Here is a 142,530-nt window from a genome sequence, read left to right as displayed (position 1 = left end):
CGCCGAATCCCCCACCATCAACACCCTGGGGGTCACCATTGACCAGAAACTTAACTGGACCAACCATATAAATACTGTGGCTACAAGAGCAGGTCAGAGGCTGGGTATTCTGCGGCGAGTGACTCACCTCCTGACTCCCCAAAGCCTTTCCACCATCTACAAGGCACAAGTCAGGAGTGTGATACTCTTCACTTGCCTGGATGAATGCAGCTCCAACAACACTCAAGAAGCTCGACACCATCCAGGACAAAGCAGCCCGCTTGATTGGCACCCCATCCACCACCTTAAACATTCACTCCCTTCACCACCGGCGCACTGTGGCTGCAGTGTGTACCATTCACAGGATGCACTGCAGCAACTCGCCAAGGCTTCTTTGACAGCACCTCCCAAACCCGCGACCTCTACCACCTAGAAGGACAAGAGCAGCAGGTACATGGGAACAACACCACCTGCACGTTCCCCTCCAAGTCACACACCATCCCGACTTGGAAATATATCGCCGTTCCTTCATTGTCGCTGGGTCAAAATCCTGGAACTCCCTTCCTAACAGCACTGTGGGAGAACCGTCACCACACGGACTGCAGCGGTTCAAGAAGGCGGCTCACCACCACCTTCTCAAGGGCAATTAGGGATGGGCAATAAATGTTGGCCTCGCCAGCGATGCCCACATCCCATGAACAATAAAAAAACGATTGCAAGATTTGTAGGGTGCTGGTTGCAGGATTTGTAGGGTGCTGATTGCAAGATTTGTAAGGTGCTGATTTCAGGATTTACTGGGTGCTGATTGCAGGGTTTGTAAGATTCTGATTGCAGGATTTGTAGGTTTCCGATTGCAGGATTTGCTTGGTGCTGATTGCAGGATTTGTAAGGTGCTGATTGCAGGATTTGCTTGGTGCTGATTGCAAGATTTGTAAGGTTCTGATTGCAGGATTTGCTTGGTGCTGATTGCAAGATTTGCTTGGTGCTGATTGCAGGATTTGCTTGGTGCTGATTGCAGGATTAGTAGGGTTCTGATTGCAGGATTTTCTTGCTGTTGATTCAACAATCAGCACACATGGAACTGCAGTAATTCATTTAATTAGTATGTTGAACCCCAGTAATTCATGCAATCAGCACTCGGCACCCCAATAAACCATGCAATCAGGATCCTGCACCCCAGTAAATCATGCAATCTTGAGTCTGCACCCCAGAAAATCATGTAATCAATACCCTGCACCCCAGTAAATCATACAATCAGGGTCCTGAACCCCAGTAAATCATGCAATGAGGACCCTGCACCCTAATAAATCATGCAATCAGCACCCTGCACCCCAATAAATTATGCAATCAGGGTCCTGTACCCCAGTGAATCATGCAATCAGGACCCTGCACCCCAGTGAATCATGCAATCAGGACCCTGCACCCCAGTGAATCATGCAATCAGGACCCTGCACCCCAGTAAATCATGCAATCAGGACCCTGCACCCCAGTGAATCATGCAATCAGGACCCTGCACCCCAGTGAATCATGCAATCAGGGTCCTGAACCCCAGTAAATCATGCAATGAGGACCCTGCACCCTAATAAATCATGCAATCAGCACCCTGCACCCCAAAAAATTATGCAATCAGGGTCCTGTACCCCAGTAAATCATGCAATCAGGACCCTGCACCCCAGTGAATCATGCAATCAGGACCCTGCACCCCAGTGAATCATGCAATCAGGACCCTGCACCCCAGTGAATCATGCAATTAGTATCCTGAGGCTCAGCAAATCCTTATGTAATCACACATCGCCCTGAAAATGCAACACTGCTCCCGATCTAAGCAGCTGGTCCTGTTTGCTTGACCGTTCCCACAGCAACTCACAAAAAACTCTGGCACTTTACCAAGGTTCAGAGGGAAACGAAAGATTCCCAGAAGAAAAAAAGCCTGATCTGTGCCAATGAGCCTGTCCAGAAATATAACACTCCCATCAAAAGCTACAAAGACTGCAAACAAACAGAAATGATAATGTGGAGAGTTGTTGTGAACCAGTTCTACTGGGAAAGCTTTGAAAAACAAATCCATCTATTTAACAGGAAATTATTATCAAACACAGAACTTATTGTGAACAGCGGCCAATTCTGAATCTCAAGGGCATTGACTCACAGAGGTGCAAGTCAAAATAGACAACTCGAAATGTTTCAGTTCCTCGACTTACTCTGAGCTCATTCAGCTCATCACAGTCAGGTCAGGAGCTGAGGTGCTGCAATTGGGTCTCAGGTTGGGAGGGAAATAGCTCAGCCCGAGTTCCCAGCCTGGAGGGTGTGCTTATGAGGGCAGCCTCAGCTGGCAAGCTACCCTGAACCCACACTTGAACTAGGAGAGCTTGATGGGTCAGTAAAGAGGGAACTCAAATCCCTCCATGGCCTCGGCCCCCCTCCCTATCTCTGTAACTTCCTCCACCCCTACAACCCTCCGAGATCTCTGCACTCCTCCAATTCTGGCCTCTTGCGCATCCCCGATTTTAATCGCTCCACCAATGGCGGCCGTGCCTTCAGCTGCCTGAGCCCTAAGGTCTGGAATTCCCTCCCTAAACCTCTCTGTCTCTCTACCTCTCTCCTCCTTTAGGTCGCTGCCTCTTTGACCAAGCTTTTGGTTACTTGTCCTAATATCTCCTTACATGGCTCGGTGTCAAATTTTGCTGATAATCGCTCCTGTGGAGCACCCTGGGATGTTTTACTATGTTAAAGGCGCTGTATAAATGGGAGGGAGTTGTTGTGTCTAACCTTTTTCCTGTACTTGGGAAGTGGCTGCCATCTTTCGTTGTCCTGAGGACATTAAGAAGCAACAACACAGCATTAATGAACCAGTAGGGTTTTTACAATTCCACAGCTTCCATGGTCATGTTATCTGGTGCCAGGCCACACATAACCAGATTTACTGAATTCAGTTTCACAACTTGAGAAAGGTGTAGGGACGAACTCATAAAAGAAGGAAAGAACTTGCATTTCTACAGCGCCTTTCATCACCTCAGGACGTCCCAAAGCGATTTACAGCCAATGAATTACTTTTTGAAGTGTAGTCACTGTTGTAATGTAGGATAGCAATAGTCAATTTGTGAATAGAAAGATCCCACAAACAGCACTGGGATAAGTGACCACATCATCTGTTTTTTAGTGATTTTGGTTGAGGGATAAATATTGGCCGCAGCCCACCAGGGAGAACTCCCCCTGCTCTTCTTCCAATAGTGGCCGTGGGATTTTTAACATTCACCTGCGAGGGCAAACAGGGCCTCGGTTTAACACCTCATCTGAAAGACGGCACCTCTGACAGTGCAACACTCCCTCAGTAATGCACTGAAGTGTCAGCCTAGATTCTGTGCTCAGGTCTCTGGAGTGAGACTTCAACCCACAAGATCATAGCCTCTTGATTGCTAGTCCAGTAGAATAACCATTAGGCTACAGTACTCTGTAACCTGTGCTTAACCTGCCCCGGGAGTGTTCAATGGGGCAGTGAAGAAGGAACTTTACTCTGTATCTAACCCGTGCTGTACCTGCCCTGGGAGTGTTTGATGGGACAGTGTAGAGGGAGCTTTACTCTGTATCTAACCCGTGCTGTACCTGCCCTGGGAGTGTTTGATGGGACAGTGTAGAGGGAGCTTTACTCTGTATCTAACCCGTGCTGTACCTGCCCTGGGAGTGTTTGATGGGACAGTGTAGAGGGAGCTTTACTCTGTATCTAACCCGTGCTGTACCTGCCCTGGGAGTGTTTGATGGGACAGTGTAGAGGGAGCTTTACTCTGTATCTAACCCGTGCTGTACCTGCCCCGGGAGTGTTTGATGGGATAGTGTAGAGGGAGCTTTACTCTGTATCTAACCCGTGCTGTACCTGCCCCGGGAGTGTTTGATGGGATAGTGTAGATGGAGCTTCAAAGGCAGAGTAAAGGAACTTAATTCTCATTGCCCATCAACATGTGTTAATTTAACCTCAGGGCAGCACCACCTGTTATCCTATTTTGCCATTTCCATTCACTGTACATTGATCTTGGACCAGCCTTACACTCATTGCTAAATTGTGGATGATGTTTATTGGGAATTGGGTTGAGACTGACCTAACCTCATTTCACTTCGAATCCTTCACAAACGTGAATGGGAGAAGATTTCTGCAGATGTGATTTTAATCGAGGATCATTAATTATTGAGATACCCACATAGGTTTTGTTCATCTCTGGACGCGCAGTTTGAAATACCAGGAGACATTGGGCAGGTAATGCTGAATCAGCTGGGTTGTCACATTGTGGAGGTGCCAGTGGGTCGCACTCTCGCCTCCGAGTCAGAAGGTCATGGTCCCAAGCCCGACTCCAGAAACTTATAGAGAGAAACTATTTCCGCTGGTTGGGGATTCTAGGAGTCGGGGGCACAGTCTAAAAATTAGAGCCAGACCTTTCAGGAGCGAGATTAGAAAACATTTCTACACACAAAGGGTGGCAGAAGTTTGGAACTCTCTTCCGCAAATGGCAATTGATACTAGCTCAATTGCTAAATTTAAATGTGAGATAGATAGCTTTTTGGCAACCAAAGGTATTAAGGGATATGGGCCAAAGGCAGGTATATGGAGTTAGATCACAGATCAGCCATGATCTTATCAAATGGCGGAGCAGGCACAAGGGGCTGAATGGCCTACTCCTGTTCCTATGTTCCTAACTTGAGCACATAATCCGGTCTGACACAGTTGGAGGTGCCATTTTTTGGATGAGACGTTAAACCGAGGCCCCATCAGTTTGTGCCTGTGTATGTTAAAGATTCCTGGTGTCCTGGCCAAGGTTCCTCCCTCAACCCGCTAAAGATTATCTTGTCATTCATCTTGTTGCAGTGTGTGGGATCTTGTTGTGTGTAAAATGGCTGCCACTTTTACCTACATAACAATAATGCCACCCCCACTTCAACAGTAATTCACTGTACGTGAAATGCTTTGGGAGCATTTCTGAGATTCTCGATAGGACATTCTATAAATGCAAGTCTGTTATTAATCAGACTGTTGAACGCATGATGTCATCGCGCATTGGGTCACATCAAAGCGCAGTGAGGAATGGAGACTCAATGTCCCTGTCGATAGGTGAGGTGAAGAGACCAGGAGTGTGGTCCAGGCAAAGGGAGGGGACATATTGGTTGGTTTGTTGGCAAAATGTGCCACCCAGTGAGGTATCCGCCATATAGACCAGGAATGCCCAGATTTCACCAGCGCTCAGTGCTGCGGTAGGTGATCTCAGTCAGGAAGGACTAGTAATGTTGGCCTCAGTATCCCTGGGAAAGGAATAAAAAGCCAGTCCTGTCCTCCCCAATCCTGATCGCTACGCAGCGACCCCCACTCCTGATCACTACCCAGTCAGTGTTGGTAGGAAGATTAGAAAAGCAGAGTATTTTTTAAAAGGTGAGAGACTAAGAAATATTGGTAGTCAGAGGGATTTGGGTGTCCTTGTACACAAATCACCAAGAGGTTAATATGCAGGTACAGCAAGCAGTTAGGAAGGCAAATGGTATGTTAACCTTTACTGCAAGGGGGTTGGAGTACAAGAGTAAAGAAGTCTTGCTGGAATTGTACAGGGCTTTGGTGAGACTACACCTGGAGTACTGTGTACAGTTTTGGTCTCCTTACCTAAGGAAGGATATACTTGCCTTAGACGCAGTGCAAGGAAGGTTCACTAGATTGATTCCTGGGATGAGAGGGTTATCCTATGAGGAGAGGTTGAGTAGAATGGGCCTATACTCTCTGGAGTTTAGAAGAATGAGAGGTGATCTCATTGAAACATATAAGATTCTGAGAGGGCTTGACAGGGTAGATGCTGAGAGGCTGTTTCCCCTGACTGGAGAGTCTAGAACTAGGGGTCATAGTCTCAGCATAAGGGGTCAGCCATTTAGGACTGAGATGAGGAAAAATGACTTCAATCAGAAGGTTGTGAATCTTTGGAATTCTCTACCCCAGAGGGCTGTGGATGCTCAGTCATTGAATATATTCAAGACTGAGATCAATGGATATTTGGACACTAAGGAAATCAAGGGATATGGGGATCGGGCGGGAAAGTGGAGATGAGTTAGAAGATCAACCATGAACTTGTTGAATGGCGGAGCAGGCTCGAGGGGCCGTATGGCCTACTCCTGCTCCTATTTCTTATGTTCTTAATAAGGGTATGTGTTTGTACCGTGGGGCTGTACCCCAATAAGGGGCAGCTTAGAGAGAAAATGAAATATACTGATCCAGCTGTAAATTTGTACCCAGTGCTGTGAGGTGCAGGCAATGCATGTTTAATCCTTTTGATACTTATCTCTCCAGAATCCTCTGGCTAAGGTGCTGGAGGAACCAGTTTTACTGAAACTATGTTGTCAGGTATTTACTGCTCATTACCTTCTTTATCAGAAAGGAGTCAAATTCCATTCAGGGCATTGGGTTGGGTTTCAGAAAGCTTTTAGTTTGTTTTTTTCTGCGAGTTGTCCAGGGTGCACACTGCTAGGAACAGGAGGAGGCCATTCAGCCCATCGGGCATGCTCCCCCATTCAATTAGATCATGGCTGATCTGTATCACCACTCCATTTTCCCACCTTAGCTTCATATCCCTTGATACCCTCACTCAAAAAAAAATCCATCGATCTCAGTCATGAAAGCTCCAATTGACCCCCAGCATCCACAGCCTTTTTGGGGGAGAGTTTTCCAGATTTCCACTCCCCTTTGTGTGAAAAAATGCTTCCTGATTTCACTCCTCAACAGCCTGGCTCTAATTTTAAGATTGTGTCCCCTTGTTCTGGATTTTCCCAACAGAGGAAATAGTTTCTCCGTATCTACCCTATTGAATCATTTTATTTTAATCACCTCAATTAGATCTCCCCTCAACCTTCTAAACTCAAGGGAATACAAGTCTAGTTTATTCAACCTGTCCTCATAACAACTTGCTTTTATACAGCGCCTTTAATGTAGTAAAACGTCCCAAGGCGCTTCACAGGAGTGATTATCAAACAAAATTTGATTAATAACCACATAAGGAGATATTAGGACAGGTGACCAAAAGCTTGGTCAAAGAGGTAGCTTTTAATGAGTGACTTAAAGGAGGAGAGAGGTAGAGGGCTAGAGAGGTTTAGGGAGGGAATTCCAGAGCTTAGGGCTGGGCAGCTGAAGGCACGGCCGCCAATGGTGGAGTGATTAAAATCGGGGATGCGCAAGAGGCCAGAATTGGAGGAGTGCAGAGATCTCGGAGGGTTGTAGGGCTGGTGGAGGTTACAGAGATAGGGAGGGGCGAGGCCATGGAGGGATTCGAACACAAGGATGAGAATTTTAAAAGGAAGGATGGGCAAGAGATCACTTTTTCTCAAATCAGCATCTTGATGGATTTTTCTGTACTTTTTGCTTGTGCGCAATTGAGTGAAAACACAGCAAGAAATGTCTTGTGAGCCAACACAGCAGCCATCTTGCAAACTGCAATATTTTACAAACATCAATGAGATGAGTGAACAATCTTTGGCCCATCTTTTGTTCTTTCCTCCCCTCCTCTTCCTCTCCCCCCCCAACCTTTTCCTCGCTCTGTACTTGCTTAAAAAGTGTTAAATCTTTAACTTCTTCCAGTTCTGATGAAAGGTCATTGACCTGAAATGTTAATTCTGTTTCTCTCTCCACAGACGCTGCCTGACCTGCCGAGGATTTCCAGCAATTTCTGTTTTAATTTCAGATTTCCTGCATCCGCAGTATTTTGTTTTTGATTGAGTGAACAATGAATCTGTTTTTGGCAGGTTGAGGGAGGGATGTTGGCTCCGTGCTCTCCTTCAAATCTCGCTGTGGGATCTTTAAAACCCACCCGAATCACCGAGACTTCGGTGTAACATCTCGAGACCAAGGATGTTCCCCAGCAAGAGGTCGACTATTTCCAGAGAGGAGACAATTGACAAGAAAAAAGATTTCAGGAAACGTAAAATGAGTAGACAGATTTTAAGAGCTGAGTTTCAGAGCTGGAAGGGTTACACAAGGAATGTAGGCAGGGATGATTTGCATAATGTTTGGTAAATTTAAGATCTGGTTTGAGAAAGGCTGATTAAATTTCCAACAAGAGATCAAATACATCCAGAACATTGGGGAGATTGTATCATCTCCAAACAATGACAAACACAACCAGTCATAGACTCTTACAGCACAGAAGGAGGCCATTCGGCCCATCATGCCTGTGCTGGCTCTTTGAAAGTGCTATCCAATTAGTCCCACTCCCTTGCTCTTTCCCCATAGTCTTGAGCCACTCGACACTCAGTGGTACACTTTACAGCATCTTGATTGTATCCAGTCCCACTGTTACAGAGAGGGCGAGACATTTAGCACCAATTTCCTCAGTGGTCATTTAGTAGGACTGACTGGATAGAATGATAGAATCTTACAGCACAGAATGAGGCCATTTGGCCCATCGTGCCTGTGCCGGCTCTTTGAAAGAGCTATCTAATTAGTCCCACTCCTCTGCTCTTTCCCCGTAGCCCTGCAAATTTTTCCTTTTCAAGTATATATCCAATATATAATTGTATATGAAGTGATTTTCGTTGCTGAAAGGTGCTACATACATTGTCACTCAGAGAGACAGGTTAGAAGGAATGGCTTTACTCACAGCACGGTATGCTCTGTCTCAGGGAGTGGGTGAGGCCGAGACCATTGCATCGTTTAAGGAAAAATTGGATAAATATTTAAAACAGAGGTAGATACAGGGATACGGGGAAAGAGCGGGCCAGTGGGGTGGGGGGGCGGGGTGGGGTGGGGGGTGTAATTTTTGGGGGGAGGAAAGGAGCAGTCTGAGTTATAAAGTGAGACCCAGAAAACAGAACTTGAATTTCATGGACAGATGAAGTCCGAGGGGACACGACCCCGATCTTTATCACGGTAAGTCTGAGGCTGTCTCAGTGAACACCTTTAAAAACCTACTCAGCGATAAAGGTGCTGCCCAGTGTGGGACTGAGCCCCGGGCACATGGTCAGGTACAAAAATAATCAAAAAGGCCAATGGAATGTTAGCCATTATAACTAGAATACAAAGGGGAGGAGATTTTGCTACGGCTGTACAAAGCCCTGGTTAGTCGACATCTGGAGCACTGTGTTCAGTTCTGGGCACCGCATCTTACAAAGGATATATTGGCCTTGGAAGGAGCGCAGCGCAGATTCTCCAGAATGTTACCAGAGCTCCAAGGGTTGGATTATGAGGAGAGATTACATAAACTGGGCTTGTATTCCCAGGAATATAGAAGGTTAAGGGGTGATTTGATTGGAGGTTTTTAGGATTTTGAAAGGAATTGATAGGGTAGATAGAGAGAAACTTTCTCCGCTGGTGGGGGAGTCTCGGACAAGGGGACATAACCTTAAAATCAGAGCCAGGCCATTCAGGAGAGAAGTTGGGAAACATTTCTTCACACAAAGGGTGGGAGAAGTGTGGAACTCTCTCCCACAAAAAGCACTAGATGCTCAATTAATAATTTTAAATCTGAGATCGATAGATTTTTGCTCGCCCAGGGTATTAAGGGATATGGAGCCAAAGTGGGCGGATGGAGTCAGGATACAGATCAGCCATGATCTCATTGAATGGCGGAACAGGCTTGAGGGGCTGAATGGCCTCCTCCTGTTCCTATGTTGGATCCCCAATCTGGGTGGAATAAGCTGATCTCAGTGCAGACACAACATGTTCCCTCTCACGACCCCTGCTGGAAAGTGCATTGGTGCAGACATCGCGTGAGGACGGGAACGGGCTGGGCTGTGATGTCTCCCCCAGTTGAATATCCCCTGACACTGACTCTCCAGGCTGACACACCTAGCATGGTGGGACAGGAAGGAGCCGACCGGCACCAGTAACATGGGTCTGCACCTCACAGAGAGGAGGAAAGTGGAAGGACAAGAAAATAAATGGTTGAAGGAGGAACCTTAGATGCAAAGAATGGTACTGAAGGTTATAAGGACAAGCCCAGATATAATCACAGATTGTGCATAACACAATGGCTCCTATACTGACGGAAGAATGGAAGCATTAGCTGTGGAATGCAGCCTGTCCAGCTCAAACAATTTCGAGTGATTTGTCTCACTGATAGCTTGGAATTCTGCCAGGTTACCTGAGCAGAGTTAAAAAGAACTGTCCCAGCGTTTCACATTTCTCCCAGCTTTTGACAGTGAGCGTCACAGGCTATTCGACTGTAGAGTGATCACAGCCCAAACCAATCCTGTCCTCATACAACAACCACTCCCATTTATACATCACCTTTAATGTAGTAAAACGTCCCAAGGCGCTTCACAGGAGCGATTATCAAACAAAATTTGACACCGAGTCACATAAGGAGATATTAGGACAGGTGACCAAAAGCTTGGTCAAAGACGTAGGTTATAAGGAACGATTTAAAGAGGGGAGAAAGGTAGAGAAGCGGAGAGGTTTGGGGAGGGAATTCCAGAGCTTAGGACCCAGGCAACTGAAGGCACGGCCGCCAATGGTGGAGCGATTAAAATCGGGGATGCGCAAGAGGCAAGAATGGAGGAGCGCAGAGATCTCGGAGGGTTGTAGGGCTGGAGGAGGTTACAGAGATAGGGAGGGGTGAGGCCATGGAGGGATTTGAAAACAAGGATGAGAATTTTAAAATCAAGGCATTGCTGGACCGGGAGCCAATGTAGGTCAGTGAGCACAGGGGGTGATGGATGAACGGGATTTGGTGCGGGCAGCAGAGTTTTGGATAAGTTCAAGTACACGGAGGGTGGAAGGTGGGAGGCCGGCCAGGAGACTATTGGAATAGTCAAGTCTGGAGGTGACAAAGGCATGATAAGAGGCCAATCGTAGCGCCCTGCCCTTCCCTCCCCACTGCTCCAAGCTGAGACCAACTAACAGCACAGATCGGAGAACCTCACCATCAGCATGTTTTCCCTCTGCTCAGTCATCTCCCTCAGATTAAAGAGTATGGGCAGAGTGCATGTTCGAGACAGACCAGAACACATCGGCTATGATCTAATTGAATGGCAGAACAGGCTCGAGAGGCTGAATGGCCTCCTCCTGTCCATATGAAATATGCAGATTCGTAAGCTGTGAAACACAAGATACACTCGCAACCTGCAACTGGAGAACGATAGAACAGCCAATATTCATTCCTCAACCTACATCACTAAAAACAGATGGTCATTAACTCATTGCTGTTTGTGGGATCTTGCTGTGCACAAATTGGCTGCCATGTTTCCTATATCACAGCAATCACGACAGTACAAAAGTACTTCATTGGCTGTAAAACGCTTTGGGACATCCTGAGGTCGTGAAAGGCGCCATATAAATGCAAGTTCTTTCTTCACAAAATCTTCCCAGTTTTCAATTCCTTTTTCTTCAGTAATCTTCATCAGGTCCTCACATCAGTTTGTCGGCTTTGTTCGTGTCATTTCTGAGTTAGAAGGTCGTGGGTTCAACCTTCACTCCAGAGACTCGAGGACAGAATCCAGGCCCACACTCCTGGTGCAGAACTGAGGGAGCGCCGCACTGTCGGAGGGTCAGTACTGAGGGAGTGCCGCACTGTCGGAGGGTCAGTACTGAGGGAGCGCCGCACTGTCGGAGGGTCAGTACTGAGGGAGCGCCGCACTGTCGGAGGGTCAGTACTGAGGGAGCGCCGCACTGTCGGAGGGTCAGTACTGAGGGAGCGCCGCACTGTCGGAGGGTCAGTACTGAGGGAGCGCCGCACTGTCGGAGGGTCAGTACTGAGGGAGCGCCGCACTGTCGGAGGGTCAGTACTGAGGGAGCGCCGCACTGTCGGAGGGTCAGTACTGAGGGAGTGCTGCACTGTCGGAGGGTCAGTACTGAGGGAGTGCTGCACTGTCGGAGGGTCAGTACTGAGGGAGTGCCGCACTGTCGGAGGGTCAGTACTGAGGGAGTGCCGCACTGTCGGAGGGTCAGTACTGAGGGAGTGCTGCACTGTCGGAGGGTCAGTACTGAGGGAGTGCTGCACTGTCGGAGGGTCAGTACTGAGGGAGTGCTGCACTGTCGGAGGGTCAGTACTGAGGGAGTGCCGCACTGTCGGAGGGTCAGTACTGAGGGAGCGCCGCACTGTCGGAGGGTCAGTACTGAGGGAGCGCCGCACTGTCGGAGGGTCGGTACTGAGGGAGCGCTGCACTGTCGGAGGGTCAGTACTGAGGGAGTGCTGCACTGTCGGAGGGTCGGTACTGAGGGAGCGCTGCACTGTCGGAGGGTCAGTACTGAGGGAGCGCTGCACTGTCGGAGGGTCAGTACTGAGGGAGCGCCGCACTGTCGGAGGGTCAGTACTGAGGGAGCGCCGCACTGTCGGAGGGTCAGTACTGAGGGAGCGCCGCACTGTCGGAGGGTTGGTACTGAGGGAGCGCCGCACTGTCGGAGGGTCGGTACTGAGGGAGCGCCGCACTGTCGGAGGGTCAGTACTGAGGGAGCGCCGCACTGTCGGAGGGTCGGTACTGAGGGAGCGCCGCACTGTCGGAGGGTCAGTACTGGGGGAGCGCCCCACTGTCGGAGGGTCGGTACTGAGGGAGCGCCGCACTGTCGGAGGGTCGGTACTGAGGGAGCGCCGCACTGTCGGAGGGTCGGTACTGAGGGAGCGCCGCACTGTCGGAGGGTCGGTACTGAGGGAGTGCCACACTGTCGGAGGGTCGGTACTGAGGGAGCGCCGCACTGTCGGAGGGTCGGTACTGAGGGAGCGCCGCACTGTCGGAGGGTCGGTACTGAGGGAGCGCCGCACTGTCGGAGGGTCGGTACTGAGGGAGCGCCGCACCGTCGGAGGGTCGGTACTGAGGGGGCGCCGCACCGTCGGAGGTTCGGTACTGAGGGGGCGCCGCACCGTCGGAGGGTCGGTGCTGAGGGAGCGCCGCACCGTCGGAGGGTCGGTGCTGAGGGAGCGCCGCACCGTCGGAGGGTCGGTGCTGAGGGAGCGCCGCACCGTCGGAGGGTCGGTGCTGAGGGAGCGCCGCACCGTCGGAGGGTCGGTGCTGAGGGAGCGCCGCACCGTCGGAGGGTCGGTGCTGAGGGAGCGCCGCACTGTCGGAGGGTCAGTGCTGAGGGAGCGCCGCACTGTCGGAGGGTCAGTGCTGAGGGAGCGCCGCACTGTCGGAGGGTCAGTACTGAGGGAGCGCTGCACTGTCGGAGGGTCAGTGCTGAGGGAGCGCCGCACTGTCGGAGGGTCAGTGCTGAGGGAGCGCTGCGCTGCCGGAGGTACCGTCCTTTATATAGTCCATCCCCCACAGCTGCTGTTACCTGCTGAGCTTATGACTGTCCTACTGGTTTTTCAGCTTTATTTTGCTCCAGTCTGGTTCCTGGGCCGTAGTCCATTTCTCCGCCACTTCTGGATCTTACAGTGACCTCCAACTTCGCCACCGTTTTTCTGCCCCGTGGTCGATTCCGCACACCTCCTGGCTCTTCATTCCCACAGAAATACCTCCAGCAGTGCGTCCTCCGATACTCGACCCTTCATTTTTTTTATTCGTTCCTGGGATGGGGGCGTTGCTGGCGAGGCCGGCATTTATTGCCCATCCCTAATTGCCCTTGAGAAGGTGGTGGTGAGCCGCCTTCTTGAACCGCTGCAGTCCGTGTGGTGACGGTTCTCCCACAGTGCTGTTGGGAAGGGAGTTCCAGGATTTTGACCCAGCGACGATGAAGGAACGGCGATATATTTCCAAGTCGGGATGGTGTGTGACTTGGAGGGGAACGTGCAGGTGGTGTTGTTCCCATGTACCTGCTGCTCTTGTCCTTCTAGGTGGTAGAGGTCGCGGGTTTGGGAGGTGCTGTCAAAGAAGCCTTGGCGAGTTGCTGCAGTGCATCCTGTGGATGGTACACACTGCAGCCACAGTGCGCCGGTGGTGAAGGGAGTGAATGTTTAGGGTGGTGGATGGGGTGCCAATCAAGTGGGCTGCTTTGTCCTGGATGGTGTCGAGCTTCTTGAGTGTTGTTGGAGCTGCACTCATCCAGGCAAGTGGAGAGTATTCCATCACACTCCTGACTTGTGCCTTGTAGATGGTGGAAAGGCTTTGGGGAGTCAGGTGAGTCACTCGCCGCAGAATACCCAGCCTCTGACCTGCTCTTGTAGCCACAGTATTTATATGGTTGGTCCAGTTAAGTTTCTGGTCAATGGTGACCCCCAGGATGTTGATGGTGGGGAATCCGGCGATGGTAATGCAGTTGAATGTCAAGGGGAGGTGGTTAGACTCTCTCTTGTTGGAGATGGTCATTGCCTGGCACTTGTCTGGTGCGAATGTTACTTGCCACTTATAAGACCAAGCCTGGATGTTGTCCAGGTCTTGCTGCATGCGGGCACGGACTGCTTCATTATCTGAGGGGTTGCGAATGGAACTGAACACTGTGCAATCATCAGCGAACATTCCCATTTCTGACCTTATGATGGAGGGAAGGTCATTGATGAAGCAGCTGAAGATGGTTGGGCCTAGGACACTGCCCTGAGGAACTCCTGCAGTAATGTCCTGGGGCTGAGATGATTGGCCTCCAACAACCACTACCGTCATCCTTTTTGCTAGGTATGACTCCAGCCACTGGAGAGTTTTCCCCGATTCCCATTGACTTCAATTTTACTAGGCTCCTTGGTGCCACACTCGGTCAAATGCTGCCTTGATGTCAAGGGCAGTCACTCTCACCTCACCTCTGGAATTCAGCTCTTTTGTCTTTAGCTTCTGAACCCACTCGCCCTCTACACCTGTCTCCGAACCTGGACATCAGTTTGTCGATGCTCCAAGCTGGCTCCACCCTATCTACGTCAACCTTATCCCACCACTGGGAGCTCTGACTGTAACTCTGGGCTCCCTCCTATTGTCGCCTCTCTATTCCCTGTTTATTACCAGGACCTATCTATCCCAATCTTGCTGTGTAACCGGGCCTGTGTAACGCGAGTTTCCCTGTGTCCATTCACCCGCGTGTTTTAACTGCCACTCCGGACCTGAGCCCATCACTTCCATTTCCCCTTTAATCTTCTTTTGTCTTCACCCCTCCTCGGCCCCTCTTTCCTGTCGTCATGCCTCCTTTCATTACTCCCCTCTCGGGTTCTCTGCCCTCCCAAATCCCTACCCCAACCCCTCAGCACTTCTCGACCTTCCTACTCTCCTGCCGCCGTCCCAGGCTTCACTCCCTCTGTGCCTCTCTTGGCCTCCTCTGAAGGTCCCATCGACGCACTGGTCATTGCCTCCTTACGAGCAGCAACCCCAACTGCCCCCTTATTCTAAGATTATGCCCCCTAGTTCTAATTTCACCGACTTTCCTGCCCAGCTGGGGGCTAATCTTGCCAATCTCCTTCCTGTCCCACTCACCCCTCCCAGCACTGACCCTGTGGACTCTGCCAGTGGATCAGCTCTCACCGCCCCTCACCTCATCTCCCTCCGGAGTGTCCGTTCACTTGTGAACAAGGCCCTTGCCATCCATGATTGTGGATGATTGCATCGACATCATGGCCTTGACGGAACCTGGCTGACCTTCCCCCTTAATGAAGTCTCCCCGCACGGCTATATCTTCCGCCACTTGCCCCGCCCAGACCGCCGCAGTAGCAGGGTGGTCCTTATCACCAAATCACACCTTGGTCTGTCCCCCGACTCCTCTGGCACCTTCTCTTCCTTTGAGCATCTCACCTTGTTCCACCCCTCTCACCTCGCCTTTAAAATCCTCGTTCTCTACCGCCCTCCCAAGTACCACACCAAGAATCTGACCGAGATATCTTCACTGCTTTCCTCCCTCAGCCTCTGCACCGAGCGACTTCTCATCCTCGGTGATTTCAATCTCCATCGCAACTCATCATTGGAACACAGGAGCAGGAGTAGGCCAATCGGCCCCTCGAGCCTGCTCCGCCATTCAATAAGATCATGGCTGATCTGATCCTAACCTCAAATCTAAATTCATGTCCAATTTCCTGCCCGCTCCCCGTAACCCCTAATTCCCTTTACTTCTAGGAAACTGTCTATTTCTGTTTTAAATTTATTTAATGATGTAGCTTCCACAGCTTCCTGGGGCAGCAAATTCCACAGACCTACTACCCTCTGAGTGAAGAAGTTTCTCCTCATCTCAGTTTTGAAAGAGCAGCCCCTTATTCTAAGATTATGCCCCCTAGTTCTAGTTTCACCCATCCTTGGGAACATCCTTACCGCATCCACCCGATCAAGCCCCTTCACAATCTTATATGTTTCAATAAGATCGCCTCTCATTCTTCTGAACTCCAATGAGTAGAGTCCCAATCTACTCAACCTCTCCTCATATGTCCACCCCCTCATTCGCGGGATTAACCGAGTGAACCTTCTTTGTACTGCCTCGAGAGCAAGTATGTCTTTTCTTAAGTATGGACACCAAAACTGTATGCAGTATTCCAGGTGCGGTCTCACCAATACCTTATATAACTGCAGCAATACCTCCCTGTTTTTATATTCTATCCCCCTAGCAATAAAAGCCAACATTCCGTTGGCCTTCTTGATCACCTGCTGCACCTGCATACTAACTTTTTGATTTTCTTGCACTGGGACCCCCAGATCCCTTTGTACTGCAGTACTTTCCAGTTTCTCGCCATTAAGATAATAACTTGCTCTCTGATTTTTCCTGCCAAAGTGCATAACCTCACATTTTCCAATATTGTATTGCATCTGCCAAATCTCCGCCCACTCACCCAGCCTGTCTATATCCCCTTGTAGGTTTTTTATGTCCTCCTCACTCTCCACTTTCCCTCCCATCTTTGTATCATCTGCAAACTTTGATATGTTACACTCGGTCCCCTCCTCCAAATCGTTAATATAGATTGTAAAGAGTTGGGGACCCAGCACCGACCCCTGCGGAACACCACTGGCTACTGGTTGCCAGTCCGAGAATGAACCATTTATCCCAACTTTCTGCTTCCTGTTAGATAACCAATCCTCCACCCATGCCAGAATATTACCCCCAATCCAGTGATTCTTTATCTTGAGCAATAATCTTTTATGTGGCACCTTGTCGAATGCCTTCTGGAAGTCTAAATACACTACGTCCACTGGTTCCCCTTTATCCACCCTGTACGTTATGTCCTCAAAGAACTCAAGCAAATTTGTCAGACATGACTTCCCCTTTGTAAAGCCATGCTGACTTTGTCCTATTAAATTATGTTTATCCAAATGTTCCGCTACTGTCTCCTTAATAATAGACTCCAAAATTTTACCCACCACAGATGTTAGGCTAACTGGTCTATAATTTCCAGCCTTCTGCCTACTACCCTTTTTAAATAAGGGTGTTACATTAGCAGTTTTCCAATCTGCCGGGACCTTTGCCGAGTCCAGAGAATTTTGCAAAATTATTATCAAAGCATCCACAATCCCCACTGCCACTTCCCTCAAGACCCTAGGATGTAAGCCATCAGGTCCAGGGGATTTATCTGCCTTGAGTCCCATTAATTTACTGAGTACCAATTCCTTAGTGATTTTAATTGTATTTAGCTCCTCCCCCCCTAGAGCCCCCTGTTTGTCCAGTGTTGGGATATTCTTAGTGTCCTCTACCGTAAAGACTGAAACAAAATATTTGTTCAGCATTTTTGCCATCTCCGTGTTTCCCACCATTAATTTCCCGGTCTCATCCTCTAAGGGACCTACGTTTGCCTTAGCCACCCTTTTTCTTTTTATATAACTGTAGAAACTCTTGCTATCTGTTTTTATATTTTTTGCTAATTTATTTTCATAATCTATCTTCCCTTTCTTAATCAATCCTTTCGTTACTTTTTGCTGTCTTTTGAAGACTTCCCAATCTTCTATCCTCCCACTAAGTTTGGCTACCTTATATGTCCTTGTTTTTAGTCGGATACCATCCTTAATTTCTTTACTTAGCCACGGATGGCTGTCATTTCTTTTACACCCTTTTTTCCTCAGTGGAATATATATTTTTTGAAAGTTGTAAAATAACTCCTTAAATGAACACCACTGTTCATGTACCGTCTTACCCTTTAATCTATTTTCCCAGTCCACTTTAATCAATTCCGCTCTCATAACATCATAGTCTCCTTTATTCAAACTCAGTGCACTTGTTTGAGAACCAACCTTCTCACCCTCTAATTGGATATGGAATGTAACCATGTTATGGTCACTCATTCCAAGGGGATCCTTAACTAGGACATTATTAATTAATCCTGGCTCATGACACAGGACCAGGTCCAAGGTTGCTTGCCCCCTTGTAGGATCAGTTACATACTGCTCAAGAAATCCATCCCTAATACACTCAATAAACTCTTCCTCAAGGCTGCCCTGCCCAATTTGATTTGTCCAGTTAATATGATAGTTAAAATCCCCCATAATTATAGCTGTTCCCTTATTACATGCCCCGACTATTTCCTAATTAATACTTCTTCCAGCAGAGTTGCAACTATTAGGAGGCCTATATACTACGCCCACTCGTGTTTTTTTCCCCTTATTATTCCTTATCTCTACCCAAACTGTTTCATTATCCTGATCCGTTGTCCCAATATCATTTCTCTGTATTACAGTGATTCCTTCCTTTATTAACATAGCCACCCCACCTCCCCTTCCTTCCTGCCTGTCCTTCCTGATTGTTAAATACCCTGGCATATTTAATTCCCAGTCGTTGTCACCCTGCAGCCATGTTTCTGTAATGGCCACAAGATCATACCCATACGTAGTTATTTGTGCCATTAACTCGTCCATTTTGTTACGAATGCTACGTGCATTCAGATAAAGAACTTTCAAATCTGTTTTGTGACGCTTAGTTCCTGCTTTTTCCTTTTTTAACACTTTACCTTTTACTACATACCTTCTGTCCCTTCCTGACACGCTTTGCTCTGTCTCCCTGCTCAGTTTCCCAACCACCTGCCACAGCTTTGATGCTGGGTTAATCGCCTTACGCCTTCTAGTTTTTATTTTATCTGTCGTGCCTAAAGTACACTTTCTTTCCGCTGCTCTATGCTTTTCCCTTTCACTTGTTCTTGAACAACTGTTTGTACTATTTGTATTGTTGATTTCCCCTGGGTCTTCCCCTCTCTTGCTGCTCTCAACTTTATTCTCTTCTGACTCCCCGCTCAGGTTCCCATCCCCCATGGCTGATCTGTGATCTAACTCCATATACCTGCCTTTGGCTCATATCCCTTAATACCTTTGGTTGCCAAAAAGCTATCTATCTCAGATTTAAATTTAGCAATTGAGCTAGTATCAATTGCCGTTTGCGGAAGAGAGTTCCAAACTTCTACCACTCCTACTCCTAGAATCCCCAACCAGCAGAAATAGTTTCTCTCTATCCACCTTATCTGTTCCCTTTAATATCTTTTAAACTTCGATCAGATCAACCCTTAATCTTTGAAACTCCAGAGAATACAACCCCAATTTGTGTAATCTCTCCTCGTAACTTAACCCTTGAAGTCCGGGTATCATTCTAGTAAACCTACGCTGCACTTCCTCCAAGGCCAATATGTCCTTCCGAAGGTGCGGTGCCCAGAACTGCTCACAGTACTCCAGGTGCGGTCTAACCAGGGTTTTGTATAGCTGCAGCATAACTTCTGCCCCTTTGTTCTCTAGTCCTCTAGATATAAAGGCCAGCATTCCATTAGCCTTATTGATTATTTTCTGCACCTGTTCATGACACTTCAATGATCTATGTACCTGAACCCCTAAGTCCCTTTGGACATCCACTGTTTTTAACTTTTTACCATTTAGAAAGTACCCTGTTCTATCCTTTTTTGATCCAAAGTGGATGACCTCACATTTGTCAACATTGAATTCCATTTGCCACAGTTTTGCCCATTCACCTAATCTATCAATATCTCTTTGTAATTTTATGTTTTCATCTACACTGCTAACAATGCCACCAATCTTTGTGTCATCGGCAAACTTAGATATGAGACTTTCTATGCCAACACAGGCTGGTTGAGACATCCTGCCTGAGGTGAGCTGCCTGGCAATCTCCATCGCAACTCATCATGCTCTCTCTCCTCTGAGTTCACTGCCCTCCTATCTTCCCTTAATGGAAATATATCGCCGTTCCTTCATCGTTGCTGGGTCAAAATCCTGGAACTCCCTTCCTAACAGCACTGTGGGAGAACCTTCATCATACGGACTGCAGCGGTTCAAGAAGGCGGCTCACCACCACCTTCTCAAGGGCAATTAGGAATGGGCAGTAAATGCCGGCCTTGCCAGTGATGCCCTCATCCCATGAACGAACAAAAAAATCTTTCTCGTTTCTCTCCTATCTCCCCTCGTATACTCTCCGACCTCATCTTGACCATGAGACCGCCCCCCCACCCCTGTCCTGCTCCCTCGACCCTATTCCCACTAAACTGCTGACCATCCAACTTCCTTTCCTGGACCCCATATCACACCCCTCCTCAAAAAAACCCACCCTTAACCCCTCTGTCCTTGCAAACTACCGCCCCATCTCCAACCTCCCTTTCCTCTCCAAAGTCCTTGAACACGTTGTCGATTCCCAAATCTGTGCCCATCTCTCCTGTAACTCCATCATTGCATCCCCCCAATCAGGTTTCCACCCCTGCCACAGTACTGTAACGGCCCTTATCAAAGTCACAAATGACATCCTATGTGACTGTGACCGTGATAAACTATCCCTCCTCATCCTTCTCCACCTGTCTGCAGCCTTTGACACGGTTGACCACACCATCCTCCTCCAATGCCTCTCCTCCGCTGTCCAGTTGGGTGGGACTACGTTCATCTGTTTCCATTCTTATCTATCCAGTCGTAGCCAGAGAATCACCTGCAATGGCTTCTCTTCCCACTCCCACACTGTTACTTCTGAAGTCCCCCAAGGATCTATCCTTGCCCCCCCTCCTATTTCTCATCTATTTGCTGCCCCTCGGTGACATCATCCGAAAACACAATGTCAGATTCCACATATATGCTGACGACACCCAGCTCTACCTCACAACCACCTCCCTCAACCCCTCCACTGCCTCTGTTTTGTCACATTGCTTGTCCGACATCCAGTACTGGATGAACAAAAATTTCCTCCAACTAAATATTGGGAAGGCCGAAGCCATTGTCTTCAGTCCCCGCTGCAAACTCCGTTCCCTAGCCACAGACTCCATCCCTCTCCCTGGCCACCCCTGTGGGACTGGAGTCACGTATAGGCCAGACCGGGTAAGGACGGCAGGTTTCCTTCCCTAAAGGACATTAGTGAACCAGTTGGGTTTTTACGACAATCTGACAGCTTCATGGTCACTTTTACTGATCCCAGCTTTTCATTTCCAGATTATTTTCAACAGAATTCAAATTCCCAGGGTAGGATTTGAACTCTTGTTCTCTGGATTATTAGTCCAGTAACAGAACCACTACAATACCGTACCATCACATCAATGAATTCTGATCCTGGATACACAGGATCAGGGTATAGTGCAGGAAAATCCTTTCAGGACCTTACACCTCAGTGTTAATTAATTTCAGAAAAAAAGTGAGGAAGTGTTTCTGAAGACAGAAGGTGGAACTGGTTTCCAGGAATGTGATTGAGACTAGAACACTAGACTCATTCAAGAAACAGCCAGATTACAGAGGCACGTGCAGGTGACACAGGCATTCAGCCCATCCTTCCACAGAAACCTACAGTGCTCCCCACCACAGCATCTTACCTGCCTCCACTCCCTATTCCTGGAGACCATTCCAGGTATTGGTCACCCTGTGTTACAGGGCCCAGTAGTCCTGAACTCGGTCCCGTTTTTAAAAAATCTCTGCTTACTAGCCTTGGTCAGCACTCGGCCTGTATGTTGCGGAGAACGCCCTTCAAGATTCAATTTGTCCTCAGCTGAACTTCTCTTGAGTAATGCTCCCCAGTATATCTGTTTAAGCGTTTACCCCATTGCCTTGAATGGGGCCATTTACCTGCATATTGTTTTGAGGTATTGATTGACCCCATGTGATGGTCGCTGTCACCCAGGGGTGGCACTACTTCCATTCCCAGCACGCTATCTGGGTCACTTTCCATTACCAGGTTGAGATGTGTTACCTCTTGTGACATCCCTAACTCACTGGGTCAATCAGTGGTCATGCATCAGTCACTAGCCCAGATTATGGGTCACTTGGCCATTCCCAGTTTACAGCAGGTTGGTTACAGTCTCCCTTTAGTGACTTATTGTGCATCGTTTCCTCATCTCTTCAAACAGTAACTGCGCCTCCTGTTTATTTCGACTCAATGGTCTGCAGCAAACTCCTAGAATTATCTCTGCTCGATTTTCAATATGTAACTCCAGCCAAGCTAGCTTGTTGGGATGTCTTTCCTCCCTTGTCAGGTCCAGTGGGACTGCTCTTGCTTGGTTTTACTATGTTGTTACTCCTTGTTACTGCCCACTGTTATTATCCCCTATTATTGCCCCCTGTTGTTACTCCCTGTTATTGTACCCTGTTGTTACTCCATTATTATTCCATTGTTACTTCCTGTATTGCCCCTGTTATTACTGTAATTACCCCATTATTAGTCCTTGTTGTTACTCCCTTTTATTATTCGTTATAACCCCCTGTAATTATCCTGTTATTACTCCATTATTACTCCTAGTTGATACTCCCTATTATTACCCATTATTACTCCCAGTTATTACTCCTTGTTGTTACTCTCTATTGTTACCCCATTATTACCCTGTTAGTGCCCAGTCACTCCCTTTTATTACCCGATTATTACCTCCTATTATTACCCTGTTGGTACTCCCTATTATTACCCCCTGTTGTTATTTCCTATTATTGCCCGTTTTTACCAGCAGTTGTTACTCCCTATGATTACTCCCCATTATTATCCCTGTAGTTACTCCCTTTTATTACCCCTGTTACTGCCCCTTATTATTACATCCTGTTCTTACCATATTACCCCTGTTATTACTCCCTATTATCTTATTACCCCCTATTGTTACACCCTGTTGTTACTCCATTATTACTCCGTTTGTGTCCCAAATTATTACCCCGTTGTTATTCCCCATTATTACCCCGTTATTACTCATTATTAGCCTCTATTGTCACTCCCCATTATCACTCATTATTACTCCCTATTATCATTCCCTATTATTATTCTCTATTATCACTCATTATTATTCCCTATTATTACCTCCTATTATCACTCCCCATTATTACTTCCTATTATCACTCCCTCTTACCATGCTCCATTATCACTATCTATTACTTCCTTTTATTACCTCCTAGTATCACACACGATTATCACACCCTATTACTACTCCCTATTATCACTATTATTACTCCCTATTATCACTTCCTATTATTACACCCATTATCATTCATTATTACTCGCTATTTTCACCTCAATTATCACCCCTTACTTTTGCTCCCTATTACCCCCAATTATCACACCCTATTATTAGTCCCTATTATCACTCCCTATTTTTACCTCCTCTTATTACTCCATATTATCACCCCCTATTATTACCCTCAATTTTCATTCCCTATTACCCCTATTATTACTCCATATTATTACATGCTATTATCATCCCCCTATTATTACCCCCTGTTATTACCCCATTATCATCCCCAGTTATTACATCTTATAACCCCCTATCATAACCCCATATTATCATCCTCTATTGTTGCCCCCTATTATCATTCCCTATTATTACCCCATATTATTACTCTAGTATCATTCCCTATTACCCCATATTATTACTCCAGTATCATTCCCTATTATTACTCCCTGTCTGGTGACGCGCTCTGTCCAAGATGGCGGCGGCCGAGGAGGAGAGCGGCGATGAGGCGGAGGATTTCGCGATTTACGGGTTGGCGCTGGAGCCGCTGGAGGAAGGTAAACCCGGCCGCCGGCGGGTGCCAGCAGAAGGCCCGGGGCCCGGGGAGAGAGAAGGGCCTGCGGCATGGGACTGTAATCGAGAGTGGGCAGGAGTCGGGCCTGAGGCCCAGCGAGGTTTCCATAACAACCGCACCAGGGCGGCGGGTAGGAGCTCGGGCCCGGCCTGGAGTCGGGGCCCGGCCCCCGCCGTTCGATGGTCTCGACAGCAGCCGCTCTCACTCACATTGGAGAGACAGCCTGACCCCCGACCCTCCTGGTTACCCGGGTAACTGCCCCCATCACCCGGGCAACTCCTTCGCCCCTTGTGTCAGCTGAGTCACCCGATCATCTTGCCCCTGACCCCTCCCCCTCCCTCCGATCCCCCGCCCCTCCCCCTGATCCCCCTGATCGCCCCCTCCCCGATCACCCCCCCTCCCCTCCCCCTGAACGCCTCCCCCTCCCCTCCCCCTGATCCCCCCTCCCCTCCTCCTGATCCCCCCTCTCCTCCCCCTGAAACCCCCCCCTCCCCCTGATCCCCCCCCTCCCCCCCCCCCTCCCCCTGATCCCCCCCCTCCCCCCCCTCCCCCCCCTCCCCCTGATCCCCCCCCTCCCCCTGATCCCCCCCCCTCCCCCTGATCCCCCTGATACCCCCTCCCCTCCCCTGATCCCCCCTCCCCTTCCCTCCCCCTGATCCCCCCCTCCCCTCCCCTCGCCCTGATCCCCCTCCCCTCCCCCTGATCCCCTCCCCCTGATCCCCCCTCCCCTCCCCCTGATCGCCCCCTCCCCTCCCCCTGATCGCCCCCTCCCCTCCCCCTGATCGCCCCTCCCCTCCCCCTGATCGCCCCTCCCCTCCCCCTGATCGCCCCTCCCCCTGATCGCCCCCTCCCCTCCCCCTGATCGCCCCCTCCCCTCCCCCTGATCGCCCCCTCCCCTCCCCCTGATCGCCCCCTCCCCTCCCCCTGATCCCCCCTCCCCTCCCACTGATCCCCCCTCCCCTCCCCCTGATCCCCCCTCCCCCTGATCCCCCCTCCCCCTGATCCCCCCCTCCCCCTGATCCCCCCCTCCCCTCCCCCTGATCCCCCCCTCCCCCTGATCCCCCCCTCCCCCTGATCCCCCCTCCCTTCCCCTCCCCCTGATCCCTGATCCCCCCTCCCCCTGATCCCCCCCTCCCCCTGATCCCCCCTCCCCTCCCCCTGATCCCCCCCTCCCCCTGATCCCCCCCTCCCTTCCCCTCCCCCTGATCCCCCCCTCCCCTCCCCTCCCCCTGATCCCCCCTCCCCTTCCCTCCCCCTGATCCCCCCTCCCCTCCCCCTGATCCCCCTCCCCCCTCCCTCCCCCTGATCCCCCCTCCCCTCCCCCTGATCCCCCCTCCCCTCCCCCTGATCCCCCCCTCCCCTCCCCCTGATCCCCCCCTCCCCTCCCCCTGATCCCCCCCTCCCCCTGATCCCCCCCTCCCCCTGATCCCCCCCTCCCCCTGATCCCCCCCTCCCCCTGATCCCCCCCTCCCCCTGATCCCCCCCCTCCCTTCCCCTCCCCCTGATCCCCCCCTCCCCTCCCCCTGATCCCCCCCCTCCCCTCCCCTCCCCCTGATCCCCCCCCTCCCCTCCCCTCCCCCTGATCCCCCCCTCCCCTCCCCTCCCCTCCCCCTGATCCCCCCCTCCCCTTCCCTCCCCCTGATCCCCCCCTCCCCTTCCCTCCCCCTGATCCCCCCCTCCCCTTCCCTCCCCCTGATCCCCCCCTCCCCTTCCCTCCCCCTGATCCCCCCCTCCCCTTCCCTCCCCCTGATCCCCCTCCCCTCCCCCTGATCCCCCCTCCCCTCCCCTCCCCTCCCCCTGATCCCCCCTCCCCTCCCCCTGATCCCCCCTCCCCTCCCCCTGATCCCCCCTCCCCTCCCCCTGATCCCCCCTCCCCTCCCCCTGATCCCCCCTCCCCTCCCCCTGATCCCCCCTCCCCTCCCCCTGATCCCCCCTCCCCTCCCCCTGATCCCCCCTCCCCTCCCCCTGATTCCCCCCTCCCCTCCCCCTGATCCCCTCCCCCTGATCCCCCCTCCCCTCCCCTCCCCCTGATCCCCCCTCCCCTCCCCTCCCCCTGATCCCCCCTCCCCTCCCCTCCCCCTGATCCCCCCTCCCCTCCCCTCCCCTCCCCCTGATCCCCCCTCCCCTCCCCTCCCCTCCCCCTGATCCCCCCCTCCCCTCCCCCTGATTCCCCCCTCCCCTCCCCCTGATCCCCCCTCCCCTCCCCCTGATCCCCCCTCCCCTCCCCCTGATCCCCCCTCCCCTCCCCCTGATCCCCCCTCCCCTCCCCCTGATCCCCCCTCCCCTCCCCCTGATCCCCCCTCCCCCTGATCCCCCCTCCCCTCCCCTCCCCCTGATCCCCCCTCCCCTCCCCTCCCCCTGATCCCCCCTCCCCTCCCCTCCCCCTGATCCCCCCTCCCCTCCCCTCCCCCTGATCCCCCCCTCCCGCCCCTTGGCCTCGCCCCCTGATCCCGCCCCTTGGCCTCGCCCCCTGATCCCGCCCCTTTGCCTCGCCCCCTGATCCCCCCCCCTTCCCGCCCCTTGGCCTCGCCCCCTGATTCCCCCCCCTTTGCCTCGCCCCCTGATCCCCCCCCCACCCAACCCTTCGCCTCACCACTTGACCCCCCAGCCCCATTGCCTCACCCGTTTGTCTCACCCCTAACCCCCCGCCCCATCAAGGATAGAAAGGACAAGGCTGTGTTTTTTTGCGGAGTTGGTGATGGCAGTTTTGAAAGAGAGGGGTCGGAGGAGAAGGAACCTTTCGAATGTCAGTTAATTGGGAAGCTGGCTGGTCGGGTGTTTCGAGGGCATGGGGTGAGAGGGTACTGGGTGAGGACAGGATTGGACAAATAGCCTGTGGGCACTTGCTGACCAGACTCAGACACAAAGACACATGAGAAATGGTGAGTTGGGGGAGGTATCGGAGGGCTGCTGCCCCCAGCACCTGCTGGAGAGGAGGGGAGAACATTGTCAACAGGCAGAGAACCAATCGAATGGAGATTTGCTAAGTTCCTGGGGTTTGTTTTGATGCCAACTCTTCCTTTGCTTCTAAGATGAATCAACGAAGAAACCAATCCCTCTGCAGGAGCAGACAGTCAAGGATGAGAAGGGACGATACAAACGCTTTCACGGGGCTTTCACCGGGGGCTTTTCCGCCGGTTATTTCAACTCTGTGGGGTCAAAAGAAGGTAAGGGGAAAATCCCACAACCTTGAAATTAGTCTCCTTCAGTATTGGGGTACAAGTGTTTCATGGGTTCCTGCGCCCACTCTTTTAACAGAGGCACTAAGCCGTTTATAATGAACAGATTAACACTGCCACTAAAATATTGGGAAAGGAATTCTCCACGAATGCTCTGTCTGATCACACACTAATATTCGAAAAGCCTCATTTTAAGGTGTGTGGGTGTCACATTATCTAATGATCCAGAGGATTCCCCAATGGGAATGGTCCGGGAGGTCACAGGGAGCACGGATGGGGAAACCCTGGGCTCGCGGTGCTGGATTTTCTGTCTGTTATCTGATGTGATTTCCAGTTCAGCGCTCCATGTGAACGTCACGCCTCACTGGGAGTTACTGGTCAGGGGATCCACTCTTTCAATATTAATGCTGTCCCTCTGGATCAGATAGGCTACAATAAGCAATGGCAGCAGTGCGACTGGTGGAATGGTAAGCACGTTCTCAGGCTTACAAATACATAAAGCTTTTAAGTGCTTTTTTTAAAACAAACAGACCAATTAGGGAGGAGCAGCAACATACAGTGACTGCTCGTCCCCCCGACCCCAGCTGCGCCACAACAGAAAGGTGCAGATCAGCAATCAGTCTGTTCCCCCACTGAGTGAGATTCAGCGTTGAGGGACGGGGAGTGTTGATTGCCCGGGAGACAGTGATGGAGCACCAAATGCCCCAGCCAGTGCATTATCCTGAATGTATCGCATTCTGGTTTGTGCATTATCTTGTTTGCAATAGATAGGAACATGAAGTGGCCATTCAGCCCCTCAAGCCTGTTGCATCATTCAGTTAGATCATAGAATCATAGAAGTTTACAACATGGAAACAGGCCCTTCGGCCCAACATGTCCATGTCGCCCAGTTTATACCACTAAGCTAGTCCCAATTGCCTGCACTTGGCCCATATCCCTCTATACCCATCTTACCCATGTAACTGTCCAAATGCTTTTTAAAAGACAAAATTGTACCCGCCTCTACTACTGCCTCTGGCAGCTCGTTCCAGACACTCACCACCCTTTGAGTGAAAAAATTGCCCCTCTGGACCCTTTTGTATCTCTCCCCTCTCACCTTAAATCTATGCCACCTCGTTATAGACTCCCCTACCTTTGGGAAAAGATTTTGACTATCTACCTTATCTATGCCCCTCATTATTTTATAGACTTCTATAAGATCACCCCTTAACCTCCTACTCTCCAGGGAAAAAAGTCTCAGTCTATCCAACCTCTCCCCATGAGTCAAACCATCAAGTCCCGGTAGCATCCTAGTAAATCTTTTCTGCACTCTTTCTAGTTTAATAATATCCTTTCTATAGTAGGGTGACTAGAACTGTACACAGTATTCCAAGTGTGGCCTTACTAATGTCTTGTACAACTTCAACAAGACATCCCAACTCCTGTATTCAATGTTCTGACCAATGAAACCAAGCGTGCTGAATGCCTTCTTCACCACCCTATCCACCTGTGACTCCACTTTCAAGGAGCTATGAACCTGTACTCCTAGATCTCTTTGTTCTATAACTCTCCCCAATGCCCTACCATTAACGGAGTAGGTCCTGGCCCGATTCGATCTACCAAAATGCATCACCTCACATTTATCTAAATTAAACTCCATCTGCCATTCATCGGCCCACTGGCCCAATTTATCAAGATCCCGTTGCAATCCTAGATAACCTTCTTCACTGTCCACAATGCCACCAATCTTGGTGTCACCTGCAAACTTACTAACCATGCCTCCTAAATTCTCATCCAAATCATTAATATAAATAACAAATAACAGCGGACCCAGCACCGATCCCTGAGGCACACCGCTGGTCACGGGCCTCCAGTTTGAAACACAACCCTCTACAACCACCCTCTGTCTTCTGTCGTCAATCCAGTTTTGTATCCAATTGGCGACCTCACCTTGGATCCCGTGAGATTTAACCTTATGTAACAACCTACCATGCGGTACCTTGTCAAAGGCTTTGCTAAAGTCTATGTAGACTACGTCTACTGCACAGCCCTCATCTATCTTCTTGGTTACCCCTTCAAAAGACTCAATCAAATTCGTGAGACATGATTTTCCTCTCACAAAACCATGCTGACTGTTCCTATCTGATCATGGCTGATCTGTATCTTAACTCCATTTACCCACCTAGGTTCCGTAACCCTTAATATCCTTAACCTAACAAAAATCTATCAATCTCAATTTTGAAATTTTCAATTGACTCCCAGTCCCAAACACACTGGAATCTGTGTTATCCTGCGTGTAATGAGCTGCGGCCTGTGCGTTATCCGGCGTGTAATGAGCTGCGGCCTGTGCGTTATCCGGCGTGTAATGAGCTGCGGCCTGTGCGTTATCCGGCGTGTAATGAGCTGTGGCCTGTGCGTTATCCGGTGTGTAATGAGCTGCGGCCTGTGCGTTATCCGGCGTGTAATGAGCTGCGGCCTGTGCGTTATCCGGCGTGTAACAAGCTGCGGCCTGTGCATTATCCGGTGTGTAACGAGCTGCGGCCTGTGCGTTATCCGGCGTGTGACGAGACGTTGACCTGTGCGTTATCCGGCGTGTGACGAGACGTCGACCTGTGCGTTATCCGGTGTGACTTGACGTCAACCTGTGCGTTATCCAGCGTGTAATGAGCTGCGGCCTGTGCGTTGTCCGGCGTGTGACGAGACGTTGACCTGTGCGTTGTCCGGCGTGTGACGAGACGTTGACCTGTGCGTTGTCCGGCGTGTGACAAGACGTCGACCTGTGCGTTATCCAGTGTGACGAGACGTCAACCTGTGCGTTATCCAGCGTGTAATGAGCTGCGGCCTGTGCGTTGTCCGGCGTGTGACGAGACGTTGACCTGTGCGTTGTCCGGCGTGTGACGAGACGTTGACCTGTGCGTTGTCCGGCGTGTGACGAGACGTTGACCTGTGCGTTGTCCGGCGTGTGACGAGACGTTGACCTGTGCGTTGTCCGGCGTGTGACGAGACGTTGACCTGTGCGTTGTCCGGCGTGTGACGAGACGTTGACCTGTGCGTTGTCCGGCGTGTGACGAGACGTTGACCTGTGCGTTGTCCGGCGTGTGACGAGACGTTGACCTGTGCGTTGTCCGGCGTGTGACGAGACGTTGACCTGTGCGTTGTCCGGCGTGTGACGAGACGTTGACCTGTGCGTTGTCCGGCGTGTGACGAGACGTTGACCTGTGCGTTGTCCGGCGTGTGACGAGACGTTGACCTGTGCGTTGTCCGGCGTGTGACGAGACGTTGACCTGTGCGTTGTCCGGCGTGTGACGAGACGTTGACCTGTGCGTTGTCCGGCGTGTGACGAGACGTTGACCTGTGCGTTGTCCGGCGTGTGACGAGACGTTGACCTGTGCGTTGTCCGGCGTGTGACGAGACGTTGACCTGTGCGTTGTCCGGCGTGTGACGAGACGTTGACCTGTGCGTTGTCCGGCGTGTGACGAGACGTTGACCTGTGCGTTGTCCGGCGTGTGACGAGACGTTGACCTGTGCGTTGTCCGGCGTGTGACGAGACGTTGACCTGTGCGTTGTCCGGCGTGTGACGAGACGTTGACCTGTGCGTTGTCCGGCGTGTGACGAGACGTTGACCTGTGCGTTGTCCGGCGTGTGACGAGACGTTGACCTGTGCGTTGTCCGGCGAGTGACGAGACGTTGACCTGTGCGTTGTCCGGCGTGTGACGAGACGTTGACCTGTGCGTTGTCCGGCGTGTGACGAGACGTTGACCTGTGCGTTGTCCGGCGAGTGACGAGACGTTGACCTGTGCGTTGTCCGGTGTGTGACGAGACGTTGACCTGTGCGTTGTCCGGCGTGTGACGAGACGTTGACCTGTGCGTTGTCCGGCGTGTGACGAGACGTTGACCTGTGCGTTGTCCGGCGTGTGACGAGACGTTGACCTGTGCGTTGTCCGGCGAGTGACGAGACGTTGACCTGTGCGTTGTCCGGCGAGTGACGAGACGTTGACCTGTGCGTTGTCCGGCGTGTGACGAGACGTTGACCTGTGCGTTGTCCGGCGAGTGACGAGACGTTGACCTGTGCGTTGTCCGGCGTGTGACGAGACGTTGACCTGTGCGTTGTCCGGTGTGTGACGAGACGTTGACCTGTGCGTTATCCAGTGTGACGAGACGTTGACCTGTGCGTTGTCCGGCGAGTGACGAGACGTTGACCTGTGCGTTGTCCGGCGAGTGACGAGACGTTGACCTGTGCGTTATCCAGTGTGACGAGACGTTGACCTGTGCGTTGTCCGGCGAGTGACGAGACGTTGACCTGTGCGTTGTCCGGCGAGTGACGAGACGTTGACCTGTGCTTTGACGATGTCACTCTCTGTAGGCTGGGCACCATCAACATTCGTGTCAACACGGCAGCAAAAGGCAGAAAAGCAGCTCTTCAGGCCGGAAGACTTCATGGATGAAGAGGTACTTTGGGAAGAGTTTATTTTGTTGCGTTGTGCTGGTGGGTGGACTGTGATGTCCTGGGGAGACTCGGTGCAGGGATGTGTGATGGTGGCACTTCCTGAACTACCACACTCCTTGTGCTCAGGAGTGAGAGGAAGGAGGGCTCGTTGTGATTTGGGGAGAGCAGGGCAATTTCTACTTTCCTTCAGAGCCTAGAGCACAGCACCATGTGGGTGAGCACTCGAACCCCAGGTTCGGCTTTCATGGCCTCAGACAGGCTGCTATGTGCAGGCACCAGGCAAAGGCTTGGTGATGTCCCACAGCGAGGGAGGGAATCTCGTCCTTGGGCCCCTCACACTTGCTTTCAGTCAACATTTTCTACATTTTACATGTGGAGAGACCAGCTGGGATTGTTCTCCTTGTAGCAGAGAAGGTTAAGGGGAGATTTAATCGAGGTGTTCAAAATCATGAAGGGTTTTGAGAGAGTAAATAAAGAGAAACTGTTACCAGTGGCAGGAGGGTCGGTAACCAGAGGACACAGATTTAAGTTAATTGGCAAAGGAACCGGAGGCAACATGAGGAGAATTGTTTTTACACAGCGAGTTGTTCTGATCTGGAATGCGCTGCCTGAAAGGGCGGTGGAAGCAGATTCAATAATAACTTTCAGAAATGAACTGGATAAATACTTGAAGGGGAAAAATTTGCAGGGCTCTGGGGAAAGAGCGGGGGGAGTGGGACTAATTGGATAGCTCTTTCAAAGAGCCGGCACAGGCACGATGGGTCGAATGGCCTCCTTCTGTGCTGTGAGATTCTATGATTTTTATTAATCTTTTTTTAAGGATCTCAAGGAACACGGAATTGCACCGAAAGGAATAACGACAACGGACGACTTTGCCTCGAAGACTAAAGACAGGCTCCGGGAGAAGTCCCGAGCATTGGCTACTGCAGCAGCTCCCATTCCCGGGGCCACCATCTTGGATGATTTGATCGCCGCTGCAAAGTGAGAGGGGGAGGGGGTTATTGCTGAATGGGAGACTGTCCTAGCCTTGAGCAGAGAGCCACACATAGTGCCTCTCGCTAGCAGAGGCTCCGCCCGCCTGGGTGGGATTGGGAGAAGAGATCACTTGCCGCAGTGGTTGAAAGGTCAATGGTGTGGACACTCCTGCCCAAAGCTCCTTGGGGGGAGGGGGGGATCTTCGATATTGTGGGGGGTTGAAAATGCCCCTCCCTAGTAGGTTCCCGTGTTGGGGGGCTGCTATATACTAAATGCACCTGTTGTATTTAAACATTTTATGATGAAATGAAATTGTTTCCTTAGCTTTTTTCCCTCAGTTTTCTACCCCTCCTTCCCTGAAATGGCTGCCTCTCACTGGGGTAGGGGGGATCGGAGGGGCCTCTCACTGGGGTAGGGGGGATCGGAGGGGCCTCTCACTGGGGTAGGGGGGATCGGACGGGCCTCTCACTGGGGTAGGGGGGATCGGACGGGCCTCTCACTGGGGTAGGGGGGATCGGACGGGCCTCTCACTGGGGTAGGGGGGATCGGACGGGCCTCTCACTGGGGTAGGGGGGATCGGACGGGCCTCTCACTGGGGTAGGGGGGATCGGACGGGCCTCTCACTGGGGTAGGGGGGATCGGACGGGCCTCTCACTGGGGTAGGGGGGATCGGACGGGCCTCTCACTGGGGTAGGGGGGATCGGACGGGCCTCTCACTGGGGTAGGGGGGATCGGACGGGCCTCTCACTGGGGTAGGGGGGATCGGACGGGCCTCTCACTGGGGTAGGGGGGATCGGACCGGCCTCTCACTGGGGTAGGGGGGATCGGATGGGCCTCTCACTGGGGTAGGGTCGATCGGATGGGCCTCTCACTGGGGTAGGGGGGATCGGACGGGCCTCTCACTGGGGTAGGGGGGATCGGACGGGCCTCTCACTTGGGTGGGGGGGGGCTCCCCCAAAGGGGATGGCCCCCCCTTTACCTTGCACACATGAGTGTCGACAGGCTAGTTGGCCGTGGTGAGCATGCTGACCTTGCCCATCGTCCTCACATGCACAATTTCTGCACAGTGATCAGGAGCAGGAACCCTGGCTGAATTCCCCTCTCTCTAACCCCGGGGTCACTGGACAGTGATCAGGAGCAGGAACCCAGGCTGAATTCCCCTCTCTCTAACCCAGGGGTCACTGGACAGTGATCAGGAGCAGGAATCCTGGCTGATTTCCCCTCTCTCTAACCCAGGGGTCACTGGACAGAGACTTGGTTAACATTTATCGGGCAGTTTATTTAATTCAAGGATATAAAGTAACGTCTCTAAACATTCGCCCAGGATAACAATCGGCGTGCAGCTACTGCGGAAAATGGGCTGGAAGGAAGGACAAGGGCTCGGGCCTCGTGTGAAGAGGAAGCCGCGAGGGCAAAGATGCGGTGAGGCATATCCCAATATCGCTGCTCTCTCTCAGCTTAGTTTCTAAACTCAGTTGGATATAAGAAAGAAAGAACGAACTTGCATTTATATAGCGCCTTTCACGACCTCAGGCCGCCCCAAAGCACTTTACAGCCAATGAAGTCATTTTTGAAATGTACTCGCTGTTGTAAAGTAGGAAACGTGGCAGCCAATTTGCGCACAGCAAGATCCCACAAACAGCAATGTGAAATGACCAAATCATCTGTTTTAGCGGTGTTGGTTGAGGGATAAATATTGGCCCAGGACACCGGGGAGAACTCCCCTGCTCTTCTTCGAATAGTGGCCGTGGGATCTTTACGTCTACCTGAGATGGCAGACGGGACCTCAGCTTAGTGTCCCGTCCGAAAGACGGCACCTCCGACAGTGCAGCACTCCCTCAGTACTGGCACTGAAGTGTCAGCCTAGATGTTGCGCTCAAGTTTCGAGCGGGACGTGAACCCACAGCCTTCTGACTTGGAGGCGAGAGTGGTACCCACTGAGCCACGGCCGACAAATGGAAGTATGTTTGAGGTTCTTGCAGAGGGCGTTTAAGGAGTTCGGCACTAACTGGGGCTCAGTACTTGGTCCACTTTTGTTCTCAGTATTTGTTAATGATTTGGGACTTGGATATTGAGAACAGAATCTCAAAATCTGCTGAGGACACAAAGGTAGGAGGTTTGGCAAACAGCGAGGAGGACCATACCAGACTTCAGGAAGACATTGTCAGGATGGGGGGATGGACAGGCAGGCAGGTGGCAGGTGCAATTTTTTGTGGGTAATTCTGAGATGATTCATTTTGAGAGGAAAAACCAGGACTGGGAGTATCATAGTAGGTACAGCACAGGAGGGGGCCATTCGGCCCATCGTGCTGTGCCGGCTCTTTGAAACAGCTATCCAATTAGTCCCATTTCCCTGCTCTTTCCCCATAGTCCTGTAAATTTTTTCCCTTCAAGTATTTGTCTAATTCCTTTTTTGAAAGTTATTATTGAATCTGCTTCCACCGCCCTTTCAGGCAGCGCATTCCAGATCAGAACAACTCGCTGCATAAAAAAATGTTTCCTCATGTCGCCTCTGGCTCTTTTGCCAATCACCTTAAATCTGTGTCCCCTGGTTGCCGATCCTTCTGCCACTGGAAGCAGTTTTTCCTTATTTACTCTGTCAAAACTGTTCATGATCTTGAACACCTCGATCAAATCTCCCCTTAACCTTCTCTGTTCTAAGGCGAACAATCCCAGCTTCTCCAGTCTCTTCACACAACTGAAGTCCCTCATCCCTGGTATCATCCTAATAAAGGCCTTGACATCCTTCCTAAAGTGCGGTGCCCAGAATTGAACACAATATTCCAGCCTAACCAGTGTTTTATAAAGGTTTAACATAACTTCCTTGCTTTTGTACTCTCTGCCTCTATTAATAAAGCCAAGGATCCCGTATGCTTTTTTAACAGCCTTCTCAACTTGTCCTGCCACCTTCAAAGATTTGTGTACGTACACCCCCAGGTCTCTCTGTTCCTGCACCCCCTTTAAAATTGTACCATTTAGTTTATTTTGCCTCTCCTCATTCTTCCAGCAAAATGAGTCACTTCACACTTCTCTGTGTTAAATTTCATCTGCCATGTGTCTGCCCATTTCACCAGTCTGTCTCTGTCCTCCTGAAGTCTGTTACTATCCTCCACATTGTTTACTACATTTCCAAGTTTTGTGTCATCTGCAAACTTTGAAATTATACCCTCTATACCCAAGTCGAGGTCATTAATATATATCAAAAAGAGCAGTGGTCCTAATACTGACCCCTGGGGAACACCACTGTATACTTCCCTCCAGTCTGAAAAACAACCGTTCACCACTACTCTCTGCTTTCTGTTCCTTAGCCAATTTTATATCCACGCTGACACTGTCCCTTTAATCCCATGGGCTTATACCGTTAAAGGAAAGACACTGAAGGGTGTGGATGAGCAGAGAGACCTATTCAAATATCGAATTCCCTGAAAGTGCAAGTGCAGGGAGATAAAGGCATAGAAAGTTCAACAGAATCTTCGGTTTTATGAAAAGGCATGGAGTACAAGAGTAAAGAAATAACAATGAATTTATGCAAATCATTGGTCAGGCCACAGATAGAGTCTGTTTGCAGTTTTGGGTGCCTTATTATAGAAAGGGCACACACTTTAAAAAAATATATATATAATTCTCAGGATGTGGGCATTGCTGGCGAGGCCGGCATTTATTGCCCATCCCTAATTGCCCTTGAGAAGGTGGTGGTGAGCTGCCTTCTTGAACCGCTGCAGTCTGTGTGGTGAAGGTTCTCCCACAGTGCTGTTAGGAAGGGAGTTCCAGGATTTTGATTTTTGATATTGGGGTGCTTAAGCCTGGGCTGTCTGTGTTTGGGTAAGTGGGGTGTGTCCCGACCGAGAGAGTTTGCATTCGGCATCAGCCAAACAGGAGCTCTACTTGTGTGGAGTTCTCAGCAGTTTAGTTTCTGGGCCTCAGAGACCAACTGACCAAATAATAAGTGATCAGGAGCGGGAATTCTGGCTGATTTCCCCCCTCCTTTCCCCCCCCCGGCCCAGGGGCTCTGAGGCCAACTCGGCACAGGCCAGGGATCAAACTTGGGGCCCCCCGGTCACGTTTCACTCAGAAGGGGAGTGGGACTTATTGGATAGCTCTTTCGAAGAGCCAGCACAGGCACGATGGGCTGAATGGCCGCCTCCTGTGCTGCACCTACTATGATACTCACTGAGCCTTTGGGGCACCTTACCATGTCACACATTGAACGTAGTCTGAACGTACATAGGACTCATCCTCACTAACTGTTTCCGTTTTGTCTGCCGCACAGATGCAGGTACGAAAGTGTACGGATGTTCGCGGCCAGATGAAGGATCGCAGGTACGTCTGGAGATCTGACTCTCGTGTCTCCACATTGATTAAACCTCGCGACTCCCCATGTTAACCGTTTAGCAGTCAGTTACCTGCAGTGTTCTACTGTGTGAACTTAACGAACAAACACTCGAAGGAGTTCCATGCCAATCTGCTACTCATCCTATAATCTGCTCTCCATATTATAAAAAGGATATAGAGGCACTGGGGAAGGTGCAAAAAAGATTTACTAGGATGATACCAGAACTGAGAGATTATACCTGTCAGGAAAGATTGAACAGGCTGGGGCTCTTTACTCTAGAAAAGAGAAGACTGAGGGGTGACCTGTTGGAGGTCTTTAAGATTATGAAAGGGTTTGATAGGGTTGACGTAGAGAAAATGTTTCCACTTGTGGGGGAGTCCAGAACTAGGGGCCGTAAATATAAGATAGTCACTAATAAATCCAATAGGGAATTCAGGAGAAACTTCTTTACCCAGAGAGTGGTGAGAATGTGGAACTCACTCCCACAAGGAGTAGTTGAGGTGCATAGTGCAGATGCATTTAAGGGGAAGCTGGATAAACACATGAGGGAGAAAGGAATAGAAGGATATGCTGATAGGGTGAGATGAAGTAGGGAGGGAGGATCAACACCAGCACAGACCAATTGGGCCGAATGGCCTGTTTCAATGCTGTAAATTCTATATCATATTGTTTCATAATTTCAAGGCCTCGATGTAGCGTAACTGGGAATCAAAGCCTTGACTCTGATTTTACCTCCAGGAGGAAGAGGACGAGTATCAGCCCGAAAATGTCACCTTCGCACCGAAAGACGTGATGCTTATGGACTTTACACCAAAGGACAACCGGCATGGGGTGGGGTACAGTGGGATCGATCCTCGCAGGGCTCTGTACGGAGGCTCCGCAGAGGGGTCAGACAGCGTGTTCAACACCGACTCCGACAGGTCCAGGAATCTACTGGCCGATGTCCAATCCAGCAAGGGGAGGAAACTCGGCATCACCGGGCAGGTAAACCTATCAACGCAGCCGGCTTTTGGCGTGGCTAAATCAAAAACATACTTCCAAAGGACTGAAGGCCCAGCCGCCAATGGTGGGCTGAAGGGAGCAGGGGGGGTGCACAACAGGCCAGATGTTGGAGGAACGCAGAGATCTCGGAGGGCTGGAGGAGGTTATAGAGACAGGGAGGGGTGAGGCCAAGGAGGGATTTGAACATGAGGATGAGAATTTTAAATTTTGAGGCGTTGCTGGACCGGGAGCCGATGTCGGTCAGCGAGCACAGGGGGTGATGGGTGAATGGGACTTGGTGCGAGTTAGGATACGGGCAGCAGAGTTTTGGATGAGCTCAAGTTAATGGAGGGTGGAAGATGGGAGGCCGGCCAGGAGAGCATTGGTCGAGTTTAGAGGTAACAAAGGCATGGATGAGGGTTTGAGCAGCAAATGGGCTGAGGTAGGGACAGAGACATACAAAGTTAGGGAGGTGGAAGTAGATGGTCTTGGTGATGGAGACGATATGGGGTCAGAAGCTGGGCTTAGGTTGCGAACGGACTGGTTCAGCCTCAGACAGGGGGATGGAGTCGGTGGTGAGGTAAAGGAGTTTGTGGCGGGGACCGGACAATGGCTTTGGTCGTCCCAGTGTTTAATTGGAGGAAACTGCAGCTCCTCCCGAGACTGGATGTCGGACAAGCAATCTGAGAACACAGAGGTGGTGGAGGGTTCGAGAGAGGTGGTGGTAAGGTAGTGCTGAGTGTCGTCAGTGTACATATGGAACCTGATGCTATGCCTTCAGATGATGTTACCGAGGGGCAACATGTCGATGAGGAAAAGGCCAAGAATAGATTCTTGGGGGACTCCAGAGGTAACGGTGCCAGAGCGGGAAGAGAAGCCATTGTTGGAGATTCTCTCACTACGACTGGATAGGCATGAGTGGAACCAGGTGAGCGTGGTCCCACCCAGCTGGACAGCGGAGGAGAGGCGTTGGAGGAGGATACGGCAATTATACCCACAAACGCACTGTGTTATATAATCTATACAGAAGAGGTTAAGAAAGAAATCAGGAACTTGCATTTATAATAAAACCTTTCACATCTTCAAGATGCCCCTAATGGTTTTACAGGGAATGAATTATTTATAGTCACTGTTGTCATGTCGCTCCTGGTGGCTGTACTGAATCTTTCAGGTTTAAACAGCTGGTAGGGGTCCAGTTAAATTCGCATTGACTAACAGGGGGGAGGAGGGGGGGTAGGTAACACGCTTTATATTCAAAATGACCCACCAAACATGCCCTCCCACCCATTTTCAAAGGTGTCTTATAGCCCGTTTAAGCCGTGGGGCAGCTCAGGCACCACCTGAATGTCATGCTGATGGAATGAGCTTTGTATTTTTTTGAAAGGCGTTCGGTGTGGGTGCTCTCGAGGAAGACGACGACGATATTTACGCCAGGGATACGCTGTCACGGTACGACACGGTGCTGAGAGAGGAAGAGCCGGGAGATGGGCTGTTCGGCTGGACAGCTCCTCAGCAATACAAGAAGGAGGCAAAAGGTAAGTGGGTCCAGTGTGGGGAAGGAAAGCTCCCTGCAGGATGGATGTTCGAGGGCACATTTCTTCCTGTGTGCCCTGGGCGTTGAATTAAAACAGAAATTGTGTGTTGCAGGTTTGGACCCTCAGACGGGATATGTCGGAAAATGTCTGGAGGGCTTCTCCTTGGCTTCCACGTCGTCTCGGCCTAAGAAGGTAATTGCTCCGTCGTCCAGTCTGCTTTACATGTGTCTGTCTGTAACAGACAAGACAAGGGGAGCGGGAGAGTCCAAAACTGGGGTCATCAATATAAGATAGTCACTGATAAATCCCCTAAAGAATTCAGGGGAAACTTCTTTACCCAGAGAGTGGTGAGAATGTGGAACTCACTCCCACAAGGAGTAGTTGAGGCGAATAGTGTAGATACATTTAAGGGGAAGCTCGATAAACACATGAGGGAGAAAGGAATAGAAGGATATGCTGATAGGGTGAGATGGAGTAGGGAGGGAGGAGGCTCGTGTGGAGCATAAACACCGGTATAGACCGTGTAAATTCCGTGTAATTCTATATAGCACAGAGACACGAGTAACAGGCGCTGACTTTAATTTAGGCCTGAGTTTCCTCAGTTGTTCCTGAAAGCACTACCTCTGGCTCGGTTATGTTTCTATGGGGTTGGCTGGATATTTTATCATATCAAGCACCACCGGCCACTTAGTAAGCAGACCACAGGTGCCCTAGGATCTGGAGGGTACCTTTATTGGCCCAATATCTAGGTAAAGGATAATGAGACCCAGGGATTGTAATGGCGAATCCTTACTACTGGAATGCATCCTGTCCTCATAATTTAACCCTTTAGCCCCGATGTTATTGTGGTGAATCTGCGCTGCACCCTCTCCAAGACCAACATATCCTTCCTGAGGTGTGTTGCCAAAACTGAACCCAGCTAATGGGACTAATCACCCTGGACCTGGCAAGCGCTGTTTTTGCCGGGACCACAAGAAGCTCCCCCGACTTGCCCTCCCCCTCCATACCGAGTGAGGCTAAAATTGAGAATCCACCCCCATAATTAATCATAACCAGAGGACACTGATTTACGGTAATTGGCAAAAGAACCAGGGGGGAGATGAGGAGAAATGTTTTACGCAGCGAGTTGTTACGATCGGGAATGCGCTGCCTGATGGAAGCAGATTCAGTAGTAACTTTCAAAAGGGGATAAATACTTTAAGGGGAAAAATTTACAGGGCTAAGGGGAAAGAGCAGGGGAAATGGGACTAATTGGATAGCTCTTTCAAAGAGCCGGCACAGGCAGGATGGGTCGAATGGCCTTCTGCGCTGTTGAGATTCTACAATTAGAGAGTGCGGATTGCCATTCGGGTTCTGCATTTTTCCACAAAGGTTCCAGAGCATTGGCCACGCTGGGATCTGTAGGGCAGCAAATCACTCGCCCGACCCACAGTGTATCGGCCCCAGGACCCGACTGGCAGAGCAGGGGATGGGGGAGGAGGTTTGCTGCAGGCTCTATCAGACTCTTACCATCCTGCAGATTTATGGCCCTCCTGAGCTGCCGAGGGACTACAGGCCGGTTCACTACTTCCGACCAGTCGTGGCACCAGGGACCGTCAGCACCGCAATGGCAGAAGCTCTAGTAGCATCGGCTGGGCAGCTCAGCACCGACGCAGGACAGAAAGGCCGCCACCAGCTGAACTCAACGCAGAGACGAGAGCTGCTCGGAGAAGATGCCCTCCAAGGTACGGAGATCATCGCCAACTCCAAACACACTCACACTGAGTAACAGGGTCCTGAGTTTTATTTTATATAATTATATAAAAAAAGCAAAGTTTGTCTCATAAAAAACACTAGAATCTCCTCTTGAGCGCCTTTCACAATCTCAGGACTCCCGAAGTGCTTTACAGCAAATGAAGTACTGTCACTGTTTGTAATGTAGGAAACATGGCAGCCAATTTGCACACAGCAAGATCCCACAAACAGCAGCAATGATAATCATCTGTTTTAGTTATGTTGGTTGAGATAGAAATATTGGCCAGGACACCTGGGAGAACTCCCCTGCTCCTCTTTGAGATAGAGCCATGGGATCTTTTACATCCACCTGAGAGGGCAGAAGGAGCCTCGGTTTAACATGTCATCCGAAAGGTGGCCCCTCCGACAGTGCAGCGCTCCCTCAGTACTGCCCCTCTGACAGTGCAGCACTCACCCTCCGACAGTGCAGCGCTCCCTCAGTACTGACCCTCCGACAGTGCAGCGCTCCCTCAGTACTGACCCTCCGACAGTGCAGCGCTCCCTCAGTACTGACCCTCCGACAGTGCAGCGCTCCCTCAGTACTGACCCTCCGACAGTGCAGCGCTCCCTCAGTACTGACCCTCCGACAGTGCAGCGCTCCCTCAGTGTACTGCAATGTAAGTGTCAGCCTGGAGTTTCAGGTCAAGTCTCTCGAGTGGGGCTTGAACTCACAACCTTCTGACTCAGAGGCGAGAGTGTTACTCACTGAGCCACGGCTGACACATGCTGGAATAGCTTGCTGACACTGGCTGTCTAGGCTCACACACGAAGGCTACACAGGGGTGAGGGAGCAGATTAAAACTGCGTACCGTTTGGTCTGTAGGTCACAGTTTTGTGTGGTAGAGGGAGTGTGCATGTCGAGTAGTGGCAGTCTCCCTATCATCACAGCACAAGGATTCTCCCTGCAGTGTTGGCAGTATTGTTTGTGCCAGTTTGTAAGTTCTGAGCGGTTATGGATGCATTGAACGATTTTGATTGCCTGGTTATTGATGAACTGATGTTGATATAATTTTGGAAACAATGATCCGGGACAGAATTAACAGTCACTTGGACGAGTGTGGATTGATTAGGGAAAGCCAGCACGGATTTGTTAAAGGCAAATTGTGTTTAACTAACTCGATGGAGTTTTTTGATGAGGTCACAGAGAGGGTCGATGAGGGCAATGCAGTTGATGTGGTGTATATGGACTTTCAGAAAGCTGTTGATAAAGTGCCACATGGTAGGCTTGCTATTAAGATTGCGGCCCATAGAATAAAGGGGGCAGTAGCAACATGGATACAGATTTGGCTAAATGACAGCAAACAGAGAGTAGTGGTGAACGGTTGTTTTTCGGACTGGAGGGAGGTGTACAGTGGTGTTCCCCAGGGGTCAGTGCTGGGGCCACTGCTTTTCTTGATATATATTAATAACATGAACTTGGGTGTACAGGGCACAATTTCAAAATTTGCGGATGACACAAAACTTGGAAGGGTAGTAAACTGTGAGGAAGATAGTGATAGACTTCAAGAGGATATAGACAGGCTGGTGGCATGGGCGGACACGTGGCTGATGAAATTTAATGCAGAAAAATGTGAGGTGATGCATTTTGGTAGGAAAAATGAGGAGAAGCAGTATAAACTAGAGGGCACAATTCTAAAAGGGGTGGAGAAACAGAGGGACTTGAGGGTATATGTGCACAAATCGTTGAAGGTGGCAGGGCAGGTTGAGAAATCAGTTAAAAAAGCATACGGGATCCTGGCTTCGTAAATAGAGACATAGAGTACAAAGGCAAGAAAGTCATGATGAACCTTTATAAAACACTGGTTCGACCACAACTGGCGTATTGTGTCCAGTTCTGGGCACCACACTTTAGGAAAGATGTGAAGGCCTTAGAGAGGGTGCAGAGGAGATTTTTTTTTTATTCGTTCCTGGGATGTGGGCGTTGCTGGCGAGGCCGGCATTTATTGCCCTTGAGAAGGTGGTGGTGAGCCGCCTTCTTGAACCGCTGCAGTCCGTGTGGTGAAGGTTCTCCCACAGTGCTGTTAGGAAGGGAGTTCCAGGATTTTGACCCAGCAACGATGAAGGAACGGTGATATATTTCCAAGTCGGGATGGTGTGTGACTTGGAGGGGAACGTGCAGGTGGTGTTGTTCCCATGTGTCTGCTGCTCTTGTCCTTCTAGGTGGTAGAGGTCGTGGGTTTGGGAGGTGCTGTCGAAGAAGCCTTGGCGAGTTGCTGCAGTGCATCCTGTGGATGGTACACATCGCAGCCATTGTGCGCCGGTGGTGAAGGGAGTGAATGTTTAGGGTGGTGGATGGGGTGCCAATCAAGTGGGCTGCTTTATCTTGGATGGTGTCGAGCTTCTTGAGTGTTGTTGGAGCTGCACTCATCCAAGCAAGCGGAGAGTATTCCATCACACTCCTGACTTGTGCCTTATAGATGGTGAAAAGGCTTTGGGGAGTCAGGAGGTGATGATTCCAGGGATGAGGGGCTTTAGTTACGAGGATAGACTGGAGAAGCTGGGGTTGTTCTCCTTAGAACAGAGAAGGTTGCGAGGAGATTTGATAGAGGTGTTCAAAATCATGAAGGGTGTAGACAGAATAGATAGAGAGAAACTGTTCCCATTGGCGGAAGGGTCAAGAACCAGAGGACATAGATTTAAGGTGATTGGCAAAAGAACCAAAGGTGACATGAGGAAAAACTTTTTTACCCAGCGAGTGGTTAGGATCTGGAATGCACTGCCCGAGGGGGTGGTGGAGGCAGATTCAATCATGGCCTTCAAAAAGGAACTGGATAAGTACTTAAAAGGAAAGAATTTGCAGGGCTACGGGGGTAGGTTGGGGGAGTGGGACGAGCTGGATTGCTCATGCATAGAGCCAGCCTGAACTCGATGGGCCAAATGGCCTCCTTCCGTGCTGTAACCTTCTCTGATTCTATAATTCTGACTTTTATGGATGGTTTCTGGTCAGCTGAAAGTGATCAGTACCTGACTATGTGCTTGATATTTGTTCTCTACTGCCAGGTCCCCGCTCTGTGTTTGAGCTTCTAACTGGAAAAGACAAGGAGAGACTGAAGGAGGCACAGCAGAAGCAGCAGTCTGTGTGTCGGGTTCCTGCCTCCCAGGATCTGACCGACCGATCCCAGTCAACGGCCTGGGAGAAGCCCTGGGTTTCTCAACTCGCGATATATGGCGGAGGAAAGGTCACAGGATCGAGCGAATTTAAACCCTTTGTAAAGAATCCTGAGAAGCAGAAGAGGTACGAGGAGTATGTGGAGAAACTTAACTCCGGACAGAATGGTGAGATACCCAAGATCGATGTTATTGTTTTACTGTCGGGCATCTTGCAATTTGGCTAGGAAGGGGAGAATCAGCCAGGGTTCCTGCTCCTGATCACTGTCCAGTGACCCCTGGGATTTTTCTTTTATTCGTTCATGGGATGTGGGCGTCGCTGGCAAGGCCGGCATTTATTGCCCATCCCTAATTGCCCTTGAGAAGGTGGTGGTGAGCTGCCTTCTTGAACTGCTGCAGTCTGTGTGGTGAAGGTTCCCCCACAGTGCTGTCAGGTAGGGAGCTCCAGGATTTTGACCCAACAACGATGAAGGAACGGCGATATATTTCCAAGTTGAAATGGTGTGTGACTCGGAATGGAACATGCAGGTGCTGGTGTTCCCATGTGCCTGCTGCCCTTGTCCTTCTAGGTGGTAGAGGTTGTGGGTTTGGGAGGTGCTGTTCAAGAAGCCTTGGCGAGTTGCTGCAGTGCTTCCTGTGGATGGTACACACTGCAGCCACAGTGCGCCGGTGGTGTAGGGAGTGAATGTTTAGGGTGGTGAAGGGAGTGAACGTTTAGGGTGGTGGATGGGGTGCCAATCAAGCGGGCTGATTTGTCCTGGATGGTGTCGAGCTTCTTGAGTGTTGTTGGAGCTGCACTCATCCAGGCAAGTGGAGAGTATTCCATCACACTCCTGACTTGTGCCTTGTAGATGGTGGAAAGGCTTTGGGGAGTCAGGAGGTGAGTCACTCGCTGCAGAATTCCCAACCTCTGACCTGCTCTTATAGCCACAGTATTTATGTGGCTGGTCCAGTTAAATTTCTGGTCAATGGTGACCCCCAGGATGTTGATGGTGGGGGATTCGGCGATGGTAATGCCGTTGAATGTCAAGGGAAGGTGGTTAGACTCTCTCTTGTTGGAGATGGTCATTGCCTGGCACTTGTCTGGCGCGAATGTTACTTGCCACTTATCAGCCCAAGCCTGGATGTTGTCCAGGTCTTGCTGCATGCGGGCTCGGACTGCTTCATTATCTGAGGGGTTGCGAATGGAACTGAACACTGTGCAATCATCAGCGAACATCCCCATTTCTGACCTTATGATGGAGGGAAGGTCATTGATGAAGCAGCTGAAGATGTATGGGCCTAGGACACTGTCCTGAGGAACTCCTGCAGCAATGTCCTGGGGCTGAGATGATTGGCCTCCAACAACCACTACCATCTTCCTTTGTGATAGATATGACTCCAGCCACTGGAGAGTTTTCCCCCTGATTCCCATTGACTTCAATTTTACGAGGGCTCCTTGGTGCCACACTCGGTCAAATGCTGCCTTGATGTCAAGGGCAGTCACTCTCACCTCACCTCTGGAATTCAGCTCTTTTGTCCTTGTTTGGACCAAGGCTGTAATGAGGTCTGGAGCCGAGTGGTCCTGGCGGAACCCAAACTGAGCATCGGTGAGCAGGTTATTGGTGAGTAAGTGCCGCTTGATAGCACTGTCGACGACACCTTCCATTACTTTGCTGATGATTGAGAGTAGACTGATGGGGCGGTAATTGGCCAGATTGGATTTGTCCTGCTTTTTGTGGACAGGACATAACTGGGCTATTTTCCACATTGTCGGGTAGATGCCAGTGTTGTAGCTGTACTGGAACAGTTTGGCTGGAGCCGGGATGTTGTCAGGGCCCATAGCCTTTGCTGTATCCAGTGCACTCAGCCGTTTCTTGATATCACGTGGAGTGAATCGAATTGGCTGAAGACTGGCTTCTGTGATGGTGGGGATATCGGGAAGAGGCCGAGATGGATCAACCACTCGGCACTTCTGGCTGAAGATAGTTGCAAACGCTTCAGCCTTGTCTTTTGCACTCACGTGCTGGACTCCGCCATCATTGTGGATGGGGATAGAGAGAGCGGGAATCAGCCTGGGTTCCTGCTTCTAATGACACTCACTGTCCCCTTTCCCCTATCCCCTTTTTTGTTGGTAGGTGTTTGTGTGGATGGTGAATGAGGGCAGGGTAGGGCTTGGTTGTGGTGCTTCTCACAGTCAAATAGCTCAGTGCCACTCACTGACGAGGCTTACAGATAAGTAATTGCCTGTTGTTTGAGGTAGCAGAGGGGCGTCTGGTGCCCGTGGAATTATACTGCAGTAGGAGTTAGCACCTTCAGTGGAGAGGGAGGAAAAACCAATGGGGCTGGGTCCCTGGGGACTGGGTCCTGCAGAGTGCCTTCAGGTATGCACCATATGAAGTGCCAGGATGTTATACTGTGATCTGACAGGTTTAAACACTCTGGGGCAGACTTTGCTCGCCCGCCCATTCTGCTGGTGAAGTGACCCCTCGCCACCCCCGTGATTCTCAGGCTCTGATCGCGGGGGCAGGAGGTGTCGCTGTGGGGGGTGGAGGCGATGCCCAATCATGGGGGGGAGAGGGGACATGATCACAGGGGGCCGGATTGCGGGGTTGGGGGCCGGGGTGGCAGCGCCTCAGGTTATTTTCGTGGGTCACTCCAGCTCCTACGAGACCCACGGAGATAATCGGACATTTCCCCTGGGCCGGGGCCTCTTCTCTTCCATTGCCCGTGTGACTGGTTGGAGTGAGCCCGGCCCAGTCTACGACTAGTCCCACCTATAGGGGTCCGAGTTACGTCACAGGATCCTGATTTCCATATTAATGGGGTCCATTGCCCGAATCAGGTGGGTGCTTTAGACACCTGGTGGGAGGCTCCTTTCAAAATGGCGCCAGCCGCAGCCGGTGTTACCGGGGGCGGTGAGGCTTCCACCCTATTAAGAGGCTGTTACCCCCTCCAATCCCCCTCCATTAACGCCAGGTGAAGGAAGTGTATAAAGAGGCCAGCTGGGCTGGGGGAGGACAGGATACGGGTTTATTGTGATGCCTATCACAGTCAAGTAGCCTGATGATGGTGTCACTACTCGCCCTTGAGGAATGATAACTTGGACGTGTTACCAGAGGGTGCCTGGTGCCCACAGGCAGCGAGCACCTTCAGGAAAGAAGGGGGAGAAACTGGGGTTAACTAATAAAGTTGAACCCCCTGTTGCCTGCTGCCAGGGACTTGCTTATCTCTTTCACAACACCGGCTTCTGGACTTCAGGGACACAGGAACAGGAGGAGGCCATTCAGCCCCTCGAGCCTGTTCCTCCATTCGCTTAGATTGTGGCTGATCTGTATCCTAACTCCATCTACCTGCCTTGGTTCCGTAACCCTTAATACCTTTACGCAACAAAAATCTACCAATCTCAGTTTTGAAAGCTCCAATTGACCCCCAGCATCCACAGATTTTTGGGGAGAGAGTTCCAGATTTCCACTCCCCTTTGTGTGAAGAAGTGCTTCCTGACATCACCCCTGAACGGCCTGGCTCTAATTTTAAGGTTCTGCCCCCTTGTTCTGGACTCTCCCCAGCGGAGGAAATAGTTTCTCTCTATCTACCCTATCAAATCCTTTGATCACCCTTTAATCTTTGATACTCGAGGGAATACAAGCCTAGTCTATGCAACCTGTCCTCCTCATTTAATCCTTTTAGCCCCAGTATCATTTCCTGTGCCTCCTCCTAGATGCCCTGGACAGCAGCCTGGACCCCAACATGACGGAATGGGAGCGGAGCCGCGAGCGGGACGAGTTTAGCCGCGCGGCCACGCTGTACCGGCCCACGAGCAGCTCGCTGTCCTCCCGCTTTACAAGCGCGAAGTTTGCAGAGGACACGGACAAGGTGGAAGTCCCTGAAGAGCTGGAGGTACGGTAACGCTGAGCCTGAGGGCCAACCTTTGAACTTCGTGTTACGGACAGGGCAAAGGTCACAGGACGCAACAGAAAGCGCCCTAATTGTACAGGTCTCTGATTTAAAGAGGGATGTCACTATGTAACTGATCCTGTTCCCTTAGTGCTGAGGGGATATTAACTGAAATTTTACAGAAGGACAAATGTAATTTCTTTGCTGAGCGCGTGATTCCAAAGTCTGTCACGTGGATGTGATTAGTTAGCTAAGTTGGTAAATCCAGCGAGTGTTGTACTGATCCACACAGATCAGGGAGGCCTCGAGTTCTGTCCCCAAATCTGTGAAGAGTTAGCTGATCATAGTTGGGGCAGCAATGCAGGAGGTAAGAAGATAATCGGGGAAAAGGGTATCCAGCCCATCAGTTTCATCCCTTTAGTGCTCAACTCACCCAGAGTCCCCCTAACCCCAGACCGAGGCCCACCCCCCCCCCTCCCAGCGAGGACAGCACATGTTGTATTTTGATTCTGCAGCCCCTGGTAGTGATAATCTGACCTACCCGGAGCCCGGGATCCTGATTTCTCTCCTGTCCCTATCTCTGCACAGGGTGAAGTCAAAGACAAAGAGGCAGCAGTGAAAATGAAGATGTTCGGGAGTCTCACCAGGGACAAGTTCGAGTGGCATCCAGAAAAACTCCTCTGCAAACGATTTAATGTCCCCGATCCCTACCCCAGGTAGGTACTGAGTACTGGATTCAGTGTCCCACACTGGGCGTATACTGGATTCAGTGTCCCACACTGGGCGTATACTGGATTCAGTGTCCCACACTGGGCGTATACTGGATTCAGTGTCCCACACTGGGCGTATACTGGATTCAGTGTCCCACACTGGGCGTATACTGGATTCAGTGTCCCACACTGGGCGTATACTGGATTCAGTGTCCCACACTGGGCGTATACTGGATTCAGTGTCCCACACTGGGCGTATACTGGATTCAGTGTCCCACACTGGGCGTATACTGGATTCAGTGTCCCACACTGGGCGTATACTGGATTCAGTGTCCCACACTGGGCGTATACTGGATTCAGTGTCCCACACTGGGCGTATACTGGATTCAGTGTCCCACACTGGGCGTATACTGGATTCAGTGTCCCACACTGGCCGTATACTGGATTCAGTGTCCCACCTTGAGTTGGGAGAGGCCCTAAATTGTAACAAAGCCTCCAACATCTTGAACCAACTTCACGCGGTGTATTGCTGTGTAAGCAAACACAACCGTTCTACACACAGCAAGATCCCACAACCAGCAATGATATGAACGTGCAGTTAATGAGGTTTTAGGAGGCTGAGAGAGGAATGGTGGCCAGGTCACCGGGAGAACTCTCCACCTCTCCTTCAAATAGCGGGGCCTTCAACATCCATCTGAAGCACTGGAGCAGAGCAGAAAGGACCTCGGGTTTAACATCTCATCTGAAGGACGGCATCTCTGACAGTGCAGCACTCCCTGAATCCTCCACTGGACTGTCAAACTGGTCCCGGTGAGGGACTTGAACCCACAAACTCCAGATTCTAAGACAAGATCGGTGAACATAAGAAATAGGAGTAGGCCATTTGGTCCATCGAGCCTACTCCGCCATTCAATCAGATCATGGCTGATCTTCGACCTCAACTCCCGCCCGATCCCCATATCCCTGATTCCCCCAGAGTCCAAAAATCTATCGATCTCAGCCTTCAATATTCTCAACGACTGAACATCCACAGCCCTCTGGGGTAGAGAATTCCAAAGATTCACAACCTTCTGAGTGAAGAAATTCCTCCTCATCTCAGTCCTAAATGGCCGACCCCTTATTCTGAGACTATGCCCCCTAGTTCTAGACTCTCCAGCCAGAGGAAACAGCCTCTCAGCATCTACCCTGTCAAGCTCTCTCAGAATCTTATATGTTTCAATGAGATCGCCTCTCATTCTTCTAAACTCCAGAGAGTATAGGCCCATTCTACTCAATCTCTCCTCATAGGACAACCCTCTCATCCCAGGAATTAATCTAGTGAACCTTTGCTGCACTGCCTCTAAGGCAAATATATCCTTCCTTAGATAAGGAGAACAAGAGTAAGGAATAAAGGCCAACATACTATTTGCCTTCCTATTTGCTTGCTGTACCTGCATGTTAACTTTCTGTGTTTTGTGTACCGAGGACACCCCAATCCCTCTCAACGCCAACATTTATAAGTTTCTCACCACTTAAAAAAATATTCTGTTTTTCTATTCTTCCCACTAAAATGAATAACCTTCACACTTCCCCACATTATACTCCATCTGCCACCTTCTTGCCCACTCGCTTAACCTGTCTATATCCCTTTGCAGACTCTTTGTGTCCTCCTCACAGCTTACTTTCCCACCTAGCTTTGTATCGTCAGCAAACTTGGATACATTACACCAGTAATGGCGAAAGGTTGATAACCTGCAGTGAGGGTGTTGATATCTCTGTCCCTTCAGCCTCAGGCTGCTCCCTGAGTTTTACATTCTGTTTTATTTTTGATTCTGCAGGTCAACAATTGCTGGGCTCCTCAAGGTGAAACGGGACAAATATTCGGTGTTTAACTTTTTAACCGTCCCGACAGCTCCTACACCCAGTGGATTGGAAAGAAAACGGGAAAATTTGCAACAGGACAAATCAGCCAGTGAGTGTCTGTAACAGGACCCCGGCCAGCGAGCGTGTGTAACGAGCCCCCGGCCAGCGAGCGTGTGTAACGAGCCCCCGGCCAGCGAGCGTGTGTAACGAGCCCCCGGCCAGCGAGCGTGTGTAACGAGCCCCCGGCCAGCGAGCGTGTGTAACGAGCCCCCGGCCAGCGAGCGTGTGTAACGAGCCCCCGGCCAGCGAGCGTGTGTAACGAGCCCCCGGCCAGCGAGCGTGTGTAACGAGCCCCCGGCCAGCGAGCGTGTGTAACGAGCCCCCGGCCAGCGAGCGTGTGTAACGAGCCCCCGGCCAGCGAGCGTGTGTAACGAGCCCCCGGCCAGCGAGCGTCTGTAACGAGCCCCCGGCCAGCGAGCGTGTGTAACGAGCCCCCGGCCAGCGAGCGCGTGTAACAAACCCCCGGCCAGCGAGCGTCTGTAACGAGCCCCCGGCTAGCGAGCGTGTGTAACGAGCCCCCGGCCAGCGAGCGCGTGTAACAAACCCCCGGCCAGCGAGCGTCTGTAACGAGCCCCCGGCCAGCGAGCGTGTCAGTGAGAAATCCATTGCCAATGAGCGTGTAAGCAGGATTGGTTCTGCTGTAATGCCTCCCACAGTCAGCCAGCCAGCCAATACCCATTGTGTAGGTTCACACATAAAGAATGGTGACTTGTGAGAGGTACCGGACAATGGCCAGCACCAATAGAACTAGACTAGTAAGAGTTAGCACCTTCAGGATAGGAGGGGAGAAAACAGGAGGGGTAACAGATAAAATAAACACCTGGGGAAAAACTGATCAGACTTGGATTGAAGGTGTTTACAACTCCCGGTGCTTTGTGAACGTTTCAGAGAATTCAGAGACTTTGCTGGTGAATTATTCAGAACCGCGAATATCATTTCAAATTTAATAAATTCTCCACTGTTTCAATCAGAAGCTTCGAAACCTCCTGAGTCCAGAAGGCGATCCAGGTGGGATATCTCGGCAGAGGACAAGGAGAAAGATGCTGTGGGTAATGTTCCTAATCCAGCTGCATCGTGTACGGCAGCAGAGACTAGTTCAACTCTACAAACGGAGAAAGAAATCGAACAAGACCGAGGGAATCAACCTGCAGATAAGGTGCAGTACTCGGGGCAACAGTAAAATCGAACAATGAGGAGCTTGTAGCTTCCGCTGATCAGCTGCACTTACTTATAAAAAGTGTAGTGCTTCCAACGACTACCTACAGTCGACTCCCAGCCAAATCAGGAGGGGCGAGACCACAGTGAGCGAGAGAGAGAGAGAAACTAACTGAATACTCGGAGGGACATGGACTGATCAGAGATAGTCAGTGTGTGTTTGTAAAGCTCATGTTTGAGTAATCTTACGGGATTTATTGAGAGATAAATGGGAACTGTAGATGGGGCATGTGGTAGCTGGAGTTTATATGGACTCCGAGGGACCATTTGATAAAGTGCCACATAAGAAATTGCTAAGAAAATTCAGGCCCACAGTATAAAAGAGAAAGTGGCTGTACAGATAGTGGGAAGGATGAGGTACAGAGTGTTTCATTACATGGATGTTTGTCAGACTGGGGAAGGGGCTCCGGTTTGTGGGGTGTCCTGGGGGAAGGGGCTCCGGTTTGTGGGGTGTCCTGGGGGAGGGGCTCCGGTTTGTAGGGTGTCTGGGGGACGGGCTCCGGTTTGTGGGGTGTCCTGGGGGAGGGGCTCCAGTTTGTAGGGTGTCTGGGGGAGGGGCTGTGGTTTGTGGGGTGTCCTGGGGGAGGGGCTGTGGTTTGTGGGGTGTCCTGGGGAAGGGGCTCCGGTATGTAGGGTGTCTGGGGGAGGGGCTGTGGTTTGTGGGTGTCCTGGGGGTGGGGCTTCGGTTTGTAGGGTGTCTGGGGGAGGGGCTGTGGTTTGTGGGGTGTCCTGGGGGAGGGGCTCCGGTTTGTAGGGTGTCCTGGGGGAGGGGCTCCGGTTTGTGGGTGTCCTGGGGGAGGGGCTGTGGTTTGTGGGGTGTCCTGGGGAAGGGGCTCCGGTTTGTAGGGTGTCCTGGGGGAGGGGCTGTGGTTTGTGGGGTGTCCTGGGGGAGGGGCTGTGGTTTGTGGGGTGTCCTGGGGGAGGGGCTGTGGTTTGTGGGTGTCCTGGGGGAGGGGCTCCGGTTTGTGGGGTGTCCTGGGGAAGGGGCTCCGGTTTGTAGGGTGTCCTGGGGGAGGGGCTCCGGTTTGTGGGTGTCCTGGGGAAGGGGCTGTGGTTTGTGGGGTGTCCTGGGGGAGGGGCTCCGGTTTGTAGGGTGTCCTGGGGGAGGGGCTGTGGTTTGTGGGTGTCCTGGGGGAGGGGCTCCAGTTTGTGGGGTGTCCTGGGGAAGGGGCTCTGGTTTGTAGGGTGTCCTGGGGGAGGGGCTGTGGTTTGTGGGTGTCCTGGGGAAGGGGCTCCGGTTTGTAGGGTGTCCTGGGGGGAGGGGCTGCGGTTTGTGGGGTGTCCTGCGGATCGTTGTTGGGATCACTTTTGTTTTCTCTGGTGTTGGACATCAAAATTTGCTGGAGACCAAACTCGGAGGAGTAGCAAACTGCCAGGAAGAATGCGGATCACAGGATGTAACGAGGCTGGGAGAATGGGCCGAGAGGTGGCAGATGCAGTTTAGTACAGGAAGATGTGAGGAGCAATGTTTTGAGACCCTGGTTAGACCGCACCTGGAGTACTGTGAGCAGTTCTGGGCACCGCACCTTCAGAAGGACATATTGGCCTTGGAGGGAGTGCAGCGTAGGTTTACTCGAATGATACCCGGACTTCAAGGGTTAAGTTACGAGGAGAGATTACACAAATTGGGGTTGTATTCTCTAGAGTTTCGAAGGTTAAGGGGTGATCTGATCGAAGTTTATAAGATATTAAGGGGAACGGATAGGGTGGATAGAGAGAAACTATTTCTGCTGGTTGGGGATTCTAGGAGTAGGGGGCACAGTCTAAAAATTAGAGCCAGACCTTTCAGGAGTGAGATTAGAAAACATTTCTACACACAAAGGGTGGTAGAAGTTTGGAACTCTCTTCCGCAAACGGCAGTTGATACTCGCTCAATTGCTAAATTTAAATCTGAGATAGATAGCTTTTTGGCAACCAAAGATATTAAGAGATATGGGCCAAAGGCGGGTATATGGAGTTAGATCACAGATCAGCCATGATCTTATCAAATGGCGGAGCAGGCACGAGGGGCTGAATGGCCTACTCCTGTTCCTATATTGCTATGTTCCTAGAATCAGGAATGGAAATGAAGGTTAAATGGTAAATTTCTCAGTGCTGTGAAGGGGCAAAGGGATTGAGGTTTGCAAATACATAAATCCTTCTAGGTTAAAACAAATCCATTAAGAAGGTAAATGGGATTTTGGGGTTTGTATCGCGATGAATTGAAGGCGAAAGCGAAGTGTTCGTGTCCCAAACAAGTGGCTTGACCACCAGTGCAATACTGTGTGCAGTCTGGGCTTCTTGCTGTAGGAGGAATATATCAACCCTGGAAACAGTGCAACTCCACCAGGGGTGAGCAATTAGGGCTGTATTCTCAAGAATATGTTGTGGGTGGGGGGTGTTGGGGGAATCGATGAGGTACATGTGAAGCGATTGTTTCCGTCGGTAGGTAAGTGGAGGGCACGAGGCCAGGATCGCAGGACAAGTACTAAATACGGGAGATTAAAAGAAACTTTTCACACACAGTTGTTGGAATGTGGAATGCTTTCCCACACTCAGTGATCGATGCATTCAAACAGGTACTGGGTAATTACTGCAAGAAGGAGACTATCAAAGGGTCCGGGGAGAGAGCTGGAAATGGACTGTCAGGAAAACCTGTCCCTGAGAGGGGCCTAAATCCAGCCCAGTCCAGAAGGGCTGAATGGCCTCCTCCTGGACAAAAAACATCTATGTTTTACTCGTTGCTCTCTTTAAACCAGCCATTCTTTAATCCTATACAATACAGCGGGCTAGTGGTTCTGGTACTGGACTCCCAACCAGAGCTCGTGAGTTCCAGTCACACCAGGGCAAGTTGTTAAACTGAATTCTAAACTATTGTGCATAGTTCTGGTCTCCATATTATAGAAAGGATATAGAGGCATTGGAGAGGGTACAAAAAAGATTCACAAAGATGATACCAGAACTGAGAGAATATCCTTATCAGGAAAGGTTGAACAGGCTGGGACTCTTTTCTCCAGAAGATAGAGAAAATAGAATCTAAATGCCGGCCTCGCCAGCGACGCCCACATCCCATGAACAAATATATAAAAAAAGAAGGTCGAGGAGCGACCTGATAGAGGTCTTTAAGGTAATGATAGGGAAAACATGGAGAAAATGTTTCCACTTGTGGGGGAGTCCAAATCTCGAGATCATAAATGTAAAATAGTCACTAATAAATCCAGTAGGGAATTCAGGAGAAACTTCTTTACCCAGAGAGTGGTGAGAATGTGGAACTCGATACCACAAGGAGTAGTTGAGGCAAATAGCATAGGGGAAGGGGAATTTAAGGGGAAGCTGGATAAACACATGAGGGAGCAAGGAATAGAAGGAAATGGTGATAGGATGAGATGAAGTAGGGAGGGAGGAGGGTCGTGTGGAGTATAAACGCTGGCACAGACCAGTTTGGGCCGAATGGCCTGTTTCTGTGCTGTAGTTGCGATGTAATTCGATTAATTCAATAAATTGTTGGGCTGGCACCAGAAAAATGATCAGATTGGATTGTCTTAAAAACCCAACTGGTTCACCAGTGCCCTTGTGGGAACTCCACTCCTGCCTGGTGTGTCCTACACTGACTCCAGTCCCACACTGTGATTAACTCCTCGTGCTCTCGGGGGAACTAGAGATGGGGAATAAATGCAGCCTTGCCAGTGTCACCTACATCCCAAGAACAAATAACATATAAAAAAACTTCCCGGGCCCAATCCTTACTCAGTGCTGTTTAATGTAGAACGGTGTGAAATCCAGCTGGATAAAACTCTGTCTCACCTTCATATAGAATCATAGAAATTTACGGCACAGAAGGAGGCCGTTTGGCCCATCGTGTCCGCGCCGGCCGAAAATGAGCCACTCAGCCTAATCCCACTTTCCAGCACTTGGTCCGTAGCCCTGTAGGTTGCAGCACTTCAAGTGCACATCCAGGTACTTTTTAACTGAGTTGAGTGTTTCTGCCTCTACCACCCTCTCAGGCAGTGAGTTCCAGACCCCCTCCACCCTCTGGGTGAAAACATTTCTCCTCAGCTCCCCTCTAATCCTTCTACCAAATACTTTAAATCTATGCCCCCTGGTTATTGACCTCTCTGCTAAGGGAAATAGGTCCTTCCTATCCACTCTATCTAGGCCCCTCATAATTTTATACCTCAATTAAATCACCCCTCAGCCTCCTCTGTTCCAAAGAGAACAACCCCAGCCTATCCAATCTTTCCTCATAGCTAAAATTCTCCAGTCCTGGCAACATCCTCGTAAATCTCCTCTGTACCCTCTCTAGTGCAATCACATCCTTCCTGTAATGTGGTGACCAGAACTGTACACAGTACTCAAGCTGTGGCCTAACCAGTGTTTTATACAGTTTTAGCATAACCTCCCTGCTCTTATATTCTTTGCCTCATCTAATAAAGGAAAGTATCCCGTATGCCTTTTTAACCACCTTATCTACCGGTCCTGCTACCTTCAGGGATCTGTGGACATGCACTCCAAGGTCCCTCACTTCCTCTACACCTCTCAGTATCCTCCCATTTATTGTGTATTCCCTTGCCTTGTTTGCCCTCCCCAAATGCATTACCTCACATTTCTCCGGATTGAATTCCATTTGCCACTTTTCTGCCCACCTGACCAGTCCATTGATATCTTCCTGCAGTCTACAGCTTTCCTCCTCAATATAAGATCTGTAACTTCATCAAACTCAACCTCCTACTCCTAACTCCAAGCTGTCTGTCTTCTTTTACCTGTCTCCCATATACTTTAAAGAGAATGAACTCAGAACAGAGGGAGGCTAACACTGTATCTGGCCCCTCTACTCTGGGAGGTTAACACTGTATCTGACCCCTCTACTCTGGGAGGCTAACACTGTATCTGGCCCCTCTACTCTGGGAGGCTACCACTGTATCTGGCCCCTCTACTCCTATTGTGTATCCACCTCCTCTTGTAGCTTTATATTGGAGAAATTTTATAGCAATCATTCGCAGAGTTGTGGTGTTGATTTTTGTAGTTGTTGTTTTAAAGGTAATTTCTCTTTCCTCCTTGCAGGCAGAGGCTGAGGAGGGAGACAGCCGACCATCGATGGATTTATTCAAAGCCATCTTTGCCAGCTCATCAGAGGAAAAGTCATCGTCTTCCTCCTCTGATGAGGGAGACGAGGATGAAGATGAGGAGGAGACCAGTCAAATCGCCCCCCCTCCTGGAGTGCGAGATGCAGTGGAGCCCAAACAACCAGCACCCCCCACAATCCCTCGGCCAGGTAAGTGGGTGTTTCCCGTAGAGTTTACTGAGTAGCTCTGTAATGGTCACATTAACCTTTCTTTCTAATGTTCCACTGCAGCATCTCTCGATAGAGGGCATCTCCAGCTCAGCCAATACTCCTCTGTAGGGGCCTCTGCTATTGTCAGCTATGGTGTTGCACAGTGTAGAGAGAGCTTTATCCTGTATCTAACCCGTGCTGTACCTGCCCTGGGAGTGTTTGATGGGACAGTGTAGAGGGAGCTTTACTCTGTATCTAACCTGTGGTGTAACTGCCCTGGGCATGTTTGATAGGACAGTGTAGAGGGAGCTTTACTCTGTATCTAACCCGTGCTGTACCTGCCCTGGGAGTGTTTGATGGGACAGTGTAGAGGGAGCTTTACTCTGTATCTAACCCGTGCTGTACCTGCCCTGGGAGTGTTTGATGGGACAGTGTAGAGGGAGCTTTACTCTGTATCTAACCCTGTACCTGCCCTGGGAGTGTTTGATGGGACAGTGTAGAGGGAGCTTTACTCTGTATCTAACCCGTGCTGTACCTGCCCTGGGAGTGTTTGATGGGACAGTGTAGAGGGAGCTTTACTCTGTATCTAACCCATGCTGTACCTGCCCTGGGAGTGTTTGATGGGACAGTGTAGAGGGAGCTTTACTCTGTATCTAACCCGTGCTGTACCTGCCCTGGGAGTGTTTGATGGGACAGTGTAGAGGGAGCTTTACTCTGTATCTAACCCACTGCCCGACCAGCCTGTTGTACTTTGTGTAGTTGTGGTTGACTGCACATGTCGACTGAAAACTGTTGTTATTTCCATGTTTAGTGAACGAATTGGGTTTTAGCCAGAAGGAAAGCGATCAAAACCTGCGACCCGCACAGTGCGGCCCAGAGAAACCCGCTGACGGAGAGGAGTTTGGACCCAGGCTTCCCCCGGCTCTCCTCATCGGTGAGATTCTAATTCCTGTGTAAATGCTGCTCATAGATCAGCAATTATCAACGTGTGGACATTAACCATACAGGTTATAATAAAAAGCAAGGAAGTTATGCTAAACCTTTACAGATCACTGGTTAGGCCTCAGCTGGAGTATTGTGTCCAATTCTGGTCACCGCACTTCAGGAAGGATGTCAAGGCCTTGGAGAGGGTGCAGAGGAGATTTACTAGAATGGTGCCAGGGATGAGGAACTTCAGTTATGTGGAGAGACTGGAGAAGCTGGGGTTGTTCTCCTTAGAGCAGAGAAGGTTAAGGGGAGATTTAATAGAGGTGTTCAAAATCATGGAGGATTTTGATAGAGTAAATAAGGAGAAACTGTTTCCAGTGGTAGAAGGGTCGGTAACCAGAGGACACAGATTTACGGTGATTGTAAAAGAACCAGCGGGGGGATGAGGAGAAATGTTATGATGTGGAATGCGCTGCCTGAAAGGGCGGTGGAAGCAGATTCACTAATAACTTTCAAAGGGGATTCTGATAAATACTTGAAGGGGAAAAATTTGCAGGTTTATGGGGAAAGAGCAGGGGAGTGGGACTAATTAGATAGCTCTTTCAAAGAGCTGGCACAGGCACGATGGGCTGAATGGCCTCCTTTGTGCTGTATGATTCTATGATATATACAGGAGTATTACATTCAGTAACAGTATCGATGATCTACAGGAGATTACATTCAGTATCTATCTGGTTTTGGATCAGTGATTTATTGTGTTGATGTAACATTGGTTCTGATTTCTGTTAAACCTGAAGGTAACTCCCGCCTGTTGCCCATTTGTGCCTTTAGGTTCTCCAGTGCCGGGCTGTGAGAGGCCAGAAGGACACGGCAGCAGCACATCTCACCAGAAGGAGAAACATAAAAAGAAACACAAAGACAGGCAGAAGGGAAAGAAACCGAAAAAGGACAAGGTCAGTTCAGAGCAGCGGGAAGTGCGTTGGTGCCAATTGGAGGGGGTGAGGAGGGGGAGTGGGTGAGGAGGGGGAGTGGGTGAGGAGGGGGAGTGGGTGAGGAGGGGGAGTGGGTGAGGAGGGGGAGTGGGTGAGGAGGGGGAGTGGGTGAGGAGGGGGAGTGGGTGAGGAGGGGGAGTGGGTGAGGAGGGGGAGTGGGTGAGGAGGGGGAGTGGGTGAGGAGGGGGGAGTGGGTGAGGAGGGGGAGTGGGTGAGGAGGGGGAGTGGGTGAGGAGGGGGAGTGGGTGAGGAGGGGGAGTGGGTGAGGAGGGGGAGTGGGTGAGGAGGGGGAGTGGGTGAGGAGGGGGGAGTGGGTGAGGAGGGGGAGTGGGTGAGGAGGGGGAGTGGGTGAGGAGGGGGAGTGAGAGTGGAGGAGGAGGTGAAGGGGGTGGGGGTGCAGGAGGTGGGGGCGTGGGGGAGGAGGAGGGGAGTGAAGTGAAGGGGAGGGGAGTCGCAGGAACTCCCTGCAGGTTGTGTTTGGGAGTGAGTTGGAACAACACCCTGGGGACACAGTGCTGGATGTAGATTACTGCACATTTCTCTGAGCCTGTTGTCTGCCCTGTTGCTCTGATGAAGTGTCTCCTCACAGAGGGACTGCCCTCTTTTAGTGGCCAGTATCAGGGGAAGCTGAACACGCATCCTTGTCTCCTCCTGGCCCGGACACAATCTGTGGCTGATGGTAAAGAGAGAGCTTGGCCGAGGCCCTCCCCACCGGGGGAGACTGTCCGACGGAGACCCTCCCCACCGGGGGAGACTGTCCGACGGAGACCCTCCCCACCGGGGGAGACTGTCCGACAGAGACCCTCCCCACCGGGGGAGACTGTCCGACGGAGACCCTCCCCACCGGGGGAGACTGTCCGACGGAGTCCCTCCCCACCGGGGGAGACTGTCCGACGGAGACCCTCCCCACCGGGGGAGACTGTCCGACGGAGACCCTCCCCACCGGGGGTGACTGTCCGGGGGAGACCCTCCCCATCGGGGAGACTGTCCGGGGGAGAACCTCCCCACCGGGGAGACTGTCCGACGGAGACCCACCCCACCGGGGGAGACTGTCCGGCCGAGACCCACCCCACCGGGGGAGACTGTCCGGCCGAGACCCTCCCCACCGGGGGAGTCTGTCCAGCCGAAACCTTCCCCACCGGGGGAGACTCTCCGGCCGAGACCCTCCCCACCAGGGGAGACTGTCCGGGGAGACTCTCCAGCTGCGACCCTTCCTGCCGGGGGAGACTGTCTGGCCGGGACCCTCCCCCTTCTGGGGCCGAATCATCAATTTGCAACAACAAAATATTGTCTTTTGGATTTACTCCTCCAGCTTAATAAAGCGCTGCATCTTTATAATTATAATTAGTCGGCAGAATTCAGTGTGTAACTTGGGTTAATTAACAAACTCCACATGGGCCCAACTGCTTGAGTGGGGGGTGGTGAGGTGGGATTGGCTCCCAAGTCCTTTTAGGTGGGGTTTATACCCCACACCCCCCACCACACCAAATCCTGTAAATTCCCCCAATACCCCTCCGCGATATCGTTATTACCCCACCACCAGTGACAGGCCTGTGCCTGGAGGTGCTTTAGCATCGTGTTACCCAGCTCCACAATGCTGCAACACAGCCATGATTTGGAAGGAGGGGATGTAGAGTTCTAGGGCTGGGTGTTTTTCACGGAAGTGCGGCCGTTCAGTGGGCCCTCAGTGAGTGACACGCTGTGTCTGTCCTCCAGAGTCAGCCGTAGTTCAGTGGGCCCTCAGTGAGTGACACGCTGTGTCTGTCCTCCAGAGTCAGCCGTAGTTCAGTGGGTAGCCCTCTCGCCTCTGCGTCAGAAGGTCTTGGGTTCAGGCCCCACTCCAGAGATTTGAGCACAAAATCTAGGCTGACACTCCCCACTGCAGTACTGAGGGAGTGCTGCACTGTCAGAGGTGCCGGCTTTCGGATGCAACGTTAAACCGAGGCCCCGTCTGCCCCCTCAGGCGGACATAAGAGATCCCATGGCCACAATTTCGAAGAGTTCTCCCCTGACCAATATTTATCCCTCAACCAACATCACTAAAACAGATTATCCGGTGGTTTATCCCATTGCTATTTGTGGGATCTTACTGTGCGCAAATTGGCTTCCGCGTTTCCTACATTGAAACAGGGATGACACTTCAAAAATTACATAATTGGCTGTAAAGCGCTTTGGGATATCCTGAGGTGGTGAAAGGCGCTGCAGAAATGCAAGTTCATTCTTTCTTTTACCCTGTAGAAAAAGAAACACAAAAAGCACAAACACAAATCCAAGCAAAGGAGCAAGAACCCGAGGGGCAGCGACAGTTCAGGATCCGGCCCCCGTCAGGGTAGCAGCGAGAGTGACAGTGACAGAGAGGGAGGAGGCTCCGGGCCTGTGGATCTGCTGTCGCGGTGAGTATTCAGCCGGTTACAGCGGAGAGTCTCTGTCCAGGAAACCCCACTGATGGTGAAGAGTGTCGTCGATTTAGAATTTATTAGTGTATCTGCCTTTCCCTGAGGTAAAACCCTCAGTAACAGACTCATTAATCCGATCGCTGAGACAGACATGTCTGCAGCACTCCGGGGCACCGCCTACTTCCACCCTCTGTAACATCGCCTGTCTCCGCCCCTACCTCAGCTCATCTGCTGCTGAAATCCTCATCCGTGCCTTTGTTACCTCTAGACTTGACTATTCCAATGCTCTCCTGGCCGGCCTCCCATCTCCCACCCTCCATAAACTTGAGCTCATCCAAAACTCTGCTGCCCGTATCCTAACTCGCACCAAGTCCTGCTCATCCATCACCCCTGTGCTCGCTGATCTACATTGGCTCCCGCTCCAGCAACACTTTGATTTTAAAATTCTCATCCTCGTGTTCAATCCCTCCATGGCCTCGCCCATCCCTATCCCTGTAATCTCCTCCAGCCCTACAACCCTTCGAGGTCTCTGCATGCCTCCAGTTCTGGCCTATTGCACATCCCTGATTTTAATCGCTCCACCGTTGGCCGTGCCTTCAGCTGCCTAGGCCCTAAACTCTGGAATTCCCTCCCTAAACCTCTCCACCTCTCTACCTCTCTCCCCTTCTTTACGATACTCCTTATAACCTACCTCTCTGACCAAGCTTTTTGGTCACCTGTATTAATATCTCCTTATGTGGCTCGGTGTCAAATTTTAAGAACATAACAAATAGGAGTCGGCCATTCGGCCCCTCGAGCCTGCTCCACCATTCAATAAGATCATGGCTGATCTTCGACCTCAACTCCACTTTTCCCTGCGATTATGTCCCCTAGTTCTAGACTCTCCAGCCAGGGGAAACAATCTCTCAGCATCTACCCTGTCAAGCCCCCTCATAATCTTATATGTTTCAATGAGATCACCTCTCATTCTTCTAAACTCCAGAGAGTATAGGCCCATTCTACTCAACCTCTCCTCATAGGACAACCCTCTCATCCCAGGAATCAATCTAGTGAACCTTTGTTGCGTTGCCTCCAAGGCAAGTATATCCTTCCTTAAATAAGGAGACCAAAACTGTACACAGCACTCCAGGTGTGGTCTCACTAAAGCCCTGTACAACTGTAGTAAAACTTCCTTACTCTTGTACTCCAACCCCCTTGCAATAAAGGCCAACATGCATTTGCCTTCCTAATTGCTTGCTGTACCTGCATGCTAACTTTCTGTGTTTCTTGTATGAGGACACCCAACTCTCTCAGAACACCAACATTTGATAGTTTCTCACCATTTAAAAATTATTCTCTTTTTCTATTCTTCCCACCAAAGTGAATAACCTCACATTTCCCCACATTATACTCCATCTGCCATCTTCTTGCCCACTCACTTAACCTGTTTATATCCCTTTGCAGACTCTTTGTGTCCTCCTCACAGCTTACTTTCCCACCTAGCTTTGTATCGTCAGCAAACTTGGATACATTACACTCGGTCCCTTCATCTAAATCATTAATATAGATTGTAAATAGCTGAGGCCCAAGCACTGATCCTTGTGGCACCCCACTAGTTACAGCCTGCCAACCTGAAAATGACCCGTTTATCCCTACTCTCTGTTTTCTGTCCGTTAATCAATCCTCAATCCGTGATCATATATTACCCCCATCCCATGAGCCCGTTTATATGGCACCTTATCGAATGCCTTTTGAAAATCCAAATATACGACATCCACTGGTTCCCCTTTATCTACCCTGCTAGTTGCATCCTCAAAAAATTCTAACAAATTTGTCAAAAATGATTTCCCTTTCATAAAACCATGTTGACTCTGCCTAATCATATTATTATTTTCTAAGTGCCCTGTTACCACTTCCTTAATAATGGATTCCAGCATTTTCCCGATGATTGATGTCAGGCTAACTGGCCTGTAGTTCCCTGTTTTCTCTCTCCCTCCATTCTTGAATAGCGGGGTTACATTTGCTACTTTGCAATCCGCTGGGACCATTCTAGAGTCTAGAGAATTTTGGAAGATCAAAACCAATGTATCCACTATCTCTGCAGCCACCTCTTTTAGAACCCTCGGATGTCGGCTTTTAGTCCTATTAGTTTCTCCAGTACATTTTCTCTACTGATATTAATTACTTTAAGTTCCTCATTCTCATTAGACCCTTGGTTCCCCACTATTTCTGGTTTGCTTTTTGTGTCTTTTACTGTGAAGACAGATACAAAATATTTGTTTAACGTCTGTGCCATTTCCTGATTCCCCATTATAATTTCTCCTGTTAATTTTTTTTGATAATCGCTCCTGTGTTAAAGGCCGCCGCCCAACACGGGCGAACCCCAGCACCCCCCCCCACCCCTACACGGGTGAACCCCAGCCCCCCCCCCCCACCCCTACACGGGCGACCCCCAGCACCCCCCCCCCACCCCTACACGGGTGAACCCCAGCACCCCCCCCAACACGGGCGACCCCCAGCCCCCCCCCCCCAACACGGGCGACCCCCAGCCCCCCCCCCCCAACACGGGCGACCCCCAGCCCCCCCCCCCCAACACGGGCGACCCCCAGCCCCCCCCCCCAACACGGGCGACCCCCAGCCCCCCCCCCCCAACACGGGCGACCCCCAGCCCCCCCCCCCCCAACACGGGCGACCCCCAGCCCCCCCCCCCAACACGGGCGACCCCCAGCCCCCCCCCCAACACGGGCGACCCCCAGCCCCCCCCCCCCCCCCAACACGGGCGACCCCCAGCCCCCCCCCCCCCCCCAACACGGGCGACCCCCAGCCCCCACCCCCCAACACGGGCGACCCCCAGCCCCCCCCCCCAACACGGGCGACCCCCAGCCCCCCCCCAACACGGGCGACCCCCAGCCCCCCCCCCAACACGGGCGACCCCCAGCCCCCCCCCCCAACACGGGCGACCCCCAGCCCCCCCCCCCAACACGGGCGACCCTCAGACCTCCCACCAACACGGGCGACCCCCAACCCCCCACCCCCCAACACGGGCGACCCCCGGACCCCCCCCCAACACGGGTGACCGCCAGACCCCCCTCCCCCACACGGGCGAACCCCCCCGCCCCACGGACGCCCCACAGATGACCCTAGACCCCCCCACCCAACGACCCGGTTGACTCTTAATGCCCTCTCTTGTGGCCTAAAATAATCACTATTTTCTGATAAGGGGCAGATCGGGATGGCAATAAATCCGAGAACAAATTTAAAAAATGGATGGAGGCCATTCTGTCCATCGTACTGTCCCACTGCTGTCTACTGTAATCCCATTCCCTTGATCGTTCCTGGACCCTTTAATATTTTCCCCCTCTCCGTGTTTATTTAATTCTCTTAGAAATGGATTCCATTGACCACCAACCCTTTGTGTGTAAACATTCCTGTAGTACCGTTCCTGAGCCTATGCTCCACCTACTCAAACCCTTTCATAACTTTGAACACTTCCCAGATCACCCCCTTAACATCTCGTACATACCTTTACGGTATTCTAAAGCAGCGTGGTCCTGTTGTTCCGCATGATGTGAAGTTTATCCCTGAGGGGAATGTCTGATCCTGTTTGCTTTACTTGTTTATAGGTTGAAAAATCTTCCCTTGGCGAGACGGTGAGATGGAATGGCGTTCCATCGGGATGCTGAGTCACCCTCGACGATAACCTGCACTCCCCTCACATTCACACTGAATCCTGACAACTCTTCTGGGCTGGAGGCTTCTCTTGTGAATTGTCAGTAACTGCCCTGTGAAAGGAACCAGTGCAGGAACTTGTATCCCCAGTGAAGCTCAGCTCACTGACCCTCTCACCACTGAATGCCTTCTCCAGATTTCACCCGTACATTGTTTTGATCCATTTATAACCCCAAGTCTGAGAAGGTCGTCAGTCATATTAGTAGAAGCGCCTGGGACTGGCGTAAGCGTCTGCCTTAAGAATTCATCAGGTAAAGTAAAATAAAATTGCTGCAGTTTTATTGTTTTCGCTGCAACAGTGCCTGTGTGGCGCTCACAGGGTTAATTCTGGATTAACGGCCTCCATTGTGGGGCTCTGTACAGCTCACAGTTGATGCTGCACGGTTCCCTCAGGCTGAGCTCCTGCCATCCTCCGGCTGCCAAGGGGAGACCGGGCCCCCTCCCTACACCGAGATCGGAAGGAGAGGTTCCCCAGGGTCGGCTCTCAGCCCGGCTCCCAGGGAACGACTTCACAAGAACAGTGACAGAGCAGGCCTGGCCTCTTGCTGGAGTGACACACGCCGGGGGAGGAGAGAGGGGGGAGTGACAGCACGGGTGTGTTTGTGGGATCTTGCTGTGTGCAAATTGGCTGCCGTGTTTCCTACATTACAACAGTGACTACATTTCAAAAGAACTTCATTGGCTGTAAAGTGCTTTGGGACGTCCTGAGACTGTGACAGGCGCTATATAAAGGCAACTCTTCAATGTCTTCCTTCCCATAATTGTCAGCAAAAAAAATGCCTCTGCAACTGAGGAAGTTTAAATAAGTGAGGACAGAGGGCCAGAGGGATTCTGAAACAGCTGAGAAACCAGGAGGATCAGGAATGAGCTCGCTCCTGGGGTCAAGGTCCCTCTTGGAGACGGAGTGTAACGTGCTGTTCTGGTATCTGCCATACTGCTGTAAATTAATATGGAGCTGCCGAGGTCTGGCAGAGACCGTTAATCTCATGGACGTGAACAGCGGAATCAAATCGTGAATGAATTCAGATGTAAACCCCCACCCCGCCCCCCCCCTGAAGTTTGTACAGTTTTCTTACTGTAAAGGTCGACTATAATAAAACCTTTAATTAAACTTGTTCTGTTGTCTTTCACTAAGTTACTGTGAAATGAGGAAGTGACAAAAATATATCAGCAGCTTCTCTGGGTGCGCCAGTTGGTCTCGATTAGTGTCCCAGCCGTACAGAGAACACGTCTGGTTGGATTCCCAGTCTGTGCTGAGTCAGCTGATCACAGCCATAGCAGTAGTTGTAACTCTGCTGCCCGTATCCTAACTCGCACCAAGTCCCGTTCACCCATCACCCCCGTGCTCGCTGACCTACACTGGCTCCCAGTCCGCCAACGCCTCGATTTTAAAATTCTCATGCTCGTGTTTAAATCCCTCTGTGGCCTCGCCCCCCTCCCTACCTCTAGCCCCCTCCAGCCCCACAACCCTCCGAGATCTCTGCTTCCCTCCAATTCTCGCCTCCTGCGCATCCCGATTTTAATCGCTCCGCCATTGGCCGTCGCCTTCGGCTGCCTGGACCCTAAGCTCTGGAATTCCCTCTCTAAACCTCTCCGCCCCTCTCTCTCTCTCTCTCTGACCAAGCTTTTGCTCACCTGTCCTAATATCTCCTTGTGTGGCTTGATGTCAAATTTAGTTTGATAATCGCTGCTGTGAGGCGCCTCGGGCCGCTTTCCTGTGTTAAAGGCGCTGTATAAATGCAAGTGGTTGGTGTTAGAGCGCAAGTGGCCCCAGCACCCTGGGGTGGGCAGTGGGGGCTCAGCCTGGGCTCCGGCTCCGGCTCTGGACCTGGACTGGGCTCAGGAGGCAATGTGTGGAGCACAGACCCTGGCCCCGCCCCCGGCCCTGGAGCCCCGCCCCCGCCCGAGGCTCCTCCCCCCCGCCCTGGAAGGCCCCGGCCCGCACCACGTGATCTTTAGCGTGTGCTCGGTTCTATCACTATGGCAACCGCAGTCAACAGAGACTCTGGGAGTCGGGCCCGGGCGCTCCGGGTCTCGGTCCGGTCCGAGTCTCCCCCTTTTGATTCGAATTCAATCGCCGAATTTTAACCGATTTAATAATCGGGGACTTGGGAGGCGGTTTTAAGCTGCGCGCGTGCGCCGTGCCGGCCGTTGCCACGGAGACGGAGGCCGGGGAGCGCCAGGGTCGGTGTGAGGAATTCCGTGGTGGAGCAGCCCCGACCCCTGACCCCGCACCATGCTGTTGAAATGCCCCTCCCTCCCCACCCCCCCGCCGGACTGTCCGACTGACCCTCTGGTAGTGGATGTGCCCAAGGACCAGAAAAAGGCCAAAATCAGCAAAGAGAGTGATTGGCAGCACCAGCGGTTGGCACAGGTGGGTCCAACACCCGGCCGGCACCGGTTACTAACCCCCCCGGCCCGTCCATCCCCCCGGGGTCCCTCCCCAACCCCCCCCCCTCATCCATCCCCCCGGGGTCCCTCCCCCAACCCCCCACTCCCCCCCCTGTCCCGTCCATCCCCCCGGGGTCCCTCCCCAACCCCCCACTCCCCCCCCCCCCCCACCATCCATTCCCCCGGGGTCCCTCCCCAACCCCCCACTCCCCCCCCCCCTCCCCCACCATCCATTCCCCCGGGGTCCCTCCCCAACCCCCCCCCATCCATCCCCCCGGGGTCCCCCCCCGTCCATCCCCCCCCCCTCATCCATCCCCCCGGGGTCCCTCCCCAACCCCCCACTCCCCCCCCCCCCATCCATTCCCCCGGGGTCGCCCTCCCCCAATCCTCCACCCCCCCATGGGGTCCCTCCACCTCCACCCGGTCCACCCCCCCCCCCCCCCCAGGGTCCTTCACCCCAGGATCACTATCCCTGACATGCTCCCCCTCTCCACGCGGTCCCTCCCCCTGGGGTCCCAACCCCCGATATACCCCCTCCGGGGTCCCTCCCCCAGGGTTCACTATCCCCAACATACCTCCCCTCCGCCTGGGATCACTGCCCCCGACATCTCCCCCCCTCCCCCCCCTCCCCCCCTCCCCGCCCCGGGATCCTTACCCTCCCCCCGGGACAGGTGGCTACAACATCCAACCAGCACGGTAACAGCATGAGTTAGTAATCCCTCCCTCATCCCGACCCCACCGGGATCTCACCCCCGGCATAACTTAGCCCTGTATCTCAACTCTATCTTCCTGCCTTGCTTCCAAAACCCTTAATACCCTTACCCAACAAAAATCTAACAATCTCAGTCACGGGCAGGGATGATAGACATGGGGAGGGAGCAAATGAACAGGTGCAGGGCTTGACATCAGTTTTTGATTTATCACCTTTGTTGAAAATAAAATAATTAATGTCTCCCCCATCATACTACATACAGCCAGCCGTTCCCAATCACACAGGGACCCTGCCCCTCTCTCAGCACACAGTTCCCGCTGTTTGATAGAATCATAGAGAGGATACAGCACGGAAGGAGGCCATTCGGCCCATCGAGTCCGCGCCGGCTCTATGCAAGAGTGATCCAGCTAGTCCCACTCCCCCGCCCTATCCCCATAGCCCTGCAAATTTTTTTCCTTTCAAGTACTTATCCAGTTCCCTTTTGAAGGCCATGATTGAATCTGCCTCCACCACCCCCTCAGGCAGCGCATTCCAGATCCTAACCACTTGCTGTGTAAAAAAGTTTTTCCTCATGTCACCTTTCTTTTGCCAATCACCTTAAATCTATGTCCTCTGGCATTTGACCCTTCCACCAATGGGAGCAGTTTCTCTCCATCTACTCTGTCTAGACCCTTCATGATTTTGAACACCTCTATCAAATCTCCTCACAACCGTCTCTGTTCCAAGGAGAACAACCCCAGCTTCTCCAGTTTATCCACGTAACTAAAGTCCCTCATCCCTGGAATCATTCTAGTAAATCTCTTCTGCACCTTCTCTAAGGCCTTCACATCGTTCCTAAAGTGCGGTGCCCAGAACTGGACACAATACTCCAGTTGTGGCCGAACCAGTGTTTTATAAAGGTTCATCATGACTTCCTTGTTTTTGTACTCTGTGCCTCTATTTATAAAGCCCAGGATCCCGTATGCTTTTTTAACCGCTTTCTCAACCTGTCCTGCCACCTTCAATGATTTGTGCACATATACCCCCAGATCTCTCTGTTCCTGTACTCCTTTTAGAATTGTGCCCTCTAGTTTATATTGCCTCTCCTCGTTCTTCCTACTGAAATGTATCACTTTGCATTTATCTGCGTTAAATTTCATCTGCCATGTGTCCGCCCATTCCACCAGCCTGTCTATATCCTCTTGAAGTCTATCACTATCCTCCTCACTACCCTTCCAAGTTTTGTGTCATCTGCAAATTTTGAAATTGTGCCCTGTACACCCAAGTCCAAGTTGTTAATATATATCAAGAAAAGCAGTGGTCCCAGCACTGACCCCTGGGGAACACCACTGTACACCTCCCTCCAGTCCGAAAAACAACCATTCACCACTAGTCTCTGTTTCCCTTAGCCAATTCTGTATCCATGTTGCTACTGTTCCCTTTATTCCATGGGCCGCAATCTTGATGATAAGCCTACTGTGCGGCACTTTATCAAAGGTCTTTTGAAAGTCCATATACACCACATCAACTGCATTGCCCTCATCTACCCTCTCTGTTACCTCATCAAAAAACTCAATCAGATTAGTTAAACACGATTTGCCTTTAACAAATCCATGCTGGCTTTCCCTAATCAATCCACACTCATCCAAGTGACTGTTAATTCTGTCCCGGATTATTGTTTCTAAATGTTTCCCCACCACTGAGGTTAAACTGACTGGCCTATAGTTGGCCTTAAATCAAGGGGATGGTGCCTGATTGTGACTCAGTTGCCAAGAGTAAACAGGGAGTGTTGACAGAGGGGCCGGCACAGTGCAAACTGTTCCCCACTCAATCACAGCAACAAGTGCAGTTCCTGCACAGGACTTTCTGTACACACCAGGTCTCAGATTTAATCTGTAGCCAGTGTCGAGTCAGCAGGTTGCAGCTGGGACAACAGTTTCATAGAATTATACAACACAGAAAGAGGCCATTCGGCCCATCATGCCTGTGTCGGCTCTTTGAAAGAGCTAAAGAGCTATCCAATTTGTCCCATTCTCCTGCCCTTTCCACATAGGCCTGAAAATTTTTCCCCTTCAAGTATTTATCCAATTCACTTTTGAAAGTTACTATTGACTCCAATGCCTTTCAGGCAGTGCATTCCAGATCATTACAACTTGCTGAGTAAAAAATGTTTCCTCATGTCGCCTCTAGCTCTTTTGCCGATCACCTTAAATCTGTGTCCTCTGGTTACCCACCCTTATTTACTCTGTCCAAACCGTTCATGATCTGAACATCTCTATCAAACCTCCCTTTAACCTTCTCTGCTCTAAGGAGAACAATCCCAGCTTCTCCAGTGTCTCCACATAACTGAAGTCCCTCATCCTGGTACCATTCTAGTAAATCTCTTCTGCACCCTCTCTGAGGCCTTGACATCCTTCCTAAAGTGTGGTGCCCAGAATTGAACACAATACTCCAACTGAGACCTAACAGTAAGGTTATTCCCCTTTGTTCTGGATTCCCCTATGGTTGGCCTCATTACTCGTGGATGAGAGAGGCGAAATAGCAGATCACTGCCCTGTGTGTGCTAGTATGTGTTGGTGTGTGTCTGTCTGTTAGTTGTGTGTGTTGAGGGGGGTGTGTATGTGTGTGTTTGGTGTGCGTGAGTTGTGTGTGTTGGTGTGTGTGTGTTGTGTGTTTGCTGTCTGTGTGTTGTGTGTGTGGGTGTGTGTTGGGAGTGTATGTGTTGGTTGAGTGCGTGTGTGTATTTGTTGGGGGTGTGTGTGAGTGTGTGTGTTGGGTCTGTGTATATTGGGTGTGTTCTTGTGTGTGTGTGTGTTGGGTGTGTGTGTTTGGTTTGTCTGTATGTTTCTGTTGAATGGGTGTGTGTATGTGTATTGTGTGTGTGTGTTAGGTGTGTGTGTTGAGTGTGTTTGTGTGTATGTTGGGTATCTGTGTGTGTGGGACTGGGTAATGGGTCAGTTTGTGGGACTGGGTAATGGGTCAGTGTGTGGGACTGGGTAATGGGTCAGTGTGTGGGACAGGATAATGGGTCAGTGTGTGTGGGACAGGATAATGGGTCAGTGTGTGTGGGACTGGGTTATGGGTCAGTGTGTGGGACTGGGTTATGGGTCAGTGTGTGTGGGACGGGATAATGGGTCAGTGTGTGGGACAGGATAATGGGTCAGTGTGTGTGGGACAGGATAATGGGTCAGTGTGTGTGGGACAGGATAATGGGTCAGTGTGTGTGGGACTGGGTTATGGGTCAGTGTGTGGGACAGGATAATGGGTCAGTGTGTGTGGGACGGGATAATGGGTCAGTGTGTGTGGGACAGGATAATGGGTCAGTGTGTGTGGGACTGGGTTATGGGTCAGTGTGTGGGACTGGGTTATGGGTCAGTGTGTGTGGGACGGGATAATGGGTCAGTGTGTGGGACAGGATAATGGGTCAGTGTGTGTGGGACTGGGTTATGGGTCAGTGTGTGGGACAGGATAATGGGTCAGTGTGTGTGGGACGGGATAATGGGTCAGTGTGTGGGACAGGATAATGGGTCAGTGTGTGTGGGACAGGATAATGGGTCTGTGTGTGTGGGACGGGATAATGGGATAATGGGTCAGTGTGTGGGACAGGGTAATGGGTCAGTGTGTGGGACGGGATAATGGGTCAGTGTGTGGGACGGGGTAATGGGTCAGTGTGTGGGACGGGGTAATGGGTCAGTGTGTGGGACGGGGTAATGGGTCAGTGTGTGGGACGGGGTAATGGGTCAGTGTGTGGGACGGGTAATGGGTCAGTGTGTGTGGGACGGGATAATGGGATAATGGGTCAGTGTGTGGGACAGGGTAATGGGTCAGTGTGTGGGACGGGATAATGGGTCAGTGTGTGGGACGGGATAATGGGTCAGTGTGTGGGACGGGGTAATGGGTCAGTGTGTGGGACGGGTAATGGGTCAGTGTGTGGGACAGGATAATGGGTCAGTGTGTGTGGGACAGGATAATGGGTCAGTGTGTGGGACAGGATAATGGGTCAGTGTGTGTGGGACAGGATAATGGGTCAGTGTGTGGGACAGGATAATGGGTCTGTGTGTGTGGGACGGGATAATGGGATAATGGGTCAGTGTGTGGGACAGGGTAATGGGTCAGTGTGTGGGACGGGATAATGGGTCAGTGTGTGGGACGGGATAATGGGTCAGTGTGTGGGACGGGGTAATGGGTCAGTGTGTGGGACGGGGTAATGGGTCAGTGTGTGGGACGGTTAATGGGTCAGTGTGTGGGACGGGGTAATGGGTCAGTGTGGGACGGGTAATGGGTCAGTGAGTGGGATGGGTAATGGGTCAGTGTGTGGGACGGGTAATGGGTCAGTGTGGGACGGGTAATGGGTCAGTGTGGGACGGGTAATGATATGTTTGTTAATACATCTCTTTGTATCCCTGTGCAGATCCCATTCCGTGTTATATCGGGCCACACCAATAGCGTCAGCTGCTGCCGGTTTTGTTTTGATGACACCAGATTTCTCACCTGTTCATTTGATGAAACAGCTAAACTCTGGGTGAGATACTCTCAGATGAGACGTTAAACCGAGGCCCCGTCTGCCTCTCAAGTGGATGTAAAAGATCCCACGGCCACTATTCAAAAAAGAGCAGGGGAGTTCTCCCCAGTGTCCTGGACAATATTCCTCCCTCAACCAACATCACTAAAAACAGATTATCTGGTCATTATCACATTGCTGTTTGTGGGATCTTGCTTTGCATAAATTGGCTGCCGCGTTTCCTGCATTACAACAGTGACTACACCTCAAAAGTACTTCATTGGTTGTAAAGTGCTTTGGGACTTTCTGAGGTAGTGAAAGGCGCTGTAGAAATGCAAGTTCATAGTATCACAGTATCATAGTGGGTACAGCACAGGAGGAGGCCATTCAGCCCATCGTGCCTGTGCCGGCTCTTTGAAAGAGCTATCCAATTATTCCCATTCCCCTGCTCTTTCCCCATAGTCCTGTAATTTTTTTTCCCTTCAAGTATTTATCCAATTCCTTTCTGAAAGTTATTATTGAATCTGCTTCCACCGCCCTTTCAGGCAGCGCATTCCAGATCATCACAACTCGCTGCATAAAAAAATGTTTCCTCATCTCCCCTCTGGCTCTTTTGCCGATCATCTTAAATCTGTGTCCCCTGGTTACTGACCCTCCTGCCATTGGAAGCAGTTTCTCCTTATTTGTTCTGTCAAAACCGTTCATGATTTTGAACACCTCGATCAAATCTCCTCTTAACCTTCTCTGTTCTAAGGAGAACAATCCCAGCTTCTCCAGTCTCTTCACACAACTGAAATTGAGACCAAAGATCAACCATGATCTGATTGAATGACGGAGCAGGCTCGAGGGGTTGTATGGCCTTCTCCTGTTCCTATTTCATATGTTTATGTCCCTCATTCTGGAACCATTGTAATAAATCTCTTCTGCACCCTCTCTAAGGCCTTGACATCCTTCCTAAAGTGTGGTGCCCAGAATTGAACACAATATTCCAGCTGAGGCCGAACCAGTGTTTTATAAAGGTTTAGCATAACTTCCTTGCTTTTGTACTCTGTGCCTCTATTAATAAAGCCCAGGATCCCGTATTAAACAGCCTTCTTAACTTGTCCTGCCACCTTCAAAGATTTGTGTACGTACACCCCCAGGTCTCTCTGTTCCTGCACCCCCTTTAAAATTGTACCATTTAGTTTATTTTGCCTCTCCTCATTCTTCCAGCAAAATGAATCACTTCACACTTCTCTGCATTAAATTTCATCTGCCAGGTGTCTGCCCATTTCACCAGTCTGTCTCTGTCCTCCTGAAGTCTGTTACTATCCTCCACATTGTTTACTACATTTCCGAGTTTCGTGTCATCTGAAAACTTTGAAATTATACCCTCTATACCCAAGTCCAGGTCATTGATATATATCAAAAAGAGCAGTGGTCCTAATACTGACCCCTGGGGGACACCACTGTATACTTCCCTCCAGTCTGAAAAACAACCGTTCACCACTACTCTCTGCTTTCTGTTCCTTGGCCAATTTCATATCCACTCTGCCCCTTTAATCCCATGGGCTTTAATTTTTCTAACAAGTCTATTATGTAGCACTTTATCAAATGCCTTTGGAAAGTCCATTTACACAACATTACACTCCCCTCATGAACCTTCTCCTTTACTTCATCAAAGAACGCAATCAAGTTTGTCAAACTCGATTTTCCTTTAACAAATCTGTGCTGACTTTTATTTATTAGCCCAGACCTTTCCAAGTGCCAACTAATTTTGACCCGGATTATTGTGTCTAAAAGTTTCCCCACCACCGACGTTAGGCTGACTGGCCTGTAATTGCCGGGTTTATCCCTCTCCCCTTTTTGAACAGGGGTGTAACATTTGCAATCCTCCAGGCCTCTGGCACCGCCCCCATATCGAAGGAGGATTGGAAGATTGTGGCCCGAGCCCCTCTCTCTCTCTCTCTCTCTCTTTCTTTCTTTTCTTTCTTTCTCCTCCTCTCTTCTCCTGGAAGAGCTGGTTAAAGTTGGGGTACAAGTTACTTGATTCCCAGACACTCACCGCCATCTCACTCAAGAGGCCATTCTTCAGGTCTGATTCTGGACAGTGAGTGTCAGCCAGCTGTTCCACTGGAAGGGGCTTCACAGCTGAGCCAGATCCTGCCCTCAGGCACTTTTCCAGCAGGGCTCACTGGGCAGCACCCAGGTCATGGGGGCGTAAGGACAAAAGGGGATGGCAGAGACCAATGGGATGAAAGTATTTACTTTATTTTTCTCTGTTTGACTCAGCTTCCTTTTCTTGTTTGCTCCCCGCCAGGATTTGTCGAGTGGAACCTCTATCTCTGTGTTTGGACTCCACTCCGCCCCACTCACTGAATGCTGCGCGAGTCCTGACAACCAAAGGTGACCTTTCAACTGCTGCGGATTTTAAAACCTCTGGCCAAGTAAAGCCTCCCGGCAGAGAACGAGAGCGAGGGAGAACGAGAGCGAGGGAGAACGAGAGCGAGGGAGAACGAGAGCGAGGGAGAACGAGAGCGAGGGAGAACGAGAGCGAGGGAGAACGAGAGCGAGGGAGAACGAGAGCGAGGGAGAACGAGAGCGAGGGAGAAGCTGGGACGCAATCGATGATTTAATTCTAAGATTTGAATGAATTGCACTGCACGTTAGGATTTATTAGGCTCACAGTGTGCTGGTTTATAACTGAGGCAGCTCCTCTCCAGCACAGGAACTTAAAGGGCGAATCAGCGTTAACCCTGCACCTCTCACACCTCCTAGCAACACTCTCATTAGATACACTAAACCTTTATAAAACACTGGTCAGGCCTCAGCTGGAGCATTGTGTGCAATTCTGGGCCCCGCACTTTAGGAAGGATGTCAAGGCATTGGAGAGGGTGCAGAGGAGATTTACTAGGATGGTTCCAGGGATGAGGGACTTCAGTTATGTGGAGAGACTGGAGAAGCTGGGATTGTTCTCCTTAGAGCAGAGAAGGTTAAGGGGAGATTTGGTAGAGGTGTTCAAAATCATGAGGGGTTTTGATAGAGTAAATAAGGAGAAACTGTTTCCAGTGGTAGAAGGGTCGGTAACCAGAGGACACAGATTTACGGTGATTGGTAAAAGGGACATGAAACATTTTTTTACCCAGCGAGTTATGATGTGGAATGCGCTGCCTGAAAGGGCGGTGGAAGCAGATTCAATAATAACTTTCAAAATGGAATTGGAGAAATACTTGAAAAGGAGAAATTTACAGGGTTACAGGGAAAGAGCCGGGGAGTGGGACTAATTGGATAGCTCTTTCAAAGAGCCGGCACAGGCACGATGGGCTGAATGGCCTCCTACTGTGCTGTATCATTCTATGATTCTATGATATTACGATCTCTCACCCTTATTCAGGGAATGTACCGAGATATTCAGGGATCTGGCATGATCTCCAAAACTAACCAGAATGTTACAACATGGAATTGCATGAAGTGTGTGTATATGTGTGTGTGTGTATGTGTGTGTATATGTATATGTATATGCATGTGTGTATATGTATATGCGTGTGTATGTGTGTGATGGCCCCCATGTTAGCTGATATTGTTAATGGTTCCCTCTCCTCAGGTACTGTCCCCCTCCCCTTCAAATCTGGTGTCATTGCCCCCTCCTCAAAAAACCCACCCTTAACCCCTCTGTCCTTGTAAACTACCGCCCCATCTCCAACCTCCCTTTCCTCTCCAAAGTCCTTGAACGTGTTGTCGCCTCCCAAATCCGTGCCCATCTTTCCCATAACTCCATGTTTGAATCCCTCCAATCAGGTTTCCATCCCTGCCACAGTACTGTAACGGCCCTTATCAAAGTCACAAATGACATCCTATGTGACTGTGACCGTGGTAAACTATCCCTCCTCATCCTTCTCCACCTGTCTGCAGCCTTTGACACGGTTGACCACACCATCCTCCTCTAATGCCTCTCCTCCGCTGTCCAGTTGGGTGGGACTACGTTCATCTGTTTCCATTCTTATCTATCCAGTCGTAGCCAGAGAATCACCTGCAATGGCTTCTCTTCCCGCTCCCGCACCGTTACCTCTGGAATCCCCCAAGGATCTATCCTTGGCCCCCTCCTATTTCTCATCAACAGGCTGCCCCTCGACGACATCATCCGAAAACACGTCAGATTCCACATGTACACTGACGACACCCAGCTCTACCTCACCACCACCTCCCTCAACCCCTCCACTGTCTCTCATTTGTCACATTGCTTGTCCGACTGGATGAGCTGAAATTTCCTCCAACTAAATATTGGGAAGACTGAAGCCATTGTCTTTGGTCCCCGCCACAGACTCCGTTCCCTTGTCACCGACTCCATCCCTCTCCCTGGCCACTGTCTGAGGCTGAACCAGACTGTTCGTAACCTTGGCGTCCTATTTGACCCTGAGATGAGCTTCCGACCACATATCCGCTCCATCACCAAGACCACCTACTTCCGTCTCAGTAACATCAACCATTTCCGCCCCTGCCTCAGCTCATCAGCTGCTGAAACCCTCATCCATGCCTTCGTTACCTCCAGACTCGACTGTTCCAATGCTCTCCTGGCCGGCTTCATCACTTCATTAATGATTGTGGATAATACTATGGATCAGTAAGTGCAACGTGAAGGAGGAGCCAATTATTACACACGAGGCAGTGAATGCTGCAGTACTATGTTGACTGTGTGACCTGCTATTCCTCTATAACACGATGTCATTGCAGAATTTGTACGGGAGTTGGTTTAATCGGCTTGTAGTCTGTAACTCAGTCTCACCCTGTTTCTGTGTTTGAAACCACAGACTCTTCACCTCGTCATGGGACAAAGCATTGAAGGCCTGGGACATGGAAACCGGAAAGGTTCTGGTAGGCGTTTATTCAGAACTCGATACTATGACGTCCCTGTCAGTCAAGAGTGAGTGTGAATATGTGTATGTGTCTGAATGAGTGTGTGTATCTGTGTGTGAGTGTGAATGAGAGTATCTGTGTGTGAGTGTGATTGAGTGTATCTGTGTGTGAGTGTGAATGAGTGTATCTGTGTGTGAGTGTGAATGAGTTTATCTGTGTGTGTGTGTGAATGAGAGTATCTGTGTGTGTGTGTGAATGAGAGTATCTGTGTGTGTGTGTGAATGAGTGTATCTGTGTGTGAGTGTGAATGAGAGTATCTGTGTGTGTGTGTGAATGAGAGTATCTGTGTGTGAGTGTGAATGAGTTTATCTGTGTGTGTGTGTGAATGAGAGTATCTGTGTGTGTGTGTGAATGAGTGTATCTGTGTGTGAGTGTGAATGAGTTTATCTGTGTGTGTGTGTGAATGAGAGTATCTGTGTGTGTGTGTGTGTGTGTGTGAATGAGTGTATCTGTGTGTGAGTGTGAATGAGTTTATCTGTGTGTGTGTGTGAATGAGAGTATCTGTGTGTGTGTGTGAATGAGTGTATCTGTGTGTGAGTGTGAATGAGAGTATCTGTGTGTGTGTGTGAATGAGAGTATCTGTGTGTGTGTGTGAATGAGAGTATCTGTGTGTGTGTGTGTGTGTGTGTGTGAATGAGAGTATCTGTGTGTGAGTGTGAATGAGAGTATCTGTGTGTGAGTGTGAATGAGAGTATCTGTGTGTGAGTGTGAATGAGTGTATCTGTGTGTGAGTGTGAATGAGAGTATCTGTGTGTGAGTGTGAATGAGTGTATCTGTGTGTGAGTGTGAATGAGTGTATCTGTGTGTGAGTGTGAATGAGTCTGTGTAGTGTGTCAGTGATCCACAACTTTAGGAACAGAAAAAAGTCTCAGTTAATCATACAATAACAATTTATGCATCATTTTAGTTCATTTATTATAATCTATAAATTATTTAAATCCTGCATAGACGCACATTTCCTGCCCAACTTCCTGTACGTGAGTGGCCATGGAGAGGTGCAGAGAGATTCCCTGGGATGATCCAGTGACCAGAGGACACAGATTTAAAATAATTGGCAAAAGAACCAGAGGGGAGATGAGGAGAAATGATTTTACGCAGCGAGTTGTGATGATCTGGAACGCGCTGCCTGAAAGGGCGGTGGAAGCAGATTCAATAATAACTTTCAAAAAGGAATTGGATAAATACTTGAAAAGGAGAAGTGGGACTAATTGGATAACTCTTTCAAAGAGCCGGCACAGGCACGATGGGCCGAGTGGCCTCCTTCTGTGCTGTGTGATTCTATGATTCTTTGACCTGTTTCTCTTTCTCCCCTCAGTGGTCTGTTGTTCACCGACGACCCCTGACCTGCTGCGATGTCTCCTTCGATGGGAAGTTTGTCGTGTGTGGGAGCGACATAGACAATGGAGTTTACATCTACGCAGCGGAGACCGGGGATTCGGTGGCAAGTCTGAAAGGTAAGGAGATGATCACTGTTATTCTTTGGAGGGCGAGGGGAGAGGTAGGGAGGGGGAAGGGGAGGGAGGGGTAGGGAGGGGGAAGGGGAGGGAGGGGTAGGGAGGGGGAAGGGGAGGGAGGGGTAGGGAGGGAGGAGGAGGGGTAGAGAGGGAGGGGAGAGGAGGGAGGGGGCGGGGGAGGGAGGGGAGAGATGGAGAGAGGGGAGACAGATGGGGGAGGGAGGGGAGAGATGGAGGGAGGGAAGAGATGGAGGGAGGGGAGCCAGGGGGAAGGGAGTGGAGGGATGAGAGGAGAAGGGAGAGGAGGAAGGGGAGGGGAGGAGAGAGGGGAAGGTTGGGGGAGGGGAGGGAGGGGGAGAGGGGAAGGTTAGGGGAGGGGAGAGGGGGACAGGAGAGGGGGACAGGAGGAGAAGGTTGGGGGAGGGAGAGAGAGGGAGAGGGGAGGGGAGAGGGGGACAGGAGGAGAGAGGGGAAGGTTGGGGGAGGGGAGTGGGGGAGGCAGAGAGGGGAAGGTTGGGGGAGGGGAGGGAGAGGGGGACGGGAGGGGAGGGAAGGGGAGGAGAGGGGGAGGGGAGGAGAGAGGGCGACGAGAGGGGGAGGGGAGGGGTGAGGGAGAGGGGGATGGGAGGGGAGGGGAGAGGGGAAGGGGGGGAGAGGGGGAGGGGTGGGAAGGGGGAGAGGGGGAGGGGTGGGAAGGGGAAGAGAGGGGGAGGGGCGTGAAGGGGAAGAGAGGGGGAGGGGCGTGAAGGGGAGGGGGAAGGGAGGAGAGAGGGGGAGGGGAGAGGTGGAGGGGTGGGACGGGAAGGAGAGAGAGGGGGAGGGAAGGAGAGAGAGTGGGAGGGGAGGGGAGAGGGGGAGGGGAGGAGAGTGGGGGAGGGGAGAGGAGGAGGGAGGAGAGCGGGGGAGGGGAAAGGGGGATGGGAGGAGAGCGGGGGAGGGGAAAGGGGGATGGGAGGAGAGAGGGAGACAGGAGGAGTGCGGGGAGGGGGGAGGGGAGGAGAGGGGAGGTTGTAGAACGGGCGGCCTATTCACTATCGCCCGTTGTGTGCTTCTGCCCACGACCGATTTCACCCCATTGTGTCCAGTTTTGTCCCTCTTACTGCAGGGAGAATGTCAAGGCCATGGAGAGGTGCAGAGAGATTCCCTGGGATGATCCAGTGACCAGAGGACACAGATTTAAAATAATTGGCAAAAGAACCAGAGGGGAGATGAGGAGAATGTTTTTATGCAGCGAGTTGTTGTGATCTGGAATGCGCTGCCTGAAAGGGCGGTGGAAGTCTGTGCCAGCTATCCCATTAGTCCCACTCCCACTGCTCTTTCCCCATATCCCTGTAACTTTTATCCCTTTAAGTATTCATCCAATTCCCTTTTGAAAGTTATTATTGAATCTGCTTCCACCACCCTTTCAGGCAGTGCATTCCAGATCAGAACAACTCGCTGCGTAAAAACATTCTCCTCATCTCCCCCTCTGGCTCTTTTGCCAATTACCTTAAATCTGTGTCCTCTGGTTACCGACCCTCCTGCCGGTATCTCTCATCCCCTTCAATCCCATGCTATATGTATGTCGTTTCCCTCAATCCCATCCTGTGCATAACTCTCATTCCCCTCAACGCTTTTCTCCGTCAAATATCTATCCAGCTCGCTCTTCAATCTGCTGACACTATCTCCCTCCCCGTTCCATCTGTCGCCCATATTCCCTGCCCACTGTATGAAGTGGTTCAATCTAAACAGTCTGTTCCCCTTCCCTCTCGCGGTCCCTCTCCCCTTTCCTCTCCCGGTCCCTCTCCCGGTCCCTCTCCCAATCCCTCTCCCTCTTTCTCTCCCGATTCTGGTCCCTTTCCCGGTCCCTCTCCCTCTCCCGGTCCCTCTACCGATCCCTCTCCCTCTTTCTCTCCTGATTCTGGTCCCTTTCCCGGTCCCGTACGCCCCCCACCCCCCGCGACTCTACCTCTCGTGTGCCAACCCCCTGAGTGAGACTGGAGCGAGCTTTATCGTGGGTTCAAAGTTCACCGAGCGACGCTTCTAATCGTTTCTTCCCCGGTTCCCCCCAGACCAGCACCGCAGCACAGTGATGAGCTGCTGCTTCGATCCAAACGGCCAACATGTGGCTTCTGTGTCCTGCGACAGGACCGCCCGAATCTGGGACACGGTGGCGCAGAGAACGACCATGACGTTAAAGAAGTAGGAGGACGAATTTTAATAAGAACTTTTAAAAGGGGGACTCATTAAAAAATGCAAACCAAGCACTGGGGTTGATTTCTAGAGGGATAGAATTGAAAAGCAGAGAAGTTACGTTAAACTTGTATAGAACCTTGGTTAGACCACACTTGGGGAACTGTGTACAGTTCTGGTCTCCATATTATAAAAAAGGATAGAGAGGTACTGGAGAAGGTGCAAAAAAGATTTACTGGAATGACACCAGAGGTTATGCCGGTCAGGAAAGATTGAACAGGCTGGGGCTTTTCTCTGTAGAAAAGAGAAGGCTGAGGGGTGACCTGATCGAGGTCTTTAAGATTGTGAAAGGGTTCGATAGGGTAGACGTAGAGAAGATGTTTCCACTTGAGGGGGAGACCAGAACTAGGGGGGGTCATAAATATAAGAGAGTCACTAATAAATCCAATCGGGAATTCAGGAGAAACCTCTTTACTCAGAGAGTAGTGAGAATGTGGAACTCGCTCCCACAAGGAGTGGTTGAGGTGAATAGTGTAGATACATTTAAGGGGAAGCTGGGGGGGAAAGGAATAGAAGGATATGCTGATAGGGTTAGTAGGGAGGGAGGGAGGAGGCTCGTGTGGAGCATAAACACCAGCACGGACACATTGGGCCGAATGGCCTGTTTCTGTGCTGTAAATTCTATGTAATTCTGGACCATTTAGCTCTCCCTGTCCATCTGCCCTCAGTAGGCCGAGGTCTCAGCCCCCCCAGTGCAGACCATCAGGGTGGGTTGCGGGGAGCGTGGGACCTGGCGGTGGTTGGTGAATCTCTCCCACGGTGTGAAACTGCCTGTGTGATATTCAGACAAGTAGGCTCAGGGTGACACTCCCTCACTCAGCCCCTCTCTGTTTTTAATAATTCATTCTCGAGATGTGAGCATTTATTGCCCATCCCTAATTGCCCTTGAGAAGGTGGTGGTGAGCCGCCTTCTTGAACCGCTGCAGTCCGTGTGGTGAAGGTTCTCCCACAGTGCTGTTAGGAAGGGAGTTCCAGGATTTTGACCCAGCGACGATGAAGGAACGGCGATATATTTCCAAGTCGGGATGGTGTGTGACTTGGAGGGGAACGTGCAGGTGGTGTTGTTCCCATGAACCTGCTGCTCTTGTCCTTCTAGGTGGTAGAGGTCGCGGGTTTGGGAGGTGCTGTTGAAGAAGCCTTGGCGAGTTGCTGCAGTGCTTCCTGTGGATGGTGCACACTGCAGCCACGGTGCGCCGGTGGTGAAGGGAGTGAATGTTTAGGGTGGTGAAGGGAGTGAATGTTTAAAGTGCAGCAATGCCTCTTCTCAATGTGTTTCTGAGACTCATCACTCAGTGCGTAAAGAACGGAGACCCTCTCCCCACACTCAGCAATAATATAATCCTGTTGTCCTCCTGCCCAAACCTCCCCTGACCCCCCCCCCTCCCCACAAATCTTCACCCCCCCACTTCACCCCCCACTCCCCATTCTCCCTCCCCTAACCCCCATTTCCCCCACTTCCCCATTTCCCCCTCCCCCTATACCCCACCCCCATTCCCCCCCTTTCCCCCCCCCCACCACCCCCCGCATTCCCCTCCCGCAGCCACAGGAACGTAGTGTCAGATTGCTGTTTCAGTCCGATCGGACACTTCCTCTGCACGGCCTCGTGGGACAAGACTCTGCTGCTGTGGGACATTCAGGTGGGAGAGTTCCGCTCCCGAGGGCCGGTCAGTCTCGCCGAGGGTCACCAGGGGTCGATCAGTTCCTGCGCCTTCTCCAAGGATGGTGAGTCCTCGCTACAGCACAGAGCCGGTAAAACAAGCTAATCTCTGGGCTCCCCCCTTCGTGTCCTGTGGGCCACGGACAGACACGGGCCGGCGTCCAACTGAGGGTTTCGGCTATGTGTGTCCGACACAAGGGGGTCCGCAGCCCATCCCGATCCTGAACCCACCCACTGCACACATTCTGGCAGGTCTCCTTGGACAGTGATCAGGAGCAGGAACCCAGGCTGATTCCCCCTCTCTCTAACCCAGGGGTCACTGGACAGTGATCAGGAGCAGGAACCCTGGCTGATTCCCCCTCTCTCTAACCCCGGGGTCACTGGACAGTGATCAGGAGCAGGAACCCTGGCTGATTTCCCCTCTCTCTAACCCCGGGGTCACTGGACAGTGATCAGGAGCAGGAACCCTGGCTGATTTCCCTCTCTCTAACCCAGGGGTCACTGGACAGGACAGTGATCAGGAGCAGGAACCCTGGCTGATTCCCCCTCTCTCTAACCCCGGGGTCACTGGACAGTGATCAGGAGCAGGAACCCTGGCTGATTCCCCCTCTCTCTAACCCCGGGGTCACTGGACAGTGATCAGGAGCAGGAACCCTGGCTGATTCCCCCTCTCTCTAACCCCGTGGTCACTGGACAGTGATCAGGAGCAGGAACCCTGGCTGATTTCCTCCTCTCTCTAACCCTGGGGTCACTGGACAGTGATCAGGAGCAGGAACCCTGGCTGATTTCCCCTCTCTCTAACCCCGGGGTCACTGGACAGTGATCAGGAGCAGGAACCCTGGCTGATTCCCCCTCTCTCTAACCCCAGGGGTCACTGGACAGTGATCAGGAGCAGGAACCCTGGCTGATTTCCCCTCTCTCTAACCCCGGGGTCACTGGACAGTGATCAGGAGCAGGAACCCTGGCTGATTTCCCCTCTCTCTAACCCCGGGGTCACTGGACAGTGATCAGGAGCAGGAACCCTGGCTGATTCCCCCTCTCTCTAACCCGGGGGTCACTGGACAGTGATCAGGAGCAGGAACCCTGGCTGATTCCCCCCTCTCTCTAACCCCGGGGTCACTGGACAATGATCAGGAGCAGGAACCCTGGCTGATTCCCCCTCTCTCTAACCCCGGGGTCACTGGACAGTGATCAGGAGCAGGAACCCTGGCTGATTTCTCCCATTTCCCCGCCCAGGACCTTGAGGCCGTTCACCTGCCTGAGACGGACTGTGTGTTGGGCTGGGGACACCTGCTGTGTGTGACTCTGTTCCTCACTGTGTGTTGCAATAACCCACTGGACCATCACCTCATTTCTGAGCCGATGATGGTGTGGAGTTCTCTCGATTACTCTGTTCATGTTTCATTTCAGGCCCTATTTTCTCTCGATTTGGTTTCCTCCTCATCCACAGGCTGTGTCTCAGCATCAGGATCGAACAATCGAACCCACAGCCAGTACTCCCAAACTACTCTGTACAACACGCATCCTGTGAAATTACTCTGCCCAGTACTAAAATGCGCCCCTGACATTGTATTACTCTGACTAGTACTGGAATTTAAGCCAAACCCTAACCTTATTACTCTGGCTAATAATAGAATGTGCTCCTGGCACTGTAGTACTCTGCCCATTACTATAATGTAACCCTAACCCTCACACTATTACTCTGCCCAGTGTTGGAATGTATTACACTTTCTGTCAATCTGCATGTATTAATATTTCAATAAGCTGTTGCTGGGTTTGACGAATCAAGGAATCTGCCCTTCCCGTAGAGACAGCAACAATCGTCCTTCATTTTGAATCTTGCTGAGGGCAGAAAAATTCCTTCTTAAGTTCCAGCCACTTTAAAAAACAGCGTGAAAAAAAAGGCAGAGGCCCCGACATTCCACCCACGATGCCATTTAAATCACCAGGGCGGGCGTATTCCAGCACCAAAAGCTCGTCACAAGTGCCTGCCCCGATCTGCTGGCACCAGACTGTTCCACCAGGGAGAGCCTCACACTATTCCTGGGCCGAGGAAAAGCAGGATCTAAGTTTGTTCCTTGCTGCTTATGGAGCATTTTAAAGGTGACCGACCCCCACCAGCAATGATTAACTTTCTGTCCCTTCCAAAGGTCAGAGGGGCAGAATTCTCTCTGGATTGGCCCATGAGCTCCCCGAGATATATCCTCTGTGATGTAGGGAGCGTCAGCAGAAGATTCACTTGCAGCATGGAAACTTGTATTTAAAGAGCGGCTGCAAACAGGGTGGAACAGGGATATAAATTCCTGGCCCTCCTTGGGTCGAAGTCTTGCTTTTCACCCTAACCCCAGGAATTTCTGTTCATCACAAGCACCTCCGACAGTGCAGCACTCCCTCAGTACTGACCCTCCGACAGTGCAGCACTCCCTCAGTACTGACCCTCCAACAGTGCGGCGCTCCCTCAGTACTGACCCTCCAACAGTGCGGCGCTCCCTCAGTACTGACCCTCCGACTGTGCAGCGCTCCCTCAGTACTGACCCTCCAACAGTGCGGCGCTCCCTCAGTACTGACCCTCCGACAGTACAGCACTCCCTCAGTACTGACCCTCCAACAGTACAGCACTCCCTCAGTACTGACCCTCAGTACTGACCCTCCGACAGTGCAGCGCTCCCTCAGTACTGACCCTCCGACAGTACAGCACTCCCTCAGTACTGACCCTCCAACAGTACAGCACTCCCTCAGTACTGACCCTCCGACAGTGCAGCGCTCCCTCCGTACTGACCCTCCAACAGTGCAGCACTCCCTCCGTACTGACCCTCCGACAGTGCAGCGCTCCCTCAGTACTGACCCTCCGACAGTGCAGCGCTCCCTCAGTACTGACCCTCCGACAGTGCAGCGCTCCCTCCGTACTGACCCTCCGACAATGCAGCACTCCCTCCATACTAACCCTCCGACAGTGCAGCGCTCCCTCAGTACTGACCCTCCGACAGTGCAGCGCTCCCTCAGTACTGACCCTCCGACAGTGCAGCACTCCCTCCGTACTGACCCTCCGACAATGCAGCACTCCCTCCATACTAACCCTCTGACAGTGCAGCGCTCCCTCAGTACTGACCCTCCGACAGTGCAGCGCTCCCTCAGTACTGACCCTCCGACAGTGCAGCACTCCCTCAGTACTGACCCTCCGACAGTGCAGCACTCCCTCAGTTCTGACCCTCCGACCGTGCAGCTCTCCCTCAGTACTGACCCTCCGACCGTGCAGCTCTCCCTCAGTACTGGGGTTGGATTATGTGCTTAAGTCTCTGGAATGGGACTTGAACCCACGACCTCCTGAGGTAGAGGTGAGCGAGCGACCCACTGAGCCAAGGCCGGCACTCTGTTCACTTGCTTTATATTTGCCCTGTTCCTGTTACTCAGTCCAGTTTTGGAAAGTTGCCCTGATTGTTTCACTCTTATTATCCTACAGCAACTCTGATTGTAGCCGGTTCCTACGACCAAACCATATCTATCTGGGATACAGCTGGACCATACAGGAAAATGTTCTTAAAGGTGCTGACACTTGTTAAACTTCCTAATGCAGCTGAAGCATAACTGGACCTGGCCCGGGATCCGTCTCTCAACCTGGAGAAGTGAAAGTGTCAAACTCAGCCTTACCGTCACTATTTGGATTCCACCCGAACCCCTCGATTAGATTCCAGCCTGTAACTCACTCCCGGGTATCTGTTATTCTATATATAAAGCCCCCGAACTCCTCGATTAGATTCCAGTCTGTAACTCACTCCCGGGTATCTGTTATTCTATATATAAACCCCCCGAACCCCTCGATTATATTCCAGCCTGTAACTCACTCCCGGGTATCTGTTATTCTATATATAAACCCCCCGAACCCCTCGATTGGATTCCAGCCTGAAACTCACTCCCGGGTATCTGTTATTCTATATATAAACCCCCCCGAACCCCTCTATTAGATTCCAGCCTGTAACTCACTCCCGGGTATCTGTTATTCTATATATAAACATCCCCGAACCCCTCGATTAGATTCCAGCCTGTAACTCACTCCCGGGTATCTGTTATTCTATATATAAACCTCCCGAACCCCTCGATTATATTCCAGCCTGTAACTCACTCCCGGGTATCTGTTATTCTATATATAAACCCCCCCGAACCCCTCTATTAGATTCCAGTCTGTAACTCACTCTCAGGTATCTGTTATTCTATATATAAACCCCCCGAACCCCTCGATTAGATTCCAGCCTGTAACTCACTCCCGGGTATCTGTTATTCTATATATAAACATCCCCGAACCCCTCGATTATATTCCAGCCTGTAACTCACTCCCGGGTATCTGTTATTCTATATATAAACCCCCCGAACCCCTCGATTAGATTCCAGCCTGTAACTCACTCCCGGGTATCTGTTATTGTATATATAAACATCCCCGAACCCCTCGATTAGATTCCAGCCTGTAACTCACTCCCGGGTATCTGTTATTCTATATATAAACCCCCCCGAACCCCTCTATTAGATTCCAGCCTGTAACTCACTCCCGGGTATCTGTTGTTCTATATATAAACCCCCCGAACCCCTCGATTGGATTCCAGCCTGTAACTCACTCCCGGGTATCTGTTTTTCTATATATAAACCCCCCCGAACCCCTCTATTCGATTCCAGTCTGTAACTCACTCCCGGGTATCTGTTATTCTATATATAAACCCCCCGAACCCCTCGATTAGATTCCAGCCTGTAACTCACTCCCAGGTATCTGTTATTCTATATATAAACACCCCGAACCCCTCGATTAGATTCCAGCCTGTAACTCACTCCCGGGTATCTGTTATTCTATATATAAACCCCCCGAACCCCTCGATTAGATTCCAGCCTGTAACTCACTCCCGGGTATCTGTTATTCTATATATAAACATCCCCGAACCCCTCGATTGGATTCCAGCCTGTAACTCACTCCCGGGTATCTGTTATTCTATATATAAACCCCCCGAACCCCTCGATTAGATTCCAGCCTGTAACTCACTCCTGGGTATCTGTTATTCTATATATAAACCCCCCGAACCCCTCGATTAGATTCCAGCCTGTAACTCACTACCGGGTATCTGTTATTCTATATATAAACCCCCCGAACCCCTCGATTAGATTCCAGCCTGTAACTCACTCCCGGGTATCTGTTATTCTATATATAAACCCCCCGAACCCCTCGATTAGATTCCAGTCTGTAACTCACTCCCGGGTATCTGTTATTCTATATATAAACCCCCCGAACCCCTCGATTAGATTCCAGCCTGTAACTCACTCCCGGGTATCTGTTATTCTATATATAAACATCCCCGAACCCCTCGATTAGATTCCAGCCTGTAACTCACTCCCGGGTATCTGTTATTCTATATATAAACCCCCCGAACCCCTCGATTAGATTCCAGTCTGTAACTCACTCCCGGGTATCTGTTATTCTATATATAAACCCCCCGAACCCCTCGATTAGATTCCAGTCTGTAACTCACTCCCGGGTATCTGTTATTCTATATATAAACCCCCCGAACCCCTCGATTGGATTCCAGCCTGTAACTCACTCCCGGGTATCTGTTATTCTATATATAAACCCCCCCCCCTGAACCCCTCGATTAGATTGCAGCCTGTAACTCACTCCTGTGTACCTGTTATTCTATAAATAAATCCCATAAACCCCCCCGAACCCCCGATTAGATTCCAGCCTGTAACTCACTCCCGGGTATCATTATTCATATATTCTGTTTCCTTTTGAACTCTGTGAATTTTGTGGCACCAATCTGCAGCTATAACCAGCTTCCCCCCCTTTCCCTCCGACAGGACCACGATAACTGGGTGACAGACGTCGCAATCTCCTCTGACAAGAAGTGGATTCTCTCTGCCTGTCGGGTAGTGGCTTTATTTGTAATAGTTTAAGATTTTCATTTACACAATGTCACTTCATCTCAAACCACTTCACCTGGTGACTCAGGCTGAACTCTCAGTGTCTGGATCACTAGCCCAGTATCAGTCCCCCCGGTACCCTGGCGCAGGCACTAGGGTCGCCAACCCATCCTGGAGTCTCCAGGAATTAGAGATTAATCTCCTGGACACTCTTGCCAGCAAAAACCTGGGGAGAAAAATCATTGAGGCATACTTTCATTTAATTAGTTATAAAAATATTGGAGATGGAGGAAAAGGCTGTTTGACCGGGCGGGGCAGTTGGAGGCAGGGTCAAGTGATGAAACCTCCAGGAATATGTCCAACCAGAATTGGTCACTCCAGCACACGCATTGCGGAAAAACCACACGATGGATAGAGAGGTTTCTGGAGCAGATAGGATTGTGGGTATTATTGCCGCCATTGTTGACTGGCGGGACTGGGGGGAGGGGCGTGCAGTCATGTGATGTAACCTCCCAGTCCAACCAGAGTTGGCGACCCTAAGCCCCACACACACCAACTGTCCGCCCCCACCACTAACAGCTAACTCAGCGCAAACCAGAGCTCGAGCCAGCCACCTGGTGTTGTACCAGATTAGTCGGGGCCCCTCATCGTTCCCACGCACGGCCCACTTTATCGACCTGTGAGGGGCGGTGAGTTGATATTACATCAACAGGTAGTGTAACCGCAGCTCACTGTTGCCCTCTAGTGGCAGTTTTCAAATCCCTCCATGTCCTCGCCCCTCCCTATCTCTGTAACCTCCTCCAGCCCTACAATCCTCCGAGATCTCTGCGTTCCTCCAATTCTGGCCTCTTGCACATCCTTGATTTTAATCGCTCCACCATTGGCGGCCGTGCCTTCAGCTGCCTAGGCCCGAAGCTCTAGAATTCCCTCCCTAAACCTCTCCATCTCTCTCTCCTCCTTTAAGATGCTCCTTTAAAACCTACCTCTTTGACCAAGCTTTTGGTCACCTGTCCCAATATCTCCTTGTGTGGCTCGGTGTCAAATTTTGTTTGAAATTCGCTCCTGTGAAGGGCCTTTGGACGTTTTGCTAGGATAAAGACACTATGACCCAGGTCAATTGGAATCAAAGATTGGCAGGCAAAACTGTAATTGAACAATGGGCGGCCTTTAAGGAGGAGATGGTTCGGGTACAGTCTAGGTACATTCCCATGAGGGGGAAAGGTAGGGCAAATAAAGCCAGAGCTCCCTGGATGACGAAAGAGAAAAAGAGAGAGAGAGAGTGAGTAAGATGAAGCAGAAAAAAGGTGCGTGTGACAGATGTCAGGTTGATAACACAAGTGAGAACCAGTCAGAATATAGAAAGTTCAGGGGGGAAGTGAAAAAGGAAATAAGAGGGGCAAAGAGAGAGTATGAGAATAGACTGGCGGCCAACATAAAAGGGAATCCAAAAGTTTTCTACAGGCATGTAAACAATAAACGGGTAGTAAGAGGAGGGGTGGGGCCAATTAGGGACCATAAAGGAGATCTACTCATGCAGACAGAGGGGATGACTGAGGTACTAAATGAGTACTTTGCATCTGTCTTTACCAAGGAAGATGATGCTGCCAAAGTCACAGTAAAGGAAGATGTAGTTGAGATACTGGATGGGCTAAAAATTGATAAAGAAAAGGTACTAGAAAGGCTGGCTGTACTTAAAGTAGATAAGTCACCCAGTCCGAATGGGATGCATCCTAGTGTTGCTGAGGGAAGTAAGGGTGGAAATTGCGGAGGTATTGGCCATAATCTTCCAAACACCAGTAGATACGGGGGTGGTGCCAGAGGACTGCAGATTTCGAATGTTACACCCTTGTTCAAAAAAGGGTGTAAGGATAAACCCAGCAACTACAGGCCAGTCAGTTTAACCTCAGTGGTGGGGAAACTTTTAGAAACGATAATCTGGGACAGAATTAACAGTCGCTTGGACGAGGGTGGATTGATTAGGGAAAGCCAGCACGGATTTGTTAAAGGCAAATTGTGTTTAACTAACTTGATAGGGTTTTTTGATGAGGTAACAGAAAGGGTAGATGAGGCAATGCAGTTGATGTGGTGTAAATGGACTTTCAAAAGGCATTTGATAAAGTGCCGCACAGTAGGCTTATCATCAAGATTTTGTTTTTATTCATTCATGGGATGTGGGTGTCGCTGGCGAGGCCGGCATTTATTGCCCATCCCTAATTGCCCTTGAGAAGGTGGTGGTGAGCCGCCTTCTTGAACCGCTGCAGTCAGTGTGGTGAAGGTTCTCCCACAGTGCTGTTAGGAAGGGAGTTCCAGGATTTTGATCCAGCAACGATGAAGGAACGGCGATATATTTCCAAGTCGGGATGGTGTGTGACTTGGAGGGGAACGTGCAGGTGGTGTTGTTCCCATGAGCCTGCTGCTCTTGTCCTTCTAGGTGGTAGAGCTCGTGGGTTTGGGAGGTGCTGTCGAAGAAGCCTTGGCGAGTTGCTGCAGTGCATCCTGTGGATGGTACACACTGCAGCCACTGTGCGCCGGTGGTGAAGGGAGTGAATGTTTAGGGTGGCGGATGGGGTGCCAATCAAGCGGGCTGCTTCGTCCTGGATGGTGTCGAGCTTCTTGAGTGTTGTTGGAGCTGCACTCATCCAAGCAAGTGGAGAATATTCCATCACACTCCTGATTTGTGCCTTGTAGATGGTGGAAAGGCTTTGGGGAGTCAGGAGGTGAGTCACTTGCTGCAGAATACCCAGCCTCTGACCTGCTCTTGTAGCCACAGTATTTATGTGGCTGGTCCAGTTAAGTTTCTGGTCAATGGTGACCCCCAGGATGTTGATGGTGGGGGACTCGGCGATGGTAATGCCGTTGAATGTCAAGGGGAGATGGTTGAACACTCTCTTGTTGGAGATGGTCATTGTCTGGCACTTGTCTGGCGCGAATGTTACTTGCCACTTATCAGCCCAAGCCTGGATGTTGTCCAGGTCTTGCTGCATGCGGGCTCGGACCGCTTCATTATCTGAGGGGTGGCGAATGGAACGGAACACTGTGCAATCATCAGCGAACATCTCCATTTCTGACCTTATGATGGAGGGAAGGACACTGATGAAGCAGCTGAAGATGGTTGGGCCTAAGACACTGCCCTGAGGAACTCCTGCAGCAATGTCCTGGGGCTGAGATGATTGGCCTCCAACAACCACGACCATCTTCCTTTGTGCTAGGTATGACTCCAGCCACTGGAGAGTTTACCCCTGGTTCCCATTAACTTCAAATTTACTAGGACTCCTTGGTGTCACACTCGGTCAAATGTGGCCTTGATGTCAAGGGCAGTCACTCTCACCTCACCTCTGGAATTCAGCTCATTTGTCCAAGTTTGGACCAAGGCTGTAATGAGGTCTGGAGCCGAGTGGTCCTGGCGGAACCCAAACTGAGCATCGGTGAGCAGGTTATTGGTGAGTAAGTGCTGCTTGATAGCACTGTCAACGACACCTTCCATCACTTTGCTGATGATTGAGAGTAGACTTATGGGGTGGTAATTGGCCGGATTGGATTTGTCCTGCTTTTTGTGGACAGGACATACCTGGGCAATTTTCCACATTGTCGGGTAGATGCCAGTGTTGTAGCTGTACTGGAACAGCTTGGCGAGAGGCGCAGCTAGTTCTGGAGCACAAGTCTTCAGCACTACAGCCAGGATGTTGGCAGGGCCCATAGCCTTTGATGTATCCAGTGCACTCAGCCGTTTCTTGATATCATGTGGAGTGAATCGAATTGGCTGAAGACTGGCTTCTGTGATGGTGGGGATATCGGGAGGAGGCCGAGATGGATCATCCACTCGGCACTTCTGGCTGAAGATGGTTGCAAATGCTTCAGCCTTGTCTTTTGCACTGACGTGCTGGACTCTGCCATCATTGAGGATAGGGATGTTTACAGAGCCTCCTCCTCCCATTAGTTGTTTAATTGTCCACCACCATTCACGACTGCATATGGCAGGACTGCAGAGCTTTGATCTGATCTGTTGGTTGTGGAATCGCTTAGCTCTGTCTATAGCATGTTGCTTCCGCTGTTTAGCATGCATGTAGTCCTGAGTTGTAGCTTCACCAGGTTGGCACCTCATTTTTAGGTACGCCTGGTGCTGCTCCTGGCATGCTCTTCTGCACTCCTCATTGAACCAGGGTTGATCCCCTGGCTTGTTGGTAATGGTAGAGTGAGGAATATGCCGGGCCATGAGGTTACAGATTGTGCTGGAATACAATTCTGCTGCTGCTGATGGCCCACAGTGCCTCATGGATGCCCAGTTTTGAGCTGCTAGACCTGTTCTGAATCTATCCCATTTAGCACGGTGATAGTGCCACACAACACATTGGATGGTGTCCTCAGTGTGAAGACGGGACTTTGTCTCCACAAGGACTGTGCGGTGGTCACGCCTACCAATACTGTCATGGACAGATGCATCTGCGACAGGTAGATTGGTGAGGACGAGATCAAGTAGGTTTTTCCCTCGTGTTGGTTCGCTCACCACCTGCCGCAGGCCCAGTCTGGCAGCTATGTTCTTCAGGACTCGGCCAGCTCGGTCAGTGGTGGAGCTACCGAGCCACTCTTGGTGATGGACATCGAAGTCCCCCACCCAGAGTACATTCTGTGCCCTTGCTACCCTCAGTGCTTCCTCCAAGTGGTGCTCAACATGGAGGAGGACTGATTCATCAGCTGAGGGAGGGAGGGAGGTAGGTGGTAATCAGCAGGAGGTTTCCTTGCCCATGTTTGACCTGATGTCATGAGATTTCATGGGGTCCAGAATCAATGTTGAGGACTCCCAGGGCCACTCCCTTCTGATTGTATACCACTGTGCCACCACCTCTGGTGGGTCTGTCCTGCCAGTGGGACAGGACATACCCAGGGATGGTGATGGAAGAGTCTGGGACGTTGGCTGAAAGGTATGATTCTGTGAGTATGGCTATGTCAGGCTGTTGCTTGACTGGTCTGTGGGACAGCTCTCCCAATTTTGGCACAAGTCCCCAGATGTTAGTGAGGAGGACTTTGCAGGGTCGACTGGACTTGGTGTTTTGCCGTTGTCGTGTCCGGTGCCTAGTGGTCCGATGCCGGGTGGTCCGTCCGGTTTTATTCTTATTATGACTTTTCGTCGTGAGATTTTACAACTGAGCGACTTGCTAGGCCATTTCAGAGGGCAATTAAGAATCAACCACATTGCTGTGGGTCTGGAGTCACATATAGGCCAGACCGGGTAAGGACGGCAGGTTTCCTTCCCTGAAGGACATTAATGAACCAGGTGGGTTTTTTACGACATTCTGGTAGTTTCATGGCCACCATTACTGATACTATTTCTTTTATTCCAGATTGTATTTAATTAATTGAATTTAAATTGCCCATCTGCCGTGGCGGGATTTGAACTCATGACTCTCTGATTATTAGTCCAGGCCGTCATCAAGATTGAAGCCCATGGAATAAAAGGGGGCAGTCGCAGCATGGATACAGAATTGGCTAAGTGAGAGGATGCAAAGAGTAGTGGTGAACGGTTGTTTTTCGGACTGGAGGGAGGTGTACAGTGGTGTTCCCCAGGGGTCAGTGCTGGGACCACTGCTTTTCTTGATATATATTAATGACTTGGTCTTGGGTGTACAGGGCACAATTTGCAAATGACACAAAACTTGGAAGTGTAGTGAACAGTGAGGAGGATAGTGATAGACTTCAAGAGGATATAGACAGGCTGGTGGAATGGGCGGACACGTGGCAGATGAAATTTAACGCAGAAAAATGCGAAGTGATACATTTTGGTAGGAAGAACGTGGAGAGGCAATATAAACTGGAGGGTACAATTCTAAAAGGGGTACAGGAACAGAGAGATCTGGGGGTATATGTGCACAAATCGTTGAAGGTGGCAGGACAGGTGGAGAAAGAGGTTAAAAAAGCATACAGGATCCTGGGCTTTATAAATAGAGGCATAGAGTACAAAAGTAAGGAAGTCATGATGAACCTTTATAAAACACTGGTTCGATCACAACTGGAGTATTGTGTCCAGTTCTGGGCACCGCACTTTAGGAAAGATGTGAAGGCCTTAGAGAAGGTGCAGAAAAGATTTACTAGAATGATTCCAGGGATGAGGGACTTTAGTTACGTGGATAAACTGGAGAAGCTGGGGTTGTTCTCCTTGGAACAGAGACGGTTGTGAGGAGATTTGATAGAGGTATTCAAAATCATGAAGGGTTTAGACAGAGTAGATGGAGAGAAACTGTTTCCATTGGCGGAAAGGTCAAGAACCAGAGGACATAGATTTAAGGTGATTGGCAAAAGAACCAAAGGCGACATGAGGAACAACTTTTTTACACAGCGAGTGGTTATGATCTGGAATGCACTGCCCGAGGGGGTGGTGGAGGCAGATTCAATCATGGCCTTCAAAAGGGAACTGGATAAGTACTTGAAGGGAAAAAATTTGCAGGGCTACGGGGATAGGGCGGGGGAGTGGGACTAGCTGGATTGCTCTTGCATAGAGCCGGCACGGACTCGATGGTCCGAATGGCCTCCTTCCGTGCTGTAACCTTTTTATGATTCTATATAAGTGCAAGTTGTTAGTGTTGTTTCTGCTCTGTGCAGGACTGAGTCAGCCAGCTTTGTTTTATTTTGTTTGCGGGATGTGGGCCTCGCTGGCAAGGCCGGCATTTACTGCCCATCCCCAGTTGCCCCAGGAAGGTTTGGGCTCCTCTTGTTGAGCCAATTGCCACTTCAGAGGGCATTAAGAGTCAGTCACACAGTGTGGGACTGGAGTCACAAGTAGGCCAGGCCAGGTAGTGGTGACCGATTCCCTTCTCTGAAGGACATTAGTGCTCTCGGTGTTTATTTTTTTCCGACATTCCAGCAGTTTTCATGGTTATTCTTCCTGGTGCCAGCCACAAATTACCAGATCTTTTAAATTCAACTTGCTTTGGTGGGAATTGAACTCCGGATCTTTGGGTTTCCAGTGCCAGGCAATGACCATCTCCAACAAGAGAGAGTCTAACCACCTTCCCTTGACATTCAACGGCATTACCATCGCCGAATCCCCCACCATCAACATCCTGGGGGTCACCATTGACCAGAAATTTAACTGGACCAGCCACATAAATACTGTGGCTACAAGAGCAGGTCAGAGGTTGGGAATTCTGCAGCGAGTGACTCACCTTCTGACTCCCCAAAGCCTTTCCACCATCTACAAGGCACAAGTCAGGAGTGTGATGGAATACTCTCCACTTGCCTGGATGAGTGCAGCTCCAACAACACTCAAGAAGCTCGACACCATCCAGGACAAATCAGCCCACTTGATTGGCACCCCATCCACCACCCTAAACGTTCACTCCCTTCACCACCTGCGCACAGTGGCTGCAGTGTGCACCATCCACAGGATGCACTGCAGCAACTCGCCAAGGCTTCTTCGACAGCACCTCCCAAGCCCACAACCTCTACCACCTCGAAGGACAAGGGCAGCAGGCACATGGGAACACCAGCACCTGCATGTTCCATTCCGAGTCACACACCATTTCAACTTGGAAATATATCGCCGTTCCTTCATCGTTGTTGGGTCAAAATCCTGGAGCTCCCTACCTGACAGCACTGTGGGGGAACCTTCACCACACAGACTGCAGCAGTTCAAGATGGCGGCTCACCACCACCTTCTCAAGGGCAATTAGGGATGGGCAATAAATGCCGGCCTTGCCAGCGACGCCCACATCCCATGAACGAATAAAAACAAAATCTTGATGATAAGCCTACTGTGCGGCACTTTATCAAATGTCTTTTGAAAATCCAGATGCACCACATCAACTGCATTGCCCTCATCTACCCTCTCTGTTACCTCATCAAAAAACCCTATCAAGTTAGTTAAACACGATTTGCCTTTAACAAATCCGTGCTGGCTTTCCCTAATCAATAAATGCTGGCATTGCCAGCGACGCCCACATCCCAATTATTAATTATTAAAAAAATAGTCTACTTCCATAAAGTTACCTGTCACTGATATCCAGTGGGGTAATCGATGGACTCTCTCGGTCACTGTTTTCAGGAGCTGGTCCCAAAGTGACCGTTATCTCTAAGATCCTCCAGTTGCAGGTTCCCAGTTGTTTTTTTCTCCACATATTCCTGTTTTTCCCCAGGATTCCACTGTGCGGTTATGGAACATTGAAAACTTGGACCAGATTCCGGCCGTCAAAGCAGAGCGGCGGAGACACGGGGAGAAAGTTATCCAGGTTTGTGGGGGGCGGAGGGATTGTCTTATATCTTCTCCTCGTTTAGTTTACCGTCAGAATGTGCAGCTTGTTGCTCCCGTTGACTGTGGAGGGTGTTTTATTACCGGACTGCCGGTAGTTTCACGGTGAACCTTCAGACTCTCTCGATACCTCGGCGGGTAATCGCCGTGCAGACCAGGGGAGTCCCAGGATCCATCGCCGGTCCGTGCTGCGTCAGCTGCCAGTCGTAGCGGGTTCTGTAATTGGCCTCAGTGCCCGTGGGCTCAGGAACAGAAAAAACAGCCCCAGTTCCCGCTGCTGATCAAAAAAGCATAAGGGATCCTGGGCTTCATTAATAGAGGCAGAGAGTACAAAAGTATGGAAGTTATGCTAAACCTTTATAAAACACTGGTTAGGCCTCAGCTGGAGTATTGTGTTCAGTTCTGGGCACCGCACTTTAGGAAGGATGTCAAGGCCTTGGAGAGGGTGCAGAGGAGATTTACTAGAATGGTACCAGGGATGAGGGACTTTAGTTATCTGGAGAGACTGGAGAAGCTGGGATTGTTCTCTTTAGAGCAGAGAAGGTTAAGGGGAGATTTGATCAAGGTGTTCAAAATGATGGAGGGTTTTGACAGATTAAATAAGGAGAAACTGTTTCCAGTGGCAGGAGGGTCGGTAACCAGAGGATACAGACTTAAGGTGATCGGCAAAAGAACCAGAGGGGAGATGAGGAGAAATGTTTTTACGCAGCGAGTTGTTCTGATCTGGAATGCGCTGCCTGAAAGGGCGGTGGAAGCAGATTCAATAATAACTTTCAAAAGGGAATTGGATATGCATATGTGCATGCATGTTTGTGCGTGTGTATGTGTACATGTGTGTGTGTGTATGCATGTGAGCATATGAGTGTGTGCATGGATATGTGTGCGTGTGTGTGTGCATGTGTCTGCGTGCATGTGTGTGCTTGTGCGTGTGTGTGTGCATGTGTCTGTGGAAGCGCGTGTGTCTGCATGTATGTGTGTGTGGGTGTTTGTGGTGTGTGTACTTGTGTGTGTACCTTTGTGTGTCTGTGTGTGTCTATGATAGGAGCATAGGAACAGGAGGAGGCCATTCAGCCCCTCGAGCCTATTCCACCATTCAATGAGATCATGGCTGATCTGTGACCTTAGCCCATATCCCTTAATACCTTTGCTTAACAAAAATCTATCAATCTCAGATTTAAAATTAACAATTGAGCTAGCATCAACTGCCGTTTGCGGAAGAGAGTTCCAAACTTCTACCACCCTTTGCGTGTAGAAATGTTTCCTGTAAGTCCTGGCTGTAATTTTTAGGCTATATCCCCTAGTCCTAGACTCCCCAACCAGCGGAAATAGTTCCCCTTAATATCTTGAAAACTTTGATCAAATCACCCCTTAATCTTCTAAATTCCAGGGAATACAACCCTAGTTTGTGTAATCTCTCCTTGTAATTTAACCCTTGCAGTCCAGGTATTATTCTAGTAAACCTACACTGCACTCCCTCCAAGGCCAATATGTCCTTCCGAAGGTGCGGTGCCCAGAACTGCTCACAGTACTCCAGGTGCGGTCTAACCAGGGTTTTGTATAGCTGCAGCATAACTTCTACCCCCTTTCACTCTAGTCCTCTAGATATAAAGGCCAGCATTCCATTAGCCTTTTTGATTATTTTCTGTATCTGTCCATGACATTTTAATGATCTATGTACATGGACCCCTAAGCCTCTTTGGACTCCACTGTTTTGAGCTTTTCACCATTTAGAAAGTACCCTGTTCTATCCTTTTTAGGTCCAAAGTGGATGACCTCACACTTGCCTACATCGAAATCCATTTGCACAGTTTTGCCCATTCACTTAATCTATTAATATCTCTGTAATTTTATGCTTCCATCTACACTGCTTACAATGCTGCCTATCTTTGTGTCATCAGCAAACTTGGATATGTGGCTCTCTATCCCGTCATCTAAGTCATTAATAAACACAGTGAATAGTTGAGGCCCCAACACAGATCCCTGTGGGACACCACTAGTCACATCCTGCCAATGTGAGTACCTGCCCATTATCCCTACTCTCTGTCTCCTGCCGCTCAGCCAATTTCCTAACCAGGTCTATAGTTTGTCCTCAATTCCATGAGCTTCGACTTCAGCTAACAGTCTCTTATGAGACGTGCGTGTGTCTCTGTCTGTGTGTGCCCAATGCCCTATCTCCTGCTGATATCTCTCCTCCTCTCCCCAGTGTACAAGGTGCAAGAAGCCATTCTCCAGCTGCCTCCAGGAGGACTCAGAGTTTCTGACTCTCTGCGTGTTCTGCCGCCTGGCGTCACCACCACGGGACTTTCTGCCCACTCCACCCAGCTTATGATGCCTGCCTGCCGTTGCCACCTTCTTTATATATTTTACTGAAATTGAGACTGTTGTTTTAAAAGTCCCTTGACCGCAATCACGCGTTGGGGAGTGGGGGGAGTCCAGGAGACACGAGACATTCATGGCTGGGGTGGTAGCGGGGGCCTGGGGGTTGAGGGTTGAGGACTGGGGGCTGGGAGCTGCTAATGCTGCTCTTAATCTGGGTTAGGAACTCACCCTCACCCTCACCGATTAGTCTCACTCCTTTCGAATCGAGAAAAGGCCACTCGGTCCATTAGTCCCACTCCATCTTGTGCATGTCTATTCCAAGATGCAATTCCTCCTCTCCCCTCCATCTATTGGTTCCTACTTCAAGGAACACTAAGTTCCTCCCTTGGAAGAGAATCCAGTGTGTGTCTCTCTCTCTCTGACCCTCAGTCCCACTTTCCCAGATATCAACCCCGCTCCTTTTAAAGTATCAATTAGCCCCAAATGGACTTCCTTCTGGTGGAATCTGTTATCCCAGGGGGAACAGTTTCTTCTCGATAATCTCTGCCTTTGCTCGAGATTGTGAATGTTGTCCTTGTGCTCTTCGGTTCTGTGTTCATTTTCCGAGCTTCCTCCAACCTTGCCCATAACTTCCATCGCTTTGGATCATGTCCCTTCCTCAGTCCTCTCCAGCTTCTTGCACCTTTCTCCATAACTCAGTCCCGTCAGGCCTCAAATCACCCTGAATCCATCCTAATACGTCCATAACCTTTTGGAGATTGGATGACCAAAACTGCCCCCCACGGAAAAGGGAAAGGTTTTAGGTCAGAACAGATCTCAACCCGAAGCTTTAAATTTCCCGATGCCGACGAGTTGAGTATTTCTAGCAATACCTGTTTGTATTTCAGTCTTAAATCAGTAATTTCTCTTGTAAGAAGTTAATATTTTTAAATTTACAGTATTAATGGATTTTGACCCCATATTTGTGAACTCTTTCGATTTAACCCAAATCGATTGCTCATTCCGGTGTGAAAATACAATCTGTCTCACTCTTACAAATAAACAAATTACAAATTAACTGGGGTTGTAATCTCTCTCTCTCACTGTTTATGCTCCTGAATCTCACCCGAACGTTCCTGGATATTGAGGACTTGCGTGAACGCGAGACAGCGTGTTGTATAATCCTGGTCTTACCCAACACTCATGGATCGGATCAGATCAGATTCGAGCCAAGTAAGACCTGGTCCAACTGGCTGCACTGTTTAAACCAACAGGAGGCCTCCATGACGGAGCAGCAGGTCAACACTGAACACGATGATGAGGCTGAAACCTTCCACGTGCCCGACTAGACAGGGACGAGGGAGGCCATTCGCCCCATCCCCACTCATCCATCCATCCCTCCAACAACATCCAACTGTCCCTCAGAGTCCCAGGGAGCAGGGCCAGGCTGCACCATATATGGTGGGATGGACGGAGAGAGAGATGCACAAGAGGCCAGAGTCAGAAGACCGAAGGGTGAGGGAGGGAGAGTGGGTCTGGAGGGGATTCAGAGCCAGGGTGGAGTGAGGCCATGGAGGGACTTGAAGATGAGGACAAGATTTTAAATTAAATGTGTCGGAGAACAACAACAACTTGCATTTATATAGCGCCTTTAACGTAGTAAAACGTCCCAAGGTGCTTCACAGGAGCGATTATCAGACAAAATTTGACACTGAGCCACATAAGGAGATATTAGGACAGGTGACCAAAAGCTTGGTCAAAGAGTAGGTTTTAAGGAGTGTCTTAAAGGAGAAGAGCGAGGGATAGAGGTTTAGGGAGGGAATTCCAGAGCTAAGAGCCTAGGCAGCTGAAGGCACGGCCGCCAATGATGGATCAATTAAAATCGAGGATACGCAAGAGGCCAGAATTGGAGGAGCGCAGAGATCTTGAAGGGTTGCAGGGCTGGAGGAGGTGACAGAGATAGGGAGGGGCGAGGTCATGGAGGGATTTGAAAACAAGGATGAGAATTTTAAAATCTTTAATTTAAAAAAGATTTAAATGTTCTAGTCAATGTACGTCCAGGAGGGACAAGGCGGTGATGGACAAGTGGGACAGGATAAGGACGGCTGCATTTTAAAAAATGTATTCATTCATGGGATGTGGGCGTCGCTGGCGAGGCCGTCATTTATTGCCCATCCCTAATTGCCCTTGAGAAGGTGGTGGTGAGCCGCCTTCTTGAACCGCTGCAGTCCATGTGGTGAAGGTTCTCCCACAGTGCTGTTAGGGAGTTCCAGGATTTTGACCCAGTGATGAAGGAACGGCGATATATTTCCAAGTCGGGATGGTGTGTGACTTGGAGGGGAACGTGCAGGTGGTGTTGTTCCCATGTGCCTGCTGCCCTTGTCCTTCTAGGTGGTAGAGGTCGCGGGTTTGGGAGGTGCTGTCGAAGAAGCCTTGGCGAGTTGCTGCAGTGCATCCTGTGGATGGTACACACTGCAGCCACAGTGCGCCGGTGGTGAAGGGAGTGAATGTTTAGGGTGGTGGATGGGGTGCCAATCAAGCGGGCTGCTTGGTCCTGGATGGTGTCGAGCTTCTTGAGTGTTGTTGGAGCTGCATTCATCCAGGCAAGTGGAGAGTATTCCATCACACTCCTGACTTGTGCCTTGTAGATGGTGGAAAGGCTTTGGGGAGTCAGGAGGTGAGTCACTCGCCGCAGAATACCCAGCCTCTGACCTGCTCTTGTAGCCACAGTATTTATTTGGCTGGTCCAGTTAAGTTTCTGGTCAATGGTGACCCCCAGGATGTTGATGGTGGAGGATTCGACGATGGTAATGCCGTTGAATGTCAAGGGGAGGTGGTTAGACCCTCTCTTGTTCGAGATAGTCATTGCCTGGCACTTGTCTGGCACGAATGTTACTTGCCACTTATGAGCCCAAGCCTGGATGTTGTCCAGGTCTTGCTGCATGCAGGCTTGGACTGCTTCATTATCTGAGGGGTTGCGAATGGAACTGAACACTGCAATCATCAGCGAACATCCCCATTTCTGACCTTATGATGGAGGGAAGGTCATTGATGAAGCAGCTGAAGATGGTTAGGCCTAGGACACTGCCCTGAGGAACACCTGCAGCAATGCCCTGGGGCTGAGATGATTGGCCTCCAACAACCACTACCATCTTCCTTTGTGCTAGGTATGACTCCAGCCACTGGAGGGTTTTCCCCCTGATTCCCATTGACTTCAATTTTACTAGGGCTCCTTGGTGCCACGTTCGGTCAAATGCTACCTTGATGTCAAGTGCAGTCACTCTCACCTCACCTCTGGAATTCAGCTCTTTTGTCCATGTTTGGACCAAGACGGGGTAACCAAGAAGATAGATGAGGGCTGTGCAGTAGACGTGGTCTACATGGACTTTAGCAAAGCCTTTGACAAGGTACCGCATGGTAGGTTGTTACATAAGGTTAAATCTCACGGGATCCAAGGTGAGGTAGCCAATTGGATACAAAATTGGATTGACGACAGAAGACAGAGGGTGGTTGTAGAGGGTTGCTGTTCAAACTGGAGGCCTGTGACCAGCGGTGTGCCTCAGGGATCGGTGCTGGGTCCGCTGTTATTTGTTATTTATATTAATGATTTGGATGAGAATTTAGGAGGCATGGTTAGTAAGTTTGCAGATGACACCAAGATTGGTGGCATTGTGGACAGTGAAGAAGGTTATCTAGGATTGCAACGGGATCTTGATAAATTGGGCCAGTGGGCCGATGAATGGCAGATGGAGTTTAATTTAGATAAATGTGAGGTGATGCATTTTGGTAGATCGAATCGGGCCAGGACCTACTCCGTTAATGGTAGGGCGTTGGGGAGAGTTATAGAACAAAGAGATCTAGGAGTACAGGTTCATAGCTCCTTGAAAGTGGAGTCACAGGTGGATAGGGTGGTGAAGAAGGCATTCAGCATGCTTGGTTTCATTGGTCAGAACATTGAATACAGGAGTTGGGATGTCTTGTTGAAGTTGTACAAGACATTAGTAAGGCCACAACACTTGGAATACTGTGTACAGTTCTGGTCACCCTATTATAGAAAGGATATTATTAAACTAGAAAGAGTGCAGAAAAGATTTACTAGGATGCTACCGGGACTTGATGGTTTGACTCATGGGGAGAGGTTGGATAGACTGAGACTTTTTTCCCTGGAGAGTAGGAGGTTTAGGGGTGATCTTATAGAAGTCTATAAAATAATGAGGGGCATAGATAAGGTCGATAGTCAAAATCTTTTCCCAAAGGTAGGGGAGTCTATAACGAGGGGGCATAGATTTAAGGTGAGAGGGGAGAGATACAAAAGGGTCCAGAGGGGCAATTTTTTCACTCAAAGGGTGGTGAGTGTCTGGAACGAGCTGCCAGAGGCAGTAGTAGAGGCGGGTACAATTTTGTCTTTTAAAAAGCATTTGGACAGTTACATGGGTAAGATGGGTATAGAGGGATATGGGCCAAGTGCAGGCAATTGGGACTAGCTTCGTGGTATAAACTGGGCGACATGGACATGTTGGGCCGAAGGGCCTGTTTCCATGTTGTAAACTTCTATGATTCTATGATTCTAAGACTGTAATGAGGTCTGGAGCCGAGTGGTCCTGGCGGAACCCAAACTGAGCATCGGTGAGCAGGTTATTGGTGAGTAAGTGCCACTTGATAGCACTGTCGACGACACCTTCCATCACTTTGCTGATGATTGAGAGTAGACTGATGGGGCGGTAATTGGCCGGATTGGATTTGTCCAGCTTTTTGTGGACAGGACATACCTGGGCAATTTTCCACATTGTCGGGTAGATGCCAGTGTTGTAGCTGTACTGGAACAGCTTGGCTAGAGGCGCAGCTAGTTCTGGAGCACAAGTCTTCAGCACTACAGCCAGGATGTTGGCAGGGCCCATAGCCTTTGCTGAATCCAGTGCACTCAGCCGTAACTTGATATCATGTGGAGTGAATCAAATTGGCCGAAGACTGGCTTCTGTGATGGTGGGGATATCGGGAGGAGGCTGAGATGGATCATCCACTCGGCACTTCTGGCTGAAGATGGTTGCAAACGCTTCAGCCTTGTCTTTTGCACTCACGTGCTGGACTCCACCATCATTGAGGATGGGGATGTTTGCAGAGCCTCCTCCTCCTGTTAGTTGTTTAATTGTCCACCACCATTCATGACTGGATGTGGCAGGACTGCAGAGCTTTGATCTGATCCGTTGGTTGTGGAATCGCTTAGCTCTGTCTATAGCATGTTGCTTCCGCTGTTTACATGCATGTAGTCCTGAGTTGTAGCTTCACCAGGTTGGCACCTCGTTTTTAGGTACGCCTGGTGCTGCTCCTGGCATTGGGGATACATTGGAGTTTATGGAAGGACAACAAGGAGATAGCAATATAGGAACAGCAGGAGGCCATTCAGCCCCTCGAGCCTGTTCCGACATTCAATGAGATCATGGCTGATCTGTATCCTGACTCCATCCGCCCGCCTTGGCTCCACATCCCTTAATACCCTGGGCGAGCAAAAATCAATTGAGCTCTGATTTAAAAGTATTAATTGAGCATCTACTGCTTTTTGAGGGACAGAGTTCCACACTTCTCCCACCCTTTGTGTGAAGAAGTGTTTCCTAACATCTCTCCTGAATGGCCTGGCTCTGATTTTAAGGTTATGGCCCCTTGTCCTAGACTCCCCCACCAGCGGAGAAAGTTTCTCTCTATCTACCCCATCAATTCCTTTCAAAATCCTAAAAACCTCAATCAAATCATCCCTTAACCTTCTACATTACAGGGAATACAAGCCCAGTTTATGTAATCTCTCCTCATAACCTAGCCCTTGGAGCCCTAATCCCCAGTATCATTCTGGAGAATCTGTGCTGCGCTCCTTCCAAGGCCAATATATCCTTTGTAAGATGCGGTTCCCAGAACTGAACACAGTGCTCCAGATGTGGACTAACCAGGGTTTTGTACAGCTGTAGCAAAATCTCCTCCCCTTTGCATTCCAGCCCTCTGGTTATAACACCTAACATTCCATTGGCCTTTCTGATTACTTTTTGTACCTGACCCCACTACATTTTAGTGATCGTCAGAATAATTGAGGCTGTTGGAGAGGAAGGAGTGGATAAAGGGTTTCAGCAAGGGGAGGGGCTGAGGTAAGGGCCCAGGTGGGCAATGATGCAGAGGTGAGAATCAGTGGCCTTGGTGACGGAGAGGATGTTGGGCTCATTGCCGAAGAATTCCCACCACCTTGTCGAACCTGCGTGAGGCCCTGGGGGAGGGGATGGAGTCAGTGACGAGCTCCGAAACCCAAGGCTTTGTTCTTGCTGACGTTCAGCTGAAGGATGTTGAGGCTTGTACCGGACTTGAGGTGGGGACAGGCAGCCCGACACCACCAAACTGGTTGTGGGGGTGGAAAGAAATAGCTGGGTCCTGTCAGAATACGTACAGAATCTGACCCCCGCCTGCGGATGATGTCGCTCAGGGGAAGCGGGTCGATAAGGAAGAGGAGGGACAACGAGAGGCCCTGGGGAGTCCCACAGTGACGGTGCAGAGAAAGGAAGGCATCGGCCGAGAGGTGCCAGCGATGTTCAGACAGGTAAGAGCACGACAGAGGGGAGTGAGGGGGCGAGTGGGATTAGATTGGGTGGCTCCTGTGGAGAAAAACACCAGCATAGATTAGATGGGCCGAATGGCTTGTCTCCGTGCTCGAACTTTTTACGATAATTTCTTTCATCCTGGATAAATTCAGATTGGCTGAATGACCTCCCTCATCTGTATCGACCTTGTTAGACTGTGGGCCCACACTCCCCACCCCATTTATCCCCACTCCCTGTCCTTACCGTCACCCCCATTATCCCCACCCCCATTATCCCCACCCCCTGTCCTTACCGTCACCCCCATTATCCCCACCCCCTGTCCTTACCGTCACCCTCATTATCCCCACCCCTATCCTTACCCCCACCCCCATTATCCCCACCCCCAGTCCTTACCCCACTCTCATAATCCCCACCCACATTATTCCCACCCCACCCTCATTATCCCCACCCCCTGTCCTTACCCCCACCCCCTGTCCCCACCCTCATTATCCCCACCTCCTGTCCTTAACCCCACCCCCAGTCCTTACCCCCACCCTCATTATCCCCACCCCCAGTCCTTACCCCCACCCTCATTATCCCCACCCCCTGTCCTTAACCCCACCCCCTGTCCCCACCCCCACCCCCACCCTCATTATCCCCAACCCCTGTCCCCAACCCCATTATCCCCACCCCCACCCTCATTATCCCCACCCCCTGTCCCCACCCCCATTATCCCCACCCCCACCCTCATTATCCCCAACCCCTGTCCCCAACCCCATTATCCCCACCCCCACCCTCATTATCCCCACCCCCTGTCCCCACCCCCATTATCCCCACCCCCACCCTCATTATCCCCACCCCCTGTCCCCACCCCCATTATCCCCACCCCCACCCCCATTATCCCCACCCCCTGTCCCCACCCCCATTATCCCCACCCCCCACGCTCTCCCTCAGCTCCGGAATTGGAGCCAGCGCCAGTGCGCAGGCGCGCACCCTGCGTGCTGAAATTTATGAATGGAGCCGCGGAGTGCGCAGGCGCGCTGTGTGTAAAAGGGCCGATTCCGGAGGCTGTGTCGGCGGCGCCGTGGCTTAGTTGGTTAAAGCGCCTGTCTAGTAAACAGGAGATCCTGGGTTCGAATCCCAGCGGTGCCTTTTTACACCCAGCGCCCCGGCCCCACAACACAGGCCCCTCATCCTTTTAAAATATCTTTGGATTTAATGCACAGATTAACTGTGCTGCCGGGCACTGGTAAACTGGGCAGAGTTGGGGGCTGAGGGGAGGGATTGTGTTTAACTGGGGGCCAATTCTGACGAAAGGCCGTCCACCTGAAACATTAACTCTGTTTCTTCCCCCACTGATGCCGCCTCACTTGCTGATTTTTTCCCAACATTTTCTGTTTTTATTCCAGATTTCCATCTTCCGCAGTATTTTGCTTTTGATAAGGAGATATTTGGGACAGGTGACCAAAAGCTCGGTCAAAGAGGGAGGTTTTAAGGAGCGTCTTAAAAGAGGAGAGAGAGAGGCGGAGAGGTTTAGGGAGGGAATTCCAGAGCTTAGGGCCCCAGGCAGCTGAAGGCACGGCTGCCAATGGTGGAGCGATAAAAATCGGGGATGGGCAAGAGGCCAGAATTGGAGGAGTGCAGAGATCTCGGAGGGTTGTGGGGCTGGAGGAGGTTACAGAGATAGGATCTGCTGGTAATACACAGCAGGTCAGTCAGCAGCTAAAGAGAGGAGACTCTGGGTAGATCCTTTGTGAGACCTCTGTGTATTTCATAATATCATAATAGGTACAGCACAAGAGGAGGCCATTCAGCCCATCGTGCCTGTGCCGGCTCTTTGAAAGAGCTATCCAATTAGTCCCACTCCCTCTGCTCTTTCCCCAGAGCCCTGTAAATTTTTTCCCTTCAAGTATTTATCCAATTTCCAGCATACTTTTTAAAATTCACTTTTCCTTTTTCTTATATTTAATATATACAATAACTTTTTTTTGTAAGTAAAATAATTGATAAAATGCAACACAGGATAATCTTATATGGTTTCAGAATTGATTTTATTCCACCTGTGTTTAAAAAAAATACAATGGTGTTCCACTTAAATCTCCTGTGTACGTGTTTGCTGCGGGGAATCCAGTGTAAATATGTCCACACTTACTGTTACGTTTCCCTGTGATTCCAGTCTGTGGCGCTGGTGATTGGAGTTTCAGTGTTACTTTCTGAGTTGAACAGTCACACTTTAATCTCCAGATCCAATTAATATCATCTCCAGTTTTGAGCCCTTACTTTAGGAAGGATGTCAAGGCCATGCAGAGAGCAGAAGAGTTTCTCTAAAATGATACCGGGGCCCCTCCTTTCTGCGCTGTTAGGCCTCAGCTGGAGTATTGTGTCCAACACTTTAGGAAGGATGTCAAGGCCTTGGAGAGGGTGCAGAGGAGATTTACTGGAATGGTTCCAGGGATGAGGGACTTCAGTTACGTGAAAAGACTGAGAAGCTGGGATTGTTCTCCTTAGAACAGAGAAGGTTAAGGGGAGATTTAATCGAGGTGTTCAAAATCATGAAGGGTTTTGAGAGAGTAAATAAGGAGAAACTGTTTCCAGTGGCAGGAGGGTCGGTAACCAGAGGACACAGATTTATGGCAATTGGCAAAAGAGCCAGGAGGAGATGAGGAGAATGTTTTTTCCGCAGAGAGTTGTTCTGATCTGGAATGCGCTGCCTGAAAGGGCGGTGGAAGCAGATTCAATAATGACTTTCAAAAGGGAATTGGATAAATACTTGAAAAAGAAAAAATTACAGGGCTATGGGGAAAGAGCGGGGGGAGTGGGACTAATTGGATAGCTCTTTCAAAGAGCCGGCAGAGGCACGATGGGCCGAATGGCCTCCTCCTGTGCTGTATAATTCTAAGATGTAATTCTATGATAATGAGAGAGTTCAGTTATGAGGAAGCACTAGGGAATCTACAGCTTGTTTCATTAGAACAGAACGATTAAGAGGAGCTCTCAGTGAGCTGTTCAAATTTGGGAGGTTTGGTAGCTAGACGGCATTAATTTAAAATCTACACCAAAAGAACAAAGGGAGAGGTTAGGAGATTTTTTTTACACTTAGGAACACAGGAACAGGAGGAGGCCATTCAGCCCCTCGAGCCAGTTCCGCCATGCAATTAGATGATGGTTGATCAGTATCTTAACTCCATCTACCTGCCTTGGTTCCAGATCCTCTAATACCCTTACCCAACAAATATCTATCAATTTTCAATTGAGGGTCTTTGGGACCATAACCATAAGACCATAAGAGATAGGAGCAGGAGTAGGCCATTCGGCCCCTCGAGCCTGCTCTGCCATTTAATGAGATCATGGCTGATCTGATTTTTACCTCAACTCCACTTTCCCGCCTTTTCCCCATATCCTTTGACTCCCTTGCTGATCAAAAATTTGTCTAACACAGCCTTGAATGTATTCATTGACTCAGCCTCCACAGCTTTTTGGGGTAAAGAATTCCAAAGATTCACAACCCTCTGGGAGAAGAAATTCCTCCTCATTTCCATCTTAAACGGGCGACCTCTTATTCTGAGACTATGTCCCCTAGTTTTAGATTCCCCCATGAGGGGTAACATCCTCTCAGCATCTACCCTATCGAGTCCCCTCAGAATCTTGTATGTTTCAATAAGATCTCCTCTCATTCTTCTAAACTCCAATGAGTATAGACCCAACCTGTTCAATCTCTCCTCATAAGACAACCCTTCCATACCCGGAATCAACCTAGTGAACCTTCTCTGAACTGCCTCCAATGCAAGTATGCCCTTCCTTAAATAAGGGCACCAGAACTGTACGCAGTACTCCAGGTGTGGTCTCACCAGCACCCTGTACATGGGACGCCCAACCAGAAATGGTGATGGAAGCAGAATCAATAATAACTTTTAAAAGGAAGTGCATAAATACTTGAAACAGAAAGGGATAAAAGGGGAATGACGAAAGGTCATCGACCTGAAACGTTCACTCTGTTTCTTTCTCCACAGATGCTGCCTCACTTGCTGAGCTTCTCCAGCATTTTCTATTTTTATTAAGGATAAAAGGGAATGGGAAAAGGGCAGGGGCCTGGGACTTAAAGGGAGAGCTCTTTCAGGGAGGCAGCTACAGGCGTGATGGGCTGAATGGGGAAAGGGCAGGGGTTACTTTGACTGCACCTTGCTCTGCTGCAAACTGTAGCACCAAGAAGAACAAGAGCAGCAATGTTGTGGGAACACCATCACTTCCAATTTCCCTCCCCATCCCGACTTGGAAATATATCGCCGTTCCTTCATCGTTGCTGGGTCAAAATCCTGGAACTCCCTTCCTAACAGCACTGTGGGAGAACCTTCACCACACGGACTGCAGCGGTTCAAGAAGGCGGCTCACCACCACCTTCTCAAGGGCAACTGGGGATGGGCAATAAATGCCGGCCTCGCCAGCGATGCCCACATCCTGAGAATGAAAAAAAATGACGTGTGGTGAGTATCGCAGATTTGGGAGGATCAGGTGACTTTGGACCTGTGGTTCCCAAAGCTCTCCCCCACTGGGGGTTTTCCTCACCTCATGTCTGGGTCTGTTGTAGACTCATTGATGGAGATTGATTGCTCTGATTAGTCGACAATTGCATTATCATTGTATCCTGCGACCACCAGGATGGTAGAAGGAGAACTGTTTGCAGGGCGATGGGGAAAGAGCAGGGGAGTGGGACTTTCAAAGTCCAGGCACCATGGGCCGAATGGCCTCCTTCAGTGCTGTACCATTCTGTGATTCTATGAGATGAACCATGGTCTTTTTTTAATCTAGCAATTACGATGTAGCTAACAAAAAGTGAATAGCTCTTTCAGAGAGCCAGCACAAGCAGGATGGGCCGAATGGCCCCCTTCTGTGCTGTAAAGTTCATTAATCAGGATATGGGCACAAAAATGCCTTTATCAAAGATGGCGGAGCGCCCTTTTTCACAAAAGGTGTATCTCCCATGATGCTTTGTGGATGACGTAATGGGAAAGATGAACCGCGACAGCGGCGGGACCGGCCGATGGTTGTGCGCAGGCGCAGCGGGGGGAACCGGCTGAAGGTTGTGCGCAGGCGCAGCTGTAGCATGGCCGGCGGGCGGCTGTGCGCAGGCGTGACGTCATGTTCCTGTCAGAGCCGCGAGTCCGGGCCAGAGACTCCGGGATCCGGGGTGGATTTTAAATCGAGACCGAACCGAGGACAGGCCGCTCCTCGCGAAGGAGGAACCCCCCTCGGCGACCATGAGGCGGAGGGAGGCCGGTGCGGCGGCCCAGCGACCGTCGGGAAAGGACGGCAGGTCGGCGGGGATGTGACGGGACGGGGACGGCGAACATGGCGGCGTCAGAGCGGCGGCGGGCGGCCCGGCTCCTGGGCGGCCTGGTCCTGATCGGCACTGGTGAGCGGCCCGGGCCTGTGTACAGCACCTCACTCCCCGCCATCACCCCGACCCTGACCCGGTCCCTGTCCCTGTCCCGCAGTGAGTGACAATTACACACAGGCACAGCACAGGGCAGGGAGCAGTGCAACCCGCCAATTAAAGAGAAACTGCACAGATAAACTGCATGCTGCAAATTAAATATAAACTGCACAGATAAACTGCATGCTGCAAATTAAATATAAACTGCACAGATAAACTGCATGCTGCAAATTAAAGATAAACTGCATGCTGCAAATTAAATATAAACTGCACAGATAAACTGCATGCTGCAAATTAAATATAAACTGCACAGATAAACTGCATGCTGCAAATTAAATATAAACTGCACAGATAAACTGCATGCTGCAAATTAAAGATAAACTGCATGCTGCAAATTAAATATAAACTGCACAGATAAACTGCATGCTGCAAATTAAATATAAACTGCACAGATAAACTGCATGCTGCAAATTAAAGATAAACTGCAAAGATAAACTGCATGCTGCAAATTAAAGATAAACTGCATGCTGCAAATTAAATATAAACTGCACAGATAAACTGCATGCTGCAAATTAAATATAAACTGCACAGATAAACTGCATGCTGCAAATTAAATATAAACTGCACAGATAAACTGCATGCTGCAAATTAAATATAAACTGCACAGATAAACTGCATGCTGCAAATTAAAGATAAACTGCATGCTGCAAATTAAATATAAACTGCACAGATAAACTGCATGCTGCAAATTAAATATAAACTGCACAGATAAACTGCATGCTGCAAATTAAAGATAAACTGCAAAGATAAACTGCATGCTGCAAATTAAAGATAAACTGCATGCTGCAAATTAAATATAAACTGCAAAGATAAACTGCATGCTGCAAATTAAAGATAAACTGCACAGATAAACTGCATGCTGCAAATTAAATATAAACTGCAAAGATAAACTGCATGCTGCAAATTAAAGATAAACTGCATGCTGCAAATTAAAGATAAACTGCATGCTGCAAATTAAAGATAAACTGCATGCTGCAAATTAAAGATAAACTGCATGCTGCAAATTAAAGATAAACTGCAAAGATAAACTGCATGCTGCAAATTAAAGATAAACTGCATGCTGCAAATTAAAGATAAACTGCATGCTGCAAATTAAAGATAAACTGCATGCTGCAAATTAAAGATAAACTGCATGCTGCAAATTAAATATAAACTGCAAAGATAAACTGCATGCTGCAAATTAAATATAAACTGCATGCTGCAAATTAAATATAAACTGCAAAGATAAACTGCATGCTGCAAATTAAATATAAACTGCATGCTGCAAATTAAATATAAACTGCAAAGATAAACTGCATGCTGCAAATTAAATATAAACTGCACAGATAAACTGCATGCTGCAAATTACAGAAACTGCATGCTGCAAATTAAATATAAACTGCACAGATAAACTGAGTACTGTAAGTAGACACTGTATGATACAAATTAAATATAAACTGCACTCTGCAAATTAAATATAAACTGCATGTTGCAAATTTAATATGAACTGAATGATACAAATTAATACCCAACAGAAATCAAATATAAGCTGCATGCTGTAAATCTGAAATAAACAGAAAATAAGCCAATTACACAACATGCCAGTCTGTTTGAAATCCTTTGTAAGAACAATTAGACTGATGTGGGTTTGTTTTTGAGAGCGCGATGTTTCAAACCGGGTGTCATGTTTTAAACCGGTAGGAGTCTGCAGAGTTACCGAGTCTATCTCTATGTGGAAATAGAAAAACATCTTTAAATGAGTAATTTTAGATGTAAAAAAATACATTGGAAATACTCAGCAGGTCAATCAGCATTTAAATAATGCATTATTTTTAATTAATCCCCTCATTTCCTGTACCCACCAGTACTGTACCCCAGTGTTATACAGTGACAGACCTGTACCCACCAGTACTGTACCCCAGTGTTATACAGTGACAGACCTGTACCCACCAGTACTGTACCCCAGTGTTATACAGTGACAGTCCTGTACCCACCAGTACTGTACCCCAGTGTTATACAGTGACAGTCCTGTACCCACCAGTACTGTACCCCAGTGTTATACAGTGACAGACCTGTACCCACCAGTACTGTACCCCAGTGTTATACAGTGACAGACCTGTACCCACCAGTACTGTACCCCAGTGTTATACAGTGACAGACCTGTACCCACCAGTACTGTACCCGTGTGAAACAGTGACAGACCTGTACCACCAGTACTGTACCCCAGTGTTATACAGTGACAGACCTGTACCCACCAGTACTGTACCCGTGTTATACAGTGACAGACCTGTACCCACCAGTACTGTACCCCAGTGTTATACAATGATAGACCTGTACCCACCAGTACTGTACCCCAGTGTTATACAATGACAGACCTGTACCCACCAGTACTGTACCCCAGTGTTATACAATGACAGACCTGTACCCACCAGTACTGTACCCAGTGTTATACAGTTTTGCCGTTGTCTAGGCACCGGACACGACAACGGCAAAACACCAAGCCCAGTCGACCCTGCAAGGTCCTCCTTACTAACATCTGGGGACTTGTGCCAAAATTGGGAGAGCTGTCCCACAGACTAGTCAAGCAACAGCCTGACATAGCCATACTCACAGAATCATATCTTTCAGCCAACGTCTCAGACTCTTCCATCACCATCCCTGGGTATGTCCTGTCCCACCGGCACGAAAGACCCACCAGAGGTGGCGGTACAGTGATATACAGTCAGGAGGGAGTGGCCCTGGGAGTCCTCAACATTGACTCCGGACCCCATGAAATCTCATGGCATCAGGTCAAACATGGGCAAGGAAACCTCCTGCTGATTACCACCTACTGCCCTCCCTCAGCTGACGAATCAGTCCTCCTCCATGTTGAACACCACTTGGAGGAAGCACTGAGGGTAGCAAGGGCACAAAATGTACTCTGGGTGGGGGACTTCAATATCCATCACCAAGAGTGGCTCGGTAGCACCACGACTGACTGAGCTGGCCGAGTCCTGAAGGACATAGCTGCCAGACTGGGCCTGCGGCAGGTGGTGAGCGAACCAACACGAGGGAAAAACTTACTTGACCTCGTCCTCACCAATCTACCTGTCGCAAATGCATCTGTCCATGACAGTATTGGTAGGAGTGACCACCGCACAGTCCTCGGGGAGATGTAATCCTGTCTTTGCACTGAGGACACCATCCAACGTGTTGTGTGGCACTACCACCGTGCTAAATGGGATAGATTCAGAACAGATCTAGCAGCTCAAAACTGGGCATCCATGAGGTGCTGTGGGCCATCAGCAGCAGCAGAATTGTATTCCAGCACAATCTGTAACCTCATGGCCCGGCATATTCCTCACTCTACCATTACCAACAAGCCAGGGGATCAACCCTGGTTCAATGAGGAGTGTCATGATGTGGAGATGCCGGTGATGGACTGGGGTTGACAATTGTAAACAATTTTACAACACCAAGTTATAGTCCAGCAATTTTATTTTAAATTCACAAGCTTTCGGAGGCTACCTCCTTCCTCAGGTGAACGATGTGGAAGGAGGAAGCCTCCGAAAGCTTGTGAATTTAAAATAAAATTGCTGGACTATAACTTGGTGTTGTAAAATTGTTTACAATGAGGAGTGTAGAAGAGCATGCCAGGAGCAGCACCAGGCGTACCTAAAAATGAGGTGCCAACCTGGTGAAGCTACAACTCAGGACTACATGCATGCTAAACAGCGGAAGCAACATGCTATAGACAGAGCTAAGCGATTCCACAACCAACGGATCAGATCAAAGCTCTGCAGTCCTGCCACATCCAGTCATGAATGGTGGTGGACAATTAAACAACTAACAGGAGGAGGAGGCTCTGCAAACATCCCCATTCTCAATGATGGCGGAGTCCAGCACATGAGTGCAAAAGACAAGGCTGAAGCGTTTGCAACCATCTTCAGCCAGAAGTGCCGAGTGGATAATCCATCTCAGCATCCTCCCGATATCCCCACCATCACGGAAGCCAGTCTTCGGCCAATTCGATTCACTCCACGTGATATCAAGAAACGGCTGAGTGCACTGGATACAGCAAAGGCTATGGGCCCCGACAACATCCCAGCTGTAGTGCTGAAGACTTGTGCTCCAGAACTAGCTGCGCCTCTAGCCAAGCTGTTCCAGTACAGCTACAACACTGGCATCCACCCGACAATGTGGAAAATTGCCCAGGTATGTCCTGTCCACAAAAAGCAGGACAAATCCAATCCGGCCAATTACCGCCCCATCAGTCTACTCTCAATCATCAGCAAAGTGATGGAAGGTGTCGTCGACAGTGCTATCAAGCGGCACTTACTCACCAATAACCTGCTCACCGATGCTCAGTTTGGGTTCCGCCAGGACCACTCGGCTCCAGACCTCATTACGGCCTTGGTCCAAACATGGACAAAAGAGCTGAATTCCAGAGGTGAGGTGAGAGTGACTGCCCTTGACATCAAGGCAGCATTTGACCGAGTGTGGCACCAAGGAGCCCTCGTAAAATTGAAGTCAATGGGAATCAGGGGGAAAACTCTCCAGTGGCTGGAGTCATACTTAGCACAAAGGAAGATGGTCGTGGTTGTTGGAGGCCAAGCATCTCAGCCCCAGGGCATTGCTGCAGGAGTTCCTCAGGGCAGTGTCCTAGGCCCAACCATCTTCAGCTGCTTCATCAATGATCTTCCCTCCATCATAAGGTCAGAAATGGGGATGTTCGCTGATGACTGCACAGTGTTCAGTTCCATTCGCAACCCCTCAGATAATGAAGCAGTCCGAGCCCGCATGCAGCAAGACCTGGACAACATCCAGGCTTGGGCTGATAAGTGGCAAGTAACATTCGCGCCAGATAAGTGCCAGGCAATGACCATCTCCAACAAGAGAGAGTCTAACCACCTCCCCTTGACATTCAACGGCATTACCATCGCCGAATCCCCCACCATCAACATCCTGGGGGTCACCATTGACCAGAAACTTAACTGGACCAGCCATATAAATACTGTGGCTACAAGAGCAGGTCAGAGGCTGGGTATTCTGCGGCGAGTGACTCACCTCCTGACTCCCCAAAGCCTTTCCACCATCTACAAGGCACAAGTCAGGAGTGTGATGGAATACTCTCCACTTGCCTGGATGAGTGCAGCTCCAACAACACTCAAGAAGCTTGACACCAACCAAGATAAAGCAGCCCGCTTGATTGGCACCCCATCCACCACCCTAAACATTCACTCCCTTCACCACCGGCGCACTGTGGCTGCAGTGTGTACCATCCACAGGATGCACTGCAGCAACTCGCCAAGGCTTCTTCGACAGCACCTCCCAAACCCGCGACCTCTACCACCTAGAAGGACAAGGGCAGCAGGCGCATGGGAACAACACCACCTGCACGTTCCCCTCCAAGTCACACACCATCCCGACTTGGAAATATATCGCCGTTCCTTCATTGTCGCTGGGTCAAAATCCTGGAACTCCCTTCCTAACAGCACTGTGGGAGAACCGTCACCACACGGACTGCAGCGGTTCAAGAAGGCGGCTCACCACCACCTTCTCAAGGGCAATTAGGGATGGACAATAAATGCCGGCCTCGCCAGCGACGCCCACATCCCATGAACGAATAAAAAAAAAAGACCTGTACCCACCAGTACTGTACCCCAGTGTTATACAATGACAGACCTGTACCCACCAGTACTGTACCCCAGTGGTATAGTGACAGACCTGTACCCACCAGTACTGTACCCATTATACAGTGACAGACCTGTACCCACCAGTACTGTACCCCAGTGTTATACAGTGACAGACCTGTACCCACCAGTACTGTACCCCAGTGTTATACAGTGACAGACCTGTACCCACCAGTACTGTACCCCAGTGTTATACAGTGACAGACCTGTACCCACCAGTACTGTACCCCAGTGTTATACAGTGACAGACCTGTACCCACCAGTACTGTACCCCAGTGTTATACAGTGACAGACCTGTACCCACCAGTACTGTACCCCAGTGTTATACAGTGACAGACCTGTACCCACCAGTACTGTACCCCAGTGTTATACAGTCCACAGTGGTCCCACTAAGTGCATCCCAACTTTGAAAGATGAAATTTATAATTGTGATGCTGGGTGTTTTAACTTTTGTCGAGGTTTAAAGTAAACATTGACTAGCTGCTCGTGTGCCTGGGTTCCGGGTGACCTTCACTGTGGCGCGGTGACACGCAGGCTCTCACTGGCTACACTATCTATCAGCCTCAGGCATTACCGGCCTTGTACTGCTGGTGTGAACTCTCTGGTCATAGATAAGGCTCAACAGAGAGATACAATTTGTAGGAGAACATGAAGGAGCAATAAAACTGGGGTGGCGGCGTGTGACAGGAGGAGCAGGGTGTGTGATGGGGGGTGGGTGGCGGTGTGTGATTGGGGCGGGAGGGTGGGGGCTGTGACAGGGCCGGGGAGATTTTCGTCTGTACCCGATGAGGTCTAAGAAGGTTGTGGGTTCCAATCCAGGCCGACACTCCCAGTGTCAGTACTGAGGGAGCGCTGCACTGTCGGAGGGTCGGTGCTGAGGGAGCGCTGCACTGTCGGAGGGTCAGTACTGAGGGAGCGCTGCACTGTCGGAGGGTCAGTACTGAGGGAGCGCTGCACTGTCGGAGGGTCAGTACTGAGGGAGTGCTGCACTGTCAGAGGGTCAGTACTGAGGGAGTGCTGCACTGTCGGAGGGTCAGTACTGAGGGAGCGCTGCACTGTCGGAGGGTCAGTACTGAGGGAGCGCCGCACTGTCGGAGGGTCAGTACTGAGGGAGCGCCGCACTGTCGGAGGGTCAGTACTGAGGGAGCGCCGCACTGTCGGAGGGTCAGTACTGAGGGAGCGCCGCACTGTCGGAGGGTCAGTACTGAGGGAGCGCTGCACTGTCGGAGGGTCGGTACTGAGGGAGCGCTGCACTGTCGGAGGGGCCGTCTTTCGGATGAAACGTTAAACCGAGGCCCCATCTGCCCCCTCAGGTGGCTGTAAAAGATCCCGCGGCAACTATTTCAGAGAAGAGCAGGGGAATTCTCCCCGGTGTCATTGCCAATATTTATCCCTCAACCAACGTCACTAAAACAGATGATCTGGTCATTATCACATTGCTGTTTGTGGGATCTCGCTGTGCACAAATTGGCAGCTGCGTTTCCTAATTAGAACAGTGACTACACTTCAAAAATACTTCATTGGGTGTGGATGTGAAAGGTGCTAGAGAAATGCAGGTTCTTTCTTCAGTCTGTCCGATTGAGAATTCTGGGGTAAAAAGTTCCGGGCATAACAGACAGAAACTGCCTCGATCGCGATTTGTTGAGACCTTACAAGTTTGTTAAATTCATTAGAAACACAAAAGTAATGGTGCAAAAAGTGAAAGTTTGAGCTCATTTGAATATTCCAGGTGCTGCATTTACTAAACACGGCCTGCGATTGTTGGGGCTCTCTGCGCCTGGTGTGCCACTTTGAGCGGTGTGGGCAGACCGCGGATGGGCTCTTGAGTATTTTAAGTATCTGTGGACCTGAGGGATAAAATCTACTTGTTGACTGAGCTCGGACTGATTGCCTTCATTCTTTGCTTTGCTTTATTGCAAAGTAAATACTCCCCATGGTATTTAAATACATTGGTTCTTAAAAGCTTTTTAAATGATCAGTACCCTGTGAGTTTGGTTTCGTGGCACGATGCTGGCAGTCGGAGCAGCTTCCAACAGCAGTCACCCCTGACAGAAATAGCGCAGGGTCCCTGAGGTCTCGGGTACAGTTCTGTTTTTCTTTGGGAGCCCTTGGTTCATTATTACTGGAAGAAAGAATGACTTGCATTTATAGAATCATAGAATAGAATCATAGAGCACAGAAGGAGGCCGCTCGTGTCTGTGCCACCTCTTAGAGAGAGCTGTCTGATTAGCCCCGCACTCCCTGCTCTTTCCCCGTAGCCCTGCAAATTTTTATTTTTCAAATATATATCTAATTCCCTTTTGAAAGTTATTATTGAATCTGCTTCCACCGCCCTTTCAGGCAGAGCATTCCAGATCATCACAACTCACTGCGTAAAAACATTTCCTCTGGTCCCCCTATCACAACCTCAGGACGTCCCAAAGTGCTTTACTGCCAGTGAAGTACTTTTTTTTGAAGTGTAGTCACTTTATAATGTAGGAAATACGGCAGCCAATTTGCACAGAGCAAGATCCCACAAACAGTGATGAAATAAGTGACCAGAGGAGCTGTATAAATGCAAGTTGTTGATCAGGAACAACAATTCTGGCGTTTCCCCCCCTCCCGGACAGTGCAAACCTCTGTATCAGTTGCAGAGCCCCATTACCCGGCTAAGATTGGCTTTTGTTCTTTATAAAAACAAAGACAACAGCTACTACTTGCACTTGATGCAGCATCTTTAAGGTAGGAAAACATCCCAAGGCGCTTCACAGAGACGTAATCAGACAGAAATAGATATCGAGACAGAGAGCAAGATATTAGCTGGGGGTGACCAAAAGCTTGATCAAAGAGGTGGGTTTTAAGGAGTGTCTTAAAGGTGGAGAGAGAGGCGGAGGGGTTTAAGGGGCCGATATGGCTGAAGGCACGGCCACCAAATAAAAGAGCAATCTTCTGGGGAAATGCAGTTTGCAGTGATGTCAACCTGCCCAGAATGCACAGCAGGTAGGAGACATGGAATGGTGCATTAAAGGGGTGGACTTTATTGGTTTTGTTTTGGTATTTCATTGCATGTAAGTGGAAGAGCAGAGTGTGTTCTGAATCGATGCCTGCTTTGATCTCATCCTGGGATCGGTTACTGTGCACAGTCCTGAAATAAAAGAGGGAAATCTGTTTCACTGACGATGATCCATTAAAACCAAGGCCCCATCTGCAATCTAAGATGAATGAAGAAAGATCCCGCGGCCACTATTTCGAAGAAGAGCAGGGGGAGTTCTCCCCGGTGTCCTGGGCCAATATTTATCCCTCAACCAACATTACTAAAATATAGATTATCTGATCATTATCACATTGCTGTTTGTGGGATCTTGCTGTGCATAAATTAGCTGCCATGTTTCCTACATTACAACAGTGACTACACTTCAAAAATACTTCATTGGCTGTAAAGCTCCTTGGGATGTCCTGAGGTGGTGAAAGGTGCTATAGAAATGCAAATCCTTAATTTCTTTTATCTTATCGGTACATAAACTCAAAGAGCAGTTTCTGAGTGGTTTGTATTTTCCTTTTTCTTTGGTCTCTTTCTCACACGTGCTGTTCACTGACAGAAAGGGGCAGCGTGTTACATGGTCTGAGGTTTCCCCCTCTCTCCTCAGTACACCTGTAATTGTTGGTGCCTCCCTAGACGTAGGTGGGACCAGGGACACCCCAGCTGGGGCACTGGACCTCCAGTCCTGTAATGAAGAAACAGTTTGATTTCGCTCACAATTTTTTCTTTTTTTTTTGCAGCTGGTTCATTCTTTTTGGGAGGAGCAGAATGTTCCGGAATGGGTAAGAGTCATTTCCTCTTCGTTACACAATTGTACTTTTTCTTTTTTTTAAAAAAAATACTTCCTTTATAAATTTTTATAACAAAGTTTAGATCCTATGCACCAGAACATAAAGGGGGAAAAATGTGAGACATCGACAGTCTCATATAGTGACGACAGCCGTGAATATCGATAAGCTAATATCAGCGGTACCAACTTGTGTAAATGTTTTGTCCAGTGCAGGTTTTGTTAGTCAGGCTCAAAGGCATCACACTTTTAGAGCTAAAAGGGTTAAATTACGAGGACAGGTTGCACAGACTGGGCTTGTATTCCCTCGAGTTTAGAAGATTAAGGGGTGATCTAATCGAGGGGTTTAAGATGATTAAAGGATTTGATAGGGTCGATAGAGAGAAACTATTTCCTCTGGTGGGGGAGTCCAGAACAAGGGGGCAGAACCTTAAAATTAGAGCCAGGCCGTTCAGGGGTGATGTCAGGAAGCACTTCTTCACACAAAGGGGAGTGGGAATCTGGAACTCTCTTCCCCCAAAAAGCTGTTTGAGGCTGGGGGTCAATTGAAAATTTCAAAACTGAGATTGATAAATTTTTGTTGGGTGAGGGGATTAAGGGATATGGAACCAAGGCGGGTAAATGGAATTGAGATATAGATCAGCCTTGATCTAACTGATTGGTGGAACAGGCTCGAGGGGCTGAATGGTCTCCTCCTGTTCCTCTGTTCCTAGGAGTCATCTGTTAAAATCTGTTTTTAAAAAAAGAGAAATCAATCACCTACAGCCTGAAACTCTCAAGCATTTCCCAACCTGCTGTTTTCTGACCAAACATTTAATTAATGACCAACTGGACTTTACAAAGGGACACTACTCCACCTGAGCAGCAAAATAATATACTGTGCTGTACTTTGTATAAAACGCCTGCCCTTATACAAAAGTGCAGAGCCACGGGAGATCTGACAGTGAGTGATCAACTCTGATAAAAAGGCACTGAATCATTGTGAAACCGGCAGGATTCCCAGATCCCACTGTACCAAAGGCCACTGAAGGAAGCAGTGCCCAAGCTAGCCTGGCCGGGCTGAGCCTGGCTATATCTCGCTGCTCCACACACCAGAACACAAAATGACCTTTATTGCAAGGGGGTTGGAGTTCAAGAGTAAGCAAGTCTTGCTACAATTGTACAGGGGATTGGTGAGACCTCACCTGGAGTACTGCGTACAGTTTTGATCTCCTTACCTAAGGAAGGATATACTTGCCTTAGAGGCGGTGCAACAAAGGTTCACTAGATTAATTCCTGGGATGAGAGGGTTGTCCAATGAGGTGAGGTTGAGTAGAATGGGCCTATACTCTCTGGAGTTTAGAAGAATGAGAGGTGATCTCATTGAAACATATAAGATTATGAGGGGGCTTGACAGGGTAGATGCTGAGAGGCTGTTTCCCCTGGCTGGAGAGTCTAGAACTAGGGGGCATAGTCTCAGGATAAGGGGTCGGCCATTTAGAATTGAGATGAAGAGAAATTTCTTCACTCAGAGGGTTGTGAATCTTTGGAATTCTCTACCCCAGAGGGCTGTGGATGCTGAGTCATTGAGTATATTCAAGGCTGAGATTGATAGATTTTTGGACTCTAGGGGAATCAAGGGATATGGGGATCGGGTGTGAAAGTGGAGTTGAGGTCGAAGATCAGCCATGATCTGATTGAATGGTGGAGCAGGCTCGAGGGGCCGAATGGCCTACTCCTGCTCCTATTTCTTATGTTCTTACAAAATGTAGCCAGCAGATAATGTCTTAACTGAGGATTATTATCAGCACAAGTCTGAGAGGCTACACCCACCAGGAAAGACCGAACAGGCTGGGGCTCTATTCTCTGGAACATAGAAGGCTGAGGTGAAACCCCTTGTGTATGTTTTATATCACAGACATTGGTCCAGGTTTACAATTACTAAGTGAGTCAGCAACGTGTCAGGTCCTGTGTGTGAGGAGTTGTTTGTTAAACGTTCTGTAACCGTGAATTCTGCCAGGTTGATTTTCTGCTGCTATTTTTTTTTACCTTTTTAATAAAGACTTTGCAAACGTGCTCTGATTTGTTCTTCTACCATTGGAAGACTGTCTTAACACGAAAGGGCTGGAGCCGATTCATGAGCTGATAACAATGACGAGGTTACTGTGCGACCCCTGATCACACGACCTCACCAGATACTCTGCATATAAGTTCACGCTCCCGATTGCGAGGGCTCGTGTGTGGGAGTGCGGTTTGTCACTGGGCTTGAGGGAAATATTGAGGGTGAGGCTCCAAAAACGTAACACCTCTAATATTGTATATAAAAACCATTCTGACCAACTCATTGCAAGAATTCGATCCACCATTTATTTTACTCAAAATGGTAATAATCGGCCAAGTGGGAACACGCTCGGTTCAGAAGGTCATGGGTTCAAGTCCCACTCCAGAGAGTTGAGCACAAAATCTAGGCTGACATTCCAGCGCAGTGCTGAGGGAGTGTGAGGTCATCCACTTTGGACCTAAAAAGGATAGATCAGAGTACTTTCTAAATGGTGAAAAGCTCGAAACAGTGGAGTCCAAAGAGATTTAGGGGTCCTTGTACATAGATCATTAAAATGTCATGGACAGGTGCAGAAAATAATCAAAAAGGCTAATGGAATGCTGGCCTTTATATCTAGAGGACTAGAATACAAGGGGGTAGAGGTTATGCTGCAGCTATACAAAACCCTGGTTAGACCGCACCTGGAGTACTGTGAGCAGTTCTGGGCACCGCACCTTCGGAAGGACATATTGGCCTTGGAGGGAGTGCAGCGTAGGTTTACTAGAATGATACCTGGACTCCAAGGGTTAAATTATGCGGAGAGATTACACAAACTAGGGTTGTATTCTCTAGAATTTAGAAGATTAATGGGTGATTTGATTGAAGTTTTCAATATATTAAGGGGAACTGATAGGGTGGATAGAGAGAAACTATTTCCGCTGGTTGGGGATTCTAGGAGTAGGGGGCACAGTCTAAAAATTAGAGCCAGGACTTTCAGGAGTGAAGTTAGGAAACACTTCTACACACAAAGGGTGGTAGAAGTTTGGAACTGTCTTCCACAAACAGCAGTTGATGCTAGCTCAATTGTTAATTTTAAATCAGAGATTGATAGATTTTTGTTAGCCCCATATCCCTTAATACCTTTGGATAAGGCGGGTATGTGGAGTTCGGTCACAGGTCAGCCATGATCTCACCTGAATAGCGGAACAGGCACGAGGGGCTAAATGGCCGACTCCTGTTCCTGTCGTCTTATGTACTGTCGGAGGGGCAGTACTGAGGGAGGGCCACACTATTGGAGGGGCACTACTGAGGGAGCGCTGCACTGTCGGAGGGTCAGTACTGAGGGAGCGCTGCACTGTTGGAGGGGTAGTACTGAGGGAGGGCCACACTATTGGAGGGGCACTACTGAGGGAGGGCTACACTGCTGGAGGGGCAGTACTGAGGGAGCGCTGCACTGTCGGAGGGTCAGTACTGAGGGAGCGCTGCACTGTCGGAGGGTCAGTACTGAGGGAGCGCTGCACTGTCGGAGGGTCAGTACTGAGGGAGCGCTGCACTGTCGGAGGGTCAGCACTGAGGGAGCGCTGCACTGTCGGAGGGTCAGCACTGAGGGAGCGCTACACTGTCGGAGGGTCAGCACTGAGGTAGCGCTACACTGTCGGAGGGTCAGTACTGAGGGAGTGCTGCACTGTCGGAGGGGTAGTACTGAGGGAGTGCTGCACTGTCGGAGGGGTAGTACTGAGGGAGGGCCACACTATTGGAGGGGCACTACTGAGGGAGGGCTACACTACTGGAGGTTCCGTCTTTTGGGGTTAGTTTCTCATTTTTATTTATCCAGATAAAATCTAGAGTTAGTACAGCCCAAAAGGCAACGAGAAATGTTTAGGTGGAGCCCGTGAGTTCAAATCCCCCCCACCCCCCAGGGCAGTTTTGAGAATTTGAATTCAGCATAAGAAATCTGGAAATAAAAAGCTGGTCTCAGTAAAAGTGACCATGAAGCTGTCGGATTGTCGTAAAAACCCAACTGGTTCACTAATGTCCTTTAGGGAAGGAAACCTGCCGTCCTTCCCCGGTCTGGGCCTATACGTGACTCCAGACCCCGCACCAACGTGGTTGACTCTTATCTGCCCTCTGACGTGACCCAGCAAGCCCCTCAGTTGGATCAAACCGCTACAAAGGATAATGAATCACCACATGGACTGCAGTGATCCAAGGAGAAGCCCAAACACCACCTGGGGGCAACTAGGGTTCGGCAATAAATGCCGGCCTTGCCAGCGACACCCGCATCCCGAGAATGAATAATTTAAAGAACCCTGTTCAAGTCTTTCCCCCCACTCCCCCCGAACCCCCACAGACTGTGGATCCCGTGGCCAGTTTTGCCCCCACACAGCTGGAATTTGGTTTTGACGCAGAAAGAGGCGCATTGGTTGCTGTGGTGATGGGGCGGTTGGAGCCTTGGTGAGCTGTGCCATGGAAAGGTGGGTGCGGGTCTGAACCAGTGAGTTTTGTGGCCCAGTTCTGGGCACCGCACCTTAGGAAGGATATATTGGCCTTGTGTGTCTTGTTGGATGGACCTGGTGAGGGAGGACGGTAGAACGATTTAACTGAGATCGATAGATTTTTGGACGATATGGGGATCGGGCAGGAAAGTGGAGATGAGGTTGAAGATCAGCCATGATCTGATTGAATGGCGGAGCAGGCTCGAGGGGCCGGATGGCCGACTCCTATTTCTTATGTTCTTAATTCCTGCTCGTTCCTTGTAATGTTTGATTTCAACGTGTGTTTTTAGCCGCCTGTCACGGGAGACTGGAGCCGCACAAAGAACAACGTGGTGTCATCTACAGCCCCTCCTGGCCGATGAACTACCCTCCATCCATGAACTGCAGCTGGTACATCCAGGGGGACTACGGAGACCTCATAACCATCAGGTGCTGACTCTGTGTCTAAGGTTTGAGTTTGTGGGAATGTTTCGAGGTGACTTGCCTCTCCAGTCCTATTCCCAGATTTTTGGGCAAGACTTTCAGCTCCCTCTGTGACTCGGTGGGTGAATGCACTCTCCAGCATGGTACTGAGCCAGCAAGTTCCCAGGACCCTTCTATGGCAATGCTGTAATTGGCCTCAGTGCCCGGGTTAGGGAGGCAACGTTTGTTGCTCCAGATCACCATCCAGTGACCTGCTGGAATATGTGTGTGTGTGTGTGTGTGTGTTGGTGTCTGTGTGTGTGTGTGTGGGGTGTTGGTGTCAGTGTGTGTGTGTGGGGTGCTGGTGTGTTGGTGTCTGTGTGTGTGTGTGTGTGGGGTGTTGGTGTGTTGGTGTCTGTGTGTGTGTGTGTGGGGTGCTGGTGTCTGTGTGTGTGTGTGTGGGGTGCTGGTGTCTGTGTGTGTGTGTGTGGGGTGCTGGTGTCTGTGTGTGTGTGGGGTGCTGGTGTGTTGGTGTCTGTGTGTGTGTGTGTGTGTGTGTGTGTGTGTGTGTGTGGGGTGCTGGTGTGTTGGTGTCAGTGTGTGTGTGTGTGTGTGTGTGTGTGTGTGGGGTGCTGGTGTGTTGGTGTCAGTGTGTGTGTGTGTGTGGGGTGCTGGTGTGTTGGTGTCAGTGTGTGTGTGTGTGTGGGGTGCTGGTGTGTTGGTGTCAGTGTGTGTGTGTGTGTGGGGTGCTGGTGTGTTGGTGTCAGTGTGTGTGTGTGTGTGGGGTGCTGGTGTGTTGGTGTCTGTGTGTGTGTGTGTGTGTGGGGTGCTGGTGTGTTGGTGTCTGTGTGTGTGTGTGTGTGTGGGGTGCTGGTGTGTTGGTGTCAGTGTGTGTGTGTGTGTGGGGTGCTGGTGTGTTGGTGTCAGTGTGTGTGTGTGTGGGGTGCTGGTGTGTTGGTGTCTGTGTGTGTGTGTGTGTGTGTGTGGGGTGCTGGTGTGTTGGTGTCTGTGTGTGTGTGTGTGTGTGGGGTGCTGGTGTGTTGGTGTCAGTGTGTGTGTGTGTGTGTGTGTGTGTGGGGTGCTGGTGTGTTGGTGTCTGTGTGTGTGTGTGTGTGTGGGGTGCTGGTGTGTTGGTGTCTGTGTGTGTGTGTGTGTGTGGGGTGCTGGTGTGTTGGTGTCTGTGTGTGTGTGTGTGTGTGGGGTGCTGGTGTGTGTGTGTCTGTGTGTGTGTGTGTGTGTGGGGTGCTGGTGTGTTGGTGTCTGTGTGTGTGTGTGTGTGGGGGGGGTGCTGGTGTTTTTTTATTTGTTCATGGGATGTGGGCGTCGCTGGCGAGGCCGGCATTTATTGCCCATCCCTAATTGCCCCTTGAGAAGGTGGTGGTGAGCCGCCTTCTTGAACCGCTGCAGTCCGTGTGGTGAAGGTTCTCCCACGGTGCTGTTAGGAAGGGAGTTTCAGGATTTTGACCCAGTGATGAAGGAACGGCGATATATTTCCAAGTCGGGATGGTGTGTGACTTGGAGGGGAACGTGCAGGTGGTGTTGCTCCCATGTACCTGCTGCTCTTGTCCTTCTAGGTGGTAGAGGTCGCGGGTTTGGGAGGTGCTGTCGAAGAAGCCTTGGCGAGTTGCTGCAGTGCATCCTGTGGATGGTACACACTGTAGCCACAGTGCGCCGGTGGTGAAGGGAGTGAATGTTTAGGGTGGTGGATGGGGTGCCAATCAAGTGGGCTGCTTTGTCCTGGATGGTGTCGAGCTTCTTGAGTGTTGTTGGAGCTGCACTCATCCAAGCAAGTGGAGAGTATTCCATCACACTCCTGACTTGTGCCTTGTAGATGGTGGAAAGGCTTTGGGGAGTCAGGAGGTGAGTCACTCGCCGCAGAATACCCAGCCTCTGACCTGCTCTTGTAGCCACAGTATTTATGTGGCTGGTCCAGTTAAGTTTCTGGTCAATGGTGACCCCCAGGATGTTGATGGTGGGGGATTCGGCGATGGTAATGCCGTGGAATGTCAAGGGGAGGTGGTTAGACTCTCTCTTGTTGGAGATGGACATTGCCTGGCACGAATGTTACTTGCCACTAATGTGCCCAAGCCTGGATGTTGTCCAGGTCTTGCTGCATGCGGGCTCGGACTGCTTCATTATCTGAGGGGTTGCGAAAGGATTTGAACACTGTGCAATCATCAGCGAACATCCCCATTTCTGATCTTATGATGGAGGGAAGGTCATTGATGAAGTAGCTGAAGGTGGTTGGGCCTAGGACACTGTCCTGAGGAACTCCTGCAGCAATGTCCTGGGTCGTGCGGCGTCAGGGTGCGTGTGGGGTGCGCGCGGCGTCGGTTCTATCAAAACTGCGACAAAGAATGACCAGAATCGCCACTCGGACTGCAGTGGTTCAAGGGCAGGGCCCATCACCACCTTCTCAGGGCACCTAGGGCTTGGCGGTAAATGCTGGCCGTACCAGCGACGCCCACATCGGGGGGGCGATGGTTGCGTGGTGGGGGGGGGGGGTGGGGGGAGGGGGGGGGTGTAGAGTGGCAGCTGCTCATTTGTTGGGTTTATTCAGAAGAAAAGGGAGGTGACTTTTTCTCGTGTGTTTTTGCAGCTTTCAGAATTTCGACCTGGAGAATTCCCGCAAGTGCACAGTCGACTGGCTGATGGTCGGCCCGGCGCCAAAGAGAGACGAGTTCAGAATGTGCGGCTCGTATATCCCCCAGCCCTTCATCTCCACGCGGGATCACGCCTGGGTTTTCTTCCATTCCGATCGCTCCAGCTCAGGGCGGGCTCGTGGTTTCCGATTGTCTTATATCCGAGGTGTGTTTATTCACCCCGGAGTTGCGGCCGATCTTTCTTTTACTACGTGTTTGGGGCGGGAGTTGGGGGGGGGCTGCCCTACGGGAATAAGTTGTCAGAGACAGTAAGTGTCAATGGGGTATTCCACCGTGAAGGGCATCGCAATCATAGAGCACAGAAGGAGGCCATTTGGCCCATCGTGCCTGTGCCAGCGCTATGAAAGAGCTATCCAATTAGTCCCACTCCCCCTGCCTTGCTCTTTCCCCACAGCCCTGCAAATCTTTCCCCTTCAAGTATTTATCCAATTCCCTTTTGAAAGTTATTATTGAACCTGCTTCCACCGCCCTTTCAGGCAGCACATTCATAATTTTGGGTTCTATTAAATCTCCCCTTAACCTTCTCTGCTCTAAGGAGAATAATCCCAGCTTCTCCAGTCTCTACGTAACTGAAGTCCCTCATCCCTGGCACCATTCTAGTAAATCTCCTCTGCACCCTCTCTGAGGCCTTGACATCCTTCCTAAAGTGTGGTGCCCAGAATTGAACACAATACTCGAGCTGAGGCCGAATCAGTGTTTTAAATAGGTTTAGCCGTCAAGCCAGGAAAGGTTCTTTTCTCTAGAAAAAAGGCTGAGGGGTGACTGGATAGAGGCCTTTAAAATTATGAAAGGGTTTGATAGGGTAGATGTAGAGAAGATGTTTCCACTTGTGGGGGAGACCAGAACTAGGAGCTATAAATATAAGATAGTCACTAATAAATCCAATAGGGAATTCAGGAGAAACTTCTTTACCCAGAGAGTGGTGAGAATGTGGAACTCACTCCCACAAGGAGTAGTTGAGGTGAATAGTGTAGATACATTTAAGGGGAAGCTGGATAAACACATGAGGGAGAAAGGAATAGAAGGATATGGAGATAGGGTGAGATGAAGTGGGGAGGGAGGAGGCTCGTGTGGAGCATGAACACCAGCACGGACCTGTTGGGCCGAATGGCCTGTTTCTGTGCTGTACGTTCTATGTACTCGGGGATTCTGAGTCGTTAAGAGGTTCTAATTCTTTTCCTGTTCATACAGGGAAGCTGGCTCAGAGCAGCTGCAAGTCAGATGAGTTCCTGTGCGGGAATGGGAAATGTATCCTGAGTGCCTGGAGGTGTAACAAGATGGATGAATGTGGGGATAACTCTGATGAGCAGGAGTGCCAGGTCCCTCCGAAGGTGCCCCACGCCAGCGTCTGCCCGGCCGGAACATTCCAGTGCGCGGTGAAGCGCTCTCCCCAGTGCCTCCCCAACAAAGTGCGATGCGACGGGGGCACAGACTGCGAGGACGGGACGGACGAGGAGAACTGCCCCGATACCAGCTGCGGGAAGAGGCTGGGCAACTTCTACGGCTCCTTCGCCTCGCCCGACTACTTCCGCTGGGAGCGTGGCCAGGCGGGCCTGGACTGCACCTGGGTGGTGGACACACAGGACAGCAGGCGCATCGTGCTGCAGCTAAACCTGCAGCTGGGCTACAACGACCGGGTGCAGGTGTATGACCGGGAAGGGGGCAGGCTGCTGCAGACCCTGTCCTTCCGTAACAACCGCCGCCCGGTCACCGTCGAGTCCTGGAGGGGCCGGATCGCCGTCTCCTACCACGCCCAGCCTGGCGGCTCGGGCCGTGGCTTCAACGCCACCTACCAGGTGAAGGGCTACTGCCTCCCGCAGGAGCGGCCCTGCGGGGACGACGGGGGCTGCTTCGCCGCCGTCCAGCGCTGCGACGGCTGGTGGCACTGTCCCAACGGCAAGGACGAGGAGAGCTGCGCCTCCTGCCAGCCGGACGAGTACCCGTGCGGAGGCACCTCGGGCATGTGCTACCCGCTGCCGGACCGCTGCAACAATCAGAAAAACTGCCCCGACGGCTCGGACGAGAAGAACTGCTTCTCCTGCCAGCCGGGGAACTTCCACTGCGGCACCAAGGTCTGCATCTTCGAGCAGTGGCGCTGTGACGGACAGGAGGATTGCCAGGATGGCAGCGACGAGCACAACTGCCTGGTGGTCGTGCCGAGGAAGGTGATCACGGCAGCCCTCATCGGCAGTCTCATCTGTGGCCTCCTGCTCGTCATTGCCTTGGGGTGTGCGTTTAAACTCTACTCCCTCCGAACACGCGAGTACAGGTACCGTAACCGTAGCAACCTGGAGCCCGCACACCTCTGTCACACTCACACGGGGGAGGGTTTGATTAAACATCAAGATTAAAACAAAACTTTGTAACCAGAATATTCATTGCAAATATTAATCTGCAGGAGAAATGGTTGGTAGAAACCGAAAATATAATAACGGACAGACAGCACGGTTTTCAGAAGGGAAAGTCGCGCTTGGCCAACCTTACTGAATTCTTCGAAGAGGTAACAGAAAGAGTAGACAAGGATGATGTCACTGGCAACAGGCGTGGTGCCGGAGGATTGGAGGACTGCTAATGTTGTACCGTTGTTTAAAAAAGGGAGCGAAGGATAGACCGAGTAATTACAGGCCAGTCAGTCTAACCTCGGTGGTGGGCACATTATTGGAATCAATTCTGAGGGACAGGATTAACTGTCATTCAGAAAGGTACGGGTTAATCAAGGACATGAATTTGTTAAGGGGAGGTCGTGTCTGACTAACTTGATTGAATTTTTTGAGGAGGTGACGAGGAGGATCGATGAGGGTAGTGCAATTGATGTTGTCTACATGGATTTTAGCAAGGCTTTTGACAGGGTCCCACATGACAGATTGGTCAAAAAAGTAAAAGCCCATGGGATCCAAGGGAAAGTGGCAAATTGGATCCAAAATTGGCTCAGTGGCAGGAAGCAAAGGGTAATGGTCGAAGGGTGTTTTTGCGACTGGAAGGCTGTTTCCAGTGGGGTTCCGCAGGGCTCGGTACTAGGTCCTTTGCTTTTTGTGGTATATAGTAATGATTTGGACTTAAACGTAGGGGGCATGATTAAGAAATTTGCGGATGACACAAAGATAGGCCGTGTGGTTGATAGTGAGGAGGAAAGCTGTAGACTGCAGGAAGATATCAATGGACTGGTCAGATGGGCAGAAAAGTGGCAAATGGAGTTCAATCCAGAGAAGTGTGAGGTAATGCATTTGGGGAGGGCAAACAAGGCAAGGGAATACATAATAAATGGGAGGATACTGAGAGGTGTAGAGGAAGTGAGGGACCTTGGAGTGCATGTCCACAGATCCCTGAAGGTAGCAGGACAGGTAGACAAGGTGGTTAAGAAGGCATATGGAATGCTTTCCTTTATTAGCCGAGGCACAGAATATAAGAGCAGGGAGGTTATGCTGGAACTGTATAAAACACTGGTTAGGCCACAGCTTGAATACTGTGTACAGTTCTGGTCACCACATTACAGGAAAGATGTAATTGCACTAGAGAGGGTACAGAGGAGATTTACAAGGATGTTGCCAGGACTGGAGAATTTTAGCTATGAGGAAAGATTGGATAGGCTGGGGTTGTTTTCTTTGGAACAGAGGAGGCTGAGGGGAGATTTAATTGAGGTGTACAAATTTATGAGGGGACTAGATAGAGTGGATAGGAAGGACCTATTTCCCTTAGCGGAGGGGTCAATAACCCAGGGGGCATAGATTTAAAGTGATTGGTAGAAGGATTAGAATGGAAATGAGGAAAATTTTTTTCACCCAGAGGGTGGAGGGAGTCTGGAACTCACTGCCTGAGAGGGTGGTAGAGGCAGAAACACTCAACACATTTTAAAAAAAAAATCCCTGGATGAGCACCTGAAGTGCTGTGACCTGCAGGGCTACGGACCAAGTGCGGGAAAGTGGGATTAGGCTGGGTGGCTCGTTCCTCAGCCGGCCCGGACACGATGGGCCAAATGGCCTCCTGTACCGTAAATTTTCTATGATTCCATGTAGTAGATGTAATATATTTGGACTTTCAAAAGGCCTTTGATAAGGTACTGCATAGTTGTGAATCTTTGGACTCCTCTACCCAGAGGGCTGTAGATACTGAGTCAGTGAGTATATTCAAGACTGAGATAGATTTTTGGACACTAAGCAGATCAAGGGACATGGGGATCGGGCGGGAAAGTGGAGTTGAGGCCAAAGATCAACCATGATCTGATTGAATGGCGGAGCAGGCTCGGGGGGCCGTATCGCCTCCTATTTCTTCTGTTTCTTATAGTAGACTCATGACTAAGGTCAGAGCATGTGGAGTCAGGGGACAGGTAGCAGAATGGATAGCAAGCTGGCTACAAAACAGAAATCAGAGAATAGGGGTTAAAGTTAGTTACTCAGACCGGCAAAAGGTGGGAAATGGTGTTCCACAGGGATTGGTGCTGGGACCACTGTTGTTCACCATTTACATTAACGATTTGGACTTGGGAATCGGAAATACAATTTCAAAATTTGTGGATGACACCAAATTGAGTGTAGGAGGGCTGAGACAAAATACAGGAAGATGTTAATAGACTTGCAGAATGGGCGTGTAATTGGCAAATGAATTTCAATATAGATAAGTGTGAGGTGGTACATTTTGGTAGGAAAAATCAGGAGGCTTGGATAATAATCTAAATGGGGTAGAGGAGCAGAGGGATCTGGGGGTACAGTTACACAAATCACTAAACGTAGCGACACAGGTTAATAAGGCCATAAAAAAGGGAATTAGGGGTTACGGGGAGCGGGCAGGAAATTGGACTTGAATTTAGATTTGAGGTTAGGATCAGATCAGCCATGATCTTATTGAATGGCGGAGCAGGCTCAAGGGGCCGATTGGCCTACTCCTGCTCCTATTTCTTATGTTCTTATACACACTAGGGTTCATTTCTAGAGGGATTGAATTGAAAAGCAGGGAAGTTATGTTAGACCACACTTGGAGTATTGTGCACAGTTCTGGTCTCCATATTATAGAAAGGATATAGAGACACTGGAGAAAGTGCAAAAAAGATTCACAAGGGTGATACAAAAACTGAGAGGATATAATTATCAGGAAAGATTTAACAGGCTGGAGCTCTTTTCTCTTTAAAAGAGAAGTCTGAGGGGTGACCTGATAGAGGTCTAAGATTCTGAAATGGTTTGATAGGGTAGACGCAGAGAAAGTGTTTCCACATGCGGGGAGTCCAAAACTAGGGGTCATAAATATAAAATAGTCGCTAATAAATCCAATAGGGGACTCAGGAGAAACGTCTTTACCCAGAGAGTGGTGAGAATGGGGAACTCGCTCCCATAAGGAGTAGTTGAGGCGATGAGCATAGATACAATTAAGGAGAAGATAGATAAACACATGAGGGAGAAAGGAATAGAAGGATATGCTGATAGGGTGAGATGAAGTAGGGAGGGAGGAGGCTCGTGTGGAGAATAAACACCAGCATAGAGCAGTTGGGCCGAATGGCCTGTTTCTGTGCTGCAGACTTGAAGTAACTCTAGGAACATTGGATCTTTTACGTCCACCTAAGAGGGCAGAAGGGGGATTGGTTTAACGACACAGCCGCCCCGACAGTGCGGCGTTCCCTCGGCGCTGCCCCCCGCGACAGCGCGGCGTTCCCTCGGCGCTGCCCCCCGCGACAGCGCGGCGTTCCCTCGGCGCTGCCCCCCGCGACAGCGCGGCGTTCCCTCGGCGCTGCCCCCCGCGACAGCGCGGCGTTCCCTCGGCGCTGCCCCCCGCGACAGCGCGGCGTTCCCTCGGCGCTGCCCCCCGCGACAGCGCGGCGTTCCCTCGGCGCTGCCCCCCGCGACAGCGCGGCGTTCCCTCGGCGCTGCCCCCCGCGACAGCGCGGCGTTCCCTCGGCGCTGCCCCCCGCGACAGCGCGGCGTTCCCTCGGCGCTGCCCGGGGAGTATCTGCCTGGATTATGTATGTCTTGTTCCTTTTACAGATTAACTTTCCATTTTCTTTTCTTTAGAGCTTTTGAAACTCCGATGACGCGTCTGGAGGCCGACTTCGTACAGCGTGAGGCTCCCCCGTCCTATGGGCAGCTGATTGCCCAGGGGCTCATCCCACCCGTCGATGACTTCCCCGTCTACAACCCGTCTCAGGTATGCATCCTGAATTGTTCACCGGCCTTGGGTCTGTGGAGACTTTTACAACTCCCTTCATTCCTGGTCTTTATGGCCAACATAAAAGGGAATCCAAAAGACTTCTACAGGCATGTAAACAGTAAACGGGTAGTAAGAGGAGGGGTGGGGCGGATTGGGGATCATAAAGGAGATCTACTCATGGAGGCAGAGGGCATAGCCGAGGTACTAAATGAGTACTTTGCACCTGTCTTTCCCAAGGAAGAAGATGCTGCCAGGGTCACAGTAAAGGAAGATATAGTTGAGATACTGGCTGAGCTAATAATTGATAAAGAGGAGGTACTAGAAAGGCTGGCTGTACTTAAAGTAGATAAGTCACCCGGTCCGGATGGGATGCATCCTAGATTGCTGAGGGAAGTAAGGGTGGAAATTGCGGGGTGGTGTCAGAGGACTGAAGAATTGCAAATGTTACACCCTTATTCATAAAAGGGTACAAGGATAAACCCAGCAACTACAGGCCAGTCAGTTTAACCTCAGTGGTGGGGAAGCTTTTAGAAACTATATTCTGGGACAGACTTAACAGTCGCTTGGACGAGGGTGGATTGATTAGGGAAAGCCAGCACGGATTTGTTAAAGGCGAATCGTGTTTAACTAACCTGATAGAGTTTTTTGATGAGGTAACAGAGAGGGTAGATGAGGGCAATTCAGTTGATGTGGTGTATGTGGACTTTCAAAAACCATTTGATAAAGTGCCGCATAGTAGGCTTATCATCAAGATTGTGGCCCATGGAATAAAGGGGCAGTAGCAACATGGATACAAAATTGACTAAGCAACAGGAAACAGAGAGTAGTGGTGAACGGTTGTTTTTCGGACCGGAGGGAGGTGTACAGTGGTGTTCCCCAGGGGTTGGTGCTGGGACCACTGCTTTTCTTGATATATATTAATGACTTGGACTTGGGTGTACAGGGCACAATTTCAAAATTTGCAGAAGACACAAAACTTGGAAGGGTAGTGAACAGTGAGGAGGATAGTGATAGACTTCAAGAGGATATAGACAGGCTGATGGAATGGGCGGACACGTGGCAAATGAAATTTAACGCAGAAAAGTGCAAAGTGATACATTTTGGTAGGAAGAATGAGGAGAGGCAATATAAACTAGAGGGCACAATTCTAAAAGGGGTACAGGAACAGAGAGATCTGGGGGTATATGTACACAAATCATTGAAGGTGGCAGGGCAGGTTGAGTAAGCGGTTAAAAAAAGCATACGGGATCCTGGGCTTTATAAATAGAGGCATAGAGTACAAAAGCAAGGAAGTCATGATGAACTTTTATAAAACACTGGCTTGGCCACAACTGGAGTATTGTGTCCAATCCTGGGCACTGCACTTTAGGAAAGATGTGAAGGCCTTAGAGAGGGTGCAGAAAAGATTTACTCGAATGGTTGCAGGGATGAGGGACTTTAGTTACGTGAATAGACTGGAGAAGCTGGGGTTGTTTTCCTTGGAACAGAGACGGTTGCGAGGAAATTTGATAGAGGTATTCAAAATCATGAAGGGTCTAGACAGAGTAGATAGAGAGAAACTGTTCCCATTGGCGGAAGGGTCAAGAACCAGAGGACATAGATTTACGGTGATTGGCGAAAGAACCAAAGGTGACATGAGGAAAATTTTTTTTTACACAGCGAGTGGTTAGGATCTGGAATGCACTGCCCGAGGGGGTGGTGGAGGCAGATTCAATCATGGCCTTCAAAAGGGAACTGGATAAGTACTTGAAGGGAAAAAATTTGCAGGGCTACGGGGATAGGGCGGGGGAGTGGGACTAACTGAATTGCTCTTGCAATAGAGCCTGCACGGATTTGATGGGCCGAATGCCCTCCCTCTGTTCTGTAAGCTTTTTATGATTCTATACGAACATACGAGCAATGACAGACAGGAAAAGACCCTCTGATCCATCCAGCCTGTCCCAATCAATTGTGACACCCATCTTCCATCTCCATAAACTTGAGGTCATCCAGTTTTGGATGACCTCAAGTTTATATAGGTTTGGATACCTGCTGCCCGTATCCCAACTCGCACCAAGTCCCGTTCTCCCATCACCCCTGTACTCACTGACCTACATTGGCTTCCAATCCGGGAACGCCTCAATTTAAAAATTTTCATCCTTGTTTTCAAATCCCTCCATGGCCTCGCCCCTCCCTATCTCTGTAACCTCCTCCAGCCCTACAACCCTCCGAGATCTCTGTATCCCTCCAATTCTGGCCTCTTGCGCATCCCCGATTTTAATCGCTCCACCATTGGCGGCCGTGCTTTCAGCTGCCTGGGCCCTAAGCTCTGGAATTCCCTCCCTAAACCTCTCCGCCTCTCTCTCCTTTAAGACGCTCCTTAAAACCTACCTCTTTGACCGAGCTTTTGATCACCTGTCCTAATATCTCCTTATGTGGCTCGGTGTCAAATTTTGTTTGATAATCGTTCCCTGTGAAGCGCCTTGGGACGTTTTACCACATTAAAGGTGCTATATAAATGCAAATAGTTATTGTTGTTGTGGTATCACAATATATGCCCCCACCCCATCCAAATCCCTGATTCCTAAAATAAAAGCATAGAATGCTGAAAGTGCAGTGCAGTACCTCACCTGAAACACTGACCAGCCTCTCCCCTACACACAGACCCGCTGTGTATATCCCACATTTTGCTTTTTTTCATTTCAGATTTCCAACTTCTTTCTGAAATAAAAATCTGGTCTCAGTAAAAGTGACCATGAAGCTGTCGGATTGTCGTAAAAACCCAACTGGGTCACTAATGTCCTTTAGGGAAGGAAACCTGCCGTCCTTCCCCAGTCTGGGCCTATACGTGACTCCAGTCCCCACACCAACGTGGTTGACTCTTACCTGCCCTCTGAAGTGGACTCAGTTGTATTAAACCGCTTCCAGAAGGAGGCCCATCGCCACCTTCTCAAGGGCAGCTCGTGATGGGCAATAAATGCTGGCCCTCCCAGTGATGCCCACATCCTGAAAAAAAAAGTTGTCCTTTTTTTTATTCGTTCACGGGATGTGGGCATCGCTGGCGAGGCCGGCATTTATTGCCCATCCCTAATTGCCCTTGAGAAGGTGGTGGTGAGCCGCCATCTTGAACCGCTGCAGTCCGTGTGGTGACGGTTCTCCCACAGTGCTGTTAGGAAGGGAGTTCCAGGATTTTGACCCAGCGACGATGAAGGAACGGCGATATATTTCCAAGTCAGGACGGTGCGTGACTTGGAGGGGAACGTGCAGGTGGTGTTGTTCCCGTGTACCTGCTGCCCTTGTCCTTCTAGGTGGTAGAGGTCGCGGGTTTGGGAGGTGCTGTCGAACAATCCTTGGCGAGTTGCTGCAGTGCATCCTGTGGATGGTACACACTGCAGCCACGGTGCGCCGGTGGTGAAGGGAGTGAATGTTTAGGGTGGTGGATGGGGTGCCAATCAAGCGGGCTGCTTTGTCCTGGATGGTGTCAAGCTTCTTGAGTGTTGTAGGAGCTGCACTCATCCAAGCAAGTGGAGAGTATTCCATCACACTCCTGACTTGTGCCTTGTAGATGGTGGAAAGGCTTTGGGGAGTCAGGAAGTGAGTCACTCGCCGCAGAATACCCAGCCTCTGACCTGCTCTCGTAGCCACAGTATTTATATGGCTGGTCCAGTTAAGTTTCTGGTCAATGGTGACCCCCAGGATGTTGATGGTGGGGGATTCACCGATGGTAATGCCGTTGAATGTCAAGGGGAGGTGGTTAGACTCTCTCTTGTTGGAGATGGTCATTGCCTGGCACTTAACTGGCGCGAATGTTACTTGCCACTTATTAGCCCAAGCCTGGATGTTGTCCAGGTCTTGCTGCATGCGGGCTCGGACTGCTTCATTATTTGAGGGGTTGCGAATGGAACTGAACACTGTGCAATCATCAGCGAACATCCCCATTTCTGACCTTATGATGGAGGGAAGGTCATTGATGAAGCCTCTGAAGATGGTTGGGCCTAGGACACTGCCTTGAGGAACTCCTGCAGCAATGTCCTGGGGCTGAGATGATTGGCCTCCAAACAGTATTGCCAGTATTGTAGCTGTACTGGAACAGCTTGGCTAGAGGCGCAGCTAGTTCTGGAGCACAAGTCTTCAGCACTACAGCTGGGATGTTGTCGGGGCCCATAGCCTTTGCTGTATCCAGTGCACTCAGCCGTTTCTTGATATCACGTGGAGTGAATCGAATTGGCCGAAGACTGGCTTCCGTGATGGTGGGGATATCGGGAGGAGGCCGAGATGGATCATCCACTCGGCACTTCTGGCTGAAGATGGTTGCAAACGCTTCAGCCTTGTCTTTTGCACTCACGTGCTGGACTCCGCCATCAATGAGGATGGGGATGTTTGCAGAGCCTCCTCCTCCCGTTAGTTGTTTAATTGTCCACCACCATTCATGACTGGATGTGGCAGGACTGCAGAGCTTTGATCTGATCCGTTGGTTGTGGAATCGCTTAGCTCTGTCTATAGCATGTTGCTTCCGCTGTTTAGCATGCATGTGGTCCTGAGTTGTAGCTTCACCAGGTTGGCACCTCATTTTTAGGTACGCCTGGTGCTGCTCCTGGCATGCTCTTCTACAATCCTCATTGAACCAGGGTTGATCCCCTGGCTTGTTGGTAATGGTAGAGTGAGGAATATGCCGGGCCATGAGGTTACAGATTGTGCTGGAATACAATTCTGCTGCTGCTGATGGCCCACAGCGCCTCATGGATGCCCAGTTTTGAGCTGCAAGATCTGTTCTGAATCTATCCCATTTAGCACGGTGGTAGTGCCACACAACACGTTGGATGGTGTCCTCAGTGCGAAGACGGGATTTCATCTCCACGAGGACTGTGCGGTGGTCACTCCTACCAATACTGTCATGGACAGATGCATTTGCGACAGGTAGATTGGTGAGGACGAGGTCAAGTAGGTTTTTCCCTCGTGTTGGTTTGCCCACCACCTGCCGCAGGCCCAGTCTAGCAGTTATGTCCTTCAGGACTCGGCCAGCTCGGTCAGTAGTGGTGCTACCGAGCCACTCTTGGTGATGGACATTGAAGTCCCCCACCCAGAGTACATTTTGTGCCCTTGCTACCCTCAGTGCTTCCTCCAAGTGGTGCTCAACATGGAGGAGGACTGATTCATCAGCTGAGGGAGGACGGTAGGTGGTAATCAGCAGGAGGTTTCCTTGCCCATGTTTGACCTGATGCCATGAGATTTCATGGGGTCCGGAGTCAATGTTGAGGACTCCCAGGGCCACTCCCTCCTGACTGTATATCACTGTACCGCCACCTCTGGTGGGTCTGTCCTGCCGGTGGGACAGGACATACCCAGGGATGGTGATGGAAGAGTCTGGGACATTGGCTGAAAGGTATGATTCTGTGCGTATGGCTATGTCAGGCTGTTGCTTGACTGGTCTGTGGGACAGCTCTCCCAATTTTGGCACAAGTCCCCAGATGTTAGTAAGGAGGACCTTGCAGGGTTGACTGGGCTTGGTGTTTTGCCGTTGTCGTGTCCGGTGCCTAGTGGTCCGATGCCGGGTGGTCCGTCCGGTTTTATTCTTATTATGACTTTTCGATGTTGTTGCAGATGAGGAATTGCGGTATTTTTTCAGGGGATTGGGTTCAACGGCTGACTCTACTGATGGTGATGTTTCTCCTCCCACAATGGCTCACTGGGTAACATTGCTGCCCGGTGTGGTTACTGAACCATTCAGACCAGGAAGCCCCCAGGTCTGCCCCTTGGTCTATACATTGGCTGGGGCTTAGCAATTCACATCATCGCCCCTGGAATAGAGAGGGAGGAAAAGCCAAGCTTCCCGTCCTTCATCACCGCCCATCTACCTCTGCCGGGAAGCGTGCCTGTGTAGGGAGAGAGCAGGACCTGAAGTGGGCTGTGATGCCATTCACAGTCGAATAGTCCACCAACATTCACTCTCTCAAGAAAGAAAAACTTGCATTTCTATCGCGCCTTTCACGACCTCAGGATGTCCCAAAGCGCTTTACAGCCAATTAAGTACTTTTGAAGTGTAGTCACTGTTCTAATGTAGGGAATAGGGGCAGCCAATTTGTGCACAGCAAGGTCCCACAAACAGCAATGAGATAATGACCAGATAATCTGTTTTTAAATGATGTTGGTTGAGGGATAAATATTGCCCAGGACACCGGGGAAGAGCTCCCCTGCACTTTGAATAGTGCCTTGGGGTCTTTTATGTCCACCTGAGAGGGCAGACGGGGCCTCAGTTTAACGTCTCATCCGAAAGACTCAGCTTGTATGTGACGAACAGCCTGCTTGGATGAGGTACTTGGGGGGTGGCTGGGGCCTGTGTAACTCCCCCGGTGCGAGTCGTTGCTTCGAGGGGAGGGAGGGGGAGTATCTTGTGACGGGGTCTGCAATCTCAGGGCTTCGGTACGGATGTAAAGCCAGTCTTTGAGGAGAATTCTAAGCAGCTTTTTTTCTGTCTCCAGGCCTCCGTCCTGCAGAACATCCGCACGGCTATGAGACGCCAAATTCGCCGCCATTCCACGCGCAGGATGTCCTCCCATGGGCGCCTCAGCAGGATTTGGAGCAGGCTGTTCCGGAGACCCAGGGGCTGGGGGCTTATCCCCCTACTCACCCCCACCACAGCCTCCGCTCCCTCTACACGTCCGGGCCGCAGTGAGACTGTGCGGAGCTGCCAACGAGAGGAGAGCGGCCGGAGCTGCTCGGGGCCTGGAGAAGAGCCCGACTCAGACACTGACACGGAGACCGATCGGCAGGTCGCCGAGACTCGGGGGGCCGCGGGCGACGGCTTGCCCACCGCGCCCGGCGAAAACGCGGTGCCAAAAGCGTCCTCGTCCCCCAGCGCAGACGGCCAGACAGAGCTGCAGACGCCCCGGCTGCTATGCTCCTCGAGTTCCGAGGAGACCTGCGGCAGCGGCTTCGACTTCCCCAACGAGCGGGCGGCGGGAGACGCCTGTAACCGCGACCCTCTGTCCGGCAGCCCGGAGCGGGGCTTCGGCAGCAGGCAGCGTCCAGTCTCGAACCTGCGGCCAGCGCCGGTCGGGGCCAGGAACCCGGAGGCGGTAAGTCTTACGGCGCTCGAGGAGAGCCGGGTTCGCTGTTCGTCGGAGGCTGACCGTCACCGTCACCCCAATCGCCAGAGTCTGACTTCAGCTCCTCCAGTCCGCAGGAGTCGGTGCTCCCGTCGCCCGGACTCCATGACGGAAAGACCCTCCTCCCTGTCGGTGCCTCGGCACAAACACTTCTCCGCAGAGACCCCGCCACCCGAGCCTTCGATCCGGAACCCCTTCCGACGGGCAAACCACAGGAGCGACGACGAGGCCCTGCTCGACTGCTGAGAAATCCCCAGATCGCCACAGTGACATTCCGTTCTTTTGAACGGTGAACCCTTTTTATCGCTGCAATATTTTAAAAAAGGGTTGTTTTCCCCCCCTCCATCCCTGCCCCAAAAAAAACCAGGGGGAACTACATATCACTGAAGCTGCTTTTAAATGTATTGCATTACACGGGGACGTGAGACCGGGATCAGCACCCAGTCCTCATTCGGAAATCCAGTTGCATTTACAATCTCCTGAAGTTTGTGGGGTCAACACTTATTTGAAATCGTACGCAGTAAGTGTACACTAGACATCGAGATGTACTATTTATACAGCCTAAAGCGTTGTGAGTGCATCCTGGGAGTTGTTGTGAATACCACACAGTAAGATTCTTAACTTTCTCGCCGTTAAAGATGTCACTTTGGCCTCAATTCTGTAATTCCTGGCTCCCAGGAAAAGTTTGGAGGATATATCAAAGTGTTTAGGCGATGAGTCTGGGATTGTGAAGAGGCCGCGGCTAACTTCACGCTGCAATCTGATATTTTGGACCTTTTCTTTTAATGGGCAAGTTTGGAGCCAGGTTCTGTCAGTAATGGAACAGGCTGTTCTATCTGTCTCTTTGTCTGTTTCCCTTCCTGTCTTTTGTATCTCTTTGTCTCTGTCTGTCTAGCTCCTGCTTTGTGCCTTTCTATTTGTTCCCCTCTTTGTTCTGTGTGTGTGTGTGTGTGTGTATCTCTCTCTCTCTCTCTCTCTCTGCCG

General features: G+C 50.4%; 3 protein-coding genes and 1 non-coding gene across 5 annotated transcripts in view; all 4 read left to right on the top strand.

The window, feature by feature from the left end:
• The first annotated feature begins 23,583 nt into the window (after nt 1-23,583).
• On the top strand, nt 23,584-66,111 carry gpatch1 (G patch domain containing 1). 2 transcript variants are annotated; one of them, XM_067998208.1, is made up of 20 exons: nt 23,584-23,692; nt 26,742-26,876; nt 31,231-31,316; nt 32,135-32,295; nt 33,614-33,711; nt 36,560-36,609; nt 37,361-37,606; nt 38,988-39,138; nt 39,251-39,330; nt 40,658-40,862; nt 43,912-44,187; nt 47,720-47,898; nt 48,484-48,611; nt 50,423-50,556; nt 51,482-51,663; nt 56,763-56,973; nt 57,785-57,907; nt 58,732-58,853; nt 61,131-61,285; nt 64,891-66,111. In XM_067998208.1, exons 1-20 carry the CDS (start codon nt 23,611-23,613, stop codon nt 64,919-64,921), a joined length of 2,835 nt encoding a protein of 944 aa, XP_067854309.1. In that variant the 5' UTR covers nt 23,584-23,610; the 3' UTR covers nt 64,922-66,111. The 2 variants fall into 2 exon arrangements, with proteins under 2 accessions (XP_067854309.1, XP_067854308.1); XM_067998207.1 differs by having other exon boundaries at nt 51,479-51,663.
• An 848-nt stretch (nt 66,112-66,959) lies between these two features.
• LOC137333390 (WD repeat-containing protein 88-like) lies at nt 66,960-100,325 on the top strand. The gene is made up of 11 exons (XM_067997531.1): nt 66,960-67,370; nt 72,490-72,600; nt 74,879-74,964; nt 77,367-77,430; nt 78,788-78,926; nt 80,978-81,107; nt 82,699-82,880; nt 86,276-86,358; nt 88,648-88,716; nt 96,837-96,929; nt 99,153-100,325. The coding sequence occupies exons 1-11, from the start codon at nt 67,233-67,235 to the stop codon at nt 99,276-99,278; spliced, it is 1,221 nt and encodes a 406-aa protein (XP_067853632.1). The 5' UTR covers nt 66,960-67,232; the 3' UTR covers nt 99,279-100,325.
• Nucleotides 100,326-106,879: 6,554 nt separating this feature from the next.
• trnat-agu (transfer RNA threonine (anticodon AGU)) lies at nt 106,880-106,953 on the top strand. Its single transcript has one exon. It is a non-coding gene; the product is annotated as a tRNA-Thr (tRNA).
• A 3,965-nt stretch (nt 106,954-110,918) lies between these two features.
• The window catches only part of lrp3 (low density lipoprotein receptor-related protein 3), a 33,392-nt gene continuing 1,780 nt past the window's right edge, over nt 110,919-142,530 (top strand). The window contains exons 1-7 of the mRNA XM_067998206.1: nt 110,919-111,211; nt 120,703-120,744; nt 125,555-125,693; nt 128,266-128,474; nt 129,521-130,598; nt 134,326-134,458; nt 140,920-142,530. The exon at nt 140,920-142,530 is cut by the window's right edge and continues 1,780 nt beyond it. Of these exons, the coding sequence (XP_067854307.1) occupies nt 111,148-111,211; nt 120,703-120,744; nt 125,555-125,693; nt 128,266-128,474; nt 129,521-130,598; nt 134,326-134,458; nt 140,920-141,792 (2,538 nt within the window). The 5' untranslated portion in view covers nt 110,919-111,147 and the 3' untranslated portion in view covers nt 141,793-142,530. The remainder of the gene's footprint in view (nt 111,212-120,702; nt 120,745-125,554; nt 125,694-128,265; nt 128,475-129,520; nt 130,599-134,325; nt 134,459-140,919) is intronic.

Source organism: Heptranchias perlo, chromosome 16, assembly GCF_035084215.1.
Source record: "Heptranchias perlo isolate sHepPer1 chromosome 16, sHepPer1.hap1, whole genome shotgun sequence".
Classification (NCBI taxonomy): Eukaryota; Metazoa; Chordata; class Chondrichthyes; order Hexanchiformes; family Hexanchidae; genus Heptranchias; species Heptranchias perlo.
Note: the sequence above shows the minus strand (reverse complement) of the source record. Positions and strands in the feature narration are given on the sequence as shown.

Bases quoted from the DNA above. Each gene is read 5' to 3' on its own strand.
- gpatch1 (XM_067998207.1), top strand. From the start codon at position 23,611: ATGGCGGCGGCCGAGGAGGAGAGCGGCGATGAGGCGGAGGATTTCGCG. The intron at 44,188-47,719 runs GTGAGATACCCA...GCCTCCTCCTAG, and splicing joins ACTTAACTCCGGACAGAATG to ATGCCCTGGACAGCAGCCTG. The intron at 47,899-48,483 runs GTACGGTAACGC...ATCTCTGCACAG, and splicing joins AAGTCCCTGAAGAGCTGGAG to GGTGAAGTCAAAGACAAAGA.
- LOC137333390 (XM_067997531.1), top strand. From the start codon at position 67,233: ATGCTGTTGAAATGCCCCTCCCTCCCCACCCCCCCGCCGGACTGTCCG. The intron at 67,371-72,489 runs GTGGGTCCAACA...ATCCCTGTGCAG, and splicing joins AGCACCAGCGGTTGGCACAG to ATCCCATTCCGTGTTATATC. The intron at 74,965-77,366 runs GTGACCTTTCAA...TTGAAACCACAG, and splicing joins GCGAGTCCTGACAACCAAAG to ACTCTTCACCTCGTCATGGG.